Genomic DNA, 144,179 nt, shown 5'->3' with positions numbered 1-144,179 from the left:
AATTAGTACAATACAATGCATTGCAATATAATATAATACAATGCATCTCTCCATAATAGGAAGACCTAGATACGGTAATCTAATCTATGTCCCTGATGTCTACTATGCCTTCTGGACAATTATTGTCTATGGGGCAAAAATAAAACAACTGCTCCCAGTTCCTTTGACTCATTCTCTTAAGAGATTTGAACCAAACATCCTTTCACATACTGTACAACTTGATCTAGATCTGTGTCTGGTTTACGCACACAGTATTATTCTCATATTATCAAATCTTCTATAAACATATGAAGAACAGCTGCAGGACTTGGGTTTGGCTAGTCTAAAGAAAAGAAGAAATAGGGGTGACATGATAGCAGTATTCTAGTAGTTGAGGGGCTGCCACAAAAAAGTCTAATGCTGGGAAAGATTGAGGGCAATAGAACAAGGGGATGACAGAGAATGAGGTGGCTGGATGGAGTCACTGAAGCAGTAGGCGTGAGCTTAAATGGACTCCAGAAAATGGTAGAGGACAGGAAGGCCTGGAGGAACGTTGTCCATGGGGTCGCGATGGGTCGGACACGACTTCGCAGCTAACAACAACAACACAAAAAAGGGGGTCAAATTATTCTTCAAAGCACCAGAAGGCAGGACAAGAAATAATGGTTGGACACTGATCAAAGAGAGAAGCAACCTGGAATTAAGGAGAAACTTCCTATCAGTGAGGACAATTAACTAGTGAAACATCTTGCCCTCAAAAATCATGGGTGCTCCATCACTGGAGATTTTTAAGAGACTACTAGACAGTCATTTGTTTGAAATAGTATAGGTTCTCCTGCTTGAGCAGGGGGTTGGACTAGAAGACCTCCATGGTCCCTTCCAGCTCTATTCTATTCTAGATTCAGTAAGATCATATCACCGAAGTCTTGCAAACCTCAAGGTCTTGCCTGATAATGCTGAAACTTCATGAATTACAGAGCAATTTTAAATGTTAATTATGAGCATCTCTTTTGGGGAGTATCTTATGGAGAAAGCCTGGTGAATACTGTAATACCCAAAAGAACCATGCATCTGGCTTACTGTTCATATACCAGATGTATTAATTTGTATATCAAAATACGTATTTGGGTAAGGAGATCTGATTCATCCCCATTTCTACATAGTGTTGAAATTGAAAGCATTGAGCACCATTCCCAATAGCATCATTCAGACATCAGAGCTGGGCTGTAAGAACCATTCTTCCAGATGCAGGCCACTAAATGGGGAGACAAAGAAACTTAGTTCTCCTTATCTATTTTTTTTCCTCCTCTAAATATCTGAAGGCCAAATAGAATTACCCTCCTTAGGTCTTATTTCAGAAGTACGGAAATAGAGAAACATCATTGTTTGCTTGCAAATTATGCCTGCTTTCACTAACTTCTCACACAAATACATCCAGATTTAAAATATTTGTACTCAGCAGTGGTTATACATAAATGGGAAGCCACCAGGGAATTCCAGAGCTGTAGCCTACATGCAATTGGGGGGGGGGGAAATCCTAGTGAAAAGACATGACAAACCACTTCAATTCTATTGCTAAAAAATCTTAAGGGTTGAATCCATTTTGGTTGTGACCTGGAGTTTAGATTGACGTGAAGGATACTTCATCTTTTTGACATTGTCTTAAGAGGGGGAAAACAGTCTGTGAATTAATAATCATCTTGTGCCCATTATTTTGTTTTGATGCAGCAACAGAAGATGACCTGGGAGCAAGAGTTGTACAACCAGATGGTTTATGTTGCTCCAGCAACCTTTTTCCACACCTTTTTAGGAGATGTGAGTACTTGAGTATGGGTGGGTGAATCACTATGGACATATGTGGTGAGACTGACATAGGACTCTGCGGAAGAGAAAAATCTAGAAGAGAAGCATCCATGCTTTTAGAAAACAAAGTCTGTTTTTGCAGTCCCAAAGGCAATACTTTAAAAAGATGTTATCTGTGTAGGGTATTTTGTTAAAACTTTATAGGTAAAGGTAAAGGTTCCCCACGTGCTAGTTGTTTCCAACTCTAGGGGCTGGTGCTCATCTCCATTTCAAAGCCGAAGAGCCAGCGTTTGTCCAAGGACGTCTCCGTGGTCATGTGGCCGGCATGACTAGACACCAAAGGCGCACGGAACGCTGTTACCTTCCCACCGTAGTGGTCCCTATTTTTCTACTTGCATTTTTACATGCTTTCGAACTGCTAGGTTGGCAGAAGCTAGGATGAGTAACAGGCGCTCACTCTGCTACGTGGCACTCGGGATTCGACCCGCCAAACTGCCGACCTTCTGATCGACAAGCTCAGCATCCTAACCCACTGAGCCACCGCATCCCTTGTTAAAAACTTTATAGTTTGGCTAAAACAGAACAAAGAAAGGAAGACAAATAGAAAGCAATGTACAGCAACAATAATTAAACATAACGGGTTTTTTTCCCTCTAGGTAGGAAGGATGCTTGTATGAATGAAATATTAGCTAACAGTTTCAATAAAAACTTACCACATTTCTTAGTAATTGTCCAGACATAATCTACATCTAGAAGCAACTCGCTCATAACATCAGGTCTTCGATCCACTGAATAATCCAGGGCCATGATTTTGTCTTTCCAATGTTAAAAGACTAGCTTCATAGCAAAAAGAAGATAGATCTATACAGCTGTTTTAAAATTAAAACTTTTTAATGCTTGCTTGAAATGGAAAGATTTTTTCCCCCATACTTGTTTAAAAATGTGTATCTAAATCCCTATCTAGAAATGTCTCAGGGAGGATTTGTAGAATTGTGATGCCTTATCACACAGATGTTGTGTTGCATATGCTTGCAGGAGTGCAGTGTGGGACTAAACTTTGCTGATGAACAAGAGGCACAATCTTTTCAACAAATGGTGGAAGAGAAGATTCAGAAGAGGAGCCAGAGGGGTAGGTGGAAGGTCCCTACCAGGTGATGTAGCTCCAGGGGATGCTTTTTGTCTGAATCCCATTTCTTCAGGCAATATTTCTCCCGTTTGAAAGATTACTTTGGTGAGAGACCCAGTCGCACCTTAGAAATTAATGCAAGTGAGGAGTTGTGTTTCTTGAAAAATATTACTTTGGGTAGGGGTCTTTTGAGAACCTAGAATTTACAGAAGGGAAATTGATCATTAAATAAAGGTAAAGGTAAAGGTTCCCCTGCACATTCGTGCTAGTCGTTTCCAACTCTAGGGGGCCGGTGCTCATCTCCATTTCAAAGGCGAAGAGCCAGTGCTTGTCCGAGGACGTCTCCATGCTTTTGAACTGCTAGGTTGGCAGAAGCTGGGACAAGTAACAGGCGCTCACTCTGTTATGCGGCACTCGGGATTTGACCCGCCAAACTGCCGACCTTCTAATTGACAAGCTCAGCGTCCTAACCCACTGAGCCACCGCGTCCCTATGATCATTAAATACTACTCCCTTAAAAAAAGTGAAAGCTTAGCTGCTTTTGGTCCTGCAACATTCCAAATGCATTTTTTTAAAAAGGGAAAATGGAAAGAAATTACAGTAAAGAAACTGCTTCCCTTTATTGGGAATGCAAATGTAATGCAGGCTGTTCAGAGCCCCAAACTGCTTTCTGCAGAATAATTCTGAAATTTAGGCTAATATTTCTACAGAAATATACTTGTTCTGCCTCCAGAAAAATACACACTTGGATCCTTTACCCCACATGGTTGTTTCGTAGTGTTAGGATTCATACCATATTTAATCCTAAAGTGATTTCTTCTTAACCTTCAGATCAGCCAAATCATCCAGATTAGGAAGGAAGAAAACACTCCCCATCTGTCTCCATTGTTGATCTTCTTGGCAAATTTAAGATTATTGTCCTCTTTCACTGATTACCTTATTTAGGGGGATGGGGGTTGGGTGGCATGTGCGGGTAAAGCCTGGCTTCCAACCTGGAGAAGAAATGAATGGAGCTCCTTACTAATCAGATGATGCTGTTGGGAACTTTCCCCCGCCCCCAGAAGTCTCAGGTTCCTCTTGCTGTGATGGCGATAGCCTGAAATGCTTGAAATGCATAGTCTAATTGCTGTGGATGTCACTGAGCTAGATGGTGTGAAGGCCTCACTCGGTCTAAAGATGTTTCCAACTTTCTAGGATTGGGCAGATAGCACCGAAAACATATTTATATTCAGTGGTGGGATTCAGTCAGTTCGCACCAGTTCGGCCGAACCAGTAGCTAATTTTTTCGTTGCTCAGGCCCAGAATGGACTTCCGGAAGTGGCATCCACACAGAGAACCGGTTGTTCACATATCTGAATCCCATCACTGTTTATATTGTCTCAGAATTCCTATGTAATGTTCAGGCTCTTAGGCAGGTTTCAGCAAGGATCTTTATTTAATTAATTATATTTATATACCGCCCTATTCCCTGAGGACTCAGGGCGGTTTACAGGGAATTAAAAATCCAAAATACAAAAATTAAGAACCAAATTAAAAAAAATTAAATTAACCCTGTAGTCAGTTAAAAAAAAAGAACCCCAAATTAAAAATTCCTCCTCAGTCTGGGCCCGAGAGCTCGAAGAGCCAGGTCTTCAGGCCCTGGCGGAATGATCGGAGGTCGGGGGCAGTCCTCAGCTCCACCGGCAGCTGGTTCCAGAGGGCAGGCGCTCCCACCGAGAAGGATCTTGATAATAACTTGTGACAAAATTCTCCTGGTTTTCGTCAAGGAAATCCAACTGTGCCCACACTAAATGGAACAAACCCTGTGCTACTGTATTCAGACAGCCAGGGCTTTTTTTCTCATAGAACGCTCAGAACGGAGTTCCGGCACCTTTTTTGGATGGAACCTTGTAGGGTAGGCAAAGTGGGTTGTATGACATGTGTGAGTTCCAGCACCTTTTTCTTTTACAAAAAAAGCACTGCAGACAGCCAAATCATTCTAGAAAGTTGAGACCAAGAGCATGAAACATTTTACTGTTAATGTTCTCTCTATATTTTTTCTGCTTTCCAGATAACAGACAATTGCCGCCGCCACCCCCTCCAGTGAACGGCGGTATGTATCCCTTGTATTTTTCTCACAATCTGTCCATTATTTGCTTTTTTCAATCAAGCTCCTTCCTGATGTGTATCAGCTACAAATGCTGAGCGAGGAGTAGCCCGTTAATGTCAGTAGGATGGCTGGACAGAATTTCTGATAATAACAGCTTAGCTGTAAGTTGTACTTACTCTGCGTTTGCTCTCATTGGTAGAGAGAGTGGGAAATTATTGCTGTAAAGACAGTGGAATCCTAGAAAGATTGATTTAGAGCAGACGGACAGCATTGCCGGTTATGAGAAGTTCTCAGCCAGTCCAGTTTTAGAAAAGACCATTTCAATGCAAATCATTGGCCGGGAACTTTTGACACTGAACTATTTACTGACCATCCGTCTTTTTGCTTTTATTAGATAGAAAAGCAACTTTCTCACGGCCCCCGCTTTCTGGAGTTGATATGAATGGTAAGCATTCCGGTAAAAATTGGGTTGCAGACATCTGAGGGCACGTATGCTTTTTATCTTAGAGTTTGTATCTACAGAGCACAAAAACATAAAACAGCTTTCTTTAAATTGCTTTTAAAATGTGTTGGGACTATGAATTTAGCATAGCTGGAAGAAAAATTGATGTAGATATGTAACAAACTCCAAGTATACACTAGGAAAAACAGTCATTTAAAATATTTCTAGTAAAAGAGCTTTTTAGGACTTTGTTTGAAAATATCCGAAGAGATACAACAGGCGTAGGCATAATATCTCCAGATATTATTGGAGTTCCAGCAACCTTAGGAAGAATGATGATGAGGGAAGGAGCTGAGGGTTCAGCATGTTCTGAATGCTAATGGTTACAAAAATGTGTGAGATACATTTTTCCCTTAAAACTGTTTCCCCATAAGAGCTCCTAGATTTGCTTAAATTCCACAACCAATAACATAGTCAGGTTGAGGAAGGAGGGAGGGAGGGAGGAAGGAAGGAAGGAAGGAAGGAAGGAAGGAAGAAGGGAAGGAAGGAAGGAAGGAAAGATTTTATTGAGTTGTCAGATGTTGTGATGGTAGTTGTAAGGAAGCTGATCGTTCTCTTATCCTTGTCTTGTGTTTCCCAAAGGACCTTGCTCACAGCCAAATTCCCCTTCCACTCCACTGTCTCTGGCAGCTGTTGATATACAGAATCCTGACATCACTTTTTCCCGCTATCGTGGTCTCCCAGTCCCAACTACGGTAGATAAGAAGAAGGGCAAAAAGAAGATTTCTAAGGCTGACATTGGTGCTCCTTGTGGATTTAAGTGAGTCCTTCTAGAGCTATGTAGATTTCTCAGTCCCTTTGGTAGGGTTCCAGATTGACAAAGAGCCAGCTGCCCCATTCCCACTGAGCACGGAGCTCCTAAAAACTCTGCATTTCTCTCTGTTTCCAAGTTTAGATGGCCAGCTAAGTGTATCTTTTCTGCCAATCATTCCACTGGCCATGACATCAGTCAAATTCAGCTCTGATGGAACAAGGTTGATGGTCTTCACCTAACTGGATGTCTTCTATGATTCCTTTTCAGGCACATCCAGCACATTGGATGGGACCCCAGCAGTGGATTTGATGTACGTAGCCCTGGCAATTCTGTTTGAAAGGATATAGTTCTCTGAGGGCTCTTGGGTGTGTGATTAAACTTTTGAGTTATTGCAGCCCAATTCCATTGTTTTATGTGTGAGTTACCCATTTACCCTATGCATGAGTGGCAGTCATGAAGCACTTTCTCTTAGTTTTTGCATGTGCATCCAATTTTAAAGTTTCACAGGATCCAATTGCTGTGCAGCCATGATGGACTGGTGGGAAAAAGAAGACAAAGCAAAACTGGCTTACAACTTAATAGGAGGAACTGCTCTCCTTAATACTCAGTTCAGTAGGGCAAGTGTGAACCAGGGGTTTCTTTAATACTAAGGAATTTCCCTCGGTCTTAAGTAGCCTGTTAAGTAGTCTTTCGTACAGCTTGTGCTCTTCGTTTCTTTGGTCTCATTTGGATGCTGGAACAAAAGCTGGAACAAGGGAAGAAAGAAGGGAAACCATTCATTCGCTCTTCCCTCAGCTACTTTCCATGTTTTCTTTCCCCTTCTATGAGCCATTTTATTATTTTCCTTGCAGGAGTTATCTTTACCCTGCCCCCCCCCGCCCCCAGCCAAAAAAACACACACCCAACTATCAGGAACTCTGCATAGCAATGTGTGTGTATACATATTGGGAGCGGTGATATATAGAGTGAGGCGATGTCGCCAACTAAGAGTCAAAGTAAAGATTAAAACCCCCATTTTTACTACCATCCATCATATGAATGTATGTATCTTTGTATGTATGTTGTATTATTTATGTGCTAAATATGGTTCAGGCTTTAGGACCATTTGGTTACGAGGGTTTGAGGTAATAATTGGGGCTCCTGTTTGGACGGGGATTTCCTTATCCCTTCTCTCCATGTGATTCCACGTTAAGAGTTATCCTATAATATATACTTGTCCTGGATCATTTTTGCTAGCTTAAAAAGGCTTGTTATCAAACTATCATCCCCATAAATACATGCTGACATATTTTTATTTCAGTTGAACAGTTTGGACCCTGATTTGAAGACATTCTTCTCTAAGGCAGGAATCAGCGATGCTCAGTTGACTGATGCTAAGACTTCAAAGATTATCTTTGATTTCATTGAAGGTCAAGGAGGGTTGGAAGCTGTCAAGGAAGAACTGAGACGACAAGGTGAGTTGCTGGAGCAGAAAAATATATCTGGTTCACAGGTGACTTTGATACCCCTTTTTTATTTGATTTGAACCAATCAGTAGTTCCATACCCTGGCATTTATTAATTATGCCACCTACTGAAAGATAAAAGGATTAATTATATTAATCTCGATAGTAAAAATAGAAAGGAATCTTGGGATACTTTAGACAGCAATTTATTTATTTTTTCCAATTTATATAGCCACCCATCTCTTAATCTGGCCAGCTCTCATAATTAAAAATAGCCACAGCATGTGAAACAGAACCACTCTTTATAAATGATATTTTATACGTGTTTATGCATGTTATTTTAAATTAATATTTATATTTGAATTCAGTTTATAGTCAGACCAACCATCCACCTAGCATAGTCAGCTGTGAGTGGTAGTTAAAGGTAAAATGCTTTTGATATTGGCATCCACACAGATACAACCATGCAGATTTCTTGGAACAGTGTGGAAATATTTATATAGAATGAACACAATCTGTACTTTTTTGTATTTCCTTGGCATTTGGAATTTATCATTTTCTTATTTGTCTGGAATGATCTTAAGAAAGCTTATTATGCATCTGATAATGTTTGTACCCAATGTAGGCATAGTAAAACCATTTTGTCTTTGTACACAACATTTGCTGTTCTTTCTGATTATTATGTGATTTAGCACTCCAGTATCATGAATTTGAATATTCTTTTTTTTTTCCAGGTCCAAGTCATCCCCCACCCCCACCCCCATATCGTGCGAGCCCTCAGCCCCCAACTAGTGGGCAAGGCCGAAGTGGTCCTTTACCACCTCTCCCAGGTGCTCCTATGATATCAAATAGGGGAGATGTCCCCTCCCCACCACAATCTTCTAGGCGACCTCTCTGCCCCCAGTGGGGACCACCTCCACCCACTTCACGTTCTGGATCACATCCTCCTCCCCCACCCCCATTAGCGTCGGGCCCTCCTCCACCCCCACCCCCACCCCCTCCTTCATTCCAGGGTTCTGCACCATGCCCCCCTCCTCCTCCGCCTTCTTCTGGAGGGCTTGGATCACTGGGAGGCCAGCCGTCTATCTCTTCAGGGCGTGGTGCACTGCTGGACCAGATACGCCAAGGAATACAGCTCAACAAGGTGAGATGGCTTTGTTTCAAATTTTATTCACTTATTACTTTTATTATTATATTAATTTATAGCACAGTTTTCTAGTTATTTTGACCCTCCAGGCAGCTTATAAACAAGGTAAAATGTCAGAATAGAAAACAATAACATAAATGTAATAAAACTAAACCATAACTAAAATCAGCATTAAAAGTATATCTAAAAGTTGGTTGTTGTGTATCTTTGGGAAATTAGCAAATCAAAGGAAAAATGGTCTAAAATCCTCTTCACCTAATATCTAGAGTTCTAGATAGAGGGAATATTTATATATGGAATTGTATTTAATTATGATACTTTCTCTATTGTTTGCAATCTGACTTGACACAAATTTAGCATATTCCTAAGAAAGATGCTTAAAAATAGTGAGATTACCACTTATATCCACTTATGTAATATCAATTTATACTAGTTCAGTTTTCAATATGCACCCAAAAAACTGCAAATTCTTAGTCAGGGTTCTAGAGAGCTTCAGTATAGGAAGCCCTATTTAATATCACTAAGTCATTGGGAGACATTGGGCTAATTACTCCCTCTTCAGCTCAACTCACCTTAGTGGTTCTTGTGAGAAAAATAGGAGGAAGGAATATTAGTTATGTTCACTGCCTTGAGCTATTTCTAAACAATAATAAACACAGGATAAAAGTAATAAATAAATACATATATAAATAAACACATAAACATATGTTTGTATTTTTCATGCATTTTAGACACCCGATGTTGTGGACTCTCCACCTTCCACGCAGAGTCCTGAAGGCCTGGTAGGGGCTCTTATGCATGTGATGCAAAAGAGGAGCAAAGTCATCCACTCTTCAGGTGAGTCTTGTATACATCCATAAGATATTTCTTTCTTTCAGGCTCATACACTTACATATAATTTCTCAAGTTTCCAAAGGTTCAGAGCTTTGTGATTATTCGGACTATAAAAACAAAGCAAAGCTCTGAGGAAGATCCAGTGCCATTTTGTGGGAAGTTCAACTTCAAGTCAGGCTGCGTTGCCCTGGTGTTGGATCAAAAGACATAGGGATCAAGACAACTGAAATGAGTGTTGGAGAGGGAGATGTATATACGCACATCCATATATACTTCTGAGAAGCTATTGTGCTGACATTCTTGAAATGCTATCCTGTTCTACTGTATTCATAGATGAAGATGAAGACAATGGCGATGAAGATGATGATGATGAATGGGAAGAGTGAGCCTAGAAATGCACCCTACGCGAAGTTTGATCCTTCTTTCAACCTGTTGCCAGAGGCATTTAATCGGATGATGACTCTCTTATTATTCTCCCCTCCCCATCTCTGCAGATACTTCTGGAATCCCAGTAAGGCAGAGGCAGCTCTGCTTTAATGAGCGCAGCAAAGGGGTTAATTTTTCCATCCTCCTTTTCAAAATCACTTAGGCCTAAACATATTCTCCTCCCTCACCTGTGCACCTGGATGCCTTTGACAAGTTTTAGAAAGTAAGATTGTAATCCTCTCTTTCAGCCCTCCAATTTTGACCATTCATAATCTCCTGCATTTATTTTTCTAATAGTTGTATCATCTTTCAGCCAACCCTTTCCTGAACCTTTCTTTTGCTTACCTAATTGTGTTTTGCCCCCAAGGTTTTGATGCCCAAATGCAGGCATGACAATGACAAGAATGTAAGAAAGTTCTTTTTATTTTTTTTGAAATAAAATCCCTTGTATGCTGTTAACTCATACTGAAACTTTAGTTATTTAAATTGCACATCTTTCAAATTGCACATGTAAATGCTTATTTACATTTTACCAGCATGACACACACACACATAACACATAAACACATACATACTTGACACATATAATATTCTCTCTCTCTAATTTTTATAGGGTTAGGGTTTTTATAAAATAACATTCTTAATACTTAGCAAACAGCATGTTGTCTGGGTTCATGTATTTAAAAATCAATGAGTAATAATTAATTTCTATATTATCATAATGTTAGTTAAGCGCTCAGTCTTCTTCTTACTAGTATATATTCAATGTTATAATACATACTATGTTCCTTTCTAACTTGTTTTTCTAGCCATTGATAAAAATTATCCCATGTTCTAAAGTACATTGAGTCTTCTTTCTCTTTTATCTTTAATGTCAATCTGTCCATTTCTGCACAATCCAAAATTTTCTTAGTTCTTCTTCCGTTGGTAAGTTTTCATTTTTCCAATATTGGGCAAATACTATTCTTACTGCAGTTAATACACGTAAAATTAAGTATATACAGTCTTTCTCATAGTTTCCTCCTATTATGCCTAACAGAAACAATTTTGGCTTAAAATCTATATTTTTTTTAGTCGTTTTCTCTAACCATATATGTTTTTTTGACCAAAATCTTTTAGCTTTAGGGCATGTCCATCAGATATGATAATAAGTACCTGGTTTTTGCTTACATTTCCAACACTTGCTCGACATATTTTTAAAATTTTTAAACTAATCTCACCGGTGTTAAATGCCATCTGTAAAACATTTTGTGTAAGTTTTCTTTATAAGCCACCGCTTTCGTTAATTTAGCGTCTTTCCCATAAACTTTGCCAGTTTTCTAATTCTATATTATGTCCAAAGTTCTTTGCCCATATTATCATTGCTTTTTTTACTTGTTTCTCTTCCATCTTTAAGCTTAACAAATATTTATAGAGTTTCTTAATCAATTTTTCATGTTTTTAACAGTATCTGGTCAAATTCTGTCTGTTCTTTATAAAATCCCATTGTTCTAACATCTTTTTCATATCTCGAATTTGCAAGTATGGCCACCATGATAAATCAATACCCTGTTCTTGTAAATATTGTGTCTTTCAGTTTCCCTTCATTTTTCAAACTATCTTTATAGGTCACAACTTTCTCATAGTTAATGATACACACACACACATAACATATAAACACATACATACATGACACATATGTACTGGAAATTATAGTATTTTCAGTGGATTTGATTCTGAAGTATTCTTTTATTCCCAAAAGAGGGTGTGATTTGTCATTTCTCTCCTTAAACCAGCATTCTGAAGTCTTATTAATCTTAGTGGTTTTCCAGCTACTGGATTCAAATGAGCACAGAAAGAAGAGTTTTGCTGTACTACCTGAGGTTATAGAAACTGTTTTCTGAATGGTAGCAGGCTTGGAAGGGGGCTATTGACTGAGAATAAGAGAAGATGGGAAAACTTCATTTCATGCATTGTTCAGGAAAAGGAAATGTACTTTTATAAGAATGTGTTTATTAGACTAAAAATAAAAAATTCTAAACTTAATTTGAGTCAACTAATTTTTAAAATATTGGCTGAAATTAAATAATCTAATTTCATGAGATTTCAGTTATCGTATATTAACTTCTGATATAAGATTTTGGCCATTTAAAAATACTTCAGTTGTAGAAGAACCTGGATATTATTAAGGCATTGGGATATTCTGTTGCTGAACCCTTGTCTAGCTCCTTACTGTAAATTCAGGTTCAATTTTTGAAATTTTGGCATCATGGAGACTATTTAGACAATGTAAACAACCATCACAAGATTCTTTTTTTTCAATTCAAATACACCACAATTTAAATCTTTGGAGAGATACTTCACAGTTTTTAAGTTGTAAAGAAACACCTCTTTTCAACCTAATATAACAAAAATCTTTGAACACTCTGATTTACAACAGGATTCCATTTTTTTTCTGTCTGTCACATGGCATTAGTCTCAGAGTGCTGAATTCTTCCAGACAGCTGCTGAGAATATAGCAATTTATTCATAATTTTTACAATTTAGAAGATAATGCAGTTCTAATACTGAATGTTAAATATAACTATCCAATTTTTCAGTGTCTAAAGTCAGATGCAGGAGTTAAAAAAACACAAGGACTTACAAATAATAACCCAGAGATCAAAAGGTAACAGAGGAATGGAGCAAGATTGTCCTGACAATTGAAAATGAGTTCTTGTTCAGTGTTGGTTAAGGCATTTTAAAAATGGTTCTTGGTACTCATGAGACCAAGCTGGGTGGGACAAATTAAGATTTCATAATTTATTTATTTATTTTTATTTATTTAGTTATATTTATATACCGCCCTATTCCCTGAGGACTCAGGGCGGTTTACAGGAAATTAAAAAATCCAAAATACAAAAATTAAGAACCAAATTAAAAAATATTAAATTAACCCTGTAGTCAATTAAAAAGAACCCCAAATTAAAAATTCCTCCTCAGTCTGGGCCCGAGAGCTCAAAGAGCCAGGTCTTCAGGCCCCGGCGGAATGATCGAAGGTCGGGGGCAGTTCTCAGCTCCACCGGCAGCTGGTTCCAGAGGGCAGGCGCTCCCACCGAGAAGGCCCTATCCCTGGGTGTCGCCCGCCGGCAGTCTCTTACCGGCGGGACCCTGAGCAGACCCTCCCTGTGGGAGCGCACTGGGCGAAGGGCATTTGATGCCGGCAGCAGGTGTTCCCTCAGATATCCCGGACCCAGGCCATGTAGGGCTTTATAGGTGATAACCAGCACCTTGAATTTCACCCGGAGGGCAACCGGAAGCCAATGCAGCTCGCGGAGTAGAGGTGTTACATGGGAGTATCGGGAAACCCCCATTACAACTCGCGCGGCCGCATTCTGCACCAGTTGAAGCCTCCGAGTGGTCTTCAAGGGCAGCCCCATGTAGAGAGCGTTACAGTAGTCCAAACGGGAGGTCACAAGCGCATGAGTAACTGTGCGTAGGGCGTCTCGGTCCAGATAGGGACGCAACTGGCGCACCAGGCGAACCTGGGCAAAAGCCCCCCTGGTCACGGCTCCTATATGGTCTTCAAAATTGAGCCGTGAATCCAGGAGGACGCCCAAGTTGCGAGCCCTATCGACGGGGGGTAACACCTCACCCCCCATCATTAAGGATGGAATAACTTGGTAAACCCGAGATGCCGATATGCACAGCCACTCAGTCTTGGCGGGATTGAGACGAAGCCTGTTTCTCCCCATCCAGACCTGAACCGCCTCCAGGCACCGGGACATCACGGAGAGGGCATCACTGGGTTGGTTCGGGGTGGAAAGAAAAAGTTGGGTATCATCAGCGTACTGATGATACCCCACCCCAAAACCACGAATGATCTCGCCCAGCGGCTTCATATAGATGTTGAACAGGAGAGGCGAGAGAACCGACCCCTGAGGGACTCCACAAATGAGAGACCTCGGGGCGGATCTCTGCCCTCCTGTCAACACCGACTGCGAGCGGCCCTGGAGGTAGGAGGAGAACCACCGTAAAACAGTGCCTCCCACTCCCAGCCCCCTGAGACGCCGCAGTAAGATACCATGGTCGATGGTATCGAACGCCGCTGAGAGATCTAATAGGACCAGGACAGAGGAGCAACCCCTGTCCCTAGCCCTCCAGAGATCATTCACCAGCGCGACCAATGCCGTCTCCGTGCTGTGTCCGGGCCTGAAGCCCGATTGGTACGGGTCCAGATAATCAGTTTCCTCCAGGAACAGAGGGAGCTGATGCGCCACCACACTCTCAACAACCTTCGCCAGAAAGCGAAGGTTGGAGACTGGACGGTAGTTGTTTAAAACAGCCGGGTCCAAAGCAGGCTTCTTGAGAAGGGGTCTCACCACCGCCTCCTTCAAGGCGGCAGGAAAGACACCCTCCTTCAAGGAAGCAGTTATTACTGCATGGAACCAGCCTCGTGTTCCTTCCCGAGCCGCATAAGCTAGCCAGGAGGGGCACGGATCCAACAAACAGGTGGTGGTGCTCAGTCTCCCCATGATCCTGTCCACATCATCAGGGGAAACAGGGTCGAACTCAGTCCAGATAACGTGCTCAAGACCGCCTGATTCCTCCACATTAGACTCTGCCCAGTCAGAGTCCAAGCCGGTCCGGATCCGAGCGATTTTGTCCGCCAGATGATGACTAAACTCCTCGGCTCGTCCCTGCAAGGGATCCTCTCTCACCTCCTGATTAAGGAGGGAGCGAGTCACCCTAAACAGGGCGGCCGGGCGATTATCTGCGGACGCGATAAGGGCGGCAAAGTAGTTAGACTTCGCCGTCCTTATCGCCGCAAGATAAGACCTTATAAAGGTTCTTAACTGCAATCGGTCGGATTCGGACCGGCTGGATCTCCAACCACTCTCTAGACCTCGTCTCCGCCGCTTCATCTCCCGGAGCTCCACAGAGAACCATGGGGCCCAACGGGATCTGCGTCGGGTCAGAGGTCGCATGGGTACAACGCAGTCGAGTGCCCTGGTGGCTGCCGTTTCCCAGGCCTCCACCAGGGCATCGACTGGGCTGTGGGTAAGGGTGATAGGTATAGGCCCAAGCGCCCTCTGGAACCGATCTGGGTCCATTAGGCGCCTGGGGCGGAACCACCTGGTCGGCTCCGCCGCCCAGCGGTGGGGGATGGCATGACGGAAAACTAGCCTCAGGAGGTAATGGTCTGACCATGACAGAGGGGTGATGGACGGAGAACCCCCTCCCAGATCATCCAACCACTGTCCAGACAGAAACACCAGGTCAAGAGTGTGACCCCCCTCATGAGTCGGGCCCTCAATAACCTGGGTCAGGCCCATGGCTGTCATGGAAGCCATGAACTCCCGAGCTAACTCCGACGACCCTCCCAGTGATGGCAGGTTGAAGTCACCCAGGACTACGAGCCTGGGGAACTCCACCGCCAACCCTGAGAGGGTGTCGAGCAGCTCGGGCAGGGCTGTTGCCACACAGCTGGGCGCCAGGTATGTAAGCAACAAGCCCAACTGAACCCGAGGACCACACCTCAAGAGGAGGGTCTCACTCCCGGCCATCTGGACAATGGTGGCCTCCCGGGGACACAATGTCTCCCGAATAACCACTGCCACCCCACCACCCCTGCCCTGAGCCCGTGGCTGGTGCAGCACCCGGAAACCCGGCGGGCATAACTCGGTGAGAGGCACCCCTCCCTCCGAGCCCAGCCAAGTTTCCGTGATGCACGCTAGATCCGCACATTCCTCCTCAATCCGATCACGGATGAGGGGAGCTTTATTAACTACGGATCTAGCGTTAAAATAGACCAGCCTGAGCTCAGGGGCCTGATCACCCTCATCCCCGGGTAAGAGGGTGCTAACCGGAGGGTCGGAGCGCGCCACCGCTCGAAGATAGCGGGGGCGCGATCCCAGATGTTGATATGACCCTCCTCGCAAACACCTGCTGCCATACCCTATCGCCGTGGGGATTCGATACCCCACCCCCACATTCCCAGCGCCAGCAGCCACCTCCCCCAACCCCGTCCCACCAGGACCTCTAACAGGACCAGACTGAGTGCCGGTTACAAGTTCCCTCCCCATCCCCCCCTCCCTCCCCCTCCCTAACCTCCTAAAATAACCGGCTAAAAATCTGATCAGGGGCCTCTTAGCGCGTCTTAACTCGAGGCCCCTATCCAAGCCCAACCACCTCTCGGAGTCCCAAGGCTTGGGCCCGTCATTAAGGGGAGTATGAAAACAGGCGACAGGTCGCGCCCATGAGGCAGGAACCGCCCTAAGGGCATACAAGTCCGCTTCGGAATAACGATGGATCATATAGCACTCAATTAGTCTCTTGGGGCCGATGTTGAAAATATGGCCAAAGGATTGTTCATTGATGGTACGAAGATGGAAAAAGAACAGGTCCAGTGGGCATATCTCTCAATCTGCAAAGCCATCTCGGCTCTCACCCGAGATGGAGTTCCAAGGGACAACCTCAGCCGTCCTCTCACTCCGGCTGAGGAGTCTAGCTGGAACAGAGAGAGACAAGGGGAGTCCTAAGCCAGGCCCACCCTAACTGGTCTCCCACACCAGAGAGGTGGTCGCTGACCAGTCCAGAACCGTCCTCCCACCACGGTTCGGTCCCGTCCACACTGGATTATCCATAGGGGGATCTTAGTTCCCATCAGGTATGGAGCTAGCCGTAATGCCTGCCTGTCAACAAAAGAAGTAAGAAGCAGGCAGGCCAGGCCTCTGTCAATCCTCACAACGCCAGCCCGCACCGCCAGTCTGGGGGGGGGAGAACAAAAGATTCTCTCCCCAATGTCTATCCACCAGTCCAAGCCATCCTTCAACGGCGGAAAGAAGTGATCCCAGCAGTCATGTTGGGTCCTGGAATTCACTAACATGTCCGCCGGGGCCGATGACCAGGCCCACAATCTGCAACCACCATCCGAGAGAAGAAGGAAGAAGAGATGGTTGAAGAATGGGGAAATCAGACTGTACTATTTCACAAACTTTTAGTAAAAACATGGATTGTGATGCAAACAGATACGGTAATTGTGGTGGTGATTTGGTTATCTGAATCCTTATATATGAATAGGATTCTACCACTGCCATCTGCCCCCCAAACTGGTAAAGGAACCAATTGGCTATATTTCTTCTATAAGATTTAAAAAAAGAACACAAAATGGGAATCAGCATTCCTCCAGGGCAGATTTCCCCAGGCTGATGCCCTCTATATGTACTGAATTGTATTTTTATTAGTCCATTAGAATATTTAACTGTATAATTTGAGGAAACAGTACAAGTTTTATGCTAATAATGTTTGATGGTTTCAAATTTAATAAAACTTCTTTAGACGTGGTTTTATTTTGGATTTGAGGGCAAAAGAGGCAATAGTAGTGGTACAAATAGGAAATGTCAGATTTAATGAGTTAATGGCTTGAGCAGTACTCTTTAGATTTACATTATTAGGTTTAGGTTTATTTAAATACATGCAGCCCATCCGAATACACAAATGCATGGTAATGCAACAGCATGCTATGGTGGGTTAAACAATGAAGTATCAAATGCCAGTATTTTAAAGTATAATACTATTGGTAATATAATAAATGTATTATACCAAGAGTTAGGATTTTGTTCCTGATCAAAAATTGCCCAAGAAGTTAGATACACCCTCCCCATTATCTTTGCAATTGTAACAATATTCCATGAAAAAAGATAAACAACTGGTCAAAATCCAACAGATTTTGGGTTATAAGATAGAACATTTAGAGAAGCCCTGTATGAATGTGAAGTAAGGGGTGCACTTACAACAATTCATTTAGTGACCATTTAGTTACAAAGCACTGAAAAAGTTACTTATGACCGTTTTTCACATGATTGTTGCAGCATTCCCATGGTCACATGATCAAAATTTGGAAGCTTGGCAACTGGTTCATATGTATGACAGTTACAATGTCCTAGGGTCATGTGATCACCTTTTGCAATCTTCTGACAAAGTCAATCGGATAGTCAGAATCACTAAACAACTGTTACACTAATTTAACAGCTGCAGTCATTCACTTAACAACTGTGGCAAGAAAGATTATAAAATTCGACTTCCGGTTTGCCAACAGCCGTAAATGGACACCTGGAGGACAGCTCCCGTCTTCCACGTCCAGATTCGCATCGCTGGGGGGTCCTAAGAGGACCGAAGAGGGGTGTCCAGACAGAACGGGCTTTTGCAGAAATGTGGGGGGGGGGCAGGAACACCCTCGTTAGTGCCTGAATTCCCTTTGTATCGGCGGACGAAAAACTGACCATAGGAATATGGCCAGCTCCTAGGCTGCAGACAGCTGAAGTCAAAGCTACCATCAGGCAACATTAAAGCAGCGTGGAAGAGATGAGGGTAAGATTCCTTTCTTGTACCTTAATCATCTTCTTTTCACCTAATTAAGCTGCTAAGTACTTTCCCCCCTGTGGAGAGGGAGGGGGAATTTAACCCTCCCTTCGGAAGGCGGCGAACAAACCCAGGGGTGTTTTTTGGAAACAAAAGAACATTTAAGAAAGAAATAACAAAAGAAAAGAACTCTTAAAGTACTTGGGGGACACCCAGTGGTTAAATTTGAAATTGCAATTCTGACTTTCTCTTTAAAAAAATCCCAAGAAAATATTTAAGAAAATATGATAAAGAGTAACCTTGAACATCAGATGTGAAAGCTTACAATGGAAGAATTTCAAAAACAAATTCATGCTCTGTGGGAAATATCTTACCAGACTTATCAGCTCCTTTCTACAACTGGCGATGAAATAAGACCTTTTGGAAAAGAATTAGAAAGTATCTCGATGAAACAAACTCAAATTCAAACTGTGACTACAACTAATATTTCACTGGGGCAGAACTTAACAGAAGAAATTGAACAATTAAATACACCGGCAGAGAAAATAAATAGTCAACAAATACAGTTTTTTGAAGATGGTGATGGAGAAAATATGGAAGGAAGTTTATTTGGACCAGGACAATTGTACCAAGAGGTGAAAATAATAAGATTTGGTGCTGTTGGCAGATTCTTTAATTCTTCAAAGGTGGAGACTGGGGGTCCACTTCAATATGATATAGTAATACAAGAATGCTTTGATGACCCTGAGGCAAAGAAGCGTAAAATGATATGGCAAAGGAAGAAAGGAAGAATAAGATTGAAGAAATATGAACATTTTTAAGAGGCCAAATAGATAATATTAAAATAGACAGGATGGTACTGGGATTACGAGAATGTTTTGATGAGTAGATAAAAATATTAATAAAAAATAATAAAAATAAAAAACAAAATACAAATGTATGAATATTAACATTGAAATACTGAGTTTTTCTAAATGATATGGGTTAAGATGTATATATGCTAAGAATGATAGAATGTAACTAATATATTTGGATGCAGAGACATGAAGGATGTATTGAATGTTAAAATGGAACAAATTTTGGTTAATTTTTAATATGTGGAAACTATAAATGAGAAACAAAAATATTTTATTGTCCTCCTCTTTTCTTTTTCTTTCCTTTATTTCCCTCTTCTTTTTCTTTTTTCTTTTTTTCCTCCTTGTGATTTGTATCTTAATGACTACTATTTTAAATATTGTATAATTGATACAGATATGGAAATGAGATAAATGAGAACTGGATTACATTACTAGATATTGAAAAGAATTGTATAAAGGAAAAAGAGGTTTTTTAGTAATATGAAATTGAGAAATCTTAAATGTTTAAATTTTAATATCAATGTAAAATTAAAGCTAGAAAAAATAGATAAGGTGTTTGATGTTTTAAAGGTGGAATGTTAAAATATGAAATATTTTAAAATAGGGACATGGTGGCTCAGTGGGTTAGGACGCTGAGCTTGTCGATCAGGTCGGCAGTTTGGCAGGTTGAATCCCGAGTGCCGTATAACAGAGTGAGCACCTGTTACTCGACCCAGCTTCTGCCAACCTAGCAGTTCGAAAGCACGTAAAAATGCAAGTAGAAAAATAGGGACCACTACGGTGGGAAGGTAACAGCATTCTGTGTGCCTTTGGCGTCTAGTCATGCCGGCCACATGACCACGGAAGACGTCCTCGGACAAGCGCTGGCTCTTTGGCTTTGAAACGGAGATGAGCACCGGCCCCTTGAGTTGGAAACGACTAGCACGCATGTGCGGGGGAACCTTTACCTTTTTACTTTATTCAATAAAATAAAATAAAATAAACTATTAAATGATTGATGGATAGCAATAAGAAATATGTTAATTTAGATAAGATATTATTGGTTATAATAATGTGGAGATTTGTAATAATATGTATTTGTTTGAAATGGAACTATTGTAACTCGGACACCATGTTGCTTCTTAAAGATATCATTGTAAATATTGGAAAATTAATAAAATATTATAAAAAAAAGATTATAAAATTCACTTGATAACTGTTTCACTTAGCAACAGAAATTTTGGCTCAATTGTGCTCATAAGTTGAAGGCTACCTGTATAGCGTAAAGGTTTATCTATTCTATACAGAATATTTTGTTTGCTGCTTTCTGCCTACAATACTATTTAGGAATACTAAGTTGCTACCAGACAACTTTTAGTAATTACCAAATATTATCTTTGTTAACAAAAGATATTATTATTTATCAAGGAGGCTATTAGACTGTTAAGAGGACAATTTGATAAATTAATGGCAGATCAAGTGGCAACCAATCTGCGGTTTGCTAGGCACAATACTTTTTGCAACGCTAATAAACCAGGCAGATGGTTAGCCTATATAGACTGAGGAAAAAACAAAGGGCCTCTAATATAGACAAGATTGAGTATAAAGGAAGGGTTGTGTTTCAACAGAATCTTATTAAGGATGCTTTTGTGGATTTTTATTCGAAATTATATACTAAAGAGGAAATTAATGTGAAAGATATTGATAAATATTTGGAGAATGCTAGCATCCCGGTTCTTACGCAAGCACAAAAAGAGGGGATTAATCAACTGATTACAGAAGAAGAAATTCTTATAGCAATTAAGGAACTGAAGGTCGATAAGGCGCCAGGCACGGATGGCTTGACCGCGGCCTTTTATAAAAATTTACAATTTGAGATGATAAAGCCGTTAAAGGAACTGTTTCAGACAATTCAGAGGGGGGGAAAGGTGCCACCGTCTTGGAAGACAGCTTTTATCTCTTTGATTCCGAAGGAAGACCAGGATGCTACTCAAGTTAAAAATTACAGACCGATATCGCTCTTAAATACAGATTATAAGATATTTGCTAAGGTTTTGGCTAATAGACTGATGAGGGTTCTGCAACAGGTGATTCATGGGGATCAAACGGGGTTTATTAGTGGTAGGCAAATGAAAAATAATGTGAGACATATAGTTGATGTGTTAGAGTTTTTGGAAAGGCACAACCAGATCTCTGCAGCGCTAATCTTTTTAGATGCTGAAAAGGCTTTTGATCAATTGAATTGGCAATTTTTGTTGAAAGTGTTAGATAAAATGGATTTTGGGGAAATTTTTTTACAGACGATTAGGGCATTATATCAAAAACAAACTGCCTGAATTATAGTTAACAATAGCCTGACAGCAGCATGTAATATTGAGAAGGGCACAAGGCAAGGGTGTCCGTTATCGCCCTTGTTATTTGTGTTAACATTAGAGATACTATTGGTTAAGATTCGGAATTCGGAAAAAATTAAGGGGATACAAGTTGGAGATCAGGACTATAGATTGAGAGCATTTGCAGATGATCTGGTTGTTACAGTGACCCAGCCAGAGAACTCTGTTGTGGACCTGATGGAGCTAATAACACAATATGGGAATGTTTCTGGATTTAAAGTAAATATACAGAAAACTAAAATTTTGGCTAGAAATATGACAGGTTCACAGAAGGCTCTCTTAGAAGGATTAACTGGATTTGAGATTGTTAAAAGGGTTAAATATCTGGGGGTGATTTTGTCGCCCTCTAATACAAAGCTATATAAAAATAATTATGAAAAACTATGGGGGAAGATTCAAAAAGAACTGGAGAGTTGGCAAAAATTGCAACTGTCTTTGTTGGGACGGATTGCAGCAGTGAAAATGAATGTCCTGCCCAAATTTTTATTTTTGTTTCAAATGATACCGATTCTTAAGAAAGATTCCAACTTGGAGGAATGGCAGCGTGGTATCAATAAATTTGTGTGGGCAGGGAAAAAGCCACGAGTTAAACTTAAGATAATGCAGGATACTCGTGAGAGAGGTGGCCTTAAACTGCCTAATTTTAAATTATATTATGAAGCTGCTGCATTAGTAGGAATAAGCGATTGGATTAATTTGACGCAATTGAGGTTATTAAATCTTGAGGGCCATGATTTGTTGTTTGGCTGGCATGCATATTTGTTGTATGATAAAAAAGGTAGATACTGTGTTTAGGATGCATATTTTAAGACAGGCATTGCTGAGAGTTTGGAAGAAGTATAGACATAAGCTAAGCAGCAAGATACCATTGTGGGCAATTCCAAAACACGCAATAGAAAATATACATGCTGGTTTCAAACATGATGTGACTACGTACAAGGAAATTTTAAGCTTGGAAAGGAACGTTTGGTGTTTGAAATCATATAGCCTCTTGCGAGAAGAGAAGGTTGTTCAAACTTGGTTTCAATATATTCAATTACAGGCCAGGTGGAAAGAAGACCAGAAAAATGGATTTACAATGACTGATGAAAATTTGACAAAGCAGATTAGAAATCAGGGACCAGCACATATTAAACGGATATATCTTGCATTGATAGAGATTGACTCGGAAACAGAGCTTGTTAAGGATTGTATGATTAAATGGGCCCAAAACATCCAGGAAGTTATTACAATGGACACGTGGGAAAAGATTTGGGTGAGAAACGTAAAATTTACTCAAGCTCAAAATCTAAGAGAGAACTTTTACAAAATGTTTTATAGATGGCATCTAGATCCTAAAAAACTTGCAAGTATGTATCCGAATTATCAGCCTAAATGTTGGAGGTGTGGTGATGAGGATGCAACATATTTTCACATATGGTGGACATGTAAGAAGGTTAAGGCTTTTTGGATAAAAATCTGGTGGAATATGCAGAAGATTTTTAAACAGAGGATAAAGTTTTGTCCGCAACTTTTTTTGCTGGGAATAATTGCAGACGCTACAGTTGTGGACACCAAGCTGATGTTGAACTTAATTACGGCGGCAAGACTTTTGATAGGCCAATATTGGAAGAAAGAGGAGTTGCCGACCATAGAAGAGTGGACTTTAAAGGTTTCCGACCTGGCAGAGATGGCGAAGATTTCGGCCTATTTGAAAGATCATTCGCAAGAACGTTATATTATGGAATGGAGAAAATGGATTGAGTTTATCCAGAACAAGTATAGGGTTAAGAAGTTTTATGTAGCATTCGAATAAGTCTTCTTTCGTTTCTCTTTCTTTTTTTTATTCTAGTTTTTTATATATATTTAATATTGTTAAGGTGTGTTTTATCCTATATAAGGTAGAGAGTGATGGATTTTAGAACTTATAGTTGTTAGTATATGGTTGTTTATGATTGCCTTTTTATATATATATACCTTGTATTTAGCTCTGGGAAGTGGGGGGGGAGGGGGGGGAGGGAGGGGGGGAGGGAGGGAGGCTGGGGGGAGGTAGGGGGGGTATAGGGAGGGGGAAGGGGGGTTTTTTAAAGGAAAACTGTATTTTAAAACTTTTCAATAAAAAAAAAGATATTATTTGATATCTGTTTATAATGATGAGGGGAAAATGTACTGATCAGCAATGTGTACCTTTCATTACTTGTGCTGGAACTGAGAAAAGTACTAAACGAACAATGGTAACTTTTAAGAATGATGCTAGAAAATGTTTAATGGTTGTAAAGAAGGGGGGGGGAGTAGACAACCACAACCAACAATGTAAAATGTAGTCCCTAACAGTCCCCACTGAAATCCAGCAGCAAAAACAGTGCTTAATTAAATTAAGTGGGGTCTCTAGCTGCAAAATATTCCTTTCTCCAGCCCCAATTGTTGAGTTAGTCTTCCTTGTGGCAGCTAAATTCATGGTTTTTCCATGGCTCTAGGGCAGGGGTAGGCAACCTCGGCTCTTGTATGACTCATGGACTTCAACTCCCAGAATTCCTGAGTCAGCATAGCTGACTCAGGAATTCTGGGAGTTGAAGTCCATGAGTCATACAAGAGCCGAGGTTGCCTACCCCTGCTCTAGGGCAAAAAGGGAATAGTCAGGAACAAGAGTTGGCATTTTAAAGACGTCCAAACACTTTCTCACAATAAACGGCTAGGATCCATAATGTGAACGGAATCTCTCCCCCCATTTCCTTCTTAACAGCATAAATGCCTAAATGCTTGTTCTACATCTTTCAGATCCTCTCGTACAACTTTCTGAGGAGACAAAAGGAACCGTCAATGGAGTCATTGTTTTTCGTACCCTATTTCTATTTCATATCGCCTCCTAAGTACGAGCAAGAAAAGGAAATAGATTTAGAGACCGTTTCCAAAAAAAAAAAAGAACCCCACCAAGCTACCACACGCTCCAGCTTTCAACAGCGCCAGGAGGCGGTGCCAAGTTTTGTTTTCAGTTCGCGCCGAACTGCAACCAGAGCCTGCTGCTAAGGCGGGAGGAAACGAAGCGAGTCGACAAAAGCAACCAGTTGAAAGCGTCGGGTGGAGCCTAAGCGGGCCTCCGCTCTCCCCATTGGCCCGAGAGCCCGTTGCTCAAAAGGCGAAACTTGGGAGGCCGCCTGGATCCGCCCCCCTCAGCTCCCCTTCTGTGAGATGAAAACTTTCTGGCGGCCTCGGTGGTTGGAGGGAAATAAAAAAAAAAAAGCTCAAGATGGCGGAAAATTTAAAAGGTGAGCGAAACTAAGCAAGAGCGCGCCGGGCGTTTGGCGGCGCGAGGCGGCAAAAGAACCGTGGGTCGAGCGGGAAGCGGGAGTTGCCTCGAGAAGGGAAGCAGCCCGTTGCCGCCTCCGCCGCGTTCTGAGGGGCGCGCGGCTGAGGCGGCTTTCGGCAACGACCGTTAAGGGGGAGGGGAGGAGGAAGAGGAAGAAGAGCGCGCGAGCGAGCGAGCGAGCCGGCGTACGTGGCGCGGGCGTCGGTTGCCTCGCGCTGCCTCTCGAGTAAGGTAAAAGAGCGCGCGGTGAGCCGAGAAAAAGAGGCAAGGATTGCGCGAGAGAAGCGTAGATGCCGCTTGACTCGTGCCGCGAAAGCGACTCCTTCCACGTTTGACTTTCTACAGTGGATTTCTCTGTTGTATCCCCGGCAAACTTCGTTTTCAAAAAAAAAAAGGCCTCTTTTGCCCGGTTTGGCTCTTTCGTTTACCCGCCTCACCTTTTGTAGCGCCCAGGCATACATACTTTCGTCATGTGCTTCCCGTTCCTAGAACAACCTTGTGGCGCACAGTGCCCCCTTCCCGTCGAAGAGCGCCTCGCTTTTGCGGAAGGAAACCTTGTTCTGGAATAAGTTTTCCCTCACAGAATGAAGTTATTGAAGGCAACAATCATTTCAAACTTCTCGCCTGTCAGATTTAATGCTCTTTCCCTAAAGCATATTTATTTATTTATTATTTATTTATTTATTTATTATTTAAACTTGTATACCGCCCTATTCCCGTAGGACTCAGGGCGGTTTACAGGGGAAAATTAAAAATACATACATACAAAGTTAAAATCGATTAAAACTAAAATTAAATTAACTCCCTGAATTTAAACTAAAACCCCATTAATAAATAATTAAAACCCCTCAGTCTGGGCCAGACAGCTCAGCTGAAAAGACATCCAGCGTGACTTTCAGATCCGTAATGAAGAGATAAGGCCTGTCATCGAAAAATTCAATTTTTGTATGAAACGTAAGGCTTTAGAAATCAATACACTAGTCTAGTGCAAGGGTAGGCAACCCGACCTCCGTTCATTCCGCCGGGACCTGAAGACCTGGATCTTCGAGCTCTCTGGCCCAGGCTGAGAATTTTAATTTTAATTTTAATTGGGTTTTTTTACTTTTTCAGGGACTGTTGTAATTTTTTAAAATCGTTTTTAACTTTTGTATTTCTTGTTTTAATTACCCTGTAAACCGCCCTGAGTCCTTCGGGAAAGGGCGGTATACAAATCCAATTAAATAAATAAATAAATAAACCTCTGCTCTTTTATGACTCATGGACTTCAACTCCCAGAATTCCTGAGCCAGCTGGCTCAGGAATTCTGGGAGTTGAAGTCCATGAATCATAAAAGAGCTGAGGTTGCCTACCCCTGCACTAGTTTATGCAGTGCTGCACAAACAGCTAAACTTTAGATTAGACTTGTGGGTATCTTGGTTGAAGATCCACAGATCTCAACATCTCTCTGTGGAGAACTGAAACCACATGGAGATGTTATTTATGATAGTTATTTTATTTTTCTTAGTTACACCATTTTATTCAATTTATATTCATGCATTTTAGTAGAAACAACAAATGTGGTACTATGCACTTCTTGATGAACTTCCATTCAGTTTATAATTTTAGTATGGCAATTCTGAGAATGCCGTCTTACGGTAACTAGGAAATGTGTATTTTTTTAAAATCACCCTCATGTTTTGGAACTCCCTTTCTATGGAGACTTAGTCTATCTTTTCCCTTCTGGGTTTCACAACAGCACTTAAAGACTTGGTTTTTCTATCCTGCCCAGGATGAAGACATGCTTTGACTGCTGGAATGAATTGGCTGATACATAACTTAAGTCTTTTTTTAAAAAAAAATCCTTTATGATGCTGTTGAGCTTTTTAAAATTATTTTGTTCAGTGAGTTTATTATCAAAATATTTTTCTTTAGGATGTTTCTGATAACTGCTCAAGTCTTGGGCAATGAATAGCACAAACATATTTAAAATAAATGTAAATGTAACATACATTGTGTGTGTGTGTATATATACATAAACATTCTCTACACACACACACAGAGCATGCTAAAGTATTTGCTGTGTTACATGTGATTTGAATTCTATTGATGAGGCATCTCTTTATACATGTAGATATGACCCTCATCTTGCTTACATTTCAACATATGTACATTCCTGCTGCTGGTACAAGATTGTTCTTTAAAATACAGTCGTCACTACCAACCTTAGATATCTTGCATTTTATAGCTTGTAGATTTATTTATTTATTTATTTATTTTAATTCCATTTATATCCCGCCCTTCTCCGAAGACTCAGGGCGGCTTACAAGCTTAGCAGTAGCCTTCATTCTATGTATATGCCTGCTTATTAGGGCTTTCACACACACCCCAAGCGGCATTATTACAAAGTCAGCTTATTGCCCCCAACAATCTGGGTCCTCATTTTACCTACCTCGGAAGGATGGAAGGCTGAGTCAACCTTGAGCCTGGTGGGATGCGAACCTGCACTAATTGCAGGCAGCTGGTGTTACTTAAGGAGGCATTAGCCCACTGCTCCACCAAGGCTCTTATGACAGTGTGCTACAGGTAATTATAATCAGATCTTACCTTTATCCATCTGAAGTTGGTGCTAGCCCTTCGTCTAGTGATATTAGCTTTGTAAAAATAATTAGGATTCTGTAAGTGAACAAAGTATTTGAATAAAGCAGCTTGATGGTTTTCTAAATTTCTTAAATCTTGATAAGTGTAGAACTTGGTTTTAATTCTAGAATGCTGAATTTGAACTAAAGTGGTGGAAAGAAATTTCACAAAAATTATATAATTTTATTTGACAGACTTTCTAGGATATTAGCCCATTTTGGAAATTACAGTGGGTTGTGAAAACAGTTATGTACAATACAAAAAATAATTATCTGAAAGACGTTCCCTAAAAAGATATGCTTTTATTTTAGTTCTCTTTATAAAATGAAAAATAATTCTTTTAAATATAGTGTTAGTTATTATTCATCAGGGGAATGTCTGGATTATAAAGAGATGATTCTGAGAGTGACAGCTGTGAAAAAGTGTGTATAGCGAGTTTCGTCTAGTAGTTAAGACATCAGACTAGAAACCAAGAGACTGAATTCTAGTCTCACCGTAGGAATGAAAGCTGATTGAATGACTTTGGGCCAATCACTCTCAACCCAGCTCGCTTCGCAGCTTTCTGAGGAAGGAGTATTGTGTATGTTCACCGCCTTGAGTTATTTATAAAAAATAATGAAGGATATAAATAAATAAAAATAATACAACTTTTGCTGTTAGTTCAAATATGAATAATCAAATGTAGCAAATTTGCAAACATAAACCTAGCAAGATTTACTTTCTTTAGTAACACTTAAGATTTAGAAATTGAACAATACAAAATCTAGGTGTAATTAAATTCTTAGATTCAAATTATTTAATTCTTAGATTTGAACACAGCTCATATTGCTTTTATGTCAAAATCTACGATCATTTGGGAAGTCATTATGTTGTTACCCTAAGCAGCTAATTTGCTGCATAACATTACATGAATGAATTTACTGATAAATCCAGATGTTTCTTATGGCCATTTCTAATTTAAAAACTGTAGTGTGGTGAATGATTCTTGTCATGTGGCTGTTTTGAAATATTTTTTGTTCTCTATCTCTCTGTAATATGTGTTAGACTAAAGAAGGAATCTTTCCTGTAATTATTTTGGTTAGTGTGTTTTGCAGGGCTATTCAGATAACCTCTTAGTATTTTTTGAAAGTGAACTACATTTTAACAATGAATATCTACTCTTATCTTCCATAGATTGTACTGTTTGCTGCAAGTCAACTTGGTCCAATCTCCAGGATCTTTGTAGATTGGAGAAGGTGTGTTGCCCTTCCTTGGGCATTACCAAAAGAAACCTCAGTGATTTTGAAGTAGAATATCTATGTGATTATAAGAAAATCCGGGTGAGTTACTTGGATTTTCCCATAACTTTAATCCATAACTTTTATATGACCTAGTCTTCTGCAGGTCTCTGTTGATAAGAGTATGTGTATTGACATTTTCATAATTTATACTTTCCTTCTTTCTGTTCTCCCCCTTTTAACCAGTGTTCTTTTCCTTAAGAAATTGGGAGTGACAGGATGGGATGATGGAAATGCTTTGTAGTATACCTGGATTATAACTTGGATTTTTGTTTTAGTGATGAAATACTAGGAAATGTCATTTTCTGGACTTTGTTCTGGGAAGAAAATTGTAACATTATAGACTTACAGTTTGCTCTGTTATTTTCTCAGGATGAGGAATTCTATCTGGTGAAGTGGCGGGGCTATCCTGATTCAGAGAATACTTGGGAGCCCCGAAAAAATTTGCGATGTATCAGCATACTCAAGCAATTCCACAGAGACCTAGAACAGGCATTGATCCGGCGTGGTAGCAAGCTCAAAAAGAATATGCGCTTACTTGATCAAGGAATTTCCAATTATTTGGTTCAGAAGGCTAAACAGAGGCGAGCTTTGCAGCATTGGGAATATGAGCTCAATGCCAAGCGCAACCACAAGGGACGAATTGTGGTAGAAAATGAGGTAGACTTGGATGGGCCTCCCCGGGACTTTGTCTACATCAATGAGTATAAAGTTGGGGAGGGTATCACTCTCAACCAGGTGGCTGTAGGCTGTGAATGTTCAGACTGTCTGTCAGAAGCAGCAGGAGGATGCTGTCCTGGTACCTCACACCATAAATTTGCCTATAATGAGTTGGGCCAAGTGAAGATCAAGGCTGGCATGCCCATCTATGAGTGCAATTCTCGTTGCAGCTGTGGTATTGATTGCCCAAACCGTATAGTACAAAGGGGCATTCGTTATGACCTTTGCATTTTCCGGACAGATAATGGACGTGGGTGGGGTGTACGTACATTGGAGAAGATCCGCAAGCACAGCTTTGTCATGGAATATGTTGGAGAGGTAAGACTAAGCCAGAATGAGACATAAATTGTGTTATGATTCTGAATCCAGATAGAATCTGCTCCAAATCTTACCAAAGAAGAATAGGTTATCATTGTATAATTACAATACTTTATTCAGAGCAGATTGAATTCATACTGTGCTAAACCATGGTTTAACAAGGTATAGTGACCTGGGTTACATATAAGAATAATCTTTTAATTTCAATTTCATATGCATCTGGGGAAAGATGTTTGTTCTTGTAATTTATATGGTTTAAATAACGAAAGAAAAGGAAAGTTAATACACAGACCTTGTGTTTAATACTTTATTACCCAGACATTGGTTTGGTATATTTACCAGTAAAGTTTTTAGTTCTCTTTCCCATTTTGTGTCATGTCATTTTTTCCATCTGAGAACGATTACAACTGTTTAATTCAAGAGCTCCTTTTTCTATTGTCAGGTCCTTAACATTTAAGTTTCCTTTGTCCATTAGATTGCTAGTTATGTGCATTTTGTATTTCTATTAGTATAAACTCTTGTAAATAGTACAAGGATCATGTCATTAAAAGGCACTTTTTAAAAAAATACGTAATCTATTACCAACAAAGCTATACATACTTGAATGCTAACTAATTATTTCAGATCTGTTAGCAGTGGAAAGCACAGGTGATCATGGAGAGCACTTCAGTGGTAGTTAGATATTTTGGAACCTCCTGCTGGATTTGTGGCATTGAGGAGCTTGAATGGATGAAACTAGCACAACAGGCCTGTCTAACATGGTCATTACATTTGAATTGTAACAGTTTGATGATCAAAATAAAACATTTATATCCTATGGGAATTTGGGAGTATTTTCAAGTGTTTACATTAATCAAAGTGATAACTGAACACAGAACATATTTATAGTGTGTTAGGATATATTCAGCACAGCAAAGCAACTGAAGGAAAAAAACTAGAAATCTAAAAATGCAGAGGAATAATGTATGATAAGAATCATAAGCAAAAGTAGACTTTTTTCTATGATCTTTATTTCTTCCACATCATTCACAGATTATCACATCAGAAGAAGCTGAACGACGGGGTCAGATTTATGACCGACAGGGTGCCACTTATCTGTTTGACCTGGATTATGTAGAAGATGTATACACGGTAGATGCTGCCTATTATGGCAACATTTCACATTTTGTTAATCACAGTGTAAGTGCAATAATAGTAATAATAATAATGATGATGATGATGGAGCCTTGTACTGAATATTATTCAGTGCAAGATTTGTTTCATTTTTCACTCAACCTTGCATTCTGTGTTTCTAGTGCAACCCTAATCTACAGGTATACAATGTTTTTATTGAAAATTTGGATGAACGACTGCCACGCATTGCTTTTTTTGCTACTCGATCTATCAGAACTGGTGAAGAACTCACATTTGACTATAATATGCAAGGTAAGAAAGGAGAAATTTGGGGAAAAATTTGAGATAACTTGTGATTTGCTATAGTGGACTTGGGAGATAGGATTTAACTATTCTAAATTCTGGTTGGACTTATTCTTTGCTCTAAAACAGTGCTTCTCAATCTGTGGTCCATAGATCCCCGGAGGTCTGATATGGTCATAGGAGGTCTGTGAAGGCTTGAAGAAATGTTATTTAAATCTTGAGTTAAATTTTGGGGATCAGTGGTCATGGTCGGTGGCAACAGAAAGTATTTAAAGGGGATCCATGGTAAAGAAAAGACTGAGAACCAGTGCTCTATAATATTATTTCTATATTATGTGCAAATTGATTCTGGTTTTGTCTCTTAAAATATGTTAAGAGTTAAAGGAACATAACTATGTTTGAAGTTTAGTCAATGAGCAAATAAGCTTTGTTATCAAATGTAGAGACATCTTTTATGAAATCTGATGCTAGATAAATGTCTTCCACAGTGGATCCAGTAAATGCAGAAAGCACAAGGATGGACTCTAATTTTGGCCTTGTGGGAAGTCTGGCTGGCTCACCGAAGAAGCGGATGCGAATTGAGTGTAAATGTGGCACAGAGTCTTGTCGAAAATATCTTTTCTAGCTCGTTGCTAGTTTTTCTTGGAAGATGTCTTGTGAAGCCTGGATTGGAAGCCCAAGCTGGCTGTTGAAAGATTGCAGACAGAGGCTAAGAGTCAGGAACTTACCTGCTTGAAGAATAAATGGTAAAGCCTAGAACTGCAAGAGGGCAGTAATCCACATTTCTTGTGCTATATAGCACTGACTTGGCTGCTTCTGATCGCCTGATCAGAGTATTCTTATGGAAACAGGGGTGTGGGACAGTCGCTTCAGTAGGTGGACAGGTTGCTTGACTATCTTGCTGCTGAGATGCTGGAAAAACTACAACATAGAACAGAGCTACTTTCATAAGTCTGTGCTTATCTTATCTGAACTCTCAACTACAGCTTACTGTTTAAAGCCTTAAATGCGAAGACAAGAAACTGGCTAATTTTTCAGGTTTTTTTCTGAAGGACAAAAATTTTAATTTTCTGTAAGAAGCACTTCCTAACCATCTTACTGGTAGGTGGGAAATCAAAGCCGTTTCCTCTTCCTGTGCAGAGATTTTGTATTACCTCAGTGTGCCATATGACTGCTGTCCATTTTTACATAATTGCTACTTGAAGTCGCACTTAGAAACCATCATGGAGTTAAGCTCTATGCAACCTGAAAAAGAACGTCGTCTTTTTAATTAATGAATTTGTTTTTAAAGAAAATGTTTATAATTTTTTAATGGGTTGGGGCAAAAACTAGCTTGTGGATATAGCTGTATTTTTTGAAGATGTTACGAAGTTCTTGAATTATGACTGCTGAACTGAATTAGTTGTCTGGATTCTTTATTTTGTTTTATAACTTACTGTTCCTTTTTTAAAAAAACTACAGTAATATTTGTTCAGTAATACAGTAATAATATAAAGAGAATAGGGTTTAGAAACAGCTTTAGTCTAACAGAAATAGGAGGAACGTATAATCAGAGTTGCCAAATCAAATTGCTTGCTTTTCGACTTCAGTTTTTATAAATACAAAAGGTGATATTATAGAACAGGAACATTTGGCACAAGAAAGTGAGGCTTTAATTTCTTTGGTTTTTATACATTAGAATACCGTAATATAATTGGAAATGAACATTTAGGCCATTGAGTCCAAGCCCCTGTTCAGTCCGAAATCAAAATGAAAGCATCCCTGACAAATATCTATCCAATCTTTGCTTGCGTATATCCAGCGGTATGCTGTTTTTGTTTTGAAGCACGATGAGTGATAAAACCTTTGCTGCCTGACCCTGTTAGGAAGAAAATAATGAACAAATAAAATGGGATGTTTAAAACCACTCAAGGTGTATTTCCCCTATAGAAGGGAAAATAAGGATACTGGATCTCTGTTCTTTTGAAGATTTGTATTCAATATAAAAGGTATATGAAGAAAAACATTTCAGGGATATGTACCTTTTTTCAAATGAGAGCCTGGACTTAGCCTTTTAAGTGGCTCACCAGCTGCATTCAAAAAGAGTAGCAAAACGAGAGTACATTTTAATAGGGTTTTTTTCAAATATTAAATATTTGGGTATAATTTATCTGTATCGGAATACAGTCATTTTAGTAGGTACAGTAGTCACATTTTTCTTATTGGGGACCATCCTTTTTACTTAAAAAGAAATACCTCTGGGGATGATAGCGATGCAGAATTTTCAGCAGAGAAATTAAGGCTGAATTTTTGCACTTTCGTGGGGTAAAGGGAACTGTTTTAAACATGCATTATGCCTACAAGAAGTTCAATGTTTTACAGCTTTAATTCATTAAAAGGAGAAATGCTGAGAAAAAAAGGATTTTTGTATTGCTGAAATTCAACAGTTTTAATGCTTGGAGACTGTAAGAGTTAAATCAGGGCAGGCATACACCCACTTGCCTTGATTAAAGTAGCACCGTACATATGCATAATCATTAACACACTTTGGTAGTATATCCAAGTTCACAGAAAATAATTCTTTTCAAAAATGATTTGACCATATTCAAAATGTACTGATTTCTATTATCTTGAAACAATGTATTAACAGTTGATGCAGAAAATGATAATTAGGGAGTTGGGCACCTCTATTAAAGAGAAATTGAAATATATAGAGGGTTTTAAATCTGCAAAAAAATGCAATGCAAACAGAAATGTTCTCATACTTGAAATAGCTATTTGACACTATTCTGATCATTCTGCAAATGTTAGTTTTGAAACTTCCAGGTTGTTGGAACATCACCAAAGACTTCTGGTAAGATTAGGATTACAGTACTTGTTTAAAATATGTAATCAGAATTAATAATGTTCTGTATGGAATAAAGAAACTTGAATAGAAATAGCCGCATCTCAGAACTAAACCCTGAGAGGCAGGATATTTAGGGCAGGTGGCTGGGTTTATATAATTCTCTTTTCTAGAGTTGTACAATATACCGAAATGTTAAGCCATGGCAACATTAACCAAGGCTAAACATAGCCAACCTTAGCATGTTGTGTGAATGTAATCATTAGAGTTTTAACACATTGTGTTGTAGAATTTGCTTCCACATGATGTTTGAGAGCTACCATGTATACTGCTTTGAAAAGAAGTTGTGCTGTTGTCGAAGATAAATCATCTTTGGTTATACCAAGTTACGCTATCAGCAGACCTTGTGACATTGTTCTTCTGAGTACAGCCTTTCCAGCAACTAAGGATACCACTGATTTCTTCTTGTGCTAATATTTTCCTGGTATATATTATGTACATAGAATGTTATAACAGTCTGATCCATTAAGACAGATAAAACAAAGCCTGTGACTGTCATGGGGTGAATTCATTACAGTACTTCTGAAGCAATATACCATTGATGACTCCCCCCACCATCCCCTAGGAAAGATAACCAGCTTTTAAGTAAGAACAGTTTAAATAGTCAACTGCAGTTATAGTTTATTAGAAAATACAGCTGTTACCTTTTAGAAAAACATACCTTTACCTAAACATACTTACAGTTTGTTTGAAAGTCTCATGCTACTTTACATTCTGTTAACTTTGTAGTTTCTTCAGCCTAACATACTTTTCATTTTAGAGTTAAACTGATTTATATATTTCAGGCACCATTACCATATAATCTCTTAATCCTGTCAACTGTACTCAAAAATCTGTCAAATCTGCCTAACGCCTTGCAATTTCCTTGCTACAAAGATGTGACTGGCTTGCATGTCCATGGATACGATCCCCTTAGCTCAGTTCAAGCTTCTTGATAAGATTACCTAACTGTACTACTGTTATTTCTCAATCTATTTCTTTCTGCCAGGTACCTGTCTGAAAAACCTATGATTAAATACCACCTGCTATTTTCCCCAGTGACAGTTAATGTACAGTTTCTTCTTATGCAAAAGAGAGAACAAAGCAAAAGAAAAATTATAACAGCCACAATACAGAAAGTTTAATACAACAACCCTCCCTCTTACACTCGTTTCATGCATGCTGTGAAAGATGTAACAAAAATGCATTTTGTAATTTAAGTAGACCCGTTTCAGAACTTCATTTCTAAGAAAATTTGTTTCTGCGGTATCAGGATTGTGCTAATTATTTTGGTAGATTCCAGACGGCTTACTAGTAACATGGAATTAAATGTGAAATTAAATACTCTGTTCGTATCTGTGGCTTTCATACACAAAGGTTACATTAGGAAAGTACTAAGTCAACTTGATCTTGAGAAACATGCTAAAGCAAGTATCCACTATATAAATTCTACTATATTGAAGGGCAGTCTGCACAAATTTAAAGCTGCAGAAGTCCACAAATTCAATAACAGGTTGATCCTTCTGAATGGAGGCAGGTGTTTTTCTTCATCTGTAATAGCTTTTGTGTTACATAATAACGAGTGTGGTACTTTAACCCATGCTGTGTAAATATATTTCCAGGAGGGAATGGAGCACTCTTCATATAGTAAAGCAGTTTTGTGCTATCTAGGAAAAGATGGGACCGAACCTAAGTTAGCCTTCACGTTCTTGAATTAGAAAAGAATCGTTGAAGTCCTAAACTTTATTATGCCAATTCATAAGCAGTTCCTGTAGCATAATTGATCACATTCTCTTAGCAAAAGAACAGTAATCTGGATAGTGAAATCCATTAAGCCACATTTCACAGGGTAAGTGGAAACCTTCGTATGCTGTACAAAATCTCACCAACTGAAAAGGACAAAAGCAGTGGTCTCACTGTATTATGGAAGTATGCTCAGGATGTTCCAGGATGAGGAAGCTATAAAGCAACAATAGGAAGAAAGATTGGATCTTTTAATCCTCTTTCAGGATTCCTGTCGTCCTCATAGCTGTGTCTCATATGCATTATTCCTTTCTCTCATCACAGGAAAATATGCTACTTCTGTTCTCTTTTCCAGACAATGACCATCCCTTTGGCATCACTGGAGGCCAAGAGACTCTCATCACAGTTAAAGCTGACGTCCAAGACTGCAGCACTATGTCCTTGAAGTTTGTTAACGATAGCCTTGGTGGCACGTTCCACATCAAAGAAATATACACACATATCTTCACTTCCAGTCACTGAAATGCACACAAAAAATAAGTGATTAGAATAAAACCTTCATTAAATATAGGCCCTTAATAAAGCAGGGGTCTTCAGTTCCTTTAAGCTCAGTATTAGTTAAAGAGGAAATCGTAAGAAATGGAAACATTAAAAGCACAGAACTATAGGAGAGATCTGGCTCTGCTACATTCTTTTTTAAATGGCTGAATGGCCATACAGGCATCGTACCAATGCAAGCGCCTTGACGAAAAGACATGAGGGGGCAGAAAATGCTGTGGACGGGATGTGAGCTCTGTTGTATTTGGAAACTTCTCTTAAGCTGCAATGTTCCTTCATTATCCACTACCCTGTTAAGAAAAGTAAAAGGGATGATGTAAGCACATTAAATATAATATATATAAAGGTAAAGGTAAAGGTTCTCCCGCACATGCGTGCTAGTCGTTTCCGACTCTAGGGGCCGGTGCTCATCTCCGTTTCAAAGCCGAAGAGCCAGCGCTTGTCCGAGGACGTCTCCGTGGTCATGTGGCCGGCATGACTAGACGCCAAAGGCGCACGGAACGCTGTTACCTTCCCACCGTAGCGGTCCCTATTTTTCTACTTGCATTTTTACGTGCTTTCGAACTGCTAGGTTGGCAGAAGCTGGGACGAGTAACAGGTGCTCACTCTGCTACACGGCACTCGGGATTTGACCCGCCAAACTGCCGACCTTCTGATCGACAAGGCTCAAGGTTGACTTAGCCTTCCATCCTTCCGAGGTAGGTAAAATGAGGACCCAGATTGTTGGGGGCAATAAGCTGACTTTGTAATAATGCCGCTGGGGGGGCGGGCGAAAGCCCTAATAAGCAGGCATATACATAGAATGAAGGCTATTGCTAAGCACATTGGTTTGTGCTTAAATTGTAAGCCGCCCTGAGTCTTCGGAGAAGGGCGGGATATAAATGGGATTAAAATAAAATAAATAAATAAATAAATGGGATTTATTAATATTCCGCATATATACAAATAAATAAAGCACATGTTTTGGTGCAATAGGATCATACCTATATAATAATAGCTTGTTAATACATGCATTGATGAGGAGAGAGGGATCACGTGCTTCTCTGCTGATCCAGGAACGGGCTGAGATACTGGTGATAGAACTTCCTTCATTAACTATGAGGCGCTTGGCTTTGGTCAGTTTTCCTGCAAAAATTATATGAAGCAGAAAGTCTCCGATCCAAACTGGGCTCCAGCCAATCTCTGTAAGATCCTCTTGGAAACTCACCTGTTGCCATGTCAAAGAGGAAGGAGAATATGCTGCCTTTGTCATCGCCTGCCCAGAGGATGCGCCCAGGAGAATCAAAGGAAAGAGAGAGGACCCGGCCTGTTAGTTTGCTTGAGCCACCTTTCACTTTTTTCCCTGTTGAGATGTTCATCACATGAAGGTTGTGTTTTCCATTTCCCACCTGAGAGATAGATAAAGGAACCATTTTTGTAACTTGCAGTAAACAAAAGATGAGGAACTAGCAACATATACAACTAGTCCTAACAACTGACTGCTTAGCAATTGTTGAAGTTCCGAAGGACCTATCTGGGAAGTATTTATGACCTGGATCTGAAGTTGCAATGATCAGGTTTCCCCCTACCCCCGTTTGTGTGACTGAACTTTGGGTACTCTGCAACCAGGCTGCCTTTGTGACCATTTGCAGCATCTGCAGTCATGTGATTACATTTTACGATGCTTCCCCCCCCAAGCCAGCATTCACTTCTTTTTCAGCAAAACCACAATGATAGTGAACCACTAGTTCACTTAATGACTGCAGCATTTGCTTAACGACTATGATTCACTTAATGATCATGGTGATTCTCTCAATGATCGCCACAAAAAAAAGATTGCAAAATCAGGTTGGTCACCTGATTACGACTGTCACGAGTTATGATTGTGTGCTGCCACCACATGGCTGTTTTGGGAAATTATACATTATGCTAATGGGCCAGTTAATCCCTCCCTCTTTGTGATGTATTTCCCCTCTTTCTGAGCTAACTTCCTCCTTCTTGTTGGCTCTGTGCCTGATATCCTCCATAACCGGCAGACACGTGATAACAGCAGACATGTGCTCCAGATTCACGTGCAGGTGCTGTGAGTTATTACCATCTTTTGACCTTGGAATACTGTACAGTATCTCCTAACTCACCTTATCATGCTGTAATCTACGCTACATGCAAATAAAGGTATTTCTGGATGATCAAGGTATTTCATGAGTTCAGCTATCTGAAAAAGGGCTGTTAACAGTGATAACAAGGGATTAATCACAATACAGCAGTCTTGATTCAGAATAGTCAGAAGATGTAATTTGAATTCCTTTGTCTGCAATCTCATATGTGTGCATGTTAACTGCAAGCAAGAAGGAGTTTCGAAATAGTGCATGCCTTTTTTGAATGACTCTAATGTAGATGATTCCTCAGCAGAACTAACCAAGAATTAGGAACTGAACCAGCAAAGAGATCTCCTAGTGCAAGATGCAAAGAATAAGGCAAAAATCCATATTGCTGAACTGCAGAGACCAGATCTCATAGGTCCACATCAAGTAGACACACTGTACGCTCCGCTAGATCCTCTCGCTCCAGGGCTTCATCCATACATGACAAACTAGTAGAGGCCCGTGCGCTTGCAGAAGAAAAGGACGTGCTTGTTTCCTTTGCCAGAAGGGAAGCTGAAATAGAAGCCCAGAGCAAAGCCCGTCAAGCAGAGGAGGAGGCCCAAATGAAAGTTCTGCAAATAGAAAAGGAACGAGCAGCTGCGCGAGCAAAGCTGAAGGTCTATGAACAGGTGATGCGGGAAGGCACCGATCCAGATTGTTCCATCCCAATAGAAGTGGAAGATCCGATGGAACGCACCAGTCAATATGTGTTAAGGCATAATAAATAAATAAATAAATAATGTTTGCAATGATGCAGAGCCATTTTCTGCACCTCCTACGAACAATGCTGTCCTGACTCACCACTCAGAGACCACAGAACTGCAAGAGCCTACACCTCTTCAACAACACAACACAGGTGCGTCAACTATGCTTCCTATGAACAGCACAGAAGCCCCACGCCTGCAAGGGCCTACACCTCTTCAATAACACAACACAGGTGCGTCAACTGCACTTCCTATGAACAGCACAGAAGCCCCACGCCTGCAAGGGCCTACACCTCTTCAACTACACAACACAGGTGCGTCAACTGCGCTTCCTACGAACAGCACAGAAGCCCCACGCCTGCAAGGGCCTACACCTCTTCAATAACACAACACAGGTGCGACAACTGTGCTTCCTACGAATAACACACATAACCCAAGCCTACAAAGGCCTGCACCTCTTCAACCCCACATCACAGGTGCGCCAACACTTCAAACTGCATCACCTCTTGCCAATGACAACGTAACTTCCAGCAATGAACAACGATTGAATCGACAGCCAGCACAAGCCTTAGGAGCCACACCGCAGCTGAACGCTTGTGCAACATCATTTTATCCTGGTATGCCTCACCCTTATTCACCAGAGAACTTTCACACCCAAGGGCCCCCACAAGTTTCTCTGGCATCAAGGAGTGAAAGACCAGACCATTCTGACTACTCCAGACATATGACTCATCGAGAGCTCATCGCCAACAGCCTCTCAAGGTTTGATGACTGTCCAGAAAACTACAGATCCTGGAAAGCAACCTTCAAAGCTGTTGTTGTTGATCTCAACCTTACCGCCAGAGAGGAACTCGATCTACTCATAAAGTGGCTGGGGCCAGGATCTGCAGATCGTGTTAAAAGACTGAGATCAGTTCATGTTGACTCTCCAGTTGCAGGTCTCGCAGCTGCGTGGACAAGACTTGAACAAGCCTTCGGAAGCCCAGAAGCATTAGAGAAGGCTCTATTCAAAAAACTACAAAACTTTCTGAAGATAAGCAACAAAGACAATCTCAAGCTCCAGGAACTAAGTTATCTCCTCATGGAGATAGAATTGGCAAAAACAGACCCACGTCTACCTGGTCTAAGCTACTTGGACACCTCCCATGGTGTCAATCCAGTGGTGTCAAAACTGCCATACGGCCTGCAGGTGGACTGGAAACGGCAAGGCTCAGACTACAAACTACGCCATAATGTTTCCTTTCCCCCATTCTCATATTTTTGCAGGTTCATAAGCCATCACGCTTGGACGAACAATGACCCCAGCTTCGACTACGATGAATCCAGTGTGCCTGCTCCATCATCATCACCAAGGTATGTTAACACAGCAGCTCAACAAAGAGACTCACATAGAGCTGTGTTTACAAGAAAAACGGACATTTCACCTCCTGTGTCATCTCCTCCTCAATGGAGTGATTCAGGTGGTGGGGATGATCCTAATCGCCAGTGTCCTATTCACAAAAAACCTCACCCACTTAGAAAATGTCGTGAGCTTAGAGCTAAGACTATACAAGAGCGGAAAGAGGTTCTTCAAAAACTTGGAATATGCTACAGGTGCTGTGCCTCATATGACCATTTTGCTTAAAATTGTAAAGCCTTTGTCAAGTGCACAGAATGCGATAGCGACAAGCATGATACAGCTATGCATCCTGTTCCACTTCTAGGCAATCCACAGCAACCACCTGTATACAACCCTGCTTCAAATTATGGCGGGGAGCAACATGGCGGGAGCAACAAACTCACCCTCCAGTCACAAAGGTCTCATCTTCACCCCACTTTCCAAGTCAGAGACCTTGTCAGAGACCTTGTTCTGTTTAAGGACCATCAAGCTCAAGAATCAAAAGGCATCATTAAAACCTTCATCAGACCCATCACAGAACTTGTCCTGCCTTTGCCCCTTGAAGACTGAACTCATCGCCTTTCCTGGTTGGATCCTGACTCCAAGAAGACAAGTTATTTGAACTTTAATCTAGACTATTTGCAGCCTGTAATGGCAGTTCTTATTATTGCATTGTATATGCATGTTTATTTCTTATATCTCTCAGGTTTTATGTATATATCTCATGCTTATTTTTTAGATCTCTCAGGTTTCATGTCTATATCTCAGGTTTATTTCTTATATCTCTCAGCTTTTATGTATATATCTCATGTTTATTTTTTAGATCTCTCAGGTTTCATGTCTATATCTCAGGTTTATTACTTATATCTCTCAGGTGTTTATGACAACTAGCAAACCACAAACGTGTATTTGCATTGAATAATTACCATTATATGATTTTATATGGTGGTATTATGAAATACCAGACGGGGAGTGTGCTGCCATCACGTGGCTGTTTTGGGAAATTATACATTATGCTAATAGGCCAGTTAATCCCTCCCTCTTTGTGATGTATTTCCCCTCTTTCTGAGCTAACTTCCTCCTTCTTGGCTCTGTGCCTGATATCCTCCATAACTGGCAGACATGTGATAACAGCAGACATGTGCTCCAGATTCACATGCAGGCGCTGTGAGTTATTACCATCTTCTGACCTTGGAATACTGTATAATATCTCCTAACTCACTATATCATGCTGTAATCTACGCTACATGCAAATAAAGGTATTTCTGGATGATCAAGGTATTTCATGAGTTCAGCTATCTGAAAAAGGGCTGTTAACAGTGATAACAAGGGATTAATCACAATACAGCAGTCTTGATTCAGAATAGATCGTGATGGGCAGGCTCCCTGTAAACTGAATTAGAACGGTAGTTTTCTTACAAACACTCCACCCCTATCTTCATGAGAGAGAGAGATTTAATTTGGGGGAGGGATAATTTAATGTTTAAACTTCTTATAAATAGACTCCTTTGCTCTTCTGCCCCCTCCTTCACATTAGAGAAGAATAAATATATCAATGCTTTTAAATTGTTCAATGCATTCCTTACTTTCATCATAGGAATAAAGTTGAGGAATAAACTCCAGCCATATGAAAGCTAGTGTTTCTGGGATGACAAAGGCCCCAATATCTCACAAAATTTGCTCAGGAGAATAAAGAACAAGAATACCATTGTTACTTTACTCACCACTGTGAGATTATTATTCATAGGTTGAAAAGTACAGCAAAGTAGTTCAGAAGCATCTGGATCTGGGATTTCCCGGATACACTTGCCATCCTCTGTAGCCCAAATGCGCATTGTGGCATCAAGTGAAGTGGAAACAATAATATCATTGGAGAGAGACCAAGCAAAGTCTGATACACCACGGCTGTGTCCTTTCAGCACTCGAAGGACTACAGGGGGAGTGGGTACTAACTGACACACTGAAATGGTGCCATCTAGAGAGCAGCATGCTAGTAGGTGTTTGTCGTCATTGGCAAACTGAACTTTAGGCACTGAGGAAAAGGAGAAGAGAAAACAAAATCATTAGATTAATATTGGACTATCCTGAATCATAATAACCTCTTTGGATAAGGGACTTGATCAATACTTAGTATCCATCTTTTTTTTTTTTGCAAATAGTAATATACACGCCCTTTATTGTATTGAGACAGATAGAAGGAAGAAGCTTAGCAGTGCCTTTATGTGGTTGATTGCTATATTCTTCCTCTACTCACCAGCTTCATCCACATGTTGGTCGAAGATATGATACATGCCAGCAAAGGCATAGTTTTCACTCAGTGTAGTATCTCCAGCCATAGCACGACTAGCTTCTGCCACCGAAGTGGGGACAACACTACCTGGTGACCTAAGGAAGAGAATAATATCAATTGACTGATCGTGACCTTAATTTTCAACAGAAATGGGGCAGAGACAAGACAAAACTAAAGAACCATTATTCTTTGATTAAATGGACTGGAGTCACAACATTGGCTATCACCAGCCTTTTCTGATTAAAACTTGAAGAAGAAGAAAAAGTAACACGCAGCAAGCGAGCAGACTGAGAGGAACATGGGACCTATTTCTCTAGTTGCCATTATACCTTTCATCGTAGACAGCTCGGTTCATTTGAGCCTGCAGCTGATAGGAACCTCGACTGACAGAGCGGCGGTGTCCTCGGGCACCCAGTGCTCTTGGGTCATCATCAAAATCCTATTGTTACAACACATAATGTTTACATTTTAAGACATAAAGTTGTTGGAGGACACAATGCAGAGGAACATTATGTGAGGGGAAGAATAGCAAAGCTTGTCCCCAGGGATTCTGGATTGGAAACAAATAACAATGAAACTTCAGTGCTATATAACATGGTATCGACAAAGTTCTATCTCTCCCATCTCCCCAATTCTTGTTTGGACATTTTCAAGCTCTTGTGCCTAAAGAAGTGTAAGTACAGATAGTCTTCAACTTATATCAGTTCATTTAGGGACTGTTTGAAGTTACAGCGGTGCTGAAAAAAGTGACTTATGACCATTTTTTACACTTGCAGCATCCCTGTGGTCACGTGATTTACATTTGGATGCTTGATAACTGACTCACTTTTATGATGGTTGCAGCATCCCGGGGACATGTGATCCCCTTTTGCGACCTTCTGGCAAGCAAAGTCAATGGGGAAACCGGATTCACTTAACAACTGTGTTAGTAATTTAACAACTGCAGTGATTCACTTATCAAACGTGGCAAGAAAAGTCGTAAAATGGGGCAAAACTCGCTTGACAAATTTCTCACTTAGCAGCATAAATTTTGGACTCAGTTGTGGTTGTAAATTGAGGACTACCTGTAATTTCTAAGCAACAAGATGCTAATTTCTTAATTCTTTCCAATGGTCTTCTAGGATAGAGGTTCCCAACATTTTGGGCACCACGGACCGGTTCCGTGGAGAGAGGTTTTTCCGTAGACTGGAGGGTGTGTGGTGTGTGCTGCCTGCATCCCACAGATAGGTCTTTGCTTTTTTGTGCAGCCTGGTTGCTGACATGTCGCAGCCCGGTACTGGTCCATGGACCGGGGGTTGGGGACCCCTGGTCTAGTATTACTCTTTTTTTCTTGTTATACCAAACCTCTTTGAAACACAGAATCAGAATTATGCAACACTGATTAAATGCAATTAAGTTTTCAAAGCTTTTTTTTAAAAAAAACTTCATTACCCCTATCAGATATACTGAACTGATTACCATCAGACTATTTTTAACGTGCAAAAACCCAAGTACCTCCATGCGATCAAGTGTAGTGCGACTGCTTCGGACGATGCTGTTGCTGTAAGCTCGAAAGCTGCTCTGTTCTGAGAGTGGGCCGTAGCGCTGGGCCAGAAGCTGACTGCGTAGCCGCAGGTATTGCTTACGAAGCAAGGGGTCGAAGCCGGCTTTAGCGTTGTCCCGCAGCAACTGGCTTCGTCTGCGGATGTATTGTGTACGGAACTGAGGGAAGTTTGGGGTGCGGTACGCGTTGTATCTGCAAGACAAGATGATGCATTAGCTGCCTGAAACCTCAGCCAGTAGTACCCTTGTTGAATTTAACCTTCTCTTTTACTTAGCATCATTCTGAATTTCCACTAACTGAGAGAGTATAAAATTCTCTGCAGCACAAAGACCTCTGCTCATTTCAGTACAGTGCTGTATTCGTTTAAGTCCACTAAAAGAAAAACACTGAAATATTTAGTATAAAACTCCTTCATTATTCCTTCCCAATCAGATAAATCTTCCCTCTCTCAAATGATAAATGATGATTTTGTTCTCAAAAATCAAGATGTCAGAGAGCTTTTCCCCCATTTCTCATGCCATGTCCTCAGTGTTAAATTAATTCCTAACCTTATAATGTAGTACTAAACTATAATCAGTTCATAGGAATAAAATCTCAAGATTTATGAAGCGGTGTGCTCAATAATTTACTTCCCTGGACATCAGTTAAGAACAACCTGTCCCATACACTTGACTTATTTGTAAGCATGTATGCTGGAATTATATCTTGCATTTTTTGTTCAGAAGCTCAAGACAATATAGATAATTCTCCCAATCATTCCAGAATAACCATCCTGTGAGGTAAGGTGGGCTGAGAGAGAACAGCTAGTCTGATGGGAGGTTTCATGGCTCAATATACATGAGCCTGGGGTCCCGCTTGATACCAGACCAGCATCTTAACCACTACACTGTACTGGCCTACTTCCTTTTCCTTGTTGTTGAAGCCACCTATGCATTCAAACTAGGAGTCTCACCGTGCATCTACAGCCAACACTTGTTGCCACACTGCTGCCATGCCCCACACCGCAACTGGCTGCTCAGGGGAGCTGGTAACTGAGTGCCTGAAGTCAAAAGAGTACAAAGAACTTAAGGGTCAGAGATGGATTTACAATGGGAAGCAGCGTAATCAAGTTCCATGTTTTAATATGCAGGGTTTCAGCTCTACAAATGGCTAGGATCAAATTCATGTATTCAGAATGACCATCTTTAACTTTGTTATAAATTTATTTACCGTATTTATCAAATTTATATAGTAACCCATCTCACCAAATCAATTCTGGGCAGCGTACAACAGTTACAATAAAAACAACAGATGTTAAACCATCAAATATCAAATATAAAAATCCATATTAGTATAACTAACAGAAGCTAAAGATACAAACCATAGGTGAAGGAGGAGGGCTAAACATGGCCATCTCAACAATGGAGTCATGCAAATCTAAGCTAGGTTGCTTGGGAGTCCCAGGCCTAATAACATAGTCAGGTCTTGAGAACTTTTTGAAATATCAAAAGGGGCAGAGTTGATCTAATTTTTTTTTGTTTGGGGGGGGAATGTTTCATGATGTGGGCACAACAGCAGAGAAAGTACTTCTCCTGGGACCCACCAAATGTAAGTTCATAGCCAATGGTCCCTGCAGTATGCCTACTCTGCCAGATGTGATAGGCTAATATAACAAGGCTGATAAATTTAAGTAAAGACAACAGTCAGACAGAACAGAAAATGTACATCCCAATGTATTATAAGAGTTCTGCGTCAGGCTCTGACAAACAACAAATGACAAGTCACTACTATTAATGGCAATTTTTACTGGTATATATATTCAGACTTTCTGCTGAATGCCGGTTGTAAATCTCAGATTTATTGTTACTGCACATTCCCACCCTCACATCCACCCAGAGGAAAGAAATGTTAAGATTTTAAATTGAGGAGCATGGATGGATTTCCCCCCCCCCCCCACATACTGGCAACTACAACATAGGAGTAAATGAAGGCCTGGCATTTTTGCATGATTCCTGAACAGCAGTAACAAACCCGATTCAGGCCTGCCCTGCCTCTTCTGCCTTTATTAGTCTAACAATCTGGAGGAATCAGGTTTGGAAGACAGCGTAAAAACATCCGCACTCCAGTATAAAAGTGATCTTCATACTGCAGTTGGGCAAAAGGCAGGGTTTTAAAAAACAAATAATAAATTAGGAACTTAGCCAGGCTTACAACAGCATATCTAAATTACCGTAGTCACATCCAGGCCTCCATAGGGCCTTATGTGATCTCTTTCATTTCTTTACTTCTTCTCTCCAAAGAGCATCCTATTTTTGTCACAAAGATTGCCCAAATGACAAGAGGGGCAAAAAAGGTCAGATTCTCTAGAATATGTTATCCTTTTGCCAATGAGAGAGAATGCTTTACAGCAGTCCATTGGGGGAAGCAGGAGAAAAATGGAATAATGCTCCAGGAATGTTCAGGGAAGACAGTCATGGCAGTCCTATTAACATGGAAGAGGAAGGAAAGAGCGATGCTTTCAATTTCACACACACACACACACACACCCCGCCCGGGAAAGAAGCGAAGAGGATCGGAAGGGAACACACCTTCCAAGGAAGGCAAAAACCACCAGATCTCCATGGTGACCACAACACTAGAAAGGAGAGGCCAAAAAAGACGATGGGGAAGCATCAAGAAGACTGTCTTGTTTCCATGGCGACAGCCCCCCCTCCCCCTCCGAGCTGTCTATTATGGGGTGTCTGCGGGAAAATCAGCCGGGGCAGGACTGCAGTCTGAAAGGTTTCAGGAAAGTTGTATCAGGATCGTACCTGAAGCGGCTCCCGGTTTCGCGGCGGCGGCAGCAGCAGCGAGAACATCGGAAGGAGAAAAAGAGGGAGGGAGGCGGAGTCCCGATGGCTTCAGCCCAGCGAAGGCGGCGGCGCATGCGGGAGTCTCCATTCCCTCCCTCTGGGGCGCGTCAAGGAAGAGCGGGGAGCTCGCAAGGTGGAACTTAGGAGTAACTAGGATCGTGGCTTGCGCGCCTCCTCGAAATAGTGACAGCAAATAAGCCAAGGCCTTAGATCCCGAGAGGGACTCGGATGATTCACAAGTTACGCACGTTCCTCTGAAAATTATTTTTTCACATTAACCTTTGGGTGAACGGCAGCCACCCGGTGGAAAACAACAAGGACGCACAATTTGCACGGAAGGGCGAGAGCTCTTTGCCCGTCTGCCAAGTACAGCAGCTACAGTCGTCTAAATCTGACCCGAGAAGCGTTCAGGCTTTACATCAGGGGTCTTCAAACTGGGCCCTTTTATGACTTGTGGACTTCAACTCCCAGAATTCCTCAGCCGGCATGCCTGGTTGTAGAATTCTGGGACTTGAAGTCCACAAGTCGTAAAAGGGCCAAGTTTGAAGATCCCTGCTTATTACATGCATACACAAAGCTATATATCGGAGCCAAGCGGGTCAAGCTACTTCCGCAAAGCTTGGCAAATTACCCGCTTGAGACCGCAGGATCTCATAAGGAACTTACTGTAATTTCCTCCAGCCTCGAATGTCACAGCTACTGCCACTCAAGTTACTCTTCTGCTTCTCGAGTGTCCCGGCCATGGCTGGTTCAGATTCCAGGGAAGACCACTCTTCCTGCTAGGTTCCAATCTGGGCCTTAATACAGAAGGTGGTGTTTGCAGTAGTGGCAAATATCTGTGGAGTTGTTTTCAAAACTGACGATAAAAGAACAGGGCCAACTTCATTCCTGGTGCATTTTCCATCTCGACTGGAGTACCTGAGTAGCTCTAGTAATCTACAGCTCCACCCGTTCTCTAGTGAACCACCCCTATTTCCACTTTTTCAGAAATATAGTTTCACTGATTTTTCAGTATTTATTCGCCAGCACGTAGATCTTCTTAAAGAGGAAGGCATAACTGAAGTTTACACGTTAGTCATACCACCCCAACTAAGATCTTAGTTCAAAACTGGAGTTCAATGCTTTTCATTCAACTTCTTTTCCAGCACGGAGAGAAACGGAGAAGCAGTAATTCCATGACCTTTTGACTGGCAGGAAGACAGATTGTTACCAAGGTGTGTCTTCTAGAGCAGGGGTGTCAAACTCAATTTCATTGAGGGCCACATCAGCATTGCGGTTGCCCTTGGGGGGCCGGATGGGTGTGGCCAGGGTGGGCACCACCTACTGGGTGGGCATGGCTGGAGTGGGTGTGGCCTACTGGGTGGGCATGGCCAGCTCTACATCGTTCGTGTCAAGGGTGCCTGTGGAGGCCTGGGCAGGAGTGGGACAGGTCTGAGGGTCTCTGACAGAAGGAGATGGGACCGGGGCAAGTGCCAAGGCATGGTCCACTGGAAGAGCCTCACTGTTCCTCTCAGGCCATAGTGGTGGTGGGGGGGCTGGATGGTGGCACAGAGGTCAAATGCCCAGCCTAGCCCTCAAGCACCTGTGGCACTAAGCCCAGCACCACTTTCCCAAGGGGGGGGGGGTGCCCAGCTGCACTTACCTCCTCCTCAAGGCTGCTGCTGCTGTGCTTGCTCTCCTTAGCCAGGTTGCTCATGATGGGTACGAGGGCAAAGTCAAGAGGGAGGCCCACTCCCTCTCCATGTGAGGAGACCTGGCTTTGTATCCAAAGCTTCCTTAGCAATAGGATGGGAGACCCCCCCCAAGGTAGGCCAGGAGGAGGGGGCAAGGGGATGGTGAAAGGTCAGCAGGGAAGGTCTAAGGCAGGACTTCCCTCAGACCCTCCCTCTCCTTCCTTCCTAGAGTGGTGAGAAAATATTTGAGATGAGGGAGGGAGAAAAACAGGCAAGAAACGCAGCTGGGGAAGTGTCATCCTTCGTGAGGAATGAAGAAATGCACCATCGCCTGGAAGTGGCCAGCACATGGTCCTCGCCTACTTCACATATCCGGCTTGGTGGGCTCTGGGATACCATGAACAGCATGAGAGTCGATGTTACCTATGACACACTTTAATCATTTTAGCGGTGGGGATTTAGTAAGTCAAAATAAGAGTGGCATGCAAAATTAAAAATGGGGAAAAGCACATGCATACACTCCAAGAAAATTGATGTGTATGTACTTGTCAATCTTGGTTGCTTTGGTGGCTTGTTTTTTTTTTGGGGGGGGGGGAACCTTCAGCAAGAAAATGAAATCCCTCACTTCACTGCATTTTTAAAAAATGTGTTACCAAGGAGAGGCAATTACTCAAAGCCACTGCTCAGTCAGAATTGGAGCCTGTTCCCCCCATCCAGCCTCCAGCCACAGGGTCAGCTTCAAAACAGCATCCCCTACCTAGCTAGTATTGATGATACTGCACCATGTGCTGTAAATGACCTTACCCAGCAATTTTATGTGGATGTTAAAGGAAGGAGGGAGAAATCTGAGGGATCCCACATCACAGTTATAAAGCTCATAAATTAGCTGATATGGCCAGGTGTCTCCTGAGAAGTATGCTGTTGTACCAAGGTATTCAGCCGTACATAAAAATAAGTTTGGGCTCATTCTTTCCTTTTCCAAAAGGAACAATTAATTTAGAAAGCGTGAAATTTTTTCATTTTTTAATTCTTATTGGCCTCATCACATTTTCAATCACATTTTTACAATTGTCTCCATGCTGCTTCTGAAAAAGAACATTTTAATAATAATAATAATAATAATAATAATAATAATAATAATAATAATAATAATAATAAGTAGTAGTAGTAGTTGGAAGGGACCTTGGAGGTCATCTAGTCCAATCCCCTGCTCAGGCAGGAAACCCTATACCATTTCAGGCAAGTGGCTGTCCAGTCTCTTCTTAAAAACTTCCAGTGTTGCAGCATTCACCACTTCTGGAGGCAGGTTGTTCCACTGGTTAGTTGTTCTAACTGTCAGAAAGTTTCTCCTTAATTCTAGGTTGCTTCTCTCCTTGACTAGTTTCCATCCGTTGCTTCTTGTCCTGCTTTCAGGTGCTTTGGAGAATAGCTTGCCTCCCTCTTCTTTGTGATAGCCCCTGAGATATTGGAACGCTGCTATCATGTCACCCCTCACCCTTCTCTTCATTAAACTACACATACCCAATTCCAGCAACATTTTCAATGTTCTTTTTCAGAAGCAGGATGGAGACAATTGTAAAAATCCAAGGCTTTTGCTTAAGCATTGTTGTTTTGTACATATATATATATATTACATTTTCAGAAAGGGAATACACTTCACAGTGTATTACAATAACCTCTATTCTGCCTATGTTACAGACTCAGATTCTATAAATTAGTCTTCTAATACTTTCAGTGTCTACACAGTTGCTTTTTGTTCTAACAAGCCAACGCCAACAAGCGTAACACAAGACAACCCTGGAATATTACAGTCACTACAAGACAAATCCTAAATTTAGTAATTTAGACAGCTCAACTCCAGCAAAAAAGAGATTTCCTAATTCATCTATTGTGTCCAATATACTGATGCTCCTCTTTCACAAGAAATTATGAAAGTTCTTGATGATGAAACTTTACAGTTAAAATCACCCCCTAGTATTATAGTCTGATTACATTTTATTTTTTTATATTTTATTGATTTTTTAAAAACATAAATCACTTAATAATTGATGAACAGTGTGTTGTCTGGGTTACATTTGTAAAACAATCACTAACAATTGATTTCTATAATCCATAATGCACATAATAGTTTTAGTTGATTTCCTCTTTTCCCAAAATATCCTCTTTTGCAAACATTGAGTTAATAAAATTCTTATTGTTTTGATAGATAACAATTATATATATATATATATATATATATATATATATATATATATATATATATATATATATATATATATATATATATATATTTCCCAATAGTCCTAAAAATAATAATCACATCAATATAATATTTCTTTTCTATGCAATCATTCTGGTTGCCTTATCATAGATCCTATTACAGTTCTTATTTTAATTTGTTTTTCCCACCAAATTCTAGATATTCTTACTGTTAAGATTTTCTAAAAAATTAATTACATTTAAGAATTTAACTATTTTTTCATATGAACCATCTCAGTTTTACATTTCTTAAGAAATACATAAAACAGTAGAAAAAAGAAAAGCAAGAGTAAAGAAGCATAAAAAATAACATACTACTTAAAGTATAACTACTTAAAGTAAGCTAATATGTATTTATTTCCTAAATTTCTTGTTCTTTTTAACCATAATTAAAAATATGTTTAATCTTTAAACATTCCATTTAATACATCTAGTCATCTAATCCTTTAACTCTTATTCAAAACATTTTTTATCCATTATAATTTTCTTAAATTCATCACATTTAAACATCTAAAACATTTTCTTTATCTATGTCATTTAAACTTTTTTATATTACTCATATCAAGAAAGAGAACAAAAAATGGGAAAAAAGCATACTATATTATATTTAGCGAATTCATCCCTCTTAGAGTGACATATATATTCCAAAACTTTTCTATTTCTTTAACCATATTCAAACAAATGTTTCTTTTTAAGTATTCTCTCTGGTAACTCCCATCATCTATTTTCTTAGTTTCCACTTTAGTCTTTTTCTTTTGCCCAGAGTCTGTGTTAATCAATGTATTTTGCTGAATCAAAAAGTTTTTCCATATGTTCGTAAATGTTGCTGTGGATATAAAATGTAAATCAGGAAAGTCCCTTTGTAAGGGACTTCTGCCCTTCCATGTTTGTTGAAAAATTTTTTTTCTTTCTCTCTGCTTCTCTTATCATTTCCTTTCTCTTCAATGTTCTTGACATCTCTGCAATCCATTTTATCCAATCTGTTTTCTTATCCTCAGATTTATTTTGTAGTCTTAAGGGATAAATTGTTTTTTCCAATTCTTGTGAATTTTTTTCCACTAAGATTAAATCATGGCTCCTTGTTTTGTTAAGTTCCATCTTTAAGTCTCTATTCTCAATTCTATATCCATTTATCTGTTTTATCTGCTCCTTCTCTATTATTGTTTTCTGGGAATTTTTTTGTTGTAGCGTTAACTTGGAAATAGATTGATTTATATTTTCAAAGTTGTTTTGGATTTCTTTGTGGTTTAAAGTCATTGTTGTTTGAATTAGCTGCAGTGTACTATATATCTCCTCCTGTGACGTATTTATGTTTTCTTGATATGTTCTTTCTACATGTCTCTGATCCATGATAGCCAAGAATTTGAGTTTTCCTCTTCCTTTCTTTTCTCTGTAAATGGCTTTAAAGTCCCAATTAGATAGATATTTGTAATCCAAATAGTTCAAAAAAGATTTTCCCCCCTGAAATTTATAATTCTGTTTGTCTACAGCCCAGATTATTGTCTTTTTTTGTCACAGCTGTTCTTTGTTGTTAAAGCTTTGAAGGTGACATAATTAGTTTTTCCCATATTTTGCCAAGTCTTATATTAAAGTCATAGCTGTCATAGTCTTCATCTGCCACTAGGTGTCAGCAACTATTCATTTTTCAATTTCCAAAATGAACAATTATCTCTGAAATGAGAGTCTTAACCTTAAAACAATTTTAGATTTATCCAGATTTAAATTTTAAGTTTCAAGTTTTATATTTATTTCACTTCCATATATTTTGATCCTCCATAAAAAGATTGATTCGCTGCTTCCATTAGTATAAGGGTGGGGCGGAAATCCCCCTCCTTCCCTTTCGGAGGTATTTTGCGTTTTGGGGATCTTTTCCAGGGAATTAAGTGTAAAATAGAAAAGAGAAGATCAAATTCTTCGCCCAGTTTCAAGCACGCTGTTCACAGTTGTGCTGGTTAGTGCTTTTGGACTTTGGTTGCAAGTAGCTTGAGCTGGTCGATGCAATAATGGCCAGCCTTTCTCCTGTTGGGTTAGAAGGCTTTCCCCAAGTCGAATGGAATGACTACCGCCATTCCAGAATCTCTGGAGCACCCTTCTTTCTTCATCACCTCTCCGGGGCGTCTTAGACCCATGACAGGGCGAAATTAGCCACACAAAACTGGAAGTCCTATAGTCTGATTACATTTTAAACAACTGAGAGGAAACAAAATATTCTATACAATTTACAGAGAAAATTTCCATCATAAAGTTTTTAGTTTTCTCTGAAGCCTCACCCAACCCATACAACACGGAGATTGTTTATTAAAATGTCACACCTCAGTTTACAAATAAGAGAGTTTAGTGCTGTACAGTGGGCATTCAAGGAAATGGAGCTTGGGATACAGTGATACTGTAAATTGGGACATTAGAAAATAGTTGCCCCTAAAGCAACAGATCTGTCTACTTATATACAAATCTTTACAGTAGTGTTTTTTCCCCTGCAGATACACAATCCCAAAACAGTTGAAAAAATAACTGAAGAAAAAAGAAAGGAAAAGGAAGCTATCAATAAAATGAGTGGTGATATCAGAAAATATCTAAAGAAGTGCAGAGGAACAGGAGGAATACAAGATCAACCTCTGAATGGCTGGAAGAACCATCTAATATGACCACCTGTGCAACACATCAATGTTTCTTGACTTTGTTGGCATCCATCACTCTCTGGCAAGCACTGAGGTGCTTCCAGGCATCCCAGATGAGAAGAGAGGGAATGATAATCCACAGACCATTCAGAAAGACAAAGTAAAACCAGAAGTAGGTAGGATGCCACATCTCACTATGGCGAAAGCCATCACGGTATTCGGTGTAGAAGTACAGAATTTCACTATATAGTTGACCTATTGTTAGAGAGAGACAACATGGCTGATAAAAGTAGGAAGAAAAGATCAAAAGTAGACAAGCCAAAAGAGAAATGCAGTCAGGTGTATGGAACATTAACCAAGAATCAAAATATTAAATTAATTGCTTTTGAAAGATTGCATTAACATTTATATATCCTGACATACCTCCCTCCCTGTCTTGCATACCTACCTAGTGACACCACTAGCTGTAGCACGTATCGATGGGACTGGCGTGAAAGAAATGCGACTGCAGTCCAAAGACTGAGGGGAGTCAAAATACAGGCAGTGATGGTTTCCAGGCAAACTACGAAATTATCTGATCTGCAGATACAAAAATGAAATGAATGTCACCTTGAGGTCCCAAAACATCCCAATTTTCTTACATTTCACTACATTCAAACTGGAGGGGGAGAAAGATGATAGATAGATATGAGACTGGAAAACAAATGTCATTCCCTGATATGCTCTTTTAAGGCATGAATAGAATTCAATGGGAGTTTTTTTTCCCCTAAAATAATTTAGAAATATAAAAGATTAGGATCCTTAAAAAGAAATGCAGGAATTATTTTAATTTTCCTGTACTTGCCATATTAAAAAATTGTCTTGGCAACAGAAAATATATTAAGAGAACTCATGCTGTCTAGATTTGCCGTGGCATTCCTCCCCAGGAGCAAGGGTCTTTTAATTTCTTGGCTGCAGTCCCCATCTGTGGTGATCTTGGAGCCCAGGAAAATAAAATCTGTCACTACCTCCATTTCTTCCCCATCTATTTGCCAGGAATTGAGAGGGCCGGATGCCATGATCTTGGTTTTCTTAATGTTAAATTTCAAGCCAACTTTTGCACTCTCCTTCTTCACCCGCAACACGAGGCTCTTTAGTTCTTCTTCACTTTCTGCTATTAGAGTGGTATCATCTGCATATCTTAGGTTGTTGATATTTCTCCCGGCAATCTTAATTCCAATATTTGATTCACCTAGCCTTTCTCATGATGTGCTCTGCATATAAGTTAAATAGGCAGGGCAACAATATACAGCCTTGCCAGATTCCTTTCCAAATTTTGAACCAATTAGTGGTTCCGTGTCCAGTTCTCACTGTTGCTTCTTGAGTCGCATATACGTTTCTCAAGAGACAAATAAGATGGTCTGGTACTCCCATCTCTTTAAGGACTTGCCACAGTTTGTTATGATCCTATAATCAAATGCTTTAGCATAGTTCAGGGGTCAGCAACCTGAAACAGTGAAAGAGCCACTCGGAACCGGTTCCCTCACAAAAGGAAAAACTGGGAGCCACAAAAAATATGCGCGCATGCACAGAACAGGGTTTGACTGAAGTGTGGAGCCAAGGCGAGATATGCACCTACCCTGCATATTTGAATTGATTGGTTGAACTTTTGTAGTCCCACTTTTTTGGACTGCACATGGCAGAGGACCGGGAGCCGCAGGAGACGGCTGAAAGAGCCGCATGTGGCTCCGGAGCTGTGGGTTGCAGACCTGTGGCATAGTTAATGAAGCAGAAGTAGATGTTTTTCTGGAACTCCCTAGCTTTCTCCATGATCCAGCGTATGTTGGCAATTTGATCTCTAGTTCCTCTGCCTCTTCGAAATCCTGCCTGTACTTCTGGTAGTTCTTGATCCACATACTGCTGGAGTCTAGCTTGTAGGATTTTAAGCATAACTTTACTAGCATGTGAAATGAGTGCAATGGTGCGATAGTTTGAATATTCTTTGGCACTGCCTTTCTTTGGAATTGGAATATAAATTGATCTTTTCCAATCCTGTGGCCACTGTTGAGTTTTCCAAATTTGCTGGCAAATTAAGTGTAGCACTTTTACTGCATTGTCTTTTAAGATTTTGAATAGCTCAGCTGGAATACTGTCACCTCCACTAGCTTTGTTGTTGCCCAGCTTTTCTAAGGCCCACTTCACTTCACATTCTAGGATGTCTGGCTCGAGGTCAGTGATCACCTCATCGTGGTTATCAGGGACGTTAAGCTCATTCTTGTATAGTGCTTCTGTGCAATTTTGCCACCTCTTCTTAATCTCTTCTGCCTCTGTTAGGTCCCTGCCATTTTGGTCCTTAATCATGCCCATTTTTGCATGAAATGTTCCCTTCATCTCTCCAATTTTCTTGAAGAGATCTCTGGTCCTCCCTATTCTATTCTTTTCTTCTATTTCTTTGCACTGTTCATTTAAGAAGGCATTCTTATCTCTTCTAGCTATTCTCTAGAATTCTGCATTCAATTGGGTGTATCTTTCTTTTTCTCCCTTGCCTTTTGCTTCCCTCCTTTCCTCAGCTATTTGCAAAGCTTCCTCAGACAGCTATTTTGCTTTTTTGCATTTCTTTTTCTTTGGGATGGTTTTAGTTGCTACCTCTTGTACAATGTTGCAAACCTCCATCCATAGTTCTTCAGGCACTCTGTCTATCAGATCTAATTCCTTAAATCTATTTGTCACCTCTACTGTATATTCATCAGGGATATGATTTAGTTCATACCTGAGTGGCCTAGTGCTTTTCCCTACTTCCTTCAGTTTAAGCCTAAATTTTGCAACAAGAAGCTCATGGTCTGAGCCACAGTCAGTTCTTGGTCTTGTTTTTACTGACTGTATAGAGCTTCTCCATCTTTGGCTGCAGAGCACATAGTCAATCTGATTTCTGTGTTGACCGTCTCGTGATGTCCATGTGTAGAGCCGTCTGTTGGGTTGTTGAAAAAGAGTGTTTGCTATGACCATTGTATTCTCTTGACAAAATTCTATCAGCCTGTGCCCTGCTTCATTTTGTACTCCAAGGCCAAACTTGCCTGTTATTCCAGTTATCTTTTGGCTTCCTACTTTAGCATTCCAATCCCCCATGATGATAAGGACATCATTTTTTGGTGTTAGTTCTATAAGGTGCTGTAGGGCTTCATAGAACCGGTCAGTTTCATTCTTTTCAGCATTGGTGCTTGGGGCATAGACTTGGACTACTGTGATGTTGAATGGTTTGCCTTGGATTCGAACTGAGATCATTCTGACATTTTGGGGATTGTATCCCAGTATTGCTTTTCCTACTCTTTTATTGACTATGAAGGCTACTCCATTTCTTCTGAGGGATTCTTGCCTGCAGTAGTATACCTGATGGTCATCTGAATTAAATTCACCCATTCCTATCCATTTTAGTTCGCTGATTCCTAAGATGTCAATATTCAGTCTTGTCATCTCGTTTGACCACGTCCAGCTTTCCTTGATTGATGGATCTTATATTCCAGGTTTCTATGGAGAAAAAATCTTTACAACATTGGACTTTCCTTTCACCACGAGATACATCCACAGCTGAGCATCCTTTCGGCTTTGGCCCAGTTGCTTCATTCTTTCTAGCGCTACTAGTACTAGCCCTCTGCTCTTCCACAGTAGCATATTGGATGCCTTCTGACCTGAGGGGCTCATCTTCCAGCACCATATCTTTTTGCCTTTTGGTACTGTCCATGGGGTTTTCATGGCAAAGATACTCGAGTGGTATCTTTGATACTCTGCTATGACCTGTCCATCTTGGGTGGCCCTGCACGGCATAGCTCATAGCGTCATTGAATTACGCAAGCCCCTTCGCCACAACAAGGCAGTAAGGGGGTCAGACCAGGTACTTGTGTTCAAAGTTGCTTAATGCTGGATCTTTGCAGAAATATCCAGACCTTTGCCTGTCACTTCAAAGTTAACACTTACATCATAAATCTGCTGTCACCTTTGCTATATTCCTTCCCTGGAAGATATAAAGAGAAATTAGTAGAAAAAGAAATTCATGGGAACTGCAGTAGAGAGAGTTTGTGAATTTCCCTGTATTTTTCTTAAATATTAATTATAGCAGGGTTGTGCACCACCTTAGATAAAAGGCAAATAGATGCTTGGAACACCCAGAGATGCAGAAGTGACACCTGTCTCCAACTCCTTAAACCAAACACATCTGTTCTGAAATTTCCAAGTACTTCCTATTCTAGAAGGCAACATACAATGAATGTGAGATTATACAGACCACATGAATGCTATCATGCCAATAAAACTTTCTAAATACACAAGGACTTACTTTAGCCTAAAATCATGCTTTTTGGTAACAAATGCAAATATTAAGAAACATACATTTTCACTTCTCACGGTTTCAATAATACTAGAAGGAATCAAATACTCTTAAATTCAGATGTAGTTGTAAAATTTGAAGATTTTAGTGTGTTGTATGTGTACCCCATTCTTTATGGCTTATTCAGCAAACCATGGCATAGCCAGATGTGCAAACTGAATTATTGTGACTAATATAAAATGTAATTTTTCTAATCTGATTTCTGCTTGCCTTATTGTTACAATTTCAAAGGATAGCATTATAGATATATGTTTTTATCTAGACTTTTGTAAGGATTAAGTGATTTGATACTACAGATTCTGTACTGCTGGCTCAAATTCCCAGGAGCCGTTATAGGTAAGAGCAATGGGACAGGATGCTGGGATTTATAGTTGAGAAAGATTTGGAAGTTTGATGATCTTTCAGCTGACATACTTTTATCACTTCTGCAAAAATTGCAGCTTTCTAGGTATATACTATTAATATAATATATAAACCAACCTGTCCACTTTGAAGACTTTCAGGTATGCCGGATTTCACTTCTCATTTTCTCTCACATATGTGGAAAGCATGAGGTTGAAGATGCTCCATGGATTAATCTCAACAAATAGTAACCTGTCTTCAATCAAACTTATTTTATCTACAAAAGATACTGTTACATCTTGTTGTTGACACACATGCTATATCTAATTGGACCACATTCTATGTGATGGCTAATTCAGGAGTTTGGGGAAGAAAAATGAAATAATTAGGGAACAGATTGGTTGAAGTGCTGGTCTAGAAAGCAGGAGACAGTGAGTGACTTTAGGCCTGTTAGTCTGTCAGGCTGAACCACTTCACACATAGTTCTTTTGTGGAGTATTAAGATATGGAGGAGTTCTTTTGTGGAGTATTAAGATATCATCTCGCTGATTTCAAAAGAAGCACAGCAAACTTTAGAAATTGTGCAGCCCTAGGTCTCATTAGAAGAACCAAGGGCTCAAAGAGTGACACGAGTTGCGACTAGATGCAAGGAACAACAACAACAACAACAGAAACAATATTCTACAATTACAACTCAAGAATCTACTAATACAGAAGCAGTGGGAGGAGCAAGACCAAAGAAGCAGATGTTTGAGAATCTGCAAGACACGCTCTGAAAGCTTCAAGTAGCAAAAGATGGTGACAAAGTTTCTGACATGGAATGTTAATGGTTTAAATTCACCACAAATGAAAGCTTATATGAGAGGAGTGTTAATATATTTGAATAATAAATATAGACGTAGATTGGAATATAAGCATAAAGAATTAGAGGAGGAAATAAAGATGAAAGAGAAGGCTTTTATTTTGGATTCATCTAATAAAAGGTTGAAAGAAGCAATTAATTTGCTAAGAGGGCAGTTTGATATGCTGATGGCAGATCAGGTGGCAACCAACTTACGATACGTCAAACATAATACTTTTTATAATGCTAATAAGCCAGGTAGATGATTATTTGTTAAGGAAAAAACAAAAACCACGTAACGTAGATAAGATAGAATATAAGGGTAAAGAGGTGTTTCAGCAAAATCTTATTAAAAAGGTTTTTAGTGAATTTTATTCTAAATTATATGCAAGGGATATAACTCAAGGTTTAGATATAGACAGGTATTTACAAGAAGTGAATATTCCTATACTTACACAGGAGCAGAGGGAAGGGATGAACCAACCGATAGCTCTTGAAGAAATTATTTTAGCAATTAAACAATTAAAAGTGGGTAAATCACCTGGAACAGACGGTTTGACAGCCATTTATTATAAGAATTTACAATTAGAGTTGGTGGAACCTTTAAAAGATTTAGGACAATTCAATCTGGAGGGGAAGTGCCTCCATCATGGAGAACAGCATTCATATCATTGATTCCAAAGGAAGATCAAGATCTTACCCAACAAAAAAATTATAGACCTATATCGCTCTGAAATATAGATTATAAGATATTTGCAAAGATTTTAGCAAATAGATTAATGAAGGTTATGCAGCAAATGATTTATAGTGATCAAACAGGATTTATAAGTGGTAGACAAATGACGAGTAATGTGAGACATATTGCAAGTAACACCAGCTGCCTGCAATTAGTGCAGGTTCGCATCCCACCAGGCTCAAGGTTGACTCAGCCTTCCATCCTTCCGAGGTAGGTAAAATGAGGACCCAGATTGTTGGGGGCAATTAAGCTGACTTTGTAATAATGCCGCTTGGGGGTATGTGTGAAAGCCCTAATAAGCAGGCATATACATAGAATGAAGGCTACTGCTAAGCTTGTAAGCCGCCCTGAGTCTTCAGAGAAGGGCGGGATATAAATGGAATTAAAATAAATAAATAAACCTATTAGAGTATTTGGAAAGAAATAATCAAGTCCCTGCAGCGCTTATTTTTTTGGATGCTGAAAAGGCATTTGATCAATTGAATTGGCAATTTTTATTTAAAGTTTTAGAGAAGATGGAGTTTGGTGATAAGTTTTTACAACCTATCAGGGCAATATATCAGAAATAAACAGCTCAAATAATAATTAATGGTAGTTTAACAGAAGCTTGCAAAATTGATAAGGGTACAAGACAGGGATGTCCGTTGTCACCATTACTGTTTGTTTTAACATTGGAAATATTATTGATTAAGATACATGACTCAAATAAAATAAAGGGAATTAAAATTAAAGATCAAGATTATAGATTGAGAGCGTTTGCAGATGACCTGGTTATTACATTAGGTCAACCAACTTACTCGGTTATAGATTTAATGGAAATAATTTTGCAATATGGGCAGGTTTCTGGATTTAAGGTTAATAGACAAAAAACTAAAATTTTGTCTAAAAATATGACTATGGAACAAAAGGTAGTCTTAGGAAAATTAACAGGATTTGAAATAGCTAAAAAGATTAAATATTTGGGGGTATATCTTTGAGACTGAAATGTGAAATTATATAAAAATAATTATGAATTGTTATGGTTAAAAATACAAAAAGAATTAGATAGTTGGAGGAAATTACAATTGTCTTTATTGGGAAGAATTGCAGCAGTTAAAATGAATGTTTTACCAAAATTTTTATTTTTGTTTCAAATGATACCTATACTTTAAAAAGATTCAAATTTGGAAGAATGGAAGAAAGGCATTAATAAATTTATTTGGGCAGGGAAAAGACGGAGAGTAAAACTCAAGATAATGCAAGATATACGTGAAAGAGGTGGTCTTAAAATGCCCAATTTTAAAATATATTATGAAGCTGTGGCTTTATCAACAATTAGTAATTGGTTTAATTTAACAGAAGGAAGATTATTGAATATTGAGGGACATGATTTATTATATGGTTGGCATGCATATTTATTGTATGATAAAAAGGTGGATAATATCTAACACATATATTAAGTTATGCCCTGTTGCGAGTTTGGAAAAAATATCGATACAAGTTAAATTATAAAATACCAATTTGGGCAATACCTGAGCATGCAATAGAAAATATAAGTCTGGGATTTAAACATGATGTGACTACATATAAAGATATTCTTAGATTGGAGAGGAATGTATGGCAATTAAAGCCATTTAATATCTTAAAAGAAGGGAAAATAGTACAAACTTGGTTTCAGTATGGTCAGATACAAGCTAGATGGAAAGAAGATCAGAAAATTGGTATTACAACAACAGATGAAAATTTGGTAAAACAAATTAGAGATCAAAGTCAAGCGCATATATGATGGGCCCAGAATATTCAAGAGCCAATAACGATGGATGTTTGGGAAAAAATTTGGGTCAGAAATGTAAAATTTACTCAGGCTCAAAATTTAAGAGAGAATTTTTATAAAATGTTTTATAGGTGGCACTTAGATCCTAAAAAATTAGCATGTATGTATCCAAATTATCAGCCCAAATGTTGGAGGTGTGGTTGTGAGGATGCAACCTATTACCACATGTGGTGGACTTGTAAAAAAATTAAAGTTGTTTGGATTAAAATTTGGTGGAATATGCAGAAGATATTTAAGAAAAAGATAAGGTTTACCCCACAGTTATTCTTATTGGGTATTATTACTGATTGTATTGTTATAGAAACTAAGTTGATGTTGAATTTAATAACAGCAGCAAGACTTGGTTTTGCAATATTGGAAGAAGGAGGAACTGCCTACAGTGGAAGAGTGGACTTTAAAAGTTTCTTTTTTTTATTGAAAAGTTTTATAAAAGTTACAAAAAATCCCCAAAACTAACCCACCCCAAACCCACCCCCTCTCCCTCCCCCACTTCCCAGAGCTGAGTACAGGGTTACAAATATAATAATCATAATCTAACTAACATTAACCAACTACCGTAGATTCCGGCATATAAGACTACTTTTTAACCCATGAAAATCTTCTCAAGTCAGGGGTCCTTATACGCCGGGTGCTGAAAATGTAGGGACAGGGCTGGCTGGAAAACCTGGAGCGGATCTCCCATTTAGTCTGCGCAGGGAAAGTGGGACCAATTGGAGAAGAAGCTGCAGTCTGTGATTTTTTATAGGCTGGGGTCTGGGCTTCTTTCCTTCTAAAGAAGGCTTCTTTCCTTCTAAAGACCTCAAGACGTTTCTGTTTGTACAAGCCGGCCTAGCCTGATGGGGATTGGTGGGGTTTTTTAATTTTTTGTTTTAATTTTAAATTGTTGTTTTAGAATTTTATTCCAACTGTTTTAATATGGGCAATTATTTAATCTTGTTTTAACGTTTGTATGTAGTATTTTATTCTGCCCTGTGAACCGCCCTGAGTCCTCAGGGAGAAGGGCGGTATATAAATATTATTAAATTAAATTAAATTAAATTAAAGTTGAAGAGCAGCTTTAGGCAGGTGGGGAATGCAAGAGCAACTTGAAAGGCAGGTGGGGAATGCCATAGCCAGAGCAGCTGCTTAGCTCTAAGGACACATTTGACTCAGGAACTGGGCTGGCTGGCTGGAAAACCTGGAGCGGATCTCCCATTTGGTCTTTTTTTTAAATCCCATTTATATCCCACCCTTCTCCGAAGACTCAGGGCGGCTTACAATTTAAAGCACAAATCAATGTGCTTAGCAATAACCTTCATTCTATGTATATGCCTGCCTATTAGAGCTTTCACACACCCCCCCCCACAAGCAGCATTATTACAAAGTCAGCTTATTGCTCCCAACAATCTGGGTCCTCATTTTACCTACTTTGGAAGGATGGAAGGCTGACTCAACCTTGAGCCTCGTGGGATGAGAACCTGCACTAATTGCAGGCAGCTGGTGTTACATAAGGCTCTGCGCAGGGAAAGCATTAGAGTGAATTAGGAAAAGTGAAAAAGTGAATTAGGAAAATAGGAAACAGTTGCTGGAATTGGGTATGTGTAGTTTAACGAAGAGAAGGGTGAGGGGTGACATGATAGCAGTGATCCAATATCTCAGGGGCTGCCACAAAGAAGAGGGAGCCAAGCTATTCTCCAAAGCACCTGAAAGCAGGACAAGAAGCAATGGATGGAAACTAGTCAAGGAGAGAAGCAACCTAGAACTAAGGAGAAACTTCCTGACAGTTAGAACAATTAACCAGTGGAACAACCTGCCTCCAGAAGTGGTGAATGCTGCAACACTGGAAGTTTTTAAGAAGAGACTGGACAGCCATTTGTCTGAAATTGTATAGGGTTTCCTGCCTTAGCAGGGGGTTGGACTAGATGACCTCCAAGGTCCCTTCCAACTACTTCTTCTTCTTCTTCTTCTTCTTCTTCTTCTTCTTCTTCTTCTTCTTCTTCTTCTTCTTCTTCTTCTTCAGTTTAATCCACTTGCACTGTTTTATGTTTACATGTTTGATGACAAACAGCCTTATGTTTATAAGTGACAGTTTTCCTACTAAGTACCTGCATGTCATAAGCATTTGAATTAAAATTACCATATTAAAATCAAATCTGATGTTTTTTAATTTTTATTTGGTGTGTGTTGGAAGAGGGGTAGTCTTATACGGTGAGTATAACCTAAACCCTATAATTTAACAGGAAAGGTAGGGGGTCGTCTTATACGCCCAGTCGTCTTATACGCCGGAAAATACGGTATATAAATAACCAAGTTCATAATGCACTTTAACTCCCCTTTAACATAAATACAAGCAAAATAAAAGTATACATAATAATAAAAAAACAAACAAAATAAAATCCAAATTATTAAACAATACAATATCCAAATTATTAAACCATACTAATACTAAAAATAGTAATAATACCATATACTTAAAGCTAATAAAAATTCCACTATAATAAACTATTAATAATAATAACAATCTAAAATTTACTCATAGGCTAAATGGAACTTTTTAGTCCCATATTTATTCTGAATATAATCTATCCATCTGCTCCAGACCGAAATGTATCTTTCTTGTGAATGATCCTTCAAATAAGCAGAAATCTTAGCCATTTCTGCTAAATGACAATTTAAGCGTCCATTCTTCTATAGTAGGCAAGCAATCCTTCTTCCAATATTGCCCTACCAATAGCCTTGCAGCTGTTATCAAATTCAACCTTAAGTTAGTTTCTTTAGTATCACAATCTGTAATAACACCCAATAAAAATAATTGTGGAGTAAACTTTAGCTTTCTCTTAAAAATCTTTTGAATGTTCCACCAAATTTTAATCCAAAAAGCTTTTATATTTCTACAAGTCCACCAGATATGAAAATAAGTAGCATCCAAACTGCCACATCTCCAGCATTTAGGCTGTAAATTAGGATACATACAAGACAAGTTTTTAGGATCCAGATGCCATCTATAAAACATTTTATAAAAATTTTCTCTTAAGTTTTGGGCCTGAGTAAATTTTACATTTCTAACCCAAATTACCTCCCATATATCCAATGGGATCGGTTCTTGAATATTTTGGGCCCACTTTACCATGCAATCTTTAACTAATTCCGTTTCCGAATCCAATTCTATTAAAGCATTATAAATTCTCTTTATATGCGCTCGATTTTGATCTTTAATCTGTTTTACCAAATTTTCATCCATTAATGCAGGGGTGTCAAACTCAATTTCATTGAGGGCCGGATCAGCATTGCGGTTACCATCAGGGGGCCGGGTGGGTATGGCCAGGGTGGGCGTGGCCTACTGGGTGGGTGTGGCCTACTGGGTGGGCGTGGCTAGAGTGCATATGGCCTACTGGGTGGGCATGGCCAGCTCTACATCGTTTGCATCAAGGGTGCCTATGGGGGCCTGGGCAGGAGTGGGACAGATCTGAGGGTCTCTGGCGGAAGGAGGGTCTCTAGGCCAGGGCCAAGGCAGTGGGGGCCATTCCCTCACTGTTTCCAGGATGGCTTCACGGGCCACATGAAACAACTTCGAGGGCCAGATCTGGCCCCCGGGCCTTGTGTTTGACATGTCTGCATTAATGTAATACCAACCTTTTGATCTAACTTCCACCTAGCTTGCAATTGAGCATACTGAAACCAGGACTGTACAATATTTTCTTGTTTTAACTCAGCTAACAACTTTAATTGCCAATCATTCCCTACCAATCTAAGTAATTCCTTATAAGAATTCATATCCAAATTCACACCCATAGATACACTCTCTATCGCGTGTTCAGGAATCCCCCAGATTGGTATTTTATAATTTAACTTATAATAATACTTTTTCCAGACACGTAATAAAGCACTTCTTAAAATATGAGATTTAAAAGCCTTGTCAACTATTTTATCATAAATTAAATATACATGCCACCCATATAATAAGTCCGACTTTAAAACTTTCTATCTTGGCAGAAATGGCAAAAATTTCAGCATACCTGAAAGAACAATCGCAACAGAGATATATTTTGGAATGGAGAAGATGGATTGAATATATTCAGAATAAATATGGGACTAAAAAATTTCATTTAGCATATCAATGAATATTAGAATTATAAGATGTACTATTATTTACCTATGTATAAGGGGAGTTAAAGTGCGATAGGATTTAAAGTGTATTTACAGTTGGTTAGCATATTTTAGTTTAAGCTTGTTAGAGGCAATACCCTGCTTTCAGCTCTGGGAAGTCGGGGGGGGGGGGGGGGGAGGGATGGAGTATATTTAAAATGTACTGTAAAACTTTTCAATAAAAAAAAGATATGGAGGATGGAGTATTAGATATGTTCACTGCCTTGAGTTGACACATACAGTGAGGCAATTTTTTAAAAAAATATAATAATTGGAAATACAGATCCAAAATGAGCTGAGCCATATGGCAAACATCTTCCAATCACAGAGGGAAATACAGAGGGTTACATCTGTAAAATATTGGTATCCTTTTACATACTCCAGTTGTAGATGAGTTTTTTCCCCCAGGGCTCACTTGAATGCTCTCCACCCAGCCAACCTGGAAGGTAGAGTCTAAAACTTTTCAATAAAACAGAGGTGATTCCAAAGCACAGGAGGGCACACATGTGTCACTTGTGCAGTGCCTTATGTCAAATTTTCTCAGCAACATGGTGCAGCTGCACAGAGCAGCCAGGCAACTACAGGGAAAAATGCATTGCTCTAAAGTTGTCCCTTTTCACATTCCATTGTACTCCACAGCCCTAGCATGTAACCTTTAACACAGGTTCCCTAAGGATAATTACTGTATATGTGGAAATCTATTTATGGCCATGATTTCAGTTTTCACATCATATCAAGTTCCTATATATGGGACTTTCCTAATGAACTATTAAGAATCAATAGCTCTACAAGCACACAAAAAAGGATAGAGCTCTATATGGAGAGCATAGCAGAAGCATTAAACTATTCCAAGTGCTATAACAGCTAAATCCAGTTTTATCTGCACATACAGGCAGTCCTCACTTAATGTCCACTTGTTCACTGCCTTTTTGAACTTACAACTGTTCTTGTAGTTGTGGCCATCACAGCAGCCCTATGATCAGGTTAATGTGAGTGAGATTCTTGCAACTGGCTTGCAATTATATCACAGCATCCTGCTATCATGTGACTGCCATTTGCAATCTTCATTGCTGGCTTCCAACAAATGTTAATAGGGAAGCCACCAGGAGGTTGCAAATGGTGATCATGTGATTGAGGGATGCTACAGCCATTCAGGATTCATCTAAAGATGGCAATTGGGACTGCAGGAACTCTTCCTATAAGTCAGGGGTCTTCAAACATGGCCCTTTTATGACTTGTGGACTTCAACTCCCAGAATTTCTCAGCCAGCATGCCTGAGGAATTCTGGGAGTTGAAGTCCACAAGTCATAAAAGGGCCACATCTGAATACCGCTGTTGTAAGTTCTTGTGATCATGTGACAGTGACTTATGGCCACATCAGTTACACTGAATTTGCTGGTCCAAGTTACTGTTGGTAAGCAAAGTGTCACTATCACATATTTGTGTTTTGAAGGATTGACTGACATGTCATTTGCTCCATTTATGCCTCCTACAGATCCTCCTGCCCACCCTCCAGTTTCCCCCATGTTAACCTGCTGCATCAATCTTTCCCCCCAAAATCAAGAGACAGAAACCAGACAGACACACATCTTACAGATCTGCGAGAGAAAGGATGGATCCCCTGGGATTTCCGTATAGTAAAGGGCAAACCAGCCTTCGATCACACCATGAATAAAAACACAGATGGCAAACCAGCAAATGATCAAGGTGCGCCAAGTTCCAAAAGGGCCCCATGTCTTGCTTCGCCAACCTGCTACAAACCAAGTCAACAGCAAGATAATTCCTGAAGTACAGAATACGAATGTCAAGAACTGCCATAAGGGTCGGTCATTTGGGATGTAATTTTGGAGTTCCAGGTTCCGAGGCCAGTATGGGTGGTTGACAATAACGGGGTTTGCTTCCAGAACCATAGTGGGTTGAGAAAGTGTGAGTTGAGCCAGTGAAAAAGGCAAGGGCTTCTTCTGGTAGACAATGACCCACCTGCATTAAATGCAGAGAACTAGTTAAGCACAACCTATTATCAGATTCTTTCAGTTTCACAGCTGACAAAATAGAAACAGAACTTATCCTAAAATCTGAACATACAAATATGTATATACACATATATACATATATACACATATATACACAAGGCTTTTTTTCTCATAGAATCAGCCTGGATTGGGCCGCTGCCCCCCCCCGTAAAATCACTCCCTAATGTAGTTTCTTCTCCCCTTCCCTCCCCCCCCAACAAAGGGCTTTTGACTGGAGCAGGAGCTGTGCGTGAGTTCCGTCACCTTTTTTTCCCAAAAAAACCCACTGCATACACACACACACACACACACACACACACACACAATACATATATAAAGGTAAAGGTAAAGGTTCCCCTGCACATGCGTGCTAGTCGTTTCCAACTCTAGGGGCCGGTGCTCATCTCCGTTTCAAAGCCGAAGAGCCAGCGCTTGTCCAAGGACGTCTCCGTGGTCATGTGGCCGGCATGACTAGACGCCAAAGGCGCACGGAATGCTGTTACCTTCCCACCGCAGTGGTCCCTATTTTTCTACTTGCATTTTTTACGTGCTTTCGAACTGCTAGGTTGGCAGAAGCTGGGACGAGTAACAGACGCTCACTCTGTTACGCGGCACTCGGGATTCGACCCGCCAAACTGCCGACCTTCTGATCGACAAGCTCAGCATCCTAACCCACTGAGCCACCGTGTCCCTATAATACACATATACATATATATATATATATATATATATATATATATATCCAAAAGTCAAGGCAGTCTTAAGCTTTTAAATTGTCTCTGCAACAAAAACTTTCTTGCCACATTTCCATTACACAATACAGCTGCTCCTTTCACAGAAATCACTCCAATAGGTGACTTGATTTCAAAGATCCCTAGAAGGAGCATGTTCCTTCAGGAAGGAAAAAATTGGCTCCAAGCAGTGTCTTCTCAAATCTACCATCCTACAATGCCACAGTTCAGCTCAGAGAGTTACCCTTTTTCCACCTTCCAAAGAACTCCAAAGCAATACCTCCCAATATTCACTGCCATCCATGCACCCAAAGTGGACATTTTATGTTTTTATAACTTTTTTTTTAGAATTGAGAGCAATCTGCTTGTTAACAGACATTTACAGCAACATTATTCAGTCGCTGTTAGAAACCTAATAGTTTACTAAATAATTATTTTTGTTACTTATCCTTTATCAGATGACGATTTTACACACACACACACACACACACACACACACACACACGAATTATGCTTGTTTCAATTTGAGACTAGGAAGGAAGTCTTTTTCACAATTTTTTTTTTCTGTAGTAGAAGATTACAGGAGGATGGTCTTAGCAGGAACTTGTGCAAAAAAAAACCCTTAATAACACACGCTGTAATGAGGCACTCTGCAAATACAGTATATAAAAGATTTGTGCCCCTAAACACAACATTTATCCCATATAATCTTTGACCATAAGAGAAACATTACAAAATGTATAAATCAACCAGGAAATCTTACATGCAGGTCAGTTTTTCAGATAACAAAAATTTTATCTCAAACCTTACCCAATGTAGCTTGCAAAACCTCCACACCAAACGCTTCTCAGCTGTTTCCTAAATCCTCCTTATATACATATATATACACAGGGCTTTTTTTTAATCATAGAACGCACGGAACAGCGTTCTGGCACTTTTTTTGAACGGAAGAACCGGTTCCTTGTAAGCTACCAGCACTAGTACACGTATGGGTGCAGAGCGCTTTTGTGGACCCCCAGCAGCCCCTTTCCAGGCCTCTGGAGCCTGGATCCATGATCGTGGAACAATTTTGTAGTCCCCCCCCAGCGGTCTGATCCGAGCTCTGGAGGTCTTTTCCAGGCTTCTAGAGCCCAGATCAGGGTGCTGGGGGGGCTACTAAATTGCTCCACAGCCATGGATCCGGCCTCCGGAGGCTTGGAAAAGGCTCCTGGAACCCGGATCAGGCTGCTGGGGGGTCTGCAAAATCGTTCCATGGCCACAGATCTGGGCTCTGGAGGTCTTTTCCAGGCCTCCGGAGCCTGGATTGGGCTGCTGGGGGGCTGCAAAATTGCTCCGAGGGCATGGATCTGGGCTCTAGAGGTCTTTTCTACCTGTATAAGCTGCCCAAAGTATTTTCCCGCATGTGGAGAGAGGAAGTGAAATTCTATCCCACCCTCTAAAAAGAGCGGCGGAGTTTAAAACGCTGAAAGAATAACCTGATTGTAACTGGATTTCTTTTTTTTTGAAATTTTTTATTGATTTTCTAATTTCAAATTTAAATACTTGAAAAGCAATGTGGCGGCTGAGTTGATCAATTATTCAATAACATACAAATATTTTTACTACAGATCTCAAACTATTACATTAAATATTTCCTCTCTTTTCCCCTTATTTACTGTCTCGTATTTAATAATAATAATGATAACAACAACAATAATAATAATAAAGTTGGAAGGGATCTTGGAGGTCATCTATCCAACCCCCTGCTCAGGGAGGAAACCCTATACCATTTCAGACAAATTAATACAAATTCTTAATTATTAAATTAATTAAATTAATGAAATAAATAGAATTCTTATTAAATTAATACAATTCTTATTATATCAATTAAATAAAAAATTCTTACATTTATCATATTTTTGTTTATACATATCCTACTTCGTTTTAACATTCAATTTTTTTAGAAAATCAATGTCCTGATTAGTTTTTCCCAATTGTTTCCCATTAATATTTAAATTTAATGTTTAATATTTATAATTTCCAAGTTTTAAATAATCCCAATTCCCTTTATCACAATTCATCACAAAATCTAATGTTCAGGATACACGTCTTATCTATTTGAATTCTCACCATCTTACTTCAACCAATTAATAATACAATATAATATTCTTGTTTTCTGGTAATTTCCAAATATCTTAAATTTAGTAACCAAAGTTTCTCTTATTTCAACATTTAATACTTCCTCTCTTCTTCTCTTAATATCTACTATCTCATATTTAAACTAGTAATTTTTTATTACCGCTAAATAAGAACATATTTATTACATTCATCGATAAATGTTTAGCTTATATATCTTAATTACCTTTACATTTAACCTTTATAAGCAAATCAATGTTCAAAGTCAATTGTTAATATTTCTACTTCCAAGTTTTAAATGACCAAAATTTTCTTTATCTCAACTCATAACAATATCTAGTATTCAAAATACACATCTTATCTATTTGAATATATTCTATTTTAATTCTCACTAGTAAGTCAAAACCCCAATTTTTTTCAGTCTTATTCTAGCTTTCTTTCTTTGCCAAATCGTCCTCCATGTCCGTGCTTTTGAATCATCAAATAAATCTCCCTGCGTTGTTATGTGCATTGTTTGACGTAGAAAGAACCATCCAGTTGCCATTTTTTTGAGAGGACTAACAAATCGTCTCTCTATTTTTCCATCTCAATGTGGTTGTCCTGAACTGTTTATCTTCTCTTCAATCTGTTCTTCTTCTTGAACCTCAGGTTTCTTCCGATTTGTGTAGAAAGTCTTTTCCCTTTTCCATATTTTTAGTCCCTTTTCTGGATTTTCCATTGACTGTATTTGTTGATCAGTTGAGTTTTCTGTCATCATATTTAATTGTTCCACTTTTTTCTCTTATATTCTATATGGTTAATTTTTAAATTGTAGTTAAAGTTTGAGTTCATATCTCTGGGCTGACATCTTGTTCTTTTCTGTAACCTCTTATTTCATCAGTAGCTGTTAGAATAGTATGATGAATTGCTTTCAACATAAAAAGAATCTGTTCCTGATCTTCACCCATATTCTCTTAGTAGTGTATTTGGTTAAAATCTTTAGAATCAGAGAATGCAGGAAAAAAATTTTTTGTCACTGAGCGTGGAACACAGCTGGGCTTCACAGCTAATGTCTCAAGGTTACATAGGTCTTATGTATTGTCTGGGCTGGTGGCCAAGACTCTTTTAAGCAATAACAAATTGTAATATCAGGTTTGGCCACAAGATGTTGCCGCTAATTTAAAGTTTTCTTCTGAATCCAATGTTTTTATAATCTTTTCAGTTTTGCTTCTTTTTATAAGTAAAGACCCAGATCTTCAGTGAGAATAGAAACTCTTTTAGTCCACGAACTTTAAGAATTAAAGATTCCAATTAGGATCAGGTTCTTCTTGCAACGTTTTAAACTCCCCTGGATAGTCATTCGCCACTGTTTCTAGAGGGAGGGATAAAATCTCCCTTCCCTATCCACAGGGGGAAAGTACTTTAAGCAGATTATTCAGGTAAAAATAGTTAGGATTTAAGAGAGGCAGATCTCACCAAGTCTCATCCACGTTGCTTTATGATTGCCTGGTGGTGTGACTTTGGCTGTCTGCAGCCTAGTGAAGAGCCATATTGCTATGGCCAGTCTTTTGTCCGCCGGTTTGGAGGGCTGCCCCAGATCGAGTGGAAGGTCTACTGCCCTCTCGCGATCAAGCGGGGATCCTTGCTGGTTGCCCCTACAGGGTGACTTTTGACCCTTTCCAGGGTCCCCCAGCGATGCAAAACTGGATGCGGAAGACAGAGCTCGCCTTCCAGACATCCATGGCAGCTGCGTCAGCAAATCGGAAGTCCTGATTCCAACTGAATTTTTACCTTTCTAAAATTTGAGGACTAAAAGATTTCTTATTCTTATTGAAGATTTGGGTTTTTACTTACAAAAAAGAAGTAAAATTGGAAAAAGGATTATAAAAATTTTGGACTAAAAAAAAACAACCTAAATGGTATGGGCGACATCGTGTGGCTAAACATGATATTACAACTTGTTATTGTCTAAAAGAGACTTGGCTTGAAGCCCAGACTATAGATAAGACTTTTGCAATCTTGGCAGATATCAGCTGTGAGAAGCCCAGCTGTGGTCTATACTCAGTGACAAAATTATTTTCATTCTCTGATTTTAAAACTTTTAATTTAACATACCACTACAAAAACATGGATGAAGATCAGGAACAGATTCTCTTTATGTTGAAAGCAATTTATGAAACTATTCTTACATTTATGAAACAAGAAGCTACAGAAAGAACAAGATGTCAGCCTAGATATACAAACCCAAACTTTGATTACAACTAAAGAATCAACTACACAAAATATAATAGAAGTGGAACAATCAAATACTATGATAGAAGATTCAACTGATCAACAAACACAGTTAATGGAAAAGCCAGAAAAGGGACTGACAACATTGAAAATGGAAAAGATTTCTATATAAACCAGAAGAAACCTGAGGATCAAGAACAGACCCAAGGGAAGATAAACATTTCAGGACAACTACGTCGAGATGGAAAAATAGAGACACGATTTGTTAGCCCTTCCAAAAAAATGGCAACTGGATGGCCTCTTTTATCTTAGACAATATATATAATAACAGAGGTAGATTATTTGATGACTTAAAAACATGGATATGAAAGGCGAGTTGGCAAAGAAAGCTAGAATAAGGCTGAAGAAAATTGCCGTTTTGACTTATTAGTGAGGATTAAAATAGAATATACTCAGACAAGATGTGTACTTTGAGTACTAGATTTTGTTATGAACTGAGATAAAGAAAACTTTGGTCATTTAAAACTTGGAAGTATAAATATTAAAAGTTAAATTTGAATATAGATTTGTTTATAAAGGTTGAATGTAAAAGTAATATATATATATATAAGCTAAAAATCTATTGATAAATGTAATAAACATGTTTTCATTTAGCTGATATAATAAGAACTGTACTAGCTTAAATATGAGATAGTAGACATTAAGAGAAAAAGAGGAAGTATTTGTTGAAACGAGAAATTTTGGTTACTAAATTTAAGACATTTGGAAATTAATAGACAATAAGAAAGTTATATTGTATTATTAATTAGATGATGTAAGATGGTGAGAACAGAATGTATTCAAATAGATATGTATCCTGAATATTAGACTTTGTGATGAATTATGATAAAAGAACTTGTTTACTTAAAACTTGGAAACTATAAATATTAATGTTAAATTTAAATATTAATGGGAAATTAAGAATTGGGAAACTAAGTATTTATAGACAATCAATAAAGACTGAATGTTAAAATAACCAGGATATATATAAGCTAAAAATTATTGATAAATGTAAGAACGTTATTTTTATTTAATTGATATAATAAGAATTGTATTAGTTTAAACATGAGACAGTAAATACTAAGGGGAAAAGAGAGAAAATATTTAATGTGGTAGTTTGAGACTTGTACTAAAGATACTTGCATGTCATTGAATTATTGATTAACTCAGACGCCACGTTGCTTTTTAAATACTTAAATGTAAAATTAGAAAATCAATAAAACATTAAAAAAGAAAGAAACCAAAAAACCTTACTAAATAATTATTTTTGTTACTTAGCCTTTGTCAGATGACAATCTTACACCCCCCACCCCCACCCCGAATTATTCTTCGGTTTCAATTTGAGACAAGGAAAGAAAAGTCTTTTTCACGACTTTTTTTTCTGTAGTAGAAGATTCTTACCTTCGCTTTCTCCGTGCTGAGATTTAGAAACTCAAACTGCATCTATTATTCCAAATACGGAGGAGAGCCCTGAATTTTGGACTCAGAAGCAAATCAGGAGGATGGTCTTAGCAGGACTTTGTGCAAAAAAACCCGCTTAATATCACGCGCTATAATGAGGCACTCTGCAAATACAGTATAGAAAAGATTCGTGCCCCTAAACACAATCTTTATCCCATATAATCTTTGACCATAAGAGAAACATTACAAAATCTATAAATCAACCAGGAAATCTTACACGCAGGTCAGTTTTTCAGATAACGAAAATTTTATCTCAAACCTTACCCAACGTAGCTCGCAAAACTTCCCCACCAGGCGCTTCTCATCTGTTTCCTAAATCCTCCCAATAAATCCAGTAGCACCCTCGGCCAGTATGGCAACAGACAGGTAAGCCAGCCAATCAACGTCTGCAACGACGAAGGCAGGGCTCTTTTAGGTTTTTTTTTCTTTTTTGCTTTACCCGCGCAACTAACGGGACAGTAGGCTCTGCCAACATACAGTATTCTGGCAAACCGATCGGTAGAAGGTGGCTGAGGCGATGTGGGTTCATACAGCTCCTTCTCGCGTCGTTTTTCTGGTCAGTTGTGTATCATTTACTTACTACTTATCTAACAAATCTATATAATCACCCACCTACTCAAGGAATTATAACTCAGGGTACAAGTAGCCATGGTTTATTGAATAAACTACCATGGTTGGTGCAATAAATATGTTGAAGGCACACCTCACTGGCTATATTGAGACACAGAGCAGCTCTGATTTCTCAGAGACCTCTCATAGCTCAGTTCTAGTATCATCCTAATCACAGGTAATAGTGCAAACTGTTGTACTTCCTCACTCCCCCCTCTCCCCCAGCATTTGCATCAAAGAACCCAGCCATCTTCTACACAGTTGTAATCCTTAGAGCCTAAGTGCTCAGGACTCAAGCAGAGAAAAAGAAGAGAGGAAAATCTGCACAGCTCAGATCATTTTCAAACACTTCTTCATATATAATATTTTCAAGAAGACAGTACTTCTCTGGTCATACTGGTTTTGTCATTCATTTAGCAGTATTTTTCAATTTGACAATTTGAAGCTGGGGGGTGGGATACAGTATTGGAGCTTCCACATCTCTAGAAAGGACCAGAATGACTTATGCAGTAGACTACTGTACAACAGATTTAATCAGATGCTTATTTTTTATTGTTTAGTTTGCATATACACTTTAACAGTAGAGACATAGAGAAAAAAATGTGATGTGTGGGAAATCAAGTTTATTTATAGCAGTGTTTCATGGAAACAATAAAAAAATGGTTTGTCACTGAGTTCTCTTGGTCTATGCCAGGGGTGTTCAAACTCGGCCCTTTTATGACTTGTGGACTTTGACTCCCAGAATTCCTCAGCCAGCGTGCTTGGCTGAGGAATTCTGGGAGTTGAAGTTCACAAGTCACAAAAAGGCCAAGTTTGAGGACCCCTGGTCTATGCAGTTCTCATGGCTATGATGATAAAATAATCTTTATTGTCATTTTCTACTGTGGGCACAACGGCACACATCAAAAATGAAATTTAGTTGCCCACTCTCAAAGTGAAACATACATGACACACACCTAAAACATACTATATACAACATATGTACAGACCCACACCCCTACATATACATAACAATAAAATATTAAATACTGTCCATGTTGAAGGAGGAAGCCTGAGAGTTCACAAAGTTAATGCTGTATGGAATGAAACTATGGTTGAATCTGGATGTTCTGCTACGGATACCACGAAGCCTCCTCCCAGAAGGTAACAAGAAAGAATTAGAATAGAGCTTGGAGGTCTTGGAGGTCTTCTAGTCCAGCCCCCCCCCCCATTTCAAGCAGGAGATCCTATACCATTTCAGCCAAGTGACCGTCCAGTCTCTTTTTAAAAACCTCCAGTGATGAAGCACCCACAACGTCTGAAGGCAAGCTGTCCCACTGGTTGATTGTCCTCGCTTATAGGGAATTTCTCCTTAATTCCAGGTTGCTTATCTTCTGTAGATTTTTCTACAAAGGGTCAAAATAAAAGTGCTTGCCTCTTGCGTAGATCCAAGCTGCGTGAAAAACCTGGTCTGGACATCCCCCACTTGAAAATGCTGCTCCTGCTCTCGTATTTGTTGCAAGTTTTATTGTGAATTTTATTCCCAAGCCGGTTTCTCTCCCCTCCGGAGGTCCAAATAATATCATACTTTTTCGCAACATCCTTTGGTTTTCCATTTCCGGCTCCCTTACTGTTGCGCCTAAAGCCGTAATTACGTAATCTCTTTCCGCCTGTTCGCAAGTGTTTTGAAGAAATGCAAACCACTCTTTCCGACCTTCTCAAGATGGGAGGAGCCGTCAGTCTGCTCGCACAGTCAGGCTCATTGCGACCGAATCACTTCTTCCGTCCAATCACATTGCAGTTCAGATCTTCTGGGCTGGGCGTATTTAGCCTTTCGAGCTCGGATTGGTGAGTTCGGCGGACGCTTTGCGAAGAAGAGTCATGGAAGAAAGGCGGGAAGTTCTAAGAACGATTAAATCGTCCGTGGATGGTTCCGTGGATGGTGGGGTTGGAGAAACGATGGAGGCGGAAGCGACCGCGGTGGAGTAAGTACACGCTATCTCTTTCTCAGGGAGATAGAAACACGGTTCCCTATTTCCCTTTACCGCAGGGATGCGTTTTACCCGAAGTAGGAAAATCAGAAGGTGCCTAGAAGCAAATGCTTTTGCAACCTTGGCAACTTTAAGATGTGTGGACTTCGACTCCCAGAATTCCCAGCCAGGAAACAGTGAGGGAATGGCCCCCACTGCCTTGGCCCTGGCCCAGAGACCCTCCTGCCAGAGACCCTAAGATCTGTCCCACTCCTGCCCAGGCCCCCATAGGCACCCTTGATGCGAAAGATGCAGAGCTGGCCACGCCCACCCAGTAGGCCACACGCACTCTAGCCACGCCCACCCAGTAGGCCACGCCCACCCTGGCCATACCCACCCGGCCCCCTGAGGGCAACCGCAATGCTGATGCGGCCCTCAGTGAAATTGAGTTTGACACCCCTGGTATGGAGAATCCCCTTAGCAGATAAATCATGTAAAAGTGTTTTTAAGAGATTTAAAGACTTGGAAATGACTATTTTCTGTATATTATGGTTGTTTATGTCCTCTTCAGGCTTCTGTCTCAGATCAAAGATATTTTAACGTATGAGGATGAAACCACAAGTGAAACGAAATTGGAATTACCAGCCCAGGTCTTGGCTGAGCATTCAGTGGTGAGTGATAGCCTCATTTTTCTTTAAGATGTTGTCTTCAATTCTAGATGAATGACTCTGCACAAGTTTCTTAAGAGCTACTTCCATTCCCACTTTTGGAATGTGTTTTCCAGAACACTAGGAAGACTCAGAAGTTGATGTACACCCAACTACAAGTGCTTAAATTCCTTCTGGATTTTCTTGACTCTGCACCTCGCATCCAGGATGCCTCTGACTCTGCTGTTCGTGAGTATCAGGGCTCAGCAGATTACATGCAGTGGTGTGATGCAAATGTAGTCTGGGTAAGAATGCTTGTTTAAAAAATAACATTTTAAAAATGAAGTAGTCCTGCAGAATGGATGGCTCAATCTTGTTCCATCTTCTAGAATTCCTATCTAGGATAAAAAAAAGGTCTGTTTTCCATGGCGCTGTCTCTTGTGATAATCTCTGTCTCTGTCATGTAACATCTGAGCACTGTTTTCAGAGACAATTTAGGACGACTAGAAAAGGTTTTGAGCTAGTTGTGTGTACTTTTATTCAACTGGTGTGGGTTCGCATATTGTGCATGGCGATTTAACCCTGACTAAATGAACACCCATCCTTCCTGGAAGTTTGGAAGCATGTCTGTGGGAAGATCCATTCTGGATCACAGCAAAGGCCTCTTTAGTTCAGCATTTTCTTTCTTTTTTAATGTATTTTATTGATTTTCTATTATTACAAAACAAATACTTAGTAAACAAGCATGATGTTCGGATACATTTGTTACTCGATGTTGCATCTTAGCTTCAGTATAAATCTATTCAATGCTACACACTCCAGTGTTTTCTGTGATCCCCTCTTCTTCCCCTGATGTTTCCATTTTCTCAACATTAAACAAATACAATTCTTACTACTATTAATACATACAAAATTACGTCTTCATATTTAGTGTTATACAAATAGCAATAGTGTATAACAAATAGCAATTTATAACCTCTTTTCTAACCACTTTATATTTAGATTGTATTTACAATTAGTCTCCTTATTAAATCAATGTCCTGTTTTCCAAGCTCTTACTTAAGTTTAATTTCCCAAAAGTGTTCAAAATATCTTTGTCAGTTATGATTTTCTCAGAGTTAGTTAGATTTATCTAGCAAAAGGTTTCATTTATACAAGCCAACCTAATGTTTTTATAATTCCCATATAAAAAGAGTGCTATTCTAGTTATAAATCATATCTTATTATAAAAAATATATGTGTTTGTTCTTTTGTCCATATTCAAGCAAATATTGGCTCATATGATACCCGATCTGATATATCAGATCTTGTGTTTTTTGAGTAACTCTAGCTTTCTTTCTTTGCCAGTTAGCTTTCCAGGCCAAAGTAATTAAATTGCCAACATATTCTTCCTTTGTCTTTGTAAATACTGCTTGGAATGGAAAAAACAATTTAAGTAGGGTATTTTTGAGGGAGAATTCCGCCCAGTTGTATTCATTAAACAGCTCCCACTTTCCTTCTCCCTCAGTTTCTCTTTTCATTTTTTGTCCCCTAATTTCTGACATTTCCCCTAACAGCTTTATAATCTGTTTTTTAAAATCATCTTCCTTATCCTTGGGTATATTTTGAAAACCTAAAGAATAGGGTGCCTTTTCCCTTTCCATTGTTGTAGCTAAGTCGTGCAGATTTTTATTTGTCTGTGCCAAATTATGTTTCCCTTCTTTTATAGCTTGTGTTTTTAGATCAATCTCCTCTGGTTGATCTTCTTTTTTCTGACTTGTTCATTCTTTGTAGTCGTTTTCTGGGAACTTTCTAGTTGTGAGTTTAAATTAGAGATTTGCTCATTTATATTATCAAAGTTGTTTTAATCTCATCATGATTTCTTCTTGCATCTTCTTTATGTGAAATAATTGTCTCCTGAATTAACTGTAACATAGAGTGTATTTCCTTCTGAAAAATGTTTACTTCTTCTTGAGTCATCACTCCTACAAATCCTTGGTAAACCTGGCTGGGGGCTTCAGATGGGAGTATTAAGTATGTTTACCTACTATTTTTAGCTAGATATAAAGGATCTATTTTATTTCCCCCCCTCCAGATATTCTATCAGAATTGTTGTGATCCCCGCATACTAATCTTGTCTTATATCACCAATCTTAATGTCCATAAAACAAAGTCTCTTCTGGTCTTTATATACAGTCTTTATAATCAAAGAAATTCCAGGATATAAATCCACCACAGAAAGCAATATTTTGTAGTAGTCCTTCTGCTCAGGTGTTCAAAAATTGTCAATCAACCAAAATTTACAATTCAAGATGTTCAAAGTGTTCAAAATGTTCAACCACCCTAAGGCAATCCAAAAACCTCCCCCAGACATGTAGTCAGAAGTCAGTTTTTTCTTTCTTTCCAAATAGTTCTTAAGATTAAAAGTCAGAGCTCAGTATAAGCTTAAAATCCAAGAAAGTCAACAGGTTTCAAAACAATTAGATTCTCATATTGTAATAAGTATGCCAAAATATTTTTCTCTGTTGCTAGCTGTTCTTTGCTGAGTTAAAAGTCACCAAACTACAAAGAAAGTAGGTTATTATCTGTTTCTAGGCTTCCTGCCAGGTCTGTATTGGTCATTGCAGCTGTAGTGCTTTAGTGTAGTCCACCACTAGATGTCATTCAATATCCATTTTCTGACTCTTAAAATAGAAGGTTGATTTCTTATATTTCACCTCAATATTTTTTCAAAGAGAAAATCTTAACAATTTTCTCAGTTCTCAAAATTGTCAAAACTATAGCTTTGTATTACTTCCACTTGAATGTTAAATGTTTCTGTCCCCCATATAAAAAAAAAAATTAAATGCCGCTTCCGTTCCTCTGGAAGAGTGGGGCTGCAATCCCCTTTCTTCTCGCATTTGGAGATTTTTAGCTTCTTGGGAGCCTTTTCCAGGAAATCCAGTTGTAAAATAGTAAAGAAAGGATCAATATTGTCACCCAGTTCCAAACACACTGTTTACGATCTGCTAATTAGTGCTTCTTTCTTCGGTTGTTAGTAGCTGGGGACTGGACATAGAAGTGCAGCCAGTCTTTCCCCTGCTGGCTTGGAGAGATTTCCTCAGATCAAATGGATCAACTGCCGTCTCTCTTTGATCAACGAGGCACCTCTCCTTCTTCATCGCCTCTTTGGGGGCGATTTTAGGCCCTTTTAGGGGCCCCTCTAGGGCAAAATCAGGCATGGAACGCAGAGCCATGCATTCCTGCGTCTGTATTGCTACGACATGAAACAGGAACTCAGCATTTTGTTTCTTTGCTGGTCAGTCAAATCCTTTTGTGAAGTCCCAAGCAGACAAAAGAGCAGTAGCATCCTGCACAGCAAATTGAGAAATTTACTGCTTTTGTTACTAGAAATAATAATATAGAACTACCATGACAGTCCTTAATTAGTGCCATCTTATTAAGAATGTTATTTTCCACCAGTGTATCTTCTTGGTTGTAGGTAATTTGAAAATCCCAGGTGACATCTGGATTCTCCTGGGATATGTCCGGTTCAAAAATAGATTGTGGTCTCTTATAGGGAAAGAGATGGAAGAAGCCAAAAAACAATGGAAGGCACTCAAAGCCGATTACCAGCAACAGGTGGAGGCTATCAAGGGGGCTGTGCCTCAGATACTGGCCAAACAGGAGGAGGTACAGAGCCGGGCTCGGCTTTTGGAGGAGGCTCTACAGCGCTACCGAGCAAAGGTTCTTTTCTGACTTGGAAGGGATATTGGGGGGCTCAATAATTGAGGTTCAGAGTGGTGGTCAAACATTTGCCAGCACCCAAGTTATGAAGAATATTTAAGCACTGTATAGCTGTATATATAGGGATGCGCTGGTTCAGTGGGTTGGGACACTGAGCTTGTTGATCAGATGGTCGGCAGTTTGGCGGGTTGAATTCTGAGTGCCGCGTAACAGAGTGAGCACCTGTTACTCGTCCCAGCTTCTGCCAACCTAGCTGTTCGAAAGTACGTAAAAAATTCAAGTAGAAAAATAGGGACCACTACAGTGGGGAGGTAACAGCGTTCCGTGCGCCTTTGGCGTCTAGTCATGCCGGCCACATGACCACGGAGACGTCCTCAGACAAGCACTGGCTCTTCGGCTTTGAAACGGAGATACACACACACACACACACACACACACACACACACACACACACACACACTGATCTTCTGTTTGGATCACAATCTCAGCCACTTTAAGAGTCCTGGAAATTCCCACCCAGGATACTGTGGACTGAGAATCACTGGTTTAAGTGAATACTTAAATTTAAACTTCAATTAAAAGCAGCCATGTTTAAAACAGAGAGCAGAGCTGGAGATGACAACCCTGCCTGTTAATTTATTTTCTATTGGAGCCTGTGGTCCATTCACTGGAGCCTATGCCCAACTGAATTCCATGTTATATATATCCTGGAGAAGCCTATCTAGGATTCGGTTGTAGAGTCCCAACCGGCAATGGGAATTATTTGCTTATTACCAGTAGGCTAGACTTCACAAAAATGCTAGCTTGTATTTTATGCGCTGATACTGGGTTTGAATAGTCAGAGAAAGGTGAATAATTCATCTGTCTTTCTTGCCAGAAGCAGAAATAAAATTGTGTGTGCACATTAGATTACAGGCAAGTTCAGTAGGATGGGATGAATTATTTATTTATTTATTTATTGATGGGATTTATATCCCGCCCTATCTCCTGAAGGACTCAGGGCGGCTCACAATAAAACATATAATAAGTACATAAATCAAGATAAAATGAAAATTGAGAACATCAGTGCAATAAAAAATTAGAGAATTTTAAAATGAATTAAAAATACTAAATATAAATTAATTAAAATGCCTGTCAGTCTAGGTCAGCTTGGTGGAACAGGTGTGTTTTGAGGCCGCGGCGAAAGGATTGGAGGTTTTGGGCTATCCGAAGCTCAGGGGGGAGCTGATTCCATAGGGTTGGTGCTCCCACAGAGAAGGCCCTCCCCCTGGGGGTCGCCAGCCGACATTGCCTAGCTGACGGTACCCTGAGGAGGCCTTCTCTGTGTGAGCGTACTGGACGATGGGAATTTGTTCCCGGCAGCAGATGGTCCTGCAAGTATCCCGGACCTAAGCCATGTAGGGCTTTAAAGGTAAGTACCAGCACCTTAAATCTCACCCGGAGGGCAACTGGTAGCCAATGCAGCTCACGCAGGAGGGGTGTAATATGGGAGTATCGGGAAGCTCCCATCACAACCCGTGCAGCTGCATTCTGCACCAGCTGAAGCCTCCGGGTGGTCTTCAAGGGCAGCCCCATGTAGAGAGCATTACAGTAATCAATACGGGAGGTAACGAGTGCGTGGGTGACTGTACGTAGGGCATCTCGGTCCAAAAAGGGGCGCAATTGGTATATAAGACGAATCTGGGCAAATGCCCCCCTAGCCACGGTTCCAATGTGATCTTCAAAACTGAGTCGTGAATCTAGGAGGACGCCCAGATTGCGTGCTTTATCAATGGGAGGTAACATCTCTCCTCCTATAGTCAGAGATGGAACCTCTTGGACTAAACGAGATGACGGTATGTACAGCCACTCAGTCTTGGCCGGGTTGAGTCGAAGCCTGTTTTCTCCCATCCAAATCTGTACCGCTTCCAGACAACGGGACATCACATCAAGGGCATCACTGGGTTGGTTCGGGGTGGAGATGAATAGCTGGGTATCATCAGCATATTGATGATATTTCACCCCGAAGCTACGGATGATCTCTCCCAGCGGCTTCATATAGATGTTGAACAGGAGGGGCGAGAGCACCGAACCCTGAGGCACTCCACAATTAAGAGGCCTAGGGCTTGACCTCTGCCCTCCTGCCAACACCGTCTGCGAACGGTCCGAGAGGTAGGAGGAGAACCAACGCAGAACGGTGCCTCCCACTCCCAGCCCCTCAAGACGACGCAGTAAGATACCATGGTCGATGGTATCAAAAGCCGCTGATAGATCTAATAGGACCAGGACAGAAGAATAACCTCTATCTCGGGCCCGCCAGAGATCATTCACCAGCGCGACCAATGCCGTCTCCGTGCTGTGCCCCGGTCTGAAACCCGATTGGTACGGATCTAGATATTCAGCTTCCTCCAGGTTCAAAGGGAGCTGTCGCGCCACCACACTCTCAACGACCTTCGCAAGGAAGCGAAGGTTGGAGACAGGACGGAAGTTGTTTAAAACAGCTGGGTCCAGTGCCGGTTTCTTGAGGAGGGGCCTTACCACCGCCTCTTTCAAGGCAGCAGGGAAGTACCCTTCACTCAGTGAGGCATTGATAACTGCTAGGAGCCAGCCTCGTGTAACCTCCCGAGAAGCATAGACTAGCCAGGAGGGACACGGGTCCAACAAACATGTGGCGGCACTTAGTTTCCCCATGATCTTGTCCACTTCATCCGGAGTCACAGGATCGAACTCTTCCCAGATGTACTTGGCCAACTTCATCGATTTCCTCTCGTTAGATACTGCCCAGTCAGAGTCCAGACCAGCCCGAATCTGAGCAATTTTGTCCACCAGATATTTACTAAATTCCTCAGCCCGTCCATGTAGGGGGTCCTCTCCCGTCTCTTGACTTAAAAGGGAGCGGACCACTCTAAATAGGGCGGCCGGGCGATTATCTGCGGACGCAATGAGGGTGGTGAAGTAGGCGCGCTTTGCCACCCTCATTGCCACAAGATAGGATCTAGAAAAGGATCTTAACTGTGTTCGGTCAGACTCAGACCGACTGGCTCTCCAAATGCTCTCTAGGCCCCTTCTCTGGCGCTTCATCTCCCGCAGGTCCTTGGAGAACCAAGGAGCGAGTCGGGACTTGCGCCGGGTCAGAGGCCGCAAAGGGACAACGCGGTCGAGCGCCTCCGAAGCAGCCTGTTGCCAGGCATTAACTAAGGACTCGACCGGGTTGTGGGAGAGGGAGATGGGAATCGGTCCAAGCGCCATCTGGAATTTATCTGGGTCCATCAGGCGCCTGGGGCGGAACCACCTGGTCGGTTCCGCTTCCTGACATCGGGGGGTGACGTGACGGAGGCCCAACCGCAGGAGGTAGTGGTCTGTCCATGAAAGGGGTTGTGATGTTGGAGTAACCCCACCCAGCCCATTTAGCCACTGCCCAGAGACAAAAATTAGATCCGGCATGTTTCCTCCCTCGTGAGTTGGGTCCTGAGTAATTTGAGTAAGGTCCATGGCCGTCATGGAGGCCATGAACTCTCGGGCCACTTCTGATGCACTGCCCAGGGAAGGTAGATTAAAGTCTCCCAGTACCATAAGCTTTGGAATGATGGGTCTTTCTATATATCTACAGTACAATAAGCATAATGCAGAGTTCCCCAACCTTTCTGGCTGTGCAGATTGGTGGTGGTGGTGGGGGAGAGGAGATGGTTCCGCCTGAGTGGCAGCCAAGCATGCACAGCTCTATTTGCGCAAGCCGCGGGCAAGCATGCACATGCTCACACAAATGTAATGTACATGGACACAGTCACCTGCTGCTCACGCAGGTGGAGAGGGCCTTGAGCCATTCAGAATTGGGCTGCGGAAGTGACCACTTCCGCAGCCCAATTCCGAATGGCTCAAGGCCCAGTAGTGGTCCATGTGCTGGCGGGGGCGGGATAATGGATTTGTCCCAGCCGATCTATAATTCTACTCACTCCATGGCATCCTTGGTGGTCTCTAAGATGGTTTGTTTGCTTGCAGATGCTTCATTAGCCAGCTAGGTACAGTAACATAATCAGTGCTCACATTTTGTTCTTCACCTAGGACAGGGGTCAGCAACCTGAAACAAATGAAAGACCCACTCGGAACCAGTTCCCTCACAAAAGGAAAAACTGGGAGCCGTAAAAAATGTGTGTACATGCGCATGCGCGAGATATGCACCTACCCTGCATATATGAATTTTAGTCCCACTTTTTTTTTTTTTTTTGGACTGCACATGGCAGAGGACTGGGAGCCGCATGCGGCTCCGGAGCCGTGGGTTGCAGACCTGTGACCTAGGAAATATTATCAGTGCTGCTGTTGTAGCACTGATGAGGTTACCTAGTTAGGTAATGAAATCTCTGCCGGCAAACAACCCTGCTTGGAGAGCATCAAGGACTCCACTGATCAGCCCTGAGCAGCAGACGTTCTCTTCTATGGGATCGACTTATTCCAATCTTGCATTTCCTTGGTAGAAAGAAGAGGTAGAGGAAAAAGCAAGGACTGCCCAGAAGAGGAAGCAGAAAGAACAGGTGGGGCTGTTCAGATCAATTAATTGCATCTCGGTTCTTTCAGAGCAGCCAGTGGAGCTCATTGGCTTGTTTTCGCTTCCTGTTGCCCCACCCCAGGAGCTCCTGAGAGATCGACAGCAGCAACTAGAGCAACAGGTTGTTGAATTGCAGGACAGGTTGCAGAAGCAGCAGAAGGAGCTGGAGTGCTTGCAAGGAGAGGTTGGGGAGCAAGAGAGCCAAGCCAGGATCTGGCAAGAGACAATGCAGAGGTGAGGAGAGAAATGGAAGAGATAATAATAATAATAATAAAATAATAATAATAATAGGCGACTTCCGGTGGCTCCGCGGCGCCGGAGACAGCCTTCCCGGGCTGCCCGCGGCTCAGCTGTGTGATTTTTCGCCCGAAACAGCGCCGATCAGCTGTTCGGGCGAATTTGAAGCCCCCTCCTCGGGAGAAGAGGAGGGGGTGAGCCCCCAGGTAGGGGTCGAGTTCTCCGGGGCCGCCTGAGCTTGGAGCTTGGGTGGCTGAAGGATTGAACTCCCCCGTAGCCTGGGCTGCTCCCAGCTGGCTAGCGTCTCTGCTCCGGACTTCATGGAGCAGAGCCAGGCGTCTGCGACCATCCCTGCTTGAAGGAGAGACTATGAAAGGAAAAGAGCAGGCAGAGCAGTACAAGAGGGAAAGATGAAGAGATGAAGAGGATTATTTTATTTTACTCTCGAGCTTGATGGACTTTGCTTAAAACTTAAAGTGAAAGTGCGTCACAATTGTAAGTAAAAGATGGCGGCTAAACCTCCCCCTAGAACTTTTCGGAGTGCTGGAAATTCTCCGGTGCAACAACAATCATTACTGCAGGCGTTGCATTCTCCCGATGTATTGACATCGAAGGATCTTGAAAAACATACCCAGTTAATTTTGGAGTCAATGGGTGTTACATTTGTACAGATGGAGGAGAAATTGGAGAAATTGGAGCAGAGAATGGAAGAAAGGATGGAACAGAAATTCAGAGAGATGAAGGTAGACATTTTGTCCTCAGTGCATAAAGTAGCTAAATGTGTGGAGGTGCTGGATGACAAAGTGGAAGATCTGACTCAAAAGAATGCTATATTAGAAGCAAAAGTATTGGAAATTGAAGATTTAAAAGACAAAATGGATAGCGAACTGAGTCTGGCTCAATTTTACCAGATGCAGTTTGCTGTTAGAATTAGAGGCCTAAAAGAGAATATTAAGGAAGATTTAAAGCAGCTGGTTTCTGAGGCTTTTGAGGTGGTATTGAACCATCCAGCATCTGAAATAAAACAAGGCATGGACAAAGTGTTTCGTGTGAACTCGTGGATTGCTAAACAGAGAAAGTTGCCTAGAGATGTGGTGGTTTATTTTGTAAAAAGGGAAATTAGAGATGAAGTTATACAAGCTGCCTATGATACTAAAGTTGTGATTGCTGGTCAAGAAGTTTTGGTTCTAAAAGAAATTCCTCCAAAGATTTTAAAGAGAAGGAAGGACTTTATATTTCTTGTGCAAGAGCTCAAGCAAAGAGATATAAGGTTCAGATGGGAGATCCCAGCTGGGTTGAGCTTCATGTATGAAGGCAAAAGGTACTGTTTGGGTACTGTGAAGCAAGCGCATGATTTTTACAACAATGTCTTAAAAGCAACCCCATCAACACTTTTGGAAGCTGCAGAGGGATCTGGAGAAGGAGAACATCAAGAGGATGAAGATGGACAGATAGACGAGAATGGTACAGGAGGAGATCAAGCTGCAACTCTTTTGGATGATCCTAGAGAACAGAGGGTGACGCGTGCTGCCTTAAAACGCTCAAAAAAGATAAAAAAATAAGACCAGTAGAAATCTATGGAACTTCCACAATATATTTATAGTCAAGTGGTAGTTGTGTTTTTAAGAGTTTTGGGATGATATGTATGGTAACAGAATCTTCAATTTGGAATTAATGGACAATTTACTACAGAGGAAGAGGAAGAAAGTTTTGTGGGTTAATGCGGGTTAATTTGTGTAAGAACTATCTATTATAGCCTATTTTGGCTAGAGAGGTTAATAGGGATAGGTGCTTGTGATGTGTAAATGAGAATATGTTTAGGAAATAGTGAATTGTGGAAGAACATAGATGGGAATGACGCTAGTTTTCTTTTATTTTAGTTCTTTATACATATTTAGTATTATTAAGGATTGGTTTACTCTATATAAGCTAGAGAGTGATGGATTTTAGAGTTTATAATTGTTAGTATATGATTGTTTATGATTGCTTTTTAGATATATACCTTGTATTTTGCTCTGGGAAGTCGGGGGGGGAGGGGGGGAGGAGGGGAAGTAGGGGGGGGAGGCAGGGGAGGGAGGAGGGAGAGGGGGAGGGGGGGAGATAGGGGGGAGGTAGGGAGGGGAGGAGGGAGGGGGAAGGGGGGTTTTCTAAAGGAAAACTGTATTTTAAAACTTTTCAATAAAAAAAAATAATAATAATAATAATAATAATAATAATAAAGAATAATATAATAATAATAATAATATAATATAATAATAATAATAATAATAATAATAATAATAATAATAATAATAATAATAATAATAATAATAATAATAATTTTATTTGTATACCGCCCTTCTCCCGAAGGACTCAGGGCGGTGAACAGGACAAACATATAAAAATACAAAGATACAAAAGTTAAAAGAGAGATTAAACCACTGCCCAGGCTAAAACAATAGGTAAAAATATTTACAATAACATCCCAACCCATCCCCCATCAGTTGAATGTTTATTCGTCAAACGAAAATTACAAATCCGAACAAGCAAAATAAAAACATTAATATGTGACCGGGATGACAGGCACGTTAGTGCACTTACCCGTGCTATGGAACAAAATACAAAATAGGGCATCGGTAATGGCAGATGTATCACTTTTCAGGGATTGTGTGAGGCAACGGGGCAAAAAAAAAAAAAAGGAAATCCTGTCAGAAAGGCCAATATATGCATTATTTAATTGTTCATAGCCTTTTACAGCTATTTTAAAAGACCTACTGCATACAATCTGAATTGCAGATAAAAGCGATAAGTGCTTGAAATTGTGGGGATATTATCTACTTTCATTCCAGACGCCAGAGAAGTTACTAAATAAGGGTGGGACCTTTATTTCTGTTGTTATTTGTAACTGCTCAGTTGAACAAAATGGTGTAGCAGATTGCAAAACATGGATTAAAATTTCTGGTTTTTTTTTTAAAGTCTAGGGAGGGGGAGAATCCACCTAAGCCTTCCACTGTGAATGATCTTGAGAATTAGCTGTACGTGCTTTTCTTTTTCTCCCTTGCCTATTTTGGACTTTTATGTTTCTGTTGATCTATTATTTATCATACCCAGAGCCTCTGATTTCCAATGCCTTTTGGAGAGTTTGCAAGGGGTAAAAGTGATCTGTGTCTCGGAGAATGACATGGAGTTGGAGCTGACTTCTCCACCTCAGCCTGAGATTTCTGCTCCTCATTGTCTGAAGCTGCATTTGCACTGGGGGAAGGATGGCAATGTCACTTTGCAGGCAAGAAAAGTGGGGGGTGGGTGGGGGGGCTGAGTTCTACTGGACTTAGTGTGATCGGAGCACCGGCCTGATCTTTCTCTCTCCTCCGTATAGAGTGACAGCCCTTCTTTCCTTCTCCCTGGCGAACTTCCCCTGGGAACTTGCAGCACCATCAGAGGGGTCCTCTTGGAGTTGCAGCACAGCTATTCTCAACAAGCACAGCTTTTGGCTGAGATCGAGTTACTGCAGAACTGGTGAGCGCCTTCATTTATGTTGCTGCCTTGCTCCTTAGGGCCTCAGGTGACCTGAGGGAAGATTCTGAGCACTCCATGCTGGGAAAAGGGTAAGAGATCCCCTCCTCCCCCCCCCCCCAGCCCTTGACAATTTGCCTGGCTTATAATGAATTCCAGCTTCATTCCCAGCTTGGCTTGTAGCAGGTTTTAGCTTCCTCCCAAGGGGGTTTTCTACTTAAAAAGTGCTGGGTACAAGATGGAGAGAGCAGCTCTGCCTTATTCCAGAAATGTGATTTATTTATGCTTTATTTATCGGAGTTTTATCCCGCCTTTATTATCTTTTTAATAAATAAGGCAGGAAAGATATATAATCCTCCTTCTACCTCCTATTTTCCCCATAACAACCCTATGAGGTGGTTTGGACTGAGAGTATGTGTCTGGGCCAAGTCCCCCAGCTGGGTTTCATGCCTATGGCAGGATTGGAACTCACAATCTCCTAGTGTCTAGGCCAGGGGTAGGCAACCTTAGCTCTTTTATGACTCGTGGACTTCAACTCCCAGAATTCCTGAGCCAGCCATGCTGAGGGGAAAGGGAGAGGTTTCCATGCTGAGCTATGCTGGCTTAGGAATTCTGGGAGTTGAAGTCCACGAGTCATAAAAGAGCCAAGGTTGCCTACCCCTGGTCTAAGCCAACGCCTTAATCTCTACAGCAAACTGGCTTACGGCAAATGCTCCTAGAAACATAAAAATGGATATTCTGCTTTCTTTCTTTTTCTTTTTTCCCACCCCACAAAATGGCCCCCGGGAAATTCACTGACTCTACCTCTCATAAAACACATACAGTTCAAGTGACTGAGGTTAATATCTTTGCTCTGCCTCAAAAAAAAGTGGGGAAGGAAACGACTGGTTTCAAATCAAGGATACAGAACTTTCATCCCTACTAAGGTTTGCCTAAAAAGGGCTTAACTACTGGGGAAATGGGGATTGAATTTCTCCAGCATCCTGGTTCTTGCCGTAGGAAGAGGGAGGGAGGAAAAGAGAATGTGGCTGAAGGCAATACTTTATTTCCCAGTATACCTTCCTGCAAAAGAGAACTTGTGCCAGAGTTCTCATGGATCCCCTCTTGGATTTTCATTAGGCTTGAAAATGCCTTCTGTTTTTGTTTTGTTTTGTTTTTTAAAAAAAATAGGAGGTTGGCACATTACCAAGCACTGGACTCCAGCATCATCTTTCTTTACAACAATACCTATGAGCTTAGAAGCTTTCTTTGAAAATACAAGGATGGGTGACTGTTTGGAAATAACCTACCGGTTCAGAAAAGGGACAAAATGAATCAAGAGTATCCTGCCGCAGAGGAGCAAAGAAGGATGGCAGGCAGCTTTTGGATAAATCAGGGCCTCGTAACTGCTTAGATTTCCCTAGCAGCCATCTAGAAAAGAGTGGCTTTAGCAGGCTCCCAAAATTTCATAAGTGCTCCCAAATCCAGAAAGATTGGGGACTCTTATCTTAAAACACGGGAAAAGGGATTTTGCCATGGCTTCTTAAACTCGGGAAGCTATCAAAAGAGAGGAGGAGTAATTCACTGGGGGCGGGGGGAGGGGATAAGCATGTCCTGCAGATTTCTGGAAGCATCATTTCTGCCATGAAAATGGCATTCGGTTGTAGCATAGATTACAAGGTCCCTTCCAGTTCTGTTATTCTATTATTATTACTTCTGAAATCTTGTCTAGAAAATTGCAGGGATTAATCCGGGCAGTTGCAAGAGTCAACACTAACTTGAAGGTGCATAACCTTAGCAAGAGCAAAGCATGGCTCTATGATACAGTATAGACTTGAGGACTCATGGCATAGCCCCAATTCCACAGTTCGTTTAGTGACCATTCAAAGTTACAGTGGCACTGAAAGAAATGACTTGTGACCATTTTAACATGACCGTCGCATCTTCCCCATGATCACATGAGTCATAGTTATGGTGGTTACCGTATCCCAGGATCACGTGATCCCCTTTTTTGACCTTCTGACAAACCAAGTCAATGGAGAAGCCAGGTTCACTTAACAACCGTGTTACTAACTTAGCAACTGCAGAGATTCACTTTACAACTGTGGCGGGAAAGGTTGCAAAATGAGGCAAAACTCACTTAGCCGCCTTGCTTAGGAACAAAAACATTGGGCTCAGTTATGGTTGTAAGCCGAGGACCACCTGTATTTTGAGAATTGCATGTCGTGTATGGATGCAGTCATGCCGTTTTCATGAGGCATACTGTGCTAAGCAGAGACCCCCTTTCCTCCTCAAATTTTAACCCTTTCTCCTCTCTCCCCCCAGTTTTGCAATTGATTGGCAGCCGGAGAGGAGACTGCTCAGTTACTTGAAGCCGTCATCAACTTGCAGCCTCTTTGTGGAATCAGGATATCCAGCCAGTGGGCAGATTCGTCTTCTCTCAGTAAAGACTCAACAAGGCACAGTTGATGTGACTTCCTACAAGGTTTGTACACACCTGTCACTGCTGTACCTTCTGGCGAAAGGTCAAGGCCTTAACTTGGCCTGGAAATAGATTTCAACTTTAGAAATGTATTTTAGAAACGTAATGGTGAGGGTGAATCCCGTACAGCCTCACCCATTCAAGATTCTTTTTCTTCTGACTCTGTGGAGGGTGATTCGCCTCTGAGTTGCTAGTCATTCAAAAGAAGCAAATCAAGCCCTGAAACCAAGGAGGGGATTGAAATAATAGCCTTAGGTATCCTTAAGATGGTGAGATTTTTAATGACAGTGATAATTCACTGTGCCAGGGATGGAGAACCCATAACACTTTTAAAAAATCGTAGCAGCCTTTGGCAGCATTGTCTGGATCTGCTCATCACCGTATTTCCCCAGCATCTGGAGGAGCACCAGTTTCCCACTCCTGTTTCAGGCAACTCCGTTTCTATTTTCCAGTTGTGTCTCTAGATCTTGCCTTAGCACTTTTAGAAGGAGGCCCCAGACCGCAGAGCTGTGCGATACTATATATTTTCTATTTAAGCAGTCACAACGTGCTGTTAATAGTCCATGCTGCAACAAGTAGAATGTGCCTAGGTGTAAAGCTTCAGTTTTAAGATTTCCTCTCTTCCTTTAGCCCTCCTCCTAACTTCTGAACCTCTTCTTTTTTGCAGCCCCCCCAGGAAAAACCTTCATTACAAAATTGGTTGGTGTACCTGAGCGCTATGGACTTCAGTGTTCCCTTCCCAACCTGAAAAGCTGCTACTGCCTGCAGTCTGTATAATGTGATGCGGATCAAGGGCCAACAGCTCTAGTTTAGGCCATCTTCTGGTCTCTTTGGAAGAAGAAGGAAATTGAATTTAACTGGGACTGTTATATTGTGTGTGTAGATGTATGTTTCTGTTTGTTTGTGTGTGTGTGTGTGTGTTGTATTTTGGACTACTCTGCTTCCCTCACCTTTCACTCTTTTGTTTTGAATTAAGCTTCGAGTTCTCTTTAAGTTCTACTTTCCTGTCACTCATACAGTTTTATGGCCGGTTCAGCGTTGCTCATCCATAATCTGTGTCTAGTACTTTACTTCTTCACATTGTTGTTGAACTTTTTGAATATTTTGATCAATAAAATACTCCTTGGAGGTTGTTAACTCATTTATCTGATGGACTTAATTGTGAGAGAATGTTTGTTTCATTATTTTGTAATTCCTGTCTCTTTTTTCCAGACAAATAATAATAATAATTTAATATGTGAGTGCAGCAAAATCATGCAAACTGATTACAAAGCTAGACATGACCAAGTTGCTAAACTAATCCACTGGGCATTGTGTAAAAAATACGAGTTGCCTGTGTCCGAAAAGTCGTGGGAACTTAGGGTGGAAAAAGTTGTCGATAATGAGAGGGTGAAGATCTTGTGGGACTTCTGAATACAGACAGATCGCCATTTGGAACACAACATGCCAGATATCGCAGTCGTAGAGAACCGAAGCGTACAGTTGATTGATATTGCTGTACCAGGAGATGCCAGAGTCGAAGAAAAAGAACTGGAAAAAATTACGAAATACTGCGACCTGGCCATCAAAACTGCGCGATTATGGATGAAACGTGTAACAGTGATATCCATTGTTATCGGGGCATTGGGAACTATGTCCCAAAACTTTTCAAAATACATCAAGAAACTGCAGCTTCCTGCAATAACTCCAGCAAAGCTACAAAAAACTGTACTACTCAAAACATCTTACAATTTAAGGAGATACCTGGTTGATACCTTGGATGCTGGCAGCAACCCCTATCAACCATTAGTGCCAGTCAATTTGAGTGTTCAGTTGACCGAGTTTCATGTTTAATGAATAAAAGTTTAATAATAATAATAATAATAATAATAATAATAATAATAATAATAATAATAATAAACAGAAGATACCTTGGAGGTCATCTAGTCCAACCCCCTGCTCAGGCAGGAAACCCTATACCATTTCAGATAAATGGCTGTCCAGTCTCTTCTTAAAAACGTCCAGTGTTGGAGCATTCACTGCTTCTGGAGGCAAGTTGTTCCACTGATTAATTGTACTGTCAGAAAATTTCGCCTTAGTTCTAGGTTGCTTCTCTCTTTGGTTAGTTTCCATCTGTTGTTTCTTGTCCTTCCTTCAGGTGCTTTGGAGAATAGCTTGCCTCCCTCTTCTGACCTTTTTCCCCCACCCATATTTATGTGCAGCACATTACAAGCTTGGGGAATGTAAATCAACCCAAATGAGATTTTTCTTCATATCTGATCCCAAATAAGCTACAACTTCAATTCTAGTTGATAGATTTCTAATGAATATACTCATACTTCGACACATTTAAAAACAGTTGTCTGGGATTTGCCAACATTCACAAAATTCTGAAGTGGATGAAATTTGATAAAAATAAATGCTCAAACCTATATAAAATATGAAAGCTTTGTAATTGTATAAATATGAATACCTAATTTGACAAATGTAAATATCCATACTGTCTTTAATAGCGCTAGGTTATTGCTTCATTCAGAGCAACCTGTTGGAAGCAAAGTTCAGCCTCTTACCACGTGGTGGTAGTATTGTACCACACTTCATGAAATTCATGCTATCACTCAGAGGATCTGCTGTTTCTTTTCCTGCTCTCTGTCACTGGAAGGCTGAGCGAACAGGAAAGGGTATCTATTTCAAATGGTTTAGGGATGGGAATCCAGCGAATGTCATGGCTGGAACAGTGTGCCCCTTCAGATGAGCTTTGCTCCCACTTGCTTGGCATTTGGAAAAATTGGAGAAGACAGCTCTCTTTTGAGGAGGCTTGAGTCAGAGGAAAGTGTTCAGTTAGACCGCAGTTGTTTTCATGGTGATTTTTCCCCCTTTAATGGTTGATTTTGGGTTGCGTACTGTAAGCCACCTAGAATCGCTCAGTAGGCAATTCTGCTGAGTCGGGTTGCATAAATATGTTTTAATTTTTAACTGTGTAGTTAATTTATTTTGGGGCTGTTATTTAATTCTTTTTTAATTTTTGTATTGTTGTTTTTTATTGTTTTATTTTTAATTCCATTTATATCCCACCCTTCTCCGAAGACTCAGGGCGGCTTACAAGCTTAGCAGTAGCCTTCATTCTATGTATATGCCTGCTTATTAGGGCTTTCACACACACCCCAAGCGGCATTATTACAAAGTCAGCTTAATTGCCCCCAACAATCTGGGTCCTCATTTTACCTACCTCGGAAGGATGGAAGGCTGAGTCAACCTTGAGCCTGGTGGGACTCGAACCTGCACTAATTGCAGGCAGCTGGTGTTACTTAAGGAGGCATTAGCCCACTGCTCCACCAAGGGCTCTTGTTAGCCGCCCTGAGTCCTTCGGGAGATAGGGCGGCATATAAGTCCCAAAAATAAATAAATAAATAAATAAATAAATAAATAAATAAATAAATAAATAAATAAATAACCACCTTTCTTTCATTCAGAAGGCAGGCTTTGACTTTTGTCTTCCCACCTTTTGAGTCTTAGCTGAGAGTCACATCTCTCGGTGATAAAAGGGCTGGCGTTATCGAAATAGGAAGCAGAGGCAGACCACCCAGCTTCACAAAAGAAGCAAGCTACCATACTAGCTCCTTGTATCGGAAAAAGCAAGAGGACAAGAGATTGATGACCCTAAATTGCCTACATATAGGTGCTTCGGTGGAAAAGATGTTTGGTAGTTGTAGCCTTAGTCCTTTTCCTAAGATATAATATTAAGCGGTGCTTTTAGATCCTTGTTCCTCAGGTTAACTGTAGCCTTGAGTACAAGGATGCTTGTTGTACCTTTGGTACTCTAGAAAAATTTTCCTTATGGCTGATTTCTAGAGGTATCTGAGGCTTCAAATCTGTTGCTTTTTAAGTAGATTTCCATCACAAATGCTGCATTTGAAGTCTGGCATTGGGAACCAGTCTAATGGCTACCAATATTTGTATCATGGTTAATCAGCCAGATGACAGATTTTTTCCTCTCCTCAATCATGCCAGTTTCCCAATTATATCTCCAACGTGATTGTCATTTCAACTGAAAGACAGGATGCAGATCAAGTGTCGATGCAGACTGGAATGTTCATCCAGTTACATCTGAGAGAAGCTACTCCTCTATCTGACTGCAATCAAGCTTGCTTCTATTTTCATGTTTCCTTTTTTAAAAATTATTTTTAAAAAATGATGTTCGGGGGGGTTGCTATCCTGGCAACCTTTATTACCTGAACTAGGAGTTTTGGAAAGTCTATAAGAGCAATTTCTGCTTGGATCACACAATGAAATATTCAAGTATGCCCTAAAAACCTTCAGAATACTCACTTGGATGGCTAGGGGAAGGACCATGGGAATGATTGATAAAGAGTAGCAAAAGAGAACTGGGTGTCACTAGAAGCGTCTGCAAAAATATGTGGTATATATTAGGGTCCAGTAAAGGAATCTTATTAGTCTGTTTTGAGCCCTTGAATATGTGTAATTGGGGTAGCTTTTTGTGTGAACTGACATATAGTAGTTCAAACCAGGATCAAAAGAAATACGTGTGAAGTCAACTGATATTTGAGGGGCGGGAGTTCCAGATTATACAAACACTTCATCTGTTCTGATGCTGCTCCAACCAGTAGCTAAGAAAATACACAATGCTTGGGCAAATTACAGCTACCAGCTCCAGGTTTTTCACTCCTGAGGTCCAATATTGTGATGGCATGTGAGAATGACCTTGGGAGACAGAAGGAAGAGCCAAGCCTAGGCAATGCTCTAAAAAGTGAAACCTGAGCCCAAAGGAGGGGTGAAGATAGAGAAAGCATTTCAGAAGAGATCTTCCTTAGTTTTGGGAAGACGAAAAGTGTGGGAGAGAAAAGATATTTTCAGATTTGCAAGATTTTGTTACTGAACCTTATAATAAAAATAGGGGTTGGTTCTTCTTGTCTGGAGCATCCCAAAGGACGACAAACAGGGGGTTGATTTATTTGTGAATCAAAGTTGTATACTACTACAATTACAAGATTCTCAGTGGCTCAGAAGACAAAGATAATATAAAAAAACAGGAAAGTAAGATGAATAAAACCCAAGCACAATATATTGCATCAGTCCCCATAAACCCCCCCCCCAAAAAAAATTCAAAAATTCTTGTAGAAGGCACACAATGTTGGGAACAGATGAATCTCCAGAGGGCAACCCTGAGACTGAGATATCGTGGTTCCTGGCCTTCTGGAAATGGGGGTCAACCAGCAGCTTTTCCCAGCATGATTGAAGATGAACCTTTGGTGAGACTTGCTTAATTCTGGTCGTTCTGAAGAAGGCAACACAAGAAGAACAAAAGGAAAAATCTTTGGAAGATAGATAAGCAATGATTCAAGCACGGAGAAAGGATCCCAAGGGACAAGCTGGTTTCATCCATTGTGCTAAGCTATGGTTTTAAACGTGGTCTGTTAAATAAGCCATAGTGGCCTACTTTGCATTTTCTACAAAGTAGGGGCCAAACAAAGCCCTATTGCAGGGGTCTTCAAATGTGGCCCTTTTATGACTTGTGGACTTCAACTCCTAGAATTCCTCAGCCAGGCATGCTGGCTGAGGAATTCTGGGAGTTGAAGTCCACAAGTCATAAAAGGGCCACGTTTGAAGACCCCTGCCCTATTGTGTTGTACAAACCTAGCCAACACGATCAGAAGGGACATGATAAGACAGCTGCCAATGAAGATTTGATGGGTGGGAGTAGATAAGATCACCTGGGAACACTATTTCTTATTATTTAAAAAGTTCTGCCTGTTAAAATGACCTAGAACTACTTGTTTTATACAAGCATCAGATTTCATTGCATTTGATGTAGAACATGGTGATATAAACCTGGAATGCCTTTGACGGAAAACATTCTGCATATAAAAAGAGGCGGTGGATTTCATTTGTTTTAGGATATTTGTATGGCCGTCCTCTTAAACAAGAAACTCTGGGCTATTATACAAACCAATAAAAACAGCAACAAATAGAGATAAAATACAGAATATGAAATAGAAAAGCCCATTTTGATTGAGAGGGAACGACTGCAAAGGATCTGACTACAAATTGCTCATCTGTTTCTTTTTAAACCCATTCCTGATAGGCAAAAAGTCTTTTTCTCTCCCCCTCCCGTCTTCTGTCTCTCTTTGGTTCATGGTGGGAAGGGTTCTTTGCTGTTCCGTTATTTTCCCAGAGGCCAGCAACGAATCTCCATTTTGTGGTTCTTTCAACTCCTGTTAACAGCCTTCTAGAACATGCCCAGGCTACTAACCTTTGAGTGTTTTCTGTGATAACAAAAGGACGTTCTCCAGAGCTGCTTTCATGTCCTCAGGCTTGCTCCAGTTTGTTCTTCCTCTCATCATTTTATGCTTCTTCATAATGACCAAAGCTTTTCATTTTAGAACATGTCTGTGTATTTGAGAACTAATTTTAGCGCTAAAGGGACATTGTAAGGTGCTTGAGGAATTTATATGTTCCTTAGTCCCTGGGATTGGGCAGAAATGTAATTAATTTTACAATGTGTGAGGAGTATTTTAAAATCAAATATGCATTCAGCGGAAAGAACACCTGTGTAGCTATTTCTCACCATGAAATGTTATTTTTCTTAAATACTCAAGAAGGATATCGGCCCAGAGGAAACTTCCATGTCTTATAGCACTATAGCTTCATGTCTGTCTAAAGAGCCACAGAGAGTTGGCTTTCTTTACTATTATTCACATGGGATGGATGAGATTTAGAGTCCATCACCTAGAAAGCATGAAGGCAACCCTTTGTATTTGCAGACTGCTTTCATACACAGAGGCATCTGGTTGCTAACCAGAAGGCACGTTTTGATGGACCTTTTAAGCCAATTCATCGGCCTGGCAACTGATCTGTTGAAAAATTAAGTGGGCACTATCACCTTCATTGTGGGGAGTGCCAAGGGTTGCTGGGTGATGTATGGCTTGGCCCAAGGCATGGAGATCAGATGAGGCTGATGTGGAAGCCTCAACAAGGATCATGATGGGGTTGTAGTATGGGAATAAAGCCTGTGTTATCATTTTGCATCCTGTCCTTTTTCAGTTGAGATTGATGGTTCCTATTGACTTTTAGGGGGAAAGACCTGCATTTTCTTCCTGCAGAGACATCTTTCATGCTCCCCCCTCCCCCAAGACATTTTTGGTTTACATCATCTTAGGTTGCTAGAGGAAAAATGTGCCTCAGCCATTTGCCTCTCACAGACAATGTTAGGCTCAGGGCTTTTTTTCTCATAGAACGCCCAGAACGGAGTTCCGGCACCTTTTTTGGATGGAACCTTGTAGAGTAGGCAAGGCGGGTTGTATGACGTGTGACTTCCGGCACCTTTTTCTTTTACAAAAAAAGCACTAGTTAGGCTAGAGGCTCAGTCTTACTGGTGACATAAAATAGAGTGTTTTCTTGGCAACTCACCTCACATTGTTAGTGTGGGGAAAAATTGGAGGAGGGAGAACTCTGTACATCACCTTAAACCCCTGGAGGAGATGGGATATAAATCCAATCCAATAAGTAATTATTTTATTTGGGGAGATTCAGGTTGACAAGAGTGCCATTTGTTTTCTTTTTTTTCCCCCTCCATCCCTCTGACTACAAAGAAAACATTCCTCATGACCTTCCTTTCAAATGATAAAATAGCAATGGATGCTAAATTATAAATGCCTCACACCAGAGCTGCCCTAATGAGATATTGATAATGTGCAACCTTTAGAACTATAACTGAATCATTAATTAGATAACATGGGGTGATTAGAACAATGAATAAAACAAATGATCAAACTGGTTTTCAGCCCTAAATTTTTGTCCCCCCCCCCATAATTAATTGCAAGACTTGGAATGGAGGGATGGAGGATAAATCTGTTGCGTGTTCAAAAGGCGAAGAAGGCCAGATTGATCCAGGAACTGCTGGACGTTCCACACCTAAGAAGAGGCTTTTTTTTTTCCCCAGTCCATGGGAGGTTTCTCCAGGATTCCTTCCATATTTGGTCTGATGACTTTTGAGACTCTGGAGATCTCATCAAATGAGAAACTGTTCCTTGATCTGCAGCAATAGGAGTTACAACTTGGGCTGTACTCATGAGATTCTGCACCTGCAAACCTTAGCAGACGGATGTGGGATGTAGCTGTGGAGAGGGAGCATCCGCAGCCAAGTTAGAAGGGTCTCTGGGCAGCGCATCAGAGGAGGCCAATTGAGTAAAAGGAAAAGTGACTGAGGAATGATGTGGCAAGGCCAATTTTTTTCTGTGTGATGCTGTTGGCATATACAAAAATGCTATCCCCACTGAAGAGTGTTCAAGTCTGCATTACAGTTTTTAAAAACACATTTACCTAGAAGGTCACTCTTTAACCTACTGCTGGGTCAGCTATCCTGTTGTATATCCTAGATTTAGAATAATTGGAACTCAGCTCCTAGGGCTTTTTGGATACCCCCAAGTCAAATTCTTTGCAATAGGTTGGAAAGGGGCTTGCCCTGACCACCTTGCAATAAATTTTTCAACCTAGCCCACCACCTTGATAATTCTTGGCAGGCTCTCATCTTTATTCAGAGTACAGAATAACAGTGTTGGAAGTCACCTTGAAGCTCTTCTAGTCCAAGCCTCTGCCCAAGCAGGAGACCCTACACAATTCTGGACAAATAGCTGTCCGATCTCTTCTTAAAAACCTCTAGTGATGGAGCACCCACAACTTCTAGAAGCAAGCTTGGTTAATTGTTTTCACTGACAGAAAATTTCTTCTTAATTTTAGGTTGGATGTATCTTGTTCCATCCATATCATCTTGTTCTACTCTCAGGTGCTTTGGAGAATAGATTGACCCTCTCCTCTCTGTGACAGGCTCTCAGATATTGGAAGACTGCTATCAGGACATCCCTAGACCTTCTCTTCATTAAACTAGGCATTCCCAATTCCAATGTATGCTTTAGCCTCCAACCCCCTATACATCTTTGTTGCTCTTCTCTGCACTCTATCTAGAGTCTCAACATCTTTTTTTGTATCGTGGTGACCAACATTAGATACAGTATTCCAAGTGTGGTATATACATACTGTATTCTCTCTCTCTCCCTCACTCACTCCCTCTCTCTCTTTCTCTCTCTCTCTGTGTGTGTGTGTGTGTGTGTGTGAGAGAGAGAGAGAGAGAGAGAGTGTACACACACAAAAAGGGCATATATATATATATATGATATGTATGTATAGTATACTATCTATTTCAACTTTTCTTAACTTTCCAAAACTCAGCCAAGATGGGGACAGTATTTATTCTAGAACAGGCATGTCAAACTTGCGACGTCACGTGACGTTGAGCGACGTATTGGAACTTTTTCCCATTGCCGAAAATGGGATGGGCGCGATTTCTCCGTGACGCTCTGGCCCGCGGGCCGGCAGTTTGACACCCCTGTTCTAGAACAAGACTGAAATGGCCATGTTTTGTGAAATGACTGGAGAAATTTTATTCAGCCATCATTTCAGTCACATTATGTTAACTTAGGCTACCATAAAAGAATGTTATGAACCTAAACACCACAGAGAGGAAGGACAATATGTTTTATCCCAAGGTTCTTATCAGAAAAATAAAATTTAAAGTATAATAAAATGACCAAGGAGCAAGAAAACATACTGCTTTTATAGCATTTCTTTTGGTTTGTTGTTTTGTGATTGCAGATTCATTCATTCATTCATTCATTCATTCATTCATTCATTCATTCATTCATTTACAGAATGTCACAGCACAGATTATAATCCACATCTTCTTGGACACAGTTATCAAATTGTAGGATTAAATTATTTGATCCAAGTTTTCCTCTTATAAATAAACCTTAAAATAACTATTAGCAGGTGTAATCGAGCACTATCTATTTCCATCTTTGCAATAAGGAAGCAGGAAAAGAGAGGGCAAGATCTCTCTTCCAATAATTGGACCTTCAGGATAAATTGCTCTAAAACAATTGCTGAAGTAAACCTCTATAATTTGACAGCACAGTAGTTTACCCCTGTAACAAATTGGACAATAGTTTATTTCAGTGGCTAACATTCTGCTATGTTATCATCACAGATCCTAGTTTTGGGATCCTGAATGCATCTGAGCCTTCAGTTTTTATTGAATTGAAACTGGATTTTTAAAATAAATAAATAAAAGACAAATAGTGTAAAAAATACAGGTTTATTTCCTAACGTGTGCCCACCCATGAATCTCTCACATGAACTCCATTCCCCCAAAGCTTTCCCCATCCACCTTCCTTGCTCCCTCCTGCCCTCTCCACTCTTCCCCCCACCCCGCCCAATTAAGCCCTTTCTCCTTTTCGGTCATGTGGGCACCATGGTCAGTTCTGTGTAGCTGATGTACATCACCTTAGGAAAACCTGTGGGGGGATACAAAAAGGAGAAGAGTCAGAGGATCCCACTTCCCCCTTTGAGAAGGAGGAATTTGGGGGAGAGGCAGTTCCTTGGAGCCTTGGTGGAGCAGTGGGCTAATGCCTCCTTAAGTAACACCAGCTGCCTGCAATTAGTGCAGGTTCGAGTCCCACCAGGCTCAAGGTTGACTCGGCCTTCCATCCTTCCGAGGGAGGTAAAATGAGGACCCAGATTGTTGGGGGCAATTAAGCTGACTTTGTAATAATGCTGCTTGGGGGGGGGGGCGAAAGCCCTAATAAGCAGGCATATACATAGAATGAAGGCTACTGCTAAGCACATTGGTTTGTGCTTCTTAGATTGTAAGCCGCCCTGAGTCTTCGGAGAAGGGCGGGATATAAATGGGATTAAAATAAAAAATAAATAAATAAAATAAAAGTTCCTATCTGGAGTTTTATCTATCTCTATCTCTATCTCTATCTCTATCTATCTTACTATGAAGAAGAAAGGGGATTTTATTCTTTGCAATGCATGTTTATATTGGAAGAGCATTTTTTAAAAAATTGCCTTACAAGTCAGTTTGAAAGAAAAATGGAATGCCTAGTTCCTAGTGCCTAGACTCTTGAACGGGAAATAATTTTATGTATGATTGACTTGTGAGGCCGGTGTGTTGTGCAATTAGCTCACATGGTGTAACAAGATGGTGGGTGTGTTGTCACTGTGAGTTGTGGTGGTGGGGGCACGAAGGGAGGCTCAGCCAATCTCAATGTATACATGGTTGTACTTTGACAATAGAGGTTCATTCATTTAAATTAATGAAGCTAACAAACATATGCAGAAATCCGCCTTAGACCAGCCTGTTCAGTTTTGTGCCTATTATCAACATATTTCTGTTCATTTGGGGATTTGGGATAATTTACAATATCTTTCTTCAGGCTTATGCCTTTACAAGGTACTGGATTTCACTTCCCATTATTTACAAACAACTTGAAGGATGCCAGATTGGGATGTCTGATTTTAATAGTAGGGACTTTTGATGGTGTAGTCAAAATTCGAACATCTGGGCCGTGGTGGTTCTTGATCTTAGTATTTATGATGTCTTTGACCCCTTGCTCATTTTGTATGTATGTATGTATGTATGTATGTATGTATATATGTATGTATGTATATATTAATATTTATTTCATAATATCTTAGGTTGGAAGGAACTTGGAGATTTTTTTCCTTTATTTTACTGATTCCTTTTTACTTTTTTCTTTCTTTGCATTTTCACTTTCTCCTTTTAATTTCCTTCTGAGTTTTGTTTGTATTAGTTTTTATTACTGTAACTAAAATTATCTATCTTTTATCTATCTTTATATCTATCTTTATATCTATCTATCTTATATCTATCCATCTGTCTTTCTGTCTGTTTTTCTGTCCGTCCATCCATCTGTCCGTCCGTCCGTCTGTCTGTCTACCTATCTATCTGTCTATCTATCTATCACCAGCAAACACAACTTGTAGGTGACTCCAAGCAAATATCTTACCTTTCTACCAAACCTGAGCTGGGTAGAGTGTTGCAATTGTCTGATGAAGCAAAAATTGGCTGAGCAATTCTATTTTTTCTTTGGTATTTGTTAGATACTTGTCACCTTCCTTGAGCACACATTCTTATATTTTTTTTCTTCCACCTTTTATTTTGAGCATACAAAATAAAGCTTAAGGCACCCATTTGAAACACCATTAAAATGTAGACAATGAATCAGCATTCTTGGCCACCTTTGTGTACTCTGCTGAAGGACCCTGTAGGAGTATCTCTCAGTAATACTGAGGTTTCATTTCAAGAAGGTAATTGGTTAGCATGTAAATTTTTGAAGACTTCATTTCTCCAAGGCACAGTGGTGGTGGGAGAAAGGTGGGGGGCATGATATTTGATGGGCGAAGCAGAAGGAAAGGAAGGGATGGTACTTACAGGGCAAGTAGAGGTCAACTGGAGGCACGTCGGGTGGGGTCATCAAAGAGCAAATAAGAGTGATACCTACTTTTGGGTTACTTACTGTCCTGCTTCTCATCTTTGCTTTCACCATTTTGAGCGCCTTTCTGTGAGAGCCTTGTGGAGGCATTGACAGCTGTGGCTGTTGACTTCAAGCTGCGCTTGCGTTTCTGCACATTCTGTTCTGGGTGGAAGATGATGACGTAGATTTTGGGTACATAGAGCATCCCGAGAGAAACAAAGGCGCTCAGGCTCATGGAGATGGTGAGGGTTGTTGTCTGAATGTACATCTGGGAGGGAGAAACACATAGGATGCTTGCTAAGAAGGCCCAAGGACTGCATTTTAGTCCAGAAGATCTGGACTGTGGCATGCAATCACAGGATCATGTAAGTTCAACTCAAGTCACTTATGAGTCAAATTTGACTTCTAGTGCGTTACAGAGTTTTCTTGGCACGAAACACAGAGTTTCCCATTGCCTTCCTCTGACATAATTTTTCTTGATTACTGAGATGATCCATTACCCAATAACTAACAAAAGTTAACTGTGATTATATTTCTAAATCAGTCTCCTAGCTGGCCATGGTGTCAAGCTGTAAACTTATTCCGGCCTTCATCATTTTAGGTTGATTGGGTGAGGAAGAGTCAGAAATTGTTGAAATTGAAATTGTTCAACTTTAAATGTCAAAACTGGAGGTCCAAAATGATGCAGTCCAAGAAAAGCCACACTATTTGATCTTACAGTTGTCCAAAGGGGCCTTCACTGAATCAGAAAGGAGGGGCTTGTAAATACCCTTAGTAAAGTGATTGTAATCCTTGTCGTCTGCTCACTTACTTAACATATAAATGCTCACCTATTTCTATAGCAATTCTAAAATTCCTATGCCCACTAAACACACCGAAGTCCTTTGGTTTCAATGGATTTTGGTAGGCTTATCAGAAGCAAGCACCCAATGGCCTTCCATTGTTTTTCTGAACTGAATTTCCATCTTCTCCAAGGACAACGGTGAAGAATTGCTGGGAGTTCTATTTCAATAACACCTCTATTGGTTTGTAGGACCAACTTCTGAGTCTGCCTGGTGTTACCTTCTAGGGAGCTTCTTCTCAGTTCAGTACCCTGCAAGTCTAGGTGGCTAATGGATGCTGCCTTCCACTACCTCCTGAACTGAAATAGAAGGCACACACACAAACACACACACACACACACACACCAAGTTTCTTTTAAAACTATAAATGAGCAAGAACTCTCATCCCTCAAATTGCATCTCCTGGATTTGTTGGAAAGGAGGAAGCAGGCCAGAGGAGCTAATCAGGCAAAGATGCACCTCACGGGTGCTCTAAGTTACAAAAGTACCCTTTCCTTTATTAATGGATGTAATGTAGCAAAGGCCACAGATAACTTTTGAGAATTCCATGATGAATTAATCAAGAAGAGTGATGACATCCAAATGACAGGAGAGCAAGGAATCCTTGGTTTAAACATCTGTATTCTGTCTTTCTTAGGAAAAGCTCAGGATAATTGTAAATGACTTAGTGGTTGGTCTTGGTGGTTTATAATTTGGTCTAGAACAGGGGTTTAGTTTAGTTTATAGTTTTATTAAATTTTTATACCGCCCTTCTCCCGAAGGACTCAGGGCGGTGAACAGGGCATATAATAAAAATACAAAAATACAAAAGTTAAAATAGAATTAAATTAATGCCCAAAATAAAACAATAAAATATACAAATATTTAAAACCCTAAATTAACTCCCCATCAGGCCAGGCCAGCTTGTTCGAATAAGTGGGTCTTTAACCCGCGCCGGAAGGAGCGGAGATCCGGTGCCATCCGGAGCTCAACCGGCAGTTGATTCCACAGAGCCGGGGCGCCCACAGAGAAGGCCCTCCCCCTGGGGGCCACCAGCCGGCATTCTCTGACCGGAGGCACCCTGAGGAGGCCCTCTCTGTGGGAACGCACAGGGCGGAGGGGAGTTGACGCCGGCAGCAGGTGGTCCCCGAGGTATTCCGGACCCATGCCATGTCAAACTGCTGGCCCGTGTGCTGGATGCGTCACGCCAAAACCGCACCCACCCCATTGCCGTGATGTGTACGTCATGACACATCACGTGATGTCATATGTTTGACACCCATGGTCTAGAACAGGGGTAGGCAACCTTGGCTCTTTTATGTCTCATGGACTGGCTCAGGAATTCTGGGAGTTGAAGTCCACGAGTCATAAAAGAGCCAAGGTTGCCTACCCCTGGTCTAGAATTTCAGGTGCTGGTTTAGAAACTAGGAGATAGTGACTTCTAGGCCTCCCTTAAGCCTGAACGCCAGCTGGGTGACTGGGCCAGACGTGCTGTCTCAGCCCAACCAACTTCATCCATACGATTCATAGGATGGTTCTTGTGGGGAAAATGAGAGGAGAAAGGAGTATTTTATGTCCGCTATCTTGCCTTATTTATAAAAATAATAAAGGTGGGATAATCAATAAACAATAGAATTGCCCCTGGAAAGACTTCAGAGGAAAGGAATCTTTACTCTGCATAGAGATGTAAGAAAACCTTTGGCATTTTTTAAAAATGAATGAATAGGAGTTGAATAGCAATAGCAACAGCACTTAGACAGTGCTTTGCGGGCACTCTCTGAGTGGTTTACAATGTAATTTTCAGCCCAAAAGAAAGGGAGGCTTAATTCTTTCCTGGAAGGTCATTTTCCCTTTAAAAATTGTCCACTTACAACTGTAGCACTAGCATGGCTGTAAGAAGGAAAGCAGCTGGGTGAGCAGACGAAGCACCAGATACAGAGGGTAACAAAAATCTTTCCTTTCCTTCAACCCTAAACCACAATCCAGTTCAAAATTCCTCCTCCCAGGGGTTCACTTATGCAGAAACAAACACACAGAGGAATAATATCTTATAAGCAATTCATGGTATTTGGGAAGGTTGCCATTGAGCAAATGGCATGCATTACATAATTTAAATCAGTTGCATGCAGAATAAGATGAATTATGGAATGAGTGTTAGCTGAGGATTTTTTTGACTGAGGGCAATGACATAATTCATGTCATAGCCTGCGCGGGCAATGTCTTCGTGATTTGCAATGTAATGTGATGGATGCCTATGATAACATCTACTTGTCCTTCAGCCTCTTGGTTGAATGGATTGGAGTCTAAGTCTCCTTCTTAAGCACCCCATCCAGTATGAGCCATAATTTGTTTAATCAATGACTCAAGTAGTACTACGTGGATTTGAAAAAGCATGCAAAACCATGGTTTATAAAGACAGTGGCAGGATTTTCACCACACACTAAGCCACATTGCCCAAACCACATTACAGTTTAATGTGATGCATAAACAAATATATTTAAAAGAGAATATAAAATACTCTCTTTTATAACAGAAAGAAATGTTACAAGAGAAAATTGAGCTGCTGTATTGCTTTCTTGTTCTGGATAATGACTTATAAGTGATGTCTTATGTCCTATGACACAATGCCTGGAATCATGCATTCTGTTAAGCAATAATGTTTCATTTGGATTTGCAGGGATCCAATATCTGGCTGGAAAGAATAACAGAAGACTATTAAATGGCAGCATGAAGCATTATTAATAAGCTCTAACCATTCACTTGTCATCCATCAGTCATCCACATTTTTCAGCCCTTATACTATGGCCCTAATTTACTCATGTGGTGAACCATTCACAGTGATTTGTGAAGTATGATTTAGGCTATTATAGGCTGGATTTGTAGAAAATACTTCACCTGATTATTGTGTTAACCCAATTTTGAAGTTTGTGGAATACACTGAGCAATAAACTGTCCAAATCATTAGGATTTGCACCAACTATAAAAAAGTGGGTAAAACTAAATTTAATATATTATGCAAATATAACTGTTAGCAGATCCTGCAATAGAGCCAGAGCATAACTTTCTCATGCCATCATGCTTTTAATCTTTTTTTTTTTTAATGTTCAGTTAGGAGGTCATGCAGTGCTATCATATGATCTAAATCTCATAAATAACTATGTATGTCACATCACTCCAAAAAACAAAACAAAACAATAAAGGCATACAGCTCATGGCTCTTTCAAAACTGAACTCTACTTTTAATGCCAGGCTTCCTGCATTTGAAATTTTCTAGATATGTTGGACTTTTACAGCAAGTGATAGGATGGTTTTATTTCATTTTATTTTATGCCTTCATAATTTTATTCGTTATAGTCCTATTGTGTATGCATAAGTATTGAATACCTTTGGTTTTGCTCTTGTTCACTGTAAGCTACTGAAAAATCAGAAGGAATCTAGTAGCATCCACTATTAGTTATTCTGACTTTTTGCTATTAGAAACTAACATGGCTCTCTTCCCGTACTGTAAACTACTCAATGTCTATGTAATTGCAGCAGATATAAACCAGACCATTACATAAAGAATTCCCAGCCTGCTCAGCTAGGCATGAAAGCCAGTTGGGTGACTTTGGGCTAGTCACTCTCTTTCAGCCCAACCCACCATACAGGATTGTTATTGTAGGGAACATGGGAGGAGGAAGGTGTTCATATGCTCATCACCTTGATTTATTTGTAAAAATAAGAAAGGCAGGATATAAACAAACAAACAAACAGACAGACAGAAGCCATTGCCAGATCTAGAATCCCAAGGTCAATGAGGGTTGAGATCTTGAGGGTGGAGGGAAGTAAACTCTATCTGGGATGGGTGTTTGATTGAAATGGTCTTTTACCTGCCTGTCTACTTATCTTTATTGGAAGGAAATGGGACGCGATTAATGAGCATGCCTGGGGCCTTCATTCTGAACTGGGATAACTTTTCTGAGGTAGAACTTTTAGAGCAGCGTTTCCCAACCTTTATCACTTGACGTATGGACTTCAGCTCCCAGAATTCCCCAGCTAGCCAATTGGGAAACACTGTTTTAGAATGCCTACAACTTCACAGTAGCTCTTAATACAAAGACATCAGAGACCACCTGCTAGAGCTTGGTAGTCCTGACCGCTTTAAGCAGTGATACTTGTTTGCTTATTCATACAGTTCAGTTTCTAGATAATCTAGAACACCATGCAGATGAACATTCCTCTGAAGACAACAACTCTTCACCCTAGCTCTGTGGTGGCGAACCTATGGCCGTTGCCCCAGTCCTAGGCCTTCAGCTGGGTTTTATAAAACCTTTTCACTTTAGGCCTCCGCCGCCGTGTGCAAAAGAAAAAAAAGGTTCAATCAATCAATCAATTTCAACTTCTCATCTTGCAAAGTTGGAATTGATTGATTGAACTTTTTAGTCCCATCCAGTCTGCCGTTACCACCGCAGCCACGCCCACCCAATAGGCCATGCCCATCCAATGAGCCACGCCCACCCGGCACCCGACGATACATAAGTGGGTTTGGGTTGCAGTTTGGGCACTCGGTCTCTAAAAGGTTCGCCATCACTGCCCTAGCTGAACAAAAACCTACCAGCCTGCTGTGAGGAAATAAGATGGGAGCACCTTCTTTCCCCAAATTGCTTTGAAAGGTGCACTGAGCCAAAAGCAAGGGAACTCTGTGCCAGTAATGGAAGACATGGCAATGTACTTTTATTGGATCATCAGAATGTGCTCAATGGCACATCCATCCCTATTTCAGGCCTTCCTCAAAGATCATGAAAGTAGCCTTTGAGGGGTCAAGCTGGTGAATGCAAGTTCCAGATGAGGGCTGAGGAGCTGCATGCCACTATTTTAGACATCAGGTAGGAAATGCTTGAAAGTTTTGATGCTCCTCCCCTAATACATACTGATACAGAATGAGCCTAAGAAGGAAAAGGCTTGAAGGTTTCTAACCTTCTGCAATTCATGGGCATGTTTGATATGAAAAAAGTCTATCAATAAAATCTGTTACGAGAAGGACACCAAATGGGAATGTCCCAATTGTTTCTCTCTCTCTCTCTCTCTCTCTCTCTCTCCCTCCCTCTCTCCCTCCCTCTCTCTCCCTCTCTCTCTCTCTCCCTCTCTCTCTCTCTCTCCCTCCCTCTCTCTCTCCCTCTCTCTCTCCCTCCCTCGCAGGTGACTCAACATGGGGGTGGGTGGGTAAGGTTAAAAATCCCTGTATGACCATGGGGTTCATTGGAGGATTTGGGGACAGTTCTTATTTTTTTCCAGCCTAATCAACCTTATTTAACTATTCTTGAGAGGATAAAAATTAGAGAATGTCTATTTTGTTGTCCTGAGTTTCCAGAAGAAAGTGAGCACGTAAATGCCACTAAAACATAAAACAGATGAGGAATCCCCCAGGCTTGTTTTATAATGTGTAAAATGTCTTTGCAATCCCCAGCACCCTACTTTGGCAATCTGAGAAAAAACTAAGAAGCAAAAAACAGCTTTTTTTAAAACCTTGCAAAAGTTCAAAGCACAACCAGCATTCCTGTGAACCTCAACCTCCCAAAACTGGGATGATTTTTTTTCCCCATTTGGGGAATGGATTTAATGATTTAAAAGGGGTGCCATTAGCTCCTGAGAGTGCCTAATGCAGCCCCTCGACATTCCCTAAACAGACAGAATGAAAAAAACAGGACAGGTCTGACTTTGTCAGCTTTGCCTGTTACAGTGTCATCATAGCTTAATCAGCAGCCCTCGACTTAACAATCATTTGTTTAGCAACCGTTCCAAGTTACAATGGCAACTGAAAAAAAGTGACTTAGAACCAGTCCTCACACGTACAAGTGTTGCAGTATCACCACAGTCGTGTGATCCAAATTCAGGAGCTTGGCAAGTGGCGTGTGTTTGTAATGGTTGCAATGTCCCGAGGTTATGTGATGGCCATTGGGGAGGCCTTCCTAGCTAGCTTCCAACAAGCAAAGTCAATGGAGGAAGGTGGGCTCACTTAATGCCCACACGATTCACTTAACAACATTGGCAAAAAGAGCCCACAATTGAGCACTCAGGTAACAACTGCCTTGCATAGCAAAGGACATTTTGGTCTCAAACCGAAGTAACTGTGGCGATGTTGCAACAAGGGGTGAGGACAAGTGATAAGTCACTTTTTTCAGTGCTGTTGTGACTTGTTTAGCAAATGGTTGCTAAACAAGTGGTTGTAAGCCGAGGACTACTTGTACGTAAACTGCATCGTCCCTTGTACCACCCCACTCCTTGTCCTGATTGCTCCCACCTTCTCCGCTGACTGAGATGTGCCAAAGAAGATGGGCACAAAGGCCAGCCAGATGATGCACGTTGTGTACATGGTGAAGCCAATGGGTTTAGCCTCGTTGAAGTTCTCGGGCACGCCACGGGCCTTGATGGCATAGACGGTGCAGGTCACCATCAAAACAATACTGTAGCTGAGACAGGAGATGATAGAGAGGTCTGACATGTCACATTTGAGGACGCCCTGGGCAAATTCTGGGTTGGGGGTACGTTGTTCTTCATAGTCAATGATGCTATGGGGTGGCTGCACCCCCAGCCAGATGACCACAGCCACCACTTGCACAGACATGAGGCTGAAGGTGATTACCAGTTGGGAGGTGGGGCTGATGAACTTGGGTGGAGTCACAGACTTCTTGCCTTGTTCAAAGATGCGATAGATGCGATTGGTTTTGGTCAGCAATGCCGAATAGCTGATGGCCATGCCCAAGCCAAGGAAGAGGCGCCGGAAGGCACAGATGGTGACACCTGGTTCAGCAATCATCAAAAAAGTGATGGTGTAGATGAGGAAAATCCCGGTGAGCAGGACATAGCTCAGCTCACGACCTGAGGCTCGGACAATGGGGGTGTCATTGAAGCGGATGAAGGTGATAACAATGAAGACGGTGCCAAGGATGCCCAGGATGGCCAAGAAGATGGGCAGAATGGACCAAGGAGAGCTCCACTCCAGCTTGACAATGGGGGTTGGGAGGCAGGCTGTACGATTGAGATTGGGCCGCATGTCAAAGGGACACATTTCACAGTTGAACTCATCCAGTTGGTACTGGTAGCCATCGCATAGCTCACAGTGCCAGCAGCAAGGAACACCTTTCACCATCTTCTTCCTCTCTCCTGGGTTACAAGGGAGGCTGCATACTGACGAGGGGATCTCCTTCTGTCCACCTGACCATTGCATGTCCTCGATCTGGGGGAGAATCAGAGAAAGCCAGAGAACAGTGACTGCCAATTATCCCAGGGAATCACATCTGTTTCAATACCTTGCAGGTTCCTCTTAGTTGATGGGATGTGGCCACAATGGACTTGGCGGCCTCTCAATTAACATCATGAACGTGATTGGGGAAACTGGTCAAAACTCACTAGTACTTTACTACTGGACTTTGCACAAATGGATAGACTTACACTGAAGATTAAAGAAAAAGAATATTTTCAAATATGGAATGTATTTTATCAATGGCTAAAAAAACGGGGTAGAGATTAGGAATTTAATGTGTATTATTAAGTAAAACAAATGGACCCAGACAACACGTTGTTTACTAAGCACTCATGAATTGTAAATGTACAAAACTAATAAAATATTATATAAAATAAACCTCACTAGTACTTTACTAGTGTGTAGTGTGTACTGTGGACAGCACTTAATTTCATTGTAAGATACACAGTGACAATAAAGATTATTCTATTCTATTCTATTCTATTCTATTCTATTCTATTCTATTCTATTCTATTCTATTCTATTCTATTCTATTCTATTCTATTCTATTCTATTCTATTCTATTCTATTCTATTCTAGTACCATCCTCACCATCAGCAGGAGCATGGCATTTTGGAACCACGAGGGTAGACAACCTATCTAGAACTTCTCTATCTTACTGAACAGCGTTTTGTGAAAACTTGGAATGACCAAAGCCATGATCAGCAGCGGAGAGAATATTTACAGGGCCATTTGGTGACATACATATCACATGGAAAATTGCCAGCTGGAATACAAGAAGATTAAGAACGGAAAAGCATGGATTAATAAATGAAAATGAAAGAAGAATAAATATGTTGAGCATTTGAAAACCTAAGACAAGGGAAAGGAACTAAATATATTCAGAGAAGTGAAGGTATAGGTTGAATTGTATGCTGTAATTAAAGGCTGAAAGGACTTCTTTTGACTTTGGATCACATTTGGGTGATATTTTTATGTATCTTTGGAGAAGCTTCTAATAGGGAAAACATATTGAAATGAGCTCTTTTAATACAAATAAAATATATTTTTGTTTCTTTGACATTTTTTTCCAGTTTGCTATCACCCAGTTGCTATGTTCCAGAATTGTTGAAATACAAGAGCTTTCCACAAAGCCCACACTGTGCAGTGGGACTACAATACTGAAAGATTTTAACAGCAGTTCTTTGGCTGATTCTATTCTATTCTATTCTATTCTATTCTATTCTATTCTATTCTATTCTATTCTATTCTATTCTATTCTATTCTTATTCCCTATCAAGGGATCAGATCCATAAGCAGCCAATCAGGTATTTTCTATCATAGAAATGCACTAGAAGGAATATATACAAGAGTGGATAGCAGTTTGTCATTTGTTCTTGATAGTTCTTAATTTGGTACCTTAAAATAACATGCAATGGTGTCCCGTTCAACATAATATGTCCCATTCACCATTCAGATCCAGCACGAAGGTCATGTTACAGGTCCCATCAGCTAAACAGCTTCATCTGATGGGACCCAAACTGTTGTGTACTGGGTTCATTGCACAGGAATGAAGATGAGGCGAGTGAGTTCAGCAAAGATCATTGTTTATTGCTTGCAGGATCTGAACTAGAGAACAGGGCTGCAGATGCAGCAATTTATACCCTGGCCCCTAGGTATAAACTGAAGCAACCTATTGCCGCCCTAGGGGCAACCAATAGCAGCGCTGGAGACGGGTTGTCTGAGGGGCTGGGAGCCGTTAGCTAGCTTCCCTGCTCAACAGCCTCCCAGCAATACCACTGGTGTTAACAAAACAAGCCCAATACATTACACAAACCATGTGCCTTTTTTTGCTGTGGCTCCTACCTCATCCACCCCTGAGATGAGATTAGCTTCATTCCTATTAGCCTTTTGTAAGGCTCTGCAAATGTGGGGATCCCATGGGGAGCCTGTGCAACAATTTAGATGATGTTCTCCTGCAATCTTGCTTTTCTTATCTTACTTACCGTATCTTGTTTTTAATTTATTTTTAAAGTACCCAGTGCTGATTACTGCAGAGCAGGAAGGAACTTCTGAAAAGTAAAGAGAGCTAAAAACTCAACCACATATCCATAGGTGATCCACCTGCCCCACAAGATCAGGCTGGGAAATCTACTGCTGAGAGGAATCATATTTTCCACATTATTTTTATGGCAGGGAGAAAGGGCATAAACATGATTTAAAGATGATGACGATGATGACAACGATGATTGATTAATTCTATGCTGTATCACTCACGTTCAGTCGAAGGTATTCTGTCCACTGGCCAATGGACCTGTATCCTGGGGCTGAAGTATTTGTCAGCTGATACTGGAAAATATCATAGCGCCCAGGGGAATCTCCATTTTCATTGAACATTACCGGTGTCCCAGCACTGCCTGCAGAAAAGAAAAGATTACAGGGAGACACAGACATCCTTCAAGATGGAGATTCTCTAAAGGGGATAAGACAACATTATGCTAAGGGACACCGGCCAACAGAGACTAGTGGGAAGAAGAGTTGTAGGCAGCCTCCAAGGTCAAATGCGGTAGGTCATCTACTTGGGGGCCTCAGAGGTGTTTGGTTAGCTGTTGTTGAAAACCTGATTTGCTATTGTAATGTGAGACACAAGAGGCTTAGGGTCTAATCCTGTGAGGCTTTTTTCTTTAGACTGTTTCCCGCTGCAAGCATTGATGGATATAGAAAACTGCAGATCAGTTTTCTCCACTTCTCTATCTCTCTAGAAGATGGGCATGTTATCTATTGGCAAGGATAGGACATGTCGAGTATGACATGCCTACAAAATGGGCATGACAAATATGTTGACCTGGAGCTGTTGGTTTGCACCTCAACATGCAGCTTCCTTTTGTTTGTGACCTAAAGCTGCAGAATCTGGGTAAAGCTTTCTTACTCCTTCCTGCCCTGAATACTGCAAGCTTGTACTTGCCTGCCAGTTCGTGATCACAGCCCTACGTTGCTCTTTGCTCAGGTCTCCACGTGTGCAAATGTAGAATACTACCTCTGACATAAGAGTGATACAACCCAGCCTCTTGGCTGAAAAGCCGATCCTCTGCCGATCTCACCATTGAAGTTGACCCCCAGAATGTAGTGCAGCAGGGTACGCCCGTCAATGGGGTCCATCTTGTCACACACCCCGATGTGGCCTGAACACAGCTCCATATGCATGTTGTGTAAGGCGTGGGCCATGGCATAGACAGCGTCAATCACAAACTGCACCTTCCCCTCCTGCTCGTAAGTTGATTCCCGGCCAATTCGTTCATCTCCTGAAGAAAGTGGGGGGGGGGAAGTGAGTCAAAGCCACTGGCAATTTTGAATAGCCCGTCACATTAAGATACTCTCTGGCTGTGAAAGCTTTTTCTTTGACTCTAGTGCCCTGCTTACAGAATTGAGCTCTGGTGGCGCAGTGGTTAGAATGCAGTATTGCAGGCTAACTCTGCCCACTGACAGCAGTTGGACCCAGACCAGCTCAAGGTTGACTCAGCCTTCCCTCCTTCCAAGCTCAGTAAAATGAGGACCCAGATTGTTGGGGTCAATATGCTGACTCTGTAAAATGCTTAAGAGGGCTGTAAAGCACTGTGAAGCGGTATGTAAGTCTACCCGCAATTGCTGTTTCTTCCCCAGAAAGACTCAGCTATCTCTTGCTCTGCTTTTTTTTTCTTTTCTTGAGATGCAAGATTCTTCTTTTAATTTCCCTGGCCTTTTAGATGTTCTTTTCTTTTTTTCTGGCTGTGATAATTTGGTTACCTGTCTCATTAGAGCCATCCTATGCCTTATTCTCAAACATACCAACTTTGTTTTCCAAGAAAAATAGCTACCCAAATAATGATTCATATTTGGGCAGCGTTGTAATTCCTTTCATAAATTATATTGCATCCCCTGTTCTCAGCTGTATTAACAATGCTACTTAGAAGGGGGGGAAGGTTTGATGCTATTTCGTTTACTATAAGGAAAACGCTTTGTGCATTCCTCCATTCTGAAGTAGAACAGAATTTATTACGATAGACAAGTTTTCTATTCTTTATATCAAGCAAATGAATGTATACCCAGCTCAGAATAAGAAATTAGGCTAGATGGCTGATTATAGGGTGCCGCTGTCAATTTCCTTCCATACTAAAGAGAAAAAACAAATTGAAAAGTACAAGGCTAAAACACTAAAGCAGGGCTTTTCAACCAGTGGTACAGGTACCACCTGTGGTACATTGGCATCTGGCAGGTGGTACGCGACCATCCTAGAAAAGTGGTAGCTGGGGAGGGCAATGAGCTAAACCAGTGGCAGCACCGCACAAGCCTGAGCAAGAGATGGCTGGAGCTGCAGGGCTGTCAGGGCTCAGTGGAAGCGCCAGGATCAGCGCTTCTTCGGGGCTGTTAGGGCTCAGTGGAAGTGCCAGGATCAGTGCCAGGCTCCAGCTGGAGCCTGGCACTGATCCTGGCGCTTCTGAGCCCAGAAGAAGCGCCGATCAGCTGGAATGTTGCAGCATCTCCAGGGTCTTGTGATTTACATTCAGATGCTTGGCAACTGATTCATATTTATGACGGTCACAGTGTCCCAGGGTCATGTGAAGTGACCAAAACCTGCTGCAACCACCCAGCAGATGGGGAGGGGAATAAAAACCAAACACCCCCACCCCACCCCCGCTGCCAATCCTCAACAGAAATGCTCACAACAATGAAAACCTCGGACAGGAGGAAGAGCACCGCCGGGCGGGCAGGCAAGTGTCTTGCTCAGCTGTGGCTTGGGGGGCAAATTTTTCAGTGCCATTGTAACTTCGAACAGTCACTAAGCGAAGTGTTGAAAAGCCCTGCACTAAAGCACAACCTACTATAGAAGAGTATGGAGATGGGCTTAAAGGGGGATTCAACAATTCTTATGCCAATGTCAGTTTGTGTCCAATAGATGCAAAGGGGGGTGAGGAAAAAAGTCAGGATTGCCCTGCCCTGATTCTCTTTGGTATAAAAGGGAAGAGAGAAAATCTGTTAGGCTTTCACTGTTTTTTTTTTATCATATTTTATATTGTAATAACAGAATTGCAGTAATTCCTGTGACGTCTATTTTCCTGTCCTGTTCTATTTCAAAGGGTTGATCTCAATCTTGAAAGCTTGACAGAGATTCTCTCTCTTTCTCTCTCCACCCCTCTTTATACAGATAGTCCTCGACTTACAACAATTCATTTAGTGGCCGTTCAAAGTTAGAACGGTACTGGAAAAGGTGACATGACTGATTTTCACACTTACGACCATTGCAAGATCTCCACGGGTCACATGATCAAAATTCAGATGCTTGGCGACTGACTCATATTTATGACGGTGGCAGTGTCCCAAGGTCATGCGATCGATCACCTTTTGCGACCTTCTGAGAAGAAAAGTCAATGGGGAAGCCAGATCCACTTAACAGCTGTGCTGCTAACTTAAACAACTGCAGTAACTCGCTTAACAACTGCGGCAAGCAAAGTCGTAAAGTGGGACAAAACGTGCTTAACCACCGTCTCGTTTAACAACAGAAATGTTGGGTTCAATTGTGGTCCTAAGTCAAGGATTACTTGTAGTAAGGAGAATCCAAGCAGGACAATCCTGAATTTTTAACTCACTGCCCCAGTCCTGTTGAGCTAGGCTGAGCTGGATGCTTGCATAATGGCTGTTGAATACCTTATTCAGGCCATCTCCGTATTCCTCCAAATCTACTTGCTGTTTGGTTAGGTTTGTGACTTGTAGAGATTTTAATTTTTCCCCAAAAGGAAGCAAATGCACCTGTAATTTGAAGTGGTGCATTTAGCATCCCAGAACTTTAAATCCCTTGCAAATGTACGCCTCTTCTTCTTCCCACCTAAAATAGAGCAATTCTGCTCTCTTTTTGTGGAAACCTGGAAGGCAAAGGTGGGCAAGAAATGGCTGTGGTGGAGGCTGGCAGGAGGAGGCATTTCAACCCTTCCAACCCTTCCAAAACATAACCTCGGATTGCATCCAAGTAATGATGACAAACGTTATATGCCTTGAGGCTGAATTTGGAGAGTCTTAAGAGTGAGGGAAAATCTGCTTTCGTACAGGCACAACTAATCAGGACTTAAAGCACTCTTACGCACTAAATGGGGATGAGACAAGGGCAACCTCAAGGAGAGGATTTCATTTGTCAGTACAAACTGTGTACAGTACATGGGAATGGGGGTCAGGTTGCATGTCATGATCAAGGCAATGCCTGATGTGTAAGTTGTACTTATACAGTAGACGTCTAAGCTTACTGTTGTAAACAGACATATCCTTAGTTCATGTAAAGAATAATAGCCATTCACGAGGCTGTCTATGAAAAGTGATGCTTAGGACACTGATGCTAAGTCAAATTGGTAGGTCTTTTCTCTTCCTTCCTTCCTTCCTTCCTTCCTTCCTTCCTTCCTTCCTTCCTTCCTTCCTTCCTTCCTTCCTTCCTTTTTTTTGCCAGCTCCTGACTTTTGATGTATTTCTTTCCAAATCAGTTGCAGTGTTTTAATCTTGCTTTCTTGAACAATTTGTGTAACGATTGATAATTTCTCAGTTGCTGAGGGAGGGAGGCTGAACCTAATTTTCTTGGTCAACTTTTGTTAACTTTTTTTTTTTTGGCAAGGCACCGTGCACCTTCACCCTGCACCTCCAACTGCCGGCAGTTCAGTGGAAGAGAAGCGGATGTGGGAAATATTGGGGAACTTTGGAGACGGGCTTGAGAAATCGAGGGGAACAAATGGATTCGGACCGAAGAAGTCACGAAAACAACTAGAAGCAGCATAGAAAAGGAGGCTGAGCTGGACATTTTTCCAGGAAAAAACAGGGCCTGGAGAGGAAGCAGGAGTTCCTTGCTTTCTTTCTGTCATAAGGGGAGAGGGGACACTTGAAGTCTAATCTCCTCTGTTCCCGGTGGAGTTGAACAACAGCCTAGGCCAAACATGTCAAACACAAGGCCTGGGGGCCAGATCCGGCCCGCAAAGTGGTTTCATGTGGCCTGCGAAGCCATCCTGGAAACAGTGAGGGAACGGCCCCCACTGCCTTGGTCCTGGCCCAGAGACCCTCCTCCTGCCAGAGACCCTCAGATCTGTCCCACTCCTGCCCAGGCCCCCATTGGCACCCTTGATGTGTATGATGTAGAGCTGGCCACGCCCACCCAGTAGGCCATATGCACTCTAGCCACGCCCACCCAGTAGGCCACGCCTACCCTGGCCATACCCACCCGGCCCCCTGAGGGCAACTGCAATGCTGATGCGGCCCTCAATGAAATTGAGTTTGACACCCCTGGCCTAGGCCAGTGATGGCGAACCTTTTAGAGACCGAGTGCCCAAACTGCAACCCAAAACCCACTTAGGTATCATTGGGTGCCGGGTGGGCGTGGCCCATTGGGTGGGCGTGGCTGCAGTGGTAACGGCAGACTGGGTGGGACTAAAAAGTTCAATCAATCAATTCCAACTTTGCGATTTCCCGTGAGAAGTTGAAATGGATTGATTGATTGAACCTTTTTTATTTTTGCACACAGTGCAAAAATAGGGCTCTGTGTGCCACCTGTGGCACGCGTGCCATAGGTTTGCCACCACGGGCCTAGGCCTTGAAGCTCTGTGATGTTTTCTACCACAATCACCTCAAAACCAGGGATTAGTGTGCAACTGGGGAATTATTCGTTGAAGCAATTATTCTGTGCATTAACTCCCCTGGCTTTACTCCTCCCTCCTTGGCTCCACACATCAGGAATAGCCCTACCAGTACATTTGCGGCTGCCTTCCTCATATTGGAACCCTGGGCGGGTCAGTTTACATCTGAAGTCTTGCTCCCAGTATTCAGCAAACCAGATGTTGCGCCGATTGTTCTCCAAGGAGCGGGTGGTGAAGTATTGGTCAAAACCTGGAAAGAGAACAAGTAGGAGGATCATAGCTGTGCAGTCTTTATTTTTTCCAAAGAACCATCAATGTTTTTTTTAAAAAGGTAGTTACTGAAGTTGAATTGTGATCAGCCACGTCATCTCTCAGTTGCAGGGTTATCTCCATGTGAAAAGGTTTTCCTTCTTGGCTTTTCAGAGTGGATGACTTTTAAGAGCAAAGGAATATGTTGTGTGGCTTTTTCTCATGCCAGATGTGTGTGAATGTATGTCAGCATCCAGTCATCAAGTACTTGGATGTAGAGATGGTGATTTTTATCCATCAAGCAGAAACTTCAGAAGAATGGAACATTACTCATTCCTGCCAGTCAAACTTTACCTTACAGAATTCTTTCCCTTGAGAGAGGAGTCCTATTCTCTGTTACATTGTATCCTTTTATTTTAGAGACATTAACGAAGTCTTTTGGGTCTCGACATTAGCAGATTGAAATCTCTAAGCACAAGTATCGGTCTGGGGTAGAATGGAAGGAAGGCATCTGTCTTCCCACTCATTGATCTTCCCAGCTCTGAAGAGTTGCTTTAAGTCTATTAAATCATGGCTTCTCTATCACTTTAAAATGGATTAGTTGCCAATAATGCATTTTAAAACCCTCGCACATTCACAACCCAGGCTCTTAGAGAGCAGAGCTTAAGAATGAAATGCCTCTTTTAAATGAATTAATATGCAGCTGTGCTCAATACAAAATGAAGGAACAGAGAAAATAATTATTTAAGGATGCATTTTCCAAACATTTACTTGGTTTGCTTGACATATGCAACTGGGACATATGTGTCATTGTTAAACTGTGCCAGCTGTAAGTTACAGAGGGTTAGTTTTACCCAGACCAAGCATGGCACTTTTAAATTAAACTACCATGCATAGCCATGTCATGCAAACATAGGAAAGAAGATAACTATTGGTTTAAACTAGGACTGCCACATCTGGGCTGCAAGCTGTTGGGAAGGCTTGTTCACATATGCTACTAAGGGCCACCATATTGGATGGCAAAACTCTAATCATGGAATCCTCTGTGTTCTCTGAGCTTGGCTGTTTGCTTTTGGATGTTTCATTATTTGACTAACTTCTTCAGTGCTAGTGAGTATGGGGTTTGCTCCCTGTTTAATTACAGTAGCTTGCCCTGCCAGCATTGCTGGTGTGGTTTTCTCCTTGATAGTTAGTTACCCTTAATTAGGATATTGTTTTCTACTTAATTGTTTGGTGTCCATCCCTACTTATCGGGGTGTAAGCTGCTGGAGAGGATGCATTCTGGTCTTTTTGTTTCCTTCTTAGCCTTTTTATTGTCCTTTTTCAATGGTGTATAAATGTGGCTTATTTCTATGTGTCTGCTGATGGCTGATTTGCCTGAATGCCAAGCTTTCAGAAATTCCTAATGGTTTTAGATTTAGCTTGGTCTAAGATGCTTACAATTTCCCAGTTGAAACTGTGGTTGAGTCTGTCCATGTACTCTGAGATTAAGGATCTCTAGTTCTAACTGGCCATCACAACCTCTGTTGGTGGCTGTGATTTTTATGGTTCTGATCCCCAGCTCTTGTTAAACTTTCCTATAGTGGGCAAGGTAGGTGGCCCTGTAAAATGGGTATTAGTAGAAGTCCCCTCTCACCCATTATTTTACTCTCTATCCAATCAGTAGTGTGGGGATAATGAAACAGGCAGAAAGGGATAGAGATAGGTAGAAAAAAAAACCCATCCCTGTCTTTTCAGGAAGAATAACAAATGCAGAAGTGGCAATCATTCTGAGGGATATCTGCCACCAGTTTGCCCAGGGTAATGCTGGTCATTTTCTACTAGGTCTCAGGAAGGAAAGTGGATCTTGGAATCATGGCAAAGTGGGCCAGCTGTGTCACGTGACTTCAGCCAATTTGTGTTTCTCTTCCAAACTGCACGCTGCTGCTCCCTTCTGCTCTGTCTAAGCTTTTGTTACCTTCAATTGAGGCTCTTTTGGGTAAGATGGTCACTGCTCCTTCAGCCACTTCTTCTTGCATCAGAATGGGGGAGATCTTGGAGCCCCAGCTGTCGGACCCTACCCAGAGGAACTGCCCTGTCAGATTGGCAAAGCGGGAGGCTTCCAGCACTCTTCTGCAGGGGTGCAATGGAAAAATGAGAGACATTCATGACTAATCCCTAAGCAAGATACAACATGCTCTGTCAATCACCTTTTTTTTTTGCTGTGTCCCTGTGATGTTGTGTTGCATGGATATCTTATCCCCAGCTCTTGCATGAGATAGACTTGAGTCTACTTTGGCCATACCGATGTTTTGCTCCTTATTCCAACTGATGCCAGGAAAACCTCAAGATCTGTATAATCTGTCAGGCTCTGTCTAACGTTACCTAGGCAAGTCAAGGGACTAGGAACCAAATTACTAAAGGCAAGATAGGGGTCTTCAGTGAGGACAACTAACAGGGAAAGCGTAACTAATGAATTCAGAACTTCAGCTATAAGCCACCACGTGGTTAATGCTCGGCTAGGACTATATGCTATTACATGCTGCACTGAGTCAGGAATAGACACCTTTTTTCCAGCTTGGGAGGTGAGCAGCAATTTATTTATATATTTATGGGGGGGAAGCAAGAGACATATCTAATGATGGAAAGACTTTGGGAAATGGTAGTGTGGAGAGGGGTGTGGGAGTATATGAAATCTAGCACAGGTTAAAGACAGAGTTAATATTTTATGAAAACTTGCTGAAAATTATGCAGCTGCGAATGAGTGATTTTGCTGACAGATTTCAGCAGGGTGATCTGCTGTGATCTTAAAAAAATAGGAGCTGGCAGGCCAAATGTGGATTTGAAATTGCCTGCTCCCTGCATGATGTGTTTTGATCAAGTTTTTTGATCCAGTCTAAAATTCATGAATGAATTAATCATCATTTGGTTCGATTTTATTCCTTTTTAGCTACTCTTGTTGTGTACCTCTCTGGATTGATAAGAGATTTGGATGGACCACAAAATCCAGTCAGGCCTAACTAGGAACCATAAACAGACCACATACTTGCACATCAGTTGAACTAGTCAAGCTAAAAACAAACCATCTTTTCAATTTAATTTAATTTAATTTAACCATTCCCTGAATTATTTTCATTTGCATATCCTACTAAGGTGAAAATAATCTCAGATTTAGCCATCCTGTTCCCTTGATCATTTTGGATCAGATTAACCCACCATTCTGGCTGTCGTCAGGATGAAATGGAAGAGGAAACATGTTCACAACTCTTGGAAGGAAGCCAGAACACAAACGTACAAAAGGAAAAAAAAAAGCAGATGGAGCATTTACTTGATGTCATCCTCATTGGCAAAAATGATGATGCCGCGGGCATTGGGAGTCTCCATCAGTCTCTTGATCACTTTGTTAAACTCTCCTGGTCTGGGTTCTCGTGGGATCTTGATGGACTGGGCAATGCAGACTCCACCTGCCAGGTAGGAAAAAGGCCTTAGGAAATGATTGGGAAAACGTGGTTTACTGGGTATTTGCCTTATACACAGAAGGTGCGACATCTCCTATTTAAAAAGAAGTGGGTTGCAGATCATGGTGAGCTCTCATTGTGCCTGATCCCCTGAAAGCTGATGGTTGCTTTGAGTTACCTTGGTCTACATTAGCAAGTAATCTGATTTGGAATAAGACTCCTTCCTAATGTTGACTCAGCCTTCCATCCTTCCGAGGTAGGTAAAATGAGGACCCAGATTGTTGGGGGCAATTAAGCTGACTTTGTAATAATGCCGCTTGGGGTGTGTGTGTGAAAGCCCTAATAAGCAGGCATATACATAGAATGAAGGCTACTGCTAAGCTTGTAAGCCGCCCTGAGTCTTCGGAGAAGGGCGGGATATAAATGGAATTAAAATAAAATAAAAATAAAAATAATGTTCCGATTCTGTTCTTCAGTCCCAAAGAAGATTATTTTGAACTACCTCTCAGTTGTTCTGTCCTGACTCTTTGCTGATGTTTCATATTCCTGGGCACAGCCCAAAGCTATGCTGGTTACTAAGATGGGTTCAAGAAAGCTTCACATTCACTAGAGGCTTTTCAGAATTTCCAGTGTGCTCCAAACTAGGTTAGATGCACCATATATAGAAATGGAGAAAACTGACCACAGGAGAAGACCTAGTGGTCCATTGAGCCTGACCTTTGAGATTTTTTTCTTGTGGTTTTTGTTTTCTTTTTAATTAATTTATTTTTATTATTTATTTATTTATTATTATTTATTTGGACATGAGTTTATCCCAAGCACATTTAAACTCAGTAATCGTTGATTGACCTAATACCTCTGCTGGAAGCTGGTTCCAATCTTCCACTATTCCTTCTGTGAAGTAATACTTCCTAGCATTACTTTTGAACTATCAGTTTGTGGTTATGCCCCCACCCCAGTCTTGATTTTTGCTTAATATTGAAAATACTGCCTTCTAGATTCTTATTCGCACCCTTAATATATTTAAAGGTTTCAATCAGGTCCTCCACTCCCCTTCTCTTCTTCCAGGCTGTTCTAATAATAATAATAATAATAATAATAATAATAATAATAATAATAATAATAATAATAATAATAATAATAAGAAGAAGAAGAAGAAGAAGAAGAAGAAGAAGAAGAAGAAGAAGAAGAAGAAGAAGAAGAAGAAGAAGAAGAAGTAGTAGTTGGAAGGGACCTTGGAGGTCATCTAGTCCAATCCCCTGCTCAGGCAGGAAACCCTATACCATTTCAGGCAAGTGGCTGTCCAGTCTCTTCTTAAAAACCTCCAGTGTTGGAGCATTCACCACCTCTGGAGGCAGGTTGTTCCACTGGTTAATTGTTCTAACTGTCAGGAAGTTTCTCCTTAGTTCTAGGTTGCTTCTCTCCTTGACTAGCTTCTTATCCTGCTTTCAGGTGTTTTGGAGAATAGCTTGACTCCCTCTTCTTTGTGGAAGCCCCTGAGATATTGGAACACTGCTACCATGTCACCCCTCACTCTTCTCTTCGTTAAACTACACATACCCATATTCCATTTCTCCAATGCACCATTTTTATTGCCTCTCTCTGGATTTGCTCAATCTTACCAATATCTGTTTTGATAAGGTGAGGTCTCCAGAACTGGACACAGTATTCCAAATGGGGTCTGACATATCCCCTATGCTTTTCTTTATTCAGAGATAAAATGAGGATTCTTGGAGAGGGAGGGATTTAAAGTGAGTAAAGTGTTTACTGGAAGAGGATTAATACTCTCTCCAACCTGCCATCACTGAAAGATACCTGCAGCAGACTGGGCAAAGGAATATGATACCGTTTTGGACAAATGGCTGTCCTGTCTTTTCTTGAAAACTTTCAGTGAGGGAGCACCAACAGCTCCAGGAGGTGGACTGTTCCATTGCTAAGCTCTCATAGTCAGAAAATTCTTCCTTGGTTCAAGCACTAGAGAGACTAAATCTATTCTTTGTTCCCTGTGACAGCCCTTCATATATTGGGAGACTGCTATCATGTCTCCTCTTGGCCTTCCCTTCTTTATGCTAAGCATACCACGTTCCTTTAACCGCTCTTCATAGAGTTTAGCTTCCAAGCCACTTATCTTCTTCGTTGCTCTTCTCTGCACTCTTTCCATTCCTTCAACATCCTTTTTGTATTGTGCTGATCAGAACTGGACACAGAATTCCAGGTGTGGCCTGACCCGTGCAGTAGAGAGGGGTGCTATCACTTTGTGCGATTTTGACCCTAGGCCTCTACTCATGCAGCCCAAAACTGCATTGACTTTTGTATATGGCCAATTACGTGTTGCTTATATTACTCATTGCTGAACAACATTTGGATCTTGTTTTGGATCTTGTTCAGGTTTATCAAGATTTTGAACCTGTCTTCAGAGCTATTAGCAATCCCCCCCTCCCCCAAGCTTTGTGTCATCCACAGATTTTATAAACATGCCTTCTACTCCCTCATCTAAGCCATTTATGAGATGCAATGAGTGCCAAAACAATAAATATCAATTTTTTCCCCATAGGGAATAATGAAGTGAGTCATAAGGCAGCTGACACTGACAAGTTCTAACTTGTGCATTGAGTATCAAACAAACAATGAGTACCAGGACAAAATTTTCATGTCAAAATGCATTGAGTTTCAAAGCAGTTCAGTACCAAGATACCACTGTGTTAGATTTTATCCCTTAAATCCTCTACTATGCTCACTGTGGGGAGAGGAAAAGGATCCTGGAAGCCAAATAAATCTGCAAAGTACTTGCTGCCAGCAGAAAGTGTGAAAACCAATAGTTTATTCCTAAAAATAATTTGGGAAAAGGAGGAATCTCACAAATTAGTGGTTTGTGTATGTAAGAGATAAAGATAGCATCTTCCTTGAATTAACCTTGATTCCCAATGACTAATATGTCCTGGTAGGTATTTTGGTAACAATACAGAAGTGGTTTGCTACTGATATCAGTCAGGGATCAGTCATGAGATAACAAGAGCAAAAACTCACAGGGTCACCAGGTTTACACAAATACAAAAAGCCCAGCCCACGTTAACTAATCTCAATTGCCCATATTTCCATAACTTCTCCAATGACCATATTTTTGAGTTCACATAATGACCTAGAGGCTAAGCAGAAGGCTGCACCCCAAAACCCCAACTCTATTTTACTTTAGATTAAAATGTGATGAGTGTGGCCCAGCTATCGAACAGTAGATATGGAAGAAATGGTTTATGTTGCATGTAACTTGCTCTGTTGAGCTACCATAATCTCACATTCCATCTTGTCTGGCCCATCATCATGTCTGTCGATAGTATACCCTCTCCTCCTCCACTGGCAGCAATCCAGAGCACAGCTAATCCAGAATCAAAAGCTCATTTGTTTCAGTGTGGACTTGGCCTAGGACTCAGGTGTGGGACTTTTTTTTTCCATTGCATTTGCACGCTGCAAAAATATGAGCCAATCTCTGATCCCATGCAGAGATCCCCTTTCCCTGCACATGGAACAACCGCAAGCAGTTTTCATGTGTCTGTTCATGGGCTGTTTTTCCAGGAAATTAGCAGCTTTACCGACCCCCATCATCAGCTTCAGACATTGCCCAAGCTCCTCTTACCAGCTTCCCGGGAGATCTGCACAAAGGCATCGACCCCACTCTCGCCATAGTTGCCCTCAGATGCCAAGGTGGAGACATAATTCCAGCCTAGCGCTTTAACAATGTCTAACATTGCTTGAGCTTGGTAAGAGTCAGGAGGCACCACACGGGAGAAATAATCGTAGCGGTTATTGTCACTGAGTTCTGGTGCTGTGGATGCATAGCTTATCTGGGGAATCTGTAAGAGTGGAAGAAAATCTCGGGTTAAAAGTGATGTTTTTATCCTTAGCCTCCTTATCCTTGTTGTGCCAGAGACCTTCCTCTCCAGCCCTTCCTTATCCATTTAGTCCTATTTCTTTTGTAAAAATAATTCTGTACTGTACCATCAAAGGCTCACCAAGCTCACATCTTGTCGTCCTCCCTGTTTTTATTTTAATCCATTGTGTTTTATCGAATCCTCCCAGTACTGACACAATATTAAGGCTAAATGGTAGCTTTTTGTTACAAAGCAAAAATGCTCTTAAGAGATGGAGAGTAATGACCCGAGTGAGGCTTAAGCTTCTTTGTCGACTGATTTAGGGCATTTATATGGCTCCCATTAATAGTCATGAACAAAGTAATAATTGCCATAACTGTGTGACAACATTTGCCCTGTACAAATAGCTTAGATCCATTTTCAGAATATCTTATTTCTTTTTCTTTCTTTTTCTTCTATCCCTTACATTTTATTTTATTCAAAAAGTTAAAATGTAAACTCAAAAACAAAATTACAAAGACAAAACAAAACTAGACAAAACGTTTAAAACTAAGTGTATTAAAAGAAACACACACACACATATATTCACAATATCTTAATAAATAAGCAGCAGTGGATTAAAAAAATGAAATCACAAAATATTAAAAGGTCCAGAAATGTTAAAAATTGCTATCATTTTTAAAATATTAAAAGTATTTTTAAAAAAACCCTTGCTGCCCTACAGGCATGGCATGCAACATATTTCCAGAAAGGAAGAATTCCAGGATGTATTGTTAAATGTCCCTTTCTCTGGTTAACTACTCCCTTACTTCATCAGAGTCAGCCTCAGTACCAATTCAAGACGTCTCATTGTTTCACATGAAGCAGGATGCATTTAAAAAGTGTTCATGAGCACAAAAAAGATGACACTCCTCCTGTTTCATGTGCTAAAGCCAACTGGGTTTTAACACAAATTTTTTAACAGTAGCTGTATTCCGGCAACATGCTGGCTTGTAGAGTAAAACACACAAACCACACAAACCACAATGAGCAGCTCTGACACTTCCATAACTTCAGTAGAGATCTGGTCTCCATGGATACAATCTGATGCTCACCAGTGGGGAAAAGTCTTGGACATCAAGGCTTCCTCAAGGTTTTATCTCTTTTGGAAGCCTTTGTGTAGTCCGCTCAGACTAGTTTTCTTCCTGCTTTTTCATCAATTTTGGAGGGACATTCAGGTTTTGGTAATGTCCCGGCAGAGCTTCCTTGCTGCAAACACTGGGGCTTAAATGAAACCACATTATGGTTTAGGATGCTATGAATGATTGGGCCATTGCTGGGTTCCTAAGACTTTCTTATGCTAAGAACCCTTTTTTAAATGCACCATGCCAAAATAGAATGTAAATGAAGTAAAAGACAGATGAGGCCCAATAATTTTTTAAAAAGTTGGCCTCAAATATTGATAACTATTAGCAATAATTAGCAATTGCTATTAAAATCATTTCTAATCAACTTCGTGTTAAGTATAAAATCATAGCCGTTCTAAGTTCCAAGGGCTCTTTGAGATGACTGAGTTTAGCTCTTGGTCCCTGCAGGAATCCAGATTAAAACATCCCAAATAGATGCCTATTTAGCTTCTGTCTGAACTCATCCAATGAAGGGGAAACCAGCATGTCTTTGGGTAGCTGGTTTTACTGCGGAACTATTCTTAGGGAGTTTTTTTTCTTCCCTTATAATTCCAGTGGAATCTGTCATGTGTAGACCCAGAATTTTCAGCAGTGGTTATATTACCTGGGGAATTTTGGAAGTCACAACTGGAAGCTTCCATGATGGAGAAATACTATTCTATGTGGTCCTTTCTAGTACTTGACGATGCTATCAAATCCTCCGTCTGTTTTCTGTTCTCCAGGCCCAGTTTACCCAGCTCTTTCCATCTTTATTAATGAAAATATTTATTTTTCCTACAGTTATTTTTTCCTGTGCTTTGAATTTTACACTTCATTTTTTTCTGTAGAACCACAATTGAGTGCCCTGCAGTGTCCTCCCAAACAGGCACTGACTTTCCAAATGCACCCTTTAAGGAGGGGCACCATCTTAAATATCATCTCCTGAGACAGGAATCCAGATGTTCCCTAGGAAGGTGCAGCTTCTATCATCTCTTTGCTGTTCAACCTCCTTTCCCCCAAATGATGTCGTGTGAAAGGCCTGACTTCTACTTACAGCAAAGAGGCGAAGGACGTTGGCCACCATAATAGAGACAGAGCTGGCAGAGGCCCCAATGACAGCCACCACGCGCTCTGGTTTGGCAATGATGGCTGGCTCCCCATTGGAACAGCGCACATCGGAAGTGTCCTTCTGAATCAGTGCCTGGACAAAAGTCAATGATTGTTCCAAGGCATAGGTGTCACGAGAGCAGGTATCCAGGATTCGGGCTCCTAAGGTTATGTTGGGAAGCAGATCAGGGTCACTGTTGATCTGATCTAGAGCGTAAAGCATGGCTTCCATCCGATGGATCCCCTTTTCTTTCTTCACCTCCCCACAAGGTACTCCGGCTGGGCCACGGGAATGCACAGGGAACAGCCCTCCAAGAGTGATGTCTCCTTCTATCTTGATTGAATGTGGCTGGGTGGCTGCTTGGCTACGTACCCAACCTGGGCCAGATCCTAAGGCCCACAGTGACCAGAACCAAAACAATGGGAAGTTAGTAGACTCCATGATGGCTTCCTGTCTTTTTGAGTACTTGGGATGGCTACAACCTATAAACAGAAGAAGGCAAACATAGAATGGAGTTGGGTTCAAATCTCATTTCAGCACCCACTAAGATTTGCCATTCTGAGCAGATTAAAAGTTAAATAGTACTCTCTCCCACCCCACCCCACCCAGGATATTTCATTTAAAAATCATTGACAGATGCATGTCCAGGCAAGGTTGTTTGTTTAAAATAAGGATATACAAAAGTTCTTCCTTGGAAGCACTTATACTCTATTCCACTATTTTTTGAAAATGTAGTTGGATACAAGCCAAAGTAGTATATAAATAAATCAAAATCCACATGTGAATAATGCTTTCTTCAAAAACTGCCACTCAAACAATCCAGCAACACTCACAGATGCATCAAATTCACCTGTTGTTTGTCTCAGTGCACCTAGAAAGGTAATAAATATACTATCCCTGTGAACAGAGGTTATTTTCCTAGTTTTAGGGCTAAGAATGAGAGTTGTTCTCCTCAGGTTCCTTAAAACAACCCACAATAATTGCCTTGCTACATCCAGAGGCAACAACTGCGATCATTTAATGGCTGACAGCACAGAGCAATATTTCCTTTATCTCCTCTGAACATTTTCCCCCTAATCTCTTAGGCCAGGGGTAGGCAACCTCGGCTCTTTTATGATTCATGGACTTCAACTCCCAGAATTCCTGAGTCAGGAATTCTGGGAGTTGAAGTCCATGAGTCATAAAAGAGCCGAGGTTGCCTACCCCTGTCTTAGGCCATCTTGCAAGCAAGATGTTCAAAGGTAATCTGATCATGGTTGAATCCTTCCCTTGCTCAGCTGTAACCCCTGGATGTCCTTGGCCCAAAATTGGTTCTCTGTCTTTTGTTCCAACAAAGCTGTTGGCCAATATCGTTAGGTTTAATTGAATTTCCTGAGCTGGAAAAAAATAACCGTTCCCTAGGGCTGGAGTTCTCACTGTATGATACGCTTCCCTAAGGGGACCCCAGGAATTGTGAGGGGAGTTGTAGGATCCGGTTCAGGACTTCTGGCTACTGAAAATGGAGCTGCTGATCAGGTTCTCCTGGCATTGGGTGCAGTGAAAAATCCCAAAGCATTTTCCCCTAAAAGTAAAACTGCCACAATAAATCTAAAACTTGCTTTCCTTCTAGACCCCAAAAGCCCTTCTGCAGCTTCTGCCCTCAGCTCTTAAATACCTCTAACCTTGGTTTGTTAGGGATAGGGGTTTTTTTAACCTTAGGAGGGATGACCATGTTTTGGGGACTAATAAGCCACTGTTGCACAAGACCGGTTTCCATGTCACAACCAGGTCAGGTTCCTTTTCTTTGTCTAAAATCTCTACCATCTTATGATATGTATAATGTTGGGTTAATATATCAACCATCATGAAAGAAACTGTGTTGAAAAGCAACCTGTCAAATGAGCTATGGATTTTTGCCTTCTCCTTTTGCATTCTTCTAAGCAGCCACATGGACACCAGGGAATAAGAATGGTTGCTTGCCTATGTCAGGCATGTGTCAAATTGGGGATTTTAGGAGAGAGAGGGGGGGGGGAGTTGTGGTCTAGTACAAGGGTAGGCAACCTTGGCTCTTTTATGACTCATGGACTTCAACTCCCAGAATTCCTGAGCCAGCATGGCTCAGCATGGAAACCTCTCCCTTTCTCCTCAGCATGGCTGGCTCAGGAATTCTGGGAGTTGAAGTCCACGAGTCATAAAAGAGCCAAGGTTGCCTACCCCTGGTCTAGTACCTTCCAGATAGGTGGGGGACTTTGAGTCGGGGAAGGCTGTGATATCTGAATGGTGACTCATTTTCTGGAAGTGAGGACATTGAAGTAGTGGAGAATGGGGAGGAGATACTTAGGCTGATCATGCAGGAATATGTGTGAGTGAATAACAAGCAAAGAAAATGAAGCTCCCCACCCCCTTTCTGATTGTGTAACTTTACGGTGGTACAGATCCCATGAGGGAGATGGGTGATTTAGAAACATGAAATAGAAATAAATATTTTTTACTAAGCCACTTTTAGGGAGCAACAGGATATCAGCTTTCAAGAGAGCATTCCTTATATGACAAGGCAGGGATGGGAGAAAATAATGTGGTTTGGTTTAAAAACATATTCTTAAAATAATACACCAATATAGCTCAACATTTGGAAAGGCATGAATTTCAGAGGATAAATGAATGAATGGATAGATGGATGGATGGATGTTCTACACAAAATACACCTTGTAATGAAAATATTCAAACTAAGGAAAATTGCTAGCAAAACTATTCGAATTGTTTTAGATTGCAGATAAGAAGAAACAGGAGAGGGACGTGGTGGCTCAGTGGGTTAGGACACTGAGCTTGTCGATCAGAAGGTCGGCAGTTTGACGGGTCAAATCCCGAGTGCTGCGTAGCAGAGTGAGCACCTGTTACTCATCCCAGCTTCTGGCAACCTAGAAGTTCGAAAGCACGTAAAAATGCAAGTAGAAAAATAGGGACCACTACGGTGGGAAGGGAAGGTAACAGCATTCCGTGCGCCTTTGGCGTCTAGTCATGCCGGCCACATGACCACGGAGACATCCTCGGACAAGCGCTGGCTCTTCAGCTTCGAAATGGAGATGAGCACCGGCCCCTAGAGTTGGAAACACTAGCACGCATGTGCGGGGGAACCTTTACCTTTTAAGAAGAAACAGGCGAGCACAGCTCAGTGCAAACTTGAAAGACAATTTCTGGAAAAAACAAAACTAATGGATGCATCTTTCTCTGTGTGAAGTCCCTCTGAACAAAGCCAGGCTCTTTTGGAGCAGAGCTAAATAGTGAAACAAAAGAAGCCTGAAGTGTAGAGGTGCAAGGAGGGGAGAAAATGTCTTGCCTCATCAGGGCTTCTGTGCTATAAAATCACATTCCGTTCATGGCACCAGGTTCACAAGATTTCTCTGGGAAAGTGTTATTCTTCCACAGACACTCTTTATTTCTGCAGCATTCAAAAGACATGATTTTGGAAAATGCAGTGTTTCTCTCAGTTGCAGCGTATTCCCTGTCCAACGAATATTTTACAACTGCGCATATTGCACATATGTCTCATGAAACTCCTTCCACCTATTACTGCGTAATTATTTTTATTTTATTTCTATGGAGTCTGCATTGGGAGAATTAACTGCGTTCTGTGTGTGTGAGAGAGAGAGAGCGATGGTATGCGTGCATGGTTTTAATGATGAAGTACAAAATAATTTCCTATAGTACATCTCTCTCTCAAAAGAAAAACGCCTCTTGGTCTTTATTGCAAGTCCATTCGTCCATCTGCTGCTGCAGATGGAATAACTTTACTCTTTTGATATTGCAAAGTTATTTAAGGACATTGTGCAAAGAGTTGGGATGCAAAACATTGGGGGGGGGATTTTGATATTGGCGTTTTGACTCCCAAATCCTTCAAAAGTAATTTGAAAAAGGCTGCCATCATTTTTGCTGCCACCAACCTCTGAAAAATAAGAATGGGCTGGAATGATCACTTTTCCTCAGGTAAAAACTGGGGCACATTAATTATATCAATCTTTATTATTATTATTAATGTTGATCTGTAATCTCAAAAATATTCATAGGTTATGGTAGTAAATTGGGGGCTATCTATATACATACGCTGTGCACCCAGTTATACATCCTGCAACTCCTCAAAACAGTATTGAAACACTACATCTTATAAAATAGTAAAACATAACCACAAAGTGTGGTGCTAGTTATCAGTTTGACTGACTTTAAAAAAAAAGTTGGGCCAGTTAATCAATGTCGGCTTGCGACCCCCAGGGGAAGAGCCTTCTCTGTGGGAGCGCCAGCCCTGTGGAACCAGCTCCCCCCTGAGCTTCGGATGGCCCAAGATCTCCGGTCCTTTCGCCGCGGCCTCAAAACACTCCTATTCCACCTGGCTGACCTGGACTGACAGGCATTTTAATTATGTTTACAATTTTAACACTAATCTTTAATTTATTTCAATTTTTAATTTTAATTTACTGTACAGAGACCTTTAATTTTTGTTGTTGTTAGCCGCCCTGAGTCCCTCGGGAGATAGGGCGGGATATAAATCCCATTAATAAATAAATAATAAATAAATAATGGAAGTCATGGGGACAGCAATAGCAATAGCACTTAGACTTATATAAAGAGTATCTCTTTACACTCCTACCATCGGGTAGGAGATATAGGAGCATAGCCAGCCATACCAACAGGCTGAAGAGCAGCTTTTTTTTTTTTAATCCCATTTATATCCCGCCCTTCTCCGAAGACTCAGGGCGGCTTACAATTTAAGCACAAACCAATGTGCTTAGCAATAGCCTTCATTCTATGTATATGCCTGCTTATTAGGGCTTTCGCCCCCCCCCCAGTGGCATTATTACAAAGTCAGCTTATTGCCCCCAACAATCTGGGTCCATGGGCTGTCAGGCTTTTGAACGGAAAATGACTTTATAAACTTTATGCATGATTAACTTGCGAGGCCGGTGTGTTGTGCAATTAGCTCACGTGGTGTAATAAGATGGAGGGTTTGTGTCACTGTAAGTTGGGGGTGGGGGCACGAAGGGAGGCTCAGCCAATCTCAATGTATACATGGTTGTACTTTGACAATAAAGGTTCATTCATATACCACTTCACAGTGCTTTACAGCCCTGTCTAAGCATTTTACAGAGTTAACGTATTGCCCCAAACAATCTAGCTCCTCAGTTTATCAAACTCAGAAGGATGGAAGGCTGAGCCAACCTTGAGCCGGTCAGAATTGAACTGCTGGCAGTCGACAGAAATAACCTGCAATACTGCATTTTAACCACTGTTCCACCCAACAGCGGTTAAGTTTTATGACATGAGACGGTCATCTGCTGGGAGGTGAATGGGCTTCGTGGTTCCATTGGTTGCTACTCTGAGGACAGATTGCTGAACTAGATGGGCCAAAGGTTCAGTCCAGCAAGGCACTGCTTATGCGCTTGCAGTATGTTCTTATAAACATATGTTCCAAGACACATATAGACAGGAGGTTGAACTACTGGTCCTGTGGTGTAGCCAGAACTCTTTGGAGCTGAACATGATTAAAACTGTAGAGATGAGAGTAGATTTTAGGAGGACCCCTTCTAATCTACCACCTCTTACTATATTTGACAGCACAGTATCAGTAGTAGAATGCTTCAAGTTTTGGGGTTCTATAATCTTCCAGGATTTGAAATGGATACCTAACATTAGAACCATCTTTAAAAAGCCACAGCAAAGAATGTTCTTCCTGCGTCAGCTTAAGAGGTTCAGACTGGCCCAGGAGCTGTTGATACAGTTCTACAGAGGAATTATGAATCTGTCATTTGTATTTCTATAACTGTCTGGTTTGGTACAGCAACTAAACAGTACAGGTACAGACTCCAATGGATAGTTAGGACTGCAGGAAAAACAATTGCTACCAATCTGCTTTCCATAGAAGACCTGTACATCGTGCGGGTCAGAAGAAGAGCTGAGAAAATAACTACAGATCCCTCACATCCTGGACACAATCTGTTTCAACTCCTATCCTCAGGATGTTGTTATAGGGCACTGCATGCCATAACAACTAGACACAAACACAGCTTTTTTTTCCCCCTCAGGCCATCACTCTGCTGAACACCTAATCTTCACAGTACTGTCTTCTGTCTAAGTATATTCCCCCATGCCATATGGTTGTAGTATTATTATACTACAGTTATTATATTACAATATTATTATACTTCTGCACCGGAGACAAATTCCTTGTGTGTCTAATCACACTTGGCCTATTCTATTTTGTTCTGTTCTGTTCTCTTATTCCATTCCATAACACTTTCTTCAGGAGCACAGAAATAGTTTTCATAGTGAAGACACTCAGATTTTCTATTCTGCTTTTCTACTATGGCAAAAGCTTCCTTCCTCCCTCCCTCCCTCCCTCCCTCCCTCCCTCCCTCCCTCCCTCCCTCCCTTCTTTCCTTCCTTCCTTCCTTCCTTCCTTCCTTCCTTCCTTCCTTCCTTCCTTCCTCCCTCCCTCCCTCCCTCCCTCCCTCTCCCCTCCCTCCCTTTCCTTCCTTCCTTCCTTCCTTCCTTCCTTCCTTCCTTCCTTCCTTCCTTCCTTCCTTCCTTCCCTGGATCCAGTCCTTTATTGACAATCAGTTAAAGATGGCCATTGCACTACACATTTACATTTTATAACTAGAGACATTTCTCTTAAACAACAGAGTAGTGCAGTTTTTGCTAGCTATTTTGATCTGGATCACATATATATTATTAATTCTCTCTATAAGGTTTTATTGTGTGTGTGTATATATACAGTGTGTGTGTGTGTGTGTGTGTGTGTATGTATATATATACACACACATACATACATACATATACATACCTGATTATACTCTTATTATTAAAGTTTTTATTAGTAATTCATAATCCTCTTTGATTTTAACAATAACCAACTTGGATTTTAATTGCAGCCAGCCAAATTGTTCTAGGATGACTACATTCAGCTTTGGCCTTCCCAAGTTGTAATATTTGTCTTTTACAGAAATCTTTCTTTGGGGGCATAATGAAAAGTCAGACATTATAAGGTAGGAAAAATACTGCTAAATATCTGCATCTCCCTCTCTCTACATATGTGGGGTGTGTGTGTGATAATTCCACCTTCTATATAGCTTTCTTTAGCAAATAAGCTTTCCCACCTCTGCTTCAGTTATGTCGTCCCTTCTTCACATGTAAGCACAAATATTGAACAAGCTAAACTACTGCCAAGTTAAAGTTGGTGCAAATGTGTTGTCATTTTCATACACATACATACTGAATACAACATCTGCTGCAAAACCACCTTTGAACTTGTGCCTGTCAACTGCCAGCTTCTGCTTCCAGTCAGGAGATCCATTATTGCCATTATCGTTATTGTTACTTCTGATGAGGAATGATTTGCCAGGAAGGCAGTTCTACCCAAGCAAACTTCCCCAGTCCTTGGACATCCGACGAGTTGTCCTAGACCTCCCATCACTTCTGATCAGTCCAACCAATGGGTCCTCTGGCTGGAAGTAAAGGAAGGGGGCTCTGCTACCTTTGCAAAATATTAGATTGAGGAAGATTGTGCTAGAGGAAGCCTGTGGTTTAAAAATGTTCCTGGTCTTTAGGTTATCTACTTGGGTACACACAACAGCTGACTTTTCCCTTCTGTGTTGTCATGCATTCTATGGCTGTTTCTCTGACGGTTCAGTCTCCTTTCTGGCAACTATCCCTCCCTACCATTCTCCAGTGATCCAGCTGGACAAGTCTGGAGCTTATCCTGGACATGCTGGGACTCCATCTGGCTCTCCTCTTAAGTGCCTGTCTGGAGCTTCCCTTGCTGACGTTTGCTGTAATTGCCCTCCTGCCCGATTTTTTTCAGAAGGCAAAGGGATAGCAAAATAAAAAGAAAGGGATTCAAGTACCCTCCAAGGAGGAATGTTGCAGAGATATCAGGGGAATCCAAAGCTAAAGGAGAAGATATTTTTCCCCCCTTCCTTCCATAGCTTTTTTTGCAACACTTTAGGAAGGAGGCAATGGAAATGGGACCAAGGTCCAGACAGCTACGTAAGTTCTTAGCATCCAATGTGAGGATGGTGGGATTATGAGGGTTTTTGCCTCAGACAACAAGATGTCTTGTGCTGGCTCGTATTCTCAGGAACTGCCTACATCTTATCTCTAAGGCTAGCTAAGAATTAGACGTTTAATTTTGCTTCTTCTTTTTTTTTAAAGGAAGATTGGATTTTATGTACAAAAAAGATACATGAGGTTTGAAGCTGGCATCAAGCGTGGGCTTCTCTGTTGCTATCTCTCTCCTGTCAATCAACTTGATTACAACCTCAGATCAGGATCAAAGAGTAATTACCTTGCTTCAAATGATAAATAAGACAAAAGATATACAAGTTCCGTGAAATCACAAAAAAATCAAAGTAGAGTACATTAATATACAATCTCAGTTTCTCCCTTTCTTCGCTTCCTGCTTCTCCATGCAACAGGGCTGTATCTGTCAGACTGCCAGACAGAATTTTGCTACTTGTGTGATTTGGTTGGCAAATCAATCGCTTACATACAAATTATCCAGAATGCCTGGATATTTTTATCTTAAGAGGGCTCTCGTGATTGGAAGTGCCTACAGAAGATGCGTAGCAATTCTGGGAGTAGCAGCAACTGACTTTGACTGATCCCCAAAAGCTAAACAAGGTCATTCTATGGATCGGAAACCAAGATCGTTCCATGGATTGGAGACCACCAGGAGACCACAAGGTTGTAGGTTAGCTTGGGAAGTTGGAAGGATCTTTTGGAAGATGGGAATGGCAGATTGCGTCAATATTGTTACCCAAGAAGTTCTCAGTTAAAAAGACTCTTCATGGGGCACCTCAGTGAAAAACACATAAATCCTGGGTTATAGAGCAGATGGAAGGCACTGGTCAAAGTAGAAGAGGTTGGGTCAGAAGGAAGGGCTTCAAATGGTTGGAAATGAAGAGCAGGAGTGAAAAAGAGAGAAGGAGGGGGAGAAGAATTGGAGAAAGAGGAACAAGGGTCAAGAATACAATCCTGTGGAGTTCGTTGCAGTGGAAGTAATTTTATTTTCTTCTGCAGACCCTGGCCTTGCAGATGGAATATAGCTGGTGAAGATGCTAAAGTCAAGGCCGCTGTGTGCACTGGGCAGTTCAGAAGGGAGTACATCAGATGAAAGCAGGCTGGAGGGCAGGGTAAATGTCAAGGAGAGGATCCCTTCCCTTCCAAGGAGGATTAAGAGGAGAAACAGCTGGTTATGCAAGCAGGGTAGATATAGAGGGACACTGATTTTTCACCTATTGGCTCTGTTTTGGCTAATAACAAACTGCTTTGTACAGAGTCAGACCATGGTCCTAACTGTCTTCCCCAGCCTTTCCCAATCTAGCATCCACCAGATTTGTTGAGATACTGTAATAGTAGTGCTATACAGAATGATTAGTTAGTTTAGTTTATTGATTAGCCCATAGGCCATATCAAAATACAGAGTTCCAAATGTATAATATTAATAGGATCCTATAAAAACAATTTAAAATGAAATAGGGGTAAAATACAATAATTTAATATATAGACAAGTAAAATAAGGTAAAATCATATTTCGGTATTCACCCCTACAACCTACCCCAATCAGTCCCACATACAGTATGCCGATCTTATCTGAACCATTTTGCTCAAGTACGGTGCTGTGTTAAGTTACAGATGATTACTTATAGTTAACTTAGCTCATTGACCTGGGAAAGGAACATTCTGGAAAAGTTCCAGAATTCCATTTCCCTCTGCACCGTGCTGAGTTTCCTCCCACATTTTGCTGTTAGGGAGATCCAGCTGTTTGCAAAGGTAAATCCTTCAAACTGGAAGTGGTTCACAACTTTCTGGGTGTGTCAGTTTCTGAAATAATTTGTTTCCTGTAGAGCTTTGTGTGAGGAACACCTCAACCTGCTTCTAATTAGGAGGATTTACTTCTGGAAACGACTCCCCCAGAATGGCATATTCCAGAGGGATGCTGTAATGAAATGTATGGATGACTTTGAGGGACAAAGGAAAGAGATGCTGCCTGATCAAACAAGCGACGGAGGAGCCCTCGGTCGGTGGCTTAACAGTCAGAGAAAGAAACTTAAGAAGGACCCGCCCTAATTAATCAGATGGTTAAAAGCGGTAGTGGGAAGTTTGCACCCCCAGGCTTGCAAGATTTTGTTAATGTAACCTTATAATAAAGTAGTCTCAAACGTGCTTTTCAAGAGGCAAGTGGACTGTTTTTTCCTTGAGGAAGAAGAACAAAAGGTTTCATTTCTCATCCAAGAAATTTCATCAGTTGTGATGGTGGGGGGGGGGGGGAGAAGGATGGAGGATAGGTACTGACAGTTGAGACTGGGGGGTGGGGGTGGGATGGCACCCGGTTTTCTGACCAGATACAACAAAATAGATTTAGTTCATCTTGCCACGTTTCCTGTCTGGTTTACCAGGCATGGTTGACAGATAAAGAATGATGTAGACTTTTCTGGAATGTTCTAACAATTGATTTGCACATCCCTAATGCTTTGCAACACAATCTGAAGCCTGCGTGGTCTGGGAGTTATAGTCCTAACATATATGAATGGAACCAAGTCAGGAGGGCTAGTCTAGGTTGGTTTTTTTTTAAGAGGAAGGACATTAGCAGGGGAAGCCAGAAACTGAACTGGGACAGGCTACTGAACCACCTAGGATGCTTCCTCCCTTAGTGCTTCCTATTTTGACTCTCTGCTGGCTTGGAATTTTGTCTGTTGATTCAAAGTTGAAATGGCAATATGTTTTTTCCCCCTGTCATGTTGAATGTTGATTCCTTTGCAGAATCTCTTTGGATTCCTGAGTCTTTATAATTGTTGAACAAAAGAAAAATCTTGAGCTGAAGACTAGAAAGTGATTGAAGTTGTAAAAAGTCTGGCTGGTAGAATCCAGATGACAGTGGATGCAGTGAAAGTAAAAAAATATCAAAACTACACAGAAAATATATCACCTGTTTTCTCAAGTTTGAGCAACATAATGCCTGTGGGCATCAATATGTCCAAGGTATCCTGTTTCTTGGCTCTTGGTATCCTCCTCCTCCTCCTCCTCCTCCTCCTCCTCCTCCCCCCATCAGAATACCACTGGACTTCATATAACTTTTGCTAGAAAATAAAACTAATAAGTTACTGTAATCAAATCCAAATAATAAATGGCTTGTTTAGACAAGTGTCCCCTTATTTGCTCCCCCAAGAATAAAAACCAGGGTAGAACAGGGCATCCTTTGGTGCTAGAGGAGATTGGGGGTGCAGGGGCAAGCATATTAACTTCCTTTCTGGCATGTAGGTGTTTTAGGATTGCCCCATGGAACTCTTTTCTGATAATAATGAGGACCCAGATTGTTGGGGGCAATTAAGCTGACTTTGTAATAATGCCGCTTGGGGTGTGTGTGAAAGCCCTAATAAGCAGGCATATACATAGAATGAAGGCTACTGCTAAGCTTGTAAGCCGCCCTGAGTCTTCGGAGAAGGGCGGGATATAAATGGAATTAAAATAAAAATAAATAAATAAATAAAAAGGGGAGATATAAATGGAATTAAAATAAAATAAAATAAAATAAATAAATAAATAAATAAATAAATAAATAAATAAATAAATCCTGATGTGCCCGCCAGCATCCATCAGTCGCTATCCCTGTTAAGATTCCTCAGCCTTGAGATGTTACCTAGAGAAGGATCTCAGGAGGAGGTTGAAAGACAGGTCAAACTTTGAAAACTGCTTGGATCCCTATGAAAGGTCACTTTCACTGTTAGATTTCAAGGAACATTTGCAAACTCTGTTAACCTAACGCTGTACTATGCAAATCAAACAGCGCAGGCTGAGGTCTTGTTAACCTATTTAATTACTTAACCTAGGTCAAAACCGCCTCAGACTTTGTTCACGCAAACATTCCTGGCTGAGCGACACGGAGATAACCATCTTTCTATGAAGAGGGAGCTCACCTCTTGATATATATTTTTCTTTTTTTCTTTTTAACAGATAGCCCTTTTCTAGCTGACGGGCTCGGCTCTGCTTCTCCAGCTTGGTCCAGATGTTTGGGAAAGCTAATATTCCTTCCCTGGCACCAACTTGTTCATCCGGAACCCGCAATAGCTCTGCTTCACATCCCCTTTGGCCATACAACTAGCTCAGCAGACGAAGCCCAATTGGGAAGGAGAGCCGCATCTGGCCGTCCCCGTGGAGAGCCGGCGTTCGCTCCAAACGGGTGGATCCAATCTCGGGGAAAGCCAGACAACGGCATCTCTTCTCCCAGTAACGTCTCGGGGTGTGCAAAGAGCAGGCCAGGGGCATCGGCAGAGTGAGGCTAGTCCTCGTGGGGCAAACCTGGCTGCTTCCCTTCCTCCTATCCCATGGGTGCCTCTTCAGGGTCCCCCAACATCGCCCCACAAACCCGCTCGCCCGCCTTAGGCGCTCCTTAGGGTTGACCCTTACTCTAGGTAGGACGAGGCAGGGCTGGGGGCGGAGAGTCAGGCGCGTCCGCTTTGGCGGGCTTTGCTTTCGCCCCTCGGATTTAGCCCGGCAGGCAAAATAACCGAGGATGCCCCCTGAGCTTGCAAGTAGAAAAACGCTGCTTTCTCTTCCAGGCGCGTCGGGACGGGGGCCCTTCCGATCCGGTGCGAAGCCGAGTTGCAAGCCGGTTGCAAGCCTCTCTTCCTCCCGCGAGCTCAGCTTCAGCTCGCCGTCTCCCTTGGCTTTCCCTTTAATAAGTCCGCGGGGAAAGCCCTCTGCAGATGCTCGGGGCAACTCTCCTCTCCTTGACAGGAATAACGCCCACCCCCACCCCACCCCACCCCACCCCACCCCACCCCATCCCTCTTCTTTCCTCTCTTACCTGGTGCCGGAGACGCCTGCTGCTGCCGAAGGCTCCCCTGGGCACCCCTGGGACACGGGGGTCTCTCCGCCCGGCATCTCCGCCCGCTCCGGGGAGGACGGTTCGGCGGGCCCCCGAGGGAATTAAGAGATGGCAGCGAAGCGACGGGCAAGGAAATCCGCTCGGAAAATCCTCGCGCTTTAATGCACCCGGCTTTGGAGAGGATTGCCGTGCAAATGGGAGGCGGGAGGGAGGATAGAGACCCTCCCCCCCCCCGCTATGCATTAAGGACGAGAGAGGGAGGAGGGAGGGAGAGGAGAGGAATGCTGCTCTTTTTCTTTCCCTTTGGCCATTTCCAGTTCCCACCTCTCCCTCGCCCGTCTCCTCTCTCCCTAATCCCTGCCTCGCTTTCTCTGCGTCCTCTCTCCCCACTTTTACTCCCTTTGGTCGCCCCAAAGATTCTCTGATTGGAAAAAAAAAAGGTGTATGCACGTCCACACAAACGCGCGCCTGCACTCATACACAGCCCCCCCCCCCCGCTCGAATGCACCTTCTCCGAGACCCCTGGGATTTGCCCGGATTTTCGCCAAGCAACCCAGATGTTTGAAACTATAACTCTCCATCCTGCAGGACCCGGGTAGTCCATCACTCTCCAAGTCGCCTTTTGCTAAAAGGTTGTTAACAGCTCATGGGGGAGGTGCAACAATTCGGCAGCACTTATTTCTGCTGTCTCTAACCTCCCTCCCCCTCCTCAAAATGATGCAGCCTTCAAGAGATCCCATGGAAATCTTTGCAGCAGGTCGTTGGGAGGTTCACTGTGGGCAACAAGCCAAGCCATCTTTCGTATTGACTGCCGGTCTGTGCAGGGACACAGAGCCCAAGCCCCAGAAGTGCCCCCACACACAAAAAAAAGCTTTGTGGGGAGCTCCTAGAGCACTTCTAAATATTGCCACCAATTGTCCCATCCAATGTGTGAAACACAAGGATGGGAATTGCACTGAATAGTTTCATTCTATGCTGATTACATCCAGCCCTTTTTTGATTTTTGTCCTGGGCCTGCCCACTTCTTTATTCTGCTCCACTGGTGTTGAAGAGTGGTTCCTAGGATGTTATTCTGAAGTCAAGTTAAGCCTTTGTCCCTCTTTCCCCAAACAGGTGCTTTATTCTCCACCCTCCCCTGCTGACTGGAGAAGTCAAGGATAAGTACAAGTTCTTTCCAGTTCGCCAGTGTATTATGGAAACACCTGATTTTGGGGATCAGAGATA

At 41.1% G+C, this 144,179-nt stretch overlaps 6 protein-coding genes across 6 annotated transcripts in view; 3 read left to right on the top strand and 3 right to left on the bottom strand.

Moving 5' to 3' along the window:
• The window catches only part of WAS (WASP actin nucleation promoting factor), a 15,595-nt gene extending 2,736 nt beyond the window's left edge, over positions 1 to 12,859 (top strand). Inside the window, exons 3-12 of the mRNA XM_083355744.1 lie at positions 1,708 to 1,794; positions 2,818 to 2,911; positions 4,959 to 5,000; positions 5,392 to 5,442; positions 6,082 to 6,259; positions 6,521 to 6,563; positions 7,554 to 7,707; positions 8,432 to 8,841; positions 9,576 to 9,681; positions 10,012 to 12,859. Coding sequence (XP_083211870.1) covers positions 1,708 to 1,794; positions 2,818 to 2,911; positions 4,959 to 5,000; positions 5,392 to 5,442; positions 6,082 to 6,259; positions 6,521 to 6,563; positions 7,554 to 7,707; positions 8,432 to 8,841; positions 9,576 to 9,681; positions 10,012 to 10,064 — 1,218 coding nt within the window. The 3' untranslated portion in view covers positions 10,065 to 12,859. The remainder of the gene's footprint in view (positions 1 to 1,707; positions 1,795 to 2,817; positions 2,912 to 4,958; positions 5,001 to 5,391; positions 5,443 to 6,081; positions 6,260 to 6,520; positions 6,564 to 7,553; positions 7,708 to 8,431; positions 8,842 to 9,575; positions 9,682 to 10,011) is intronic.
• Positions 12,860 to 24,743: 11,884 nt separating this feature from the next.
• On the top strand, positions 24,744 to 32,676 carry SUV39H1 (SUV39H1 histone lysine methyltransferase). The gene is made up of 6 exons (XM_083355745.1): positions 24,744 to 24,900; positions 28,731 to 28,876; positions 29,207 to 29,872; positions 30,905 to 31,051; positions 31,168 to 31,297; positions 31,777 to 32,676. The coding sequence occupies exons 1-6, from the start codon at positions 24,882 to 24,884 to the stop codon at positions 31,911 to 31,913; spliced, it is 1,245 nt and encodes a 414-aa protein (XP_083211871.1). The 5' UTR covers positions 24,744 to 24,881; the 3' UTR covers positions 31,914 to 32,676.
• A 2,601-nt stretch (positions 32,677 to 35,277) lies between these two features.
• On the bottom strand, positions 35,278 to 47,533 carry WDR13 (WD repeat domain 13). The gene is made up of 10 exons (XM_083356516.1): positions 47,280 to 47,533; positions 45,443 to 45,529; positions 44,442 to 44,682; positions 43,277 to 43,386; positions 42,912 to 43,042; positions 42,382 to 42,689; positions 37,660 to 37,840; positions 37,436 to 37,577; positions 36,624 to 36,742; positions 35,278 to 36,412 (listed from the first exon to the last, which is right to left on the bottom strand). The coding sequence occupies exons 1-10, from the start codon at positions 47,393 to 47,395 to the stop codon at positions 36,228 to 36,230; spliced, it is 1,620 nt and encodes a 539-aa protein (XP_083212642.1). The 5' UTR covers positions 47,396 to 47,533; the 3' UTR covers positions 35,278 to 36,227.
• A 4,911-nt stretch (positions 47,534 to 52,444) lies between these two features.
• LOC310636938 (3-beta-hydroxysteroid-Delta(8),Delta(7)-isomerase-like) lies at positions 52,445 to 74,974 on the bottom strand. Its single transcript, XM_083357112.1, has 5 exons — positions 74,922 to 74,974; positions 67,683 to 68,068; positions 57,823 to 57,859; positions 54,320 to 54,450; positions 52,445 to 54,126 (listed from the first exon to the last, which is right to left on the bottom strand). Exons 1-5 carry the CDS (start codon positions 74,960 to 74,962, stop codon positions 53,915 to 53,917), a joined length of 807 nt encoding a protein of 268 aa, XP_083213238.1. The 5' UTR covers positions 74,963 to 74,974; the 3' UTR covers positions 52,445 to 53,914.
• Positions 74,975 to 77,007: 2,033 nt separating this feature from the next.
• Positions 77,008 to 93,409, top strand: ZWINT (ZW10 interacting kinetochore protein). Its single transcript, XM_083351843.1, has 10 exons — positions 77,008 to 77,230; positions 77,787 to 77,886; positions 78,000 to 78,111; positions 81,401 to 81,567; positions 86,019 to 86,075; positions 86,172 to 86,323; positions 89,417 to 89,588; positions 89,682 to 89,821; positions 92,123 to 92,282; positions 92,947 to 93,409. Exons 1-10 carry the CDS (start codon positions 77,127 to 77,129, stop codon positions 93,025 to 93,027), a joined length of 1,245 nt encoding a protein of 414 aa, XP_083207969.1. The 5' UTR covers positions 77,008 to 77,126; the 3' UTR covers positions 93,028 to 93,409.
• Positions 93,410 to 102,569: 9,160 nt separating this feature from the next.
• On the bottom strand, positions 102,570 to 130,540 carry LOC310636932 (metabotropic glutamate receptor 6-like; the record flags this gene model as incomplete). The annotated part of the gene is made up of 10 exons (XM_083357106.1): positions 102,570 to 102,625; positions 104,654 to 104,879; positions 111,713 to 112,648; positions 114,932 to 115,071; positions 115,756 to 115,956; positions 120,404 to 120,544; positions 122,501 to 122,655; positions 123,851 to 123,986; positions 127,612 to 127,828; positions 130,046 to 130,540. The coding sequence occupies 10 exons, from the start codon at positions 130,538 to 130,540 to the stop codon at positions 102,570 to 102,572; spliced, it is 2,703 nt and encodes a 900-aa protein (XP_083213232.1).
• Positions 130,541 to 144,179: the final 13,639 nt, after the last annotated feature.

This window comes from Vipera ursinii (assembly GCF_947247035.1).
Source record: "Vipera ursinii genome assembly, chromosome: 2".
Lineage (NCBI taxonomy): Eukaryota > Metazoa > Chordata > Lepidosauria > Squamata > Viperidae > Vipera > Vipera ursinii.
The sequence above is the reverse complement of the archived record's forward strand: the minus strand, read 5'-3'. Positions and strand labels throughout refer to the sequence as shown.

Coding starts and splice junctions, on each gene's coding strand:
- LOC310636938 (XM_083357112.1), bottom strand. CDS start 74,962: ATGAGAAGCGCCTGGTGGGGAAGTTTTGCGAGCTACGTTGG. Junction 54,451..57,822: donor GGTGACAGCAGATTTATGAT/GTAAGTGTTAAC, acceptor TTGTATCTGCAG/ATCAGATAATTTCGTAGTTT. Junction 54,127..54,319: donor ACAGCTAGTGGTGTCACTAG/GTAGGTATGCAA, acceptor CTCTAACAATAG/GTCAACTATATAGTGAAATT.
- WDR13 (XM_083356516.1), bottom strand. CDS start 47,395: ATGCGCCGCCGCCTTCGCTGGGCTGAAGCCATCGGGACTCCGCCTCCC. Junction 44,683..45,442: donor GTGTTGGCTGTAGATGCACG/GTGAGACTCCTA, acceptor CTTGTCTTGCAG/ATACAACGCGTACCGCACCC. Junction 36,743..37,435: donor AACAAGCTATTATTATATAG/GTATGATCCTAT, acceptor TTTTCTTAACAG/GGTAGTGGATAATGAAGGAA.
- ZWINT (XM_083351843.1), top strand. CDS start 77,127: ATGGAAGAAAGGCGGGAAGTTCTAAGAACGATTAAATCGTCCGTGGAT. Junction 77,887..77,999: donor TCTTGGCTGAGCATTCAGTG/GTGAGTGATAGC, acceptor TGTGTTTTCCAG/AACACTAGGAAGACTCAGAA. Junction 89,589..89,681: donor ATGGCAATGTCACTTTGCAG/GCAAGAAAAGTG, acceptor TCCTCCGTATAG/AGTGACAGCCCTTCTTTCCT.
- SUV39H1 (XM_083355745.1), top strand. Junction 29,873..30,904: donor TCATGGAATATGTTGGAGAG/GTAAGACTAAGC, acceptor CATCATTCACAG/ATTATCACATCAGAAGAAGC. Junction 31,052..31,167: donor CACATTTTGTTAATCACAGT/GTAAGTGCAATA, acceptor CTGTGTTTCTAG/TGCAACCCTAATCTACAGGT.